This window comes from Crocodylus siamensis, chromosome 2 (genome assembly GCF_052110815.1).
Source record: "Crocodylus siamensis isolate JL-2025a chromosome 2, ASM5211081v1, whole genome shotgun sequence".
Classification (NCBI taxonomy): Eukaryota; Metazoa; Chordata; order Crocodylia; family Crocodylidae; genus Crocodylus; species Crocodylus siamensis.
This window is the reverse complement of record NC_143396.1, coordinates 78,954,381-79,074,776: the sequence shown is the minus strand read 5'-3', so window position 1 is coordinate 79,074,776 and position 120,396 is coordinate 78,954,381. Positions and strand designations below refer to the sequence as shown.

General features: G+C 42.5%; 3 protein-coding genes and 1 long non-coding RNA gene across 10 annotated transcripts; 1 reads left to right on the top strand and 3 right to left on the bottom strand.

Annotated features, from left to right (window-relative positions):
* Nucleotides 1-11,788: 11,788 nt before the first annotated feature.
* On the bottom strand, nucleotides 11,789-44,782 carry LOC149870428 (kynurenine/alpha-aminoadipate aminotransferase, mitochondrial-like). Of its 2 annotated transcripts, XM_090036198.1 has the most exons (14): nucleotides 44,611-44,782; nucleotides 42,833-42,932; nucleotides 40,865-41,030; nucleotides 37,806-37,938; nucleotides 36,233-36,307; nucleotides 33,321-33,515; nucleotides 32,908-32,973; nucleotides 30,862-30,944; nucleotides 27,316-27,412; nucleotides 26,812-26,873; nucleotides 25,751-25,815; nucleotides 23,080-23,186; nucleotides 19,643-19,744; nucleotides 11,789-16,069 (listed from the first exon to the last, which is right to left on the bottom strand). In XM_090036198.1, the coding sequence occupies exons 2-14, from the start codon at nucleotides 42,897-42,899 to the stop codon at nucleotides 16,022-16,024; spliced, it is 1,266 nt and encodes a 421-aa protein (XP_089892324.1). In that variant the 5' UTR covers nucleotides 42,900-42,932; nucleotides 44,611-44,782; the 3' UTR covers nucleotides 11,789-16,021. The 2 variants fall into 2 exon arrangements, with proteins under 2 accessions (XP_089892324.1, XP_089892325.1); XM_090036199.1 differs by lacking the exon at nucleotides 36,233-36,307.
* On the top strand, nucleotides 44,546-108,674 carry LOC149870426 (uncharacterized). The gene is made up of 3 exons (XR_016440748.1): nucleotides 44,546-44,680; nucleotides 62,388-62,469; nucleotides 108,389-108,674. It is a non-coding gene; the product is annotated as an uncharacterized LOC149870426 (long non-coding RNA).
* LOC149870427 (kynurenine/alpha-aminoadipate aminotransferase, mitochondrial-like) lies at nucleotides 49,122-75,957 on the bottom strand. Of its 4 annotated transcripts, none has more exons than XM_090036195.1 (15): nucleotides 75,589-75,957; nucleotides 73,507-73,584; nucleotides 71,697-71,813; nucleotides 68,597-68,765; nucleotides 67,491-67,623; nucleotides 66,596-66,670; nucleotides 64,159-64,368; nucleotides 62,168-62,233; nucleotides 60,256-60,338; nucleotides 59,371-59,467; nucleotides 58,674-58,735; nucleotides 57,193-57,257; nucleotides 56,558-56,664; nucleotides 54,794-54,895; nucleotides 49,122-49,396 (listed from the first exon to the last, which is right to left on the bottom strand). In XM_090036195.1, exons 4-15 carry the CDS (start codon nucleotides 68,755-68,757, stop codon nucleotides 49,355-49,357), a joined length of 1,203 nt encoding a protein of 400 aa, XP_089892321.1. In that variant the 5' UTR covers nucleotides 68,758-68,765; nucleotides 71,697-71,813; nucleotides 73,507-73,584; nucleotides 75,589-75,957; the 3' UTR covers nucleotides 49,122-49,354. The 4 variants fall into 4 exon arrangements, with proteins under 4 accessions (XP_089892321.1, XP_089892319.1, XP_089892323.1 ...); XM_090036193.1 differs by having other exon boundaries at nucleotides 71,701-71,813; XM_090036197.1 differs by lacking the exon at nucleotides 64,159-64,368 and having other exon boundaries at nucleotides 71,701-71,813.
* Nucleotides 85,077-110,368, bottom strand: LOC149870425 (kynurenine/alpha-aminoadipate aminotransferase, mitochondrial-like). 3 transcript variants are annotated; one of them, XM_090036190.1, is made up of 15 exons: nucleotides 110,236-110,368; nucleotides 108,060-108,124; nucleotides 105,525-105,593; nucleotides 102,258-102,426; nucleotides 101,314-101,446; nucleotides 100,529-100,603; nucleotides 98,857-99,066; nucleotides 97,706-97,771; nucleotides 96,377-96,459; nucleotides 95,093-95,189; nucleotides 94,028-94,089; nucleotides 91,668-91,732; nucleotides 88,156-88,262; nucleotides 87,463-87,564; nucleotides 85,077-85,335 (listed from the first exon to the last, which is right to left on the bottom strand). In XM_090036190.1, the coding sequence occupies exons 3-15, from the start codon at nucleotides 105,589-105,591 to the stop codon at nucleotides 85,294-85,296; spliced, it is 1,278 nt and encodes a 425-aa protein (XP_089892316.1). In that variant the 5' UTR covers nucleotides 105,592-105,593; nucleotides 108,060-108,124; nucleotides 110,236-110,368; the 3' UTR covers nucleotides 85,077-85,293. The 3 variants fall into 3 exon arrangements, with proteins under 3 accessions (XP_089892316.1, XP_089892318.1, XP_089892317.1); XM_090036192.1 differs by having other exon boundaries at nucleotides 102,258-102,338; XM_090036191.1 differs by lacking the exon at nucleotides 110,236-110,368 and adding an exon at nucleotides 108,359-108,399.
* Nucleotides 110,369-120,396: the final 10,028 nt, after the last annotated feature.

Sequence of the window (120,396 nt, the reverse complement as noted above, 5' to 3'; positions counted from 1 at the left end):
AGTAGATTCACTGACAGGTTGTTATAGAAAAAGATATGAAATCCTTTGCTTACACATACCCTATATATTTTGTTCCTTTGGGGCTATGTAGACAGGGAACATTTTCCACTGCTTCAAAGGAGAGAATTTCTGAGAGAATTGGCTGAAGACAAATATTTCTGTGTGTGATGCATCAACAGGATTCTGGCAGGTGCCCTTGGAAAATATAGAGCACGGGTTTTTGTACATTCATTATGCTCTTCGGGAGATACTGCTTTCCTATTTGTACCTCAGGCGATTGACAAGAAAATATAACAATTTTTGACGGGATTCAGATTTACATAGATGATGTTTTGACTTGAGAAAACCAACAGAAGAGCTTGAGCAGAGGCTCTGAGATAGATCCAGAACTGCTGAGCTAAAGTCAAATGAGCAAAAATGCAAACTGTGTGTAAAGGATTTAGTATACCTGGGAGAAAGTTTAGTATGGTAAGGTAAGTAGGAAGAGCAGAGTAAATCTGAGATCATCAGCAACAGACCACTAAGGGAGCACAAAGAATTCTTGGTATGGTGCACCATGTACAGAAGTGTATTCCTAATCTAGCCACATGAAAGCCCTACAGAGAAAAGCTTAATAAAGAGTCTGAGCAACTTAAGGAATTAATGAAAGAGGTCCTAGTTCTGAGCTATTGTGACAACAGGTATAAAGTTAAGTTGCCCATTGATAAGGCTAGTGTTGGCACAGTCAAAATTACTGGATTTATCTGACATCAGTGGTACTGAAGTATCTTGGAGGCTCACAGATTAACTGAACATTCTTTACGACAATTTGGTTACAAGTGTTTGATGTTTTGTATTAGGTTAACTTTTTTTTTTTTTACTATTTGACTGAGAAAGGAAGGTGTCGAGAACCATCATTAAGGAATTTTGGAATGAGTCATGTAAAGCTAGTTGTGTTATGTGCAAGCTCATGGTACTGAAGATTGATCACTTAGACCTCAGACAAATAGGCTAAGTGCAGATTTTCAAAAGGCCTGAGGTGGAAGTGCTTTAAGTACAGTGCTTTACTCAAAGCGCTCTAGATTAGGTCAGGATCAAACAGAACACATGTTCGGTTGGAGGGGAGAGGAAGGGGCTCAGAGCCTGCAAGTAGTAGATGAGGTCAGCAGACTGGGGGTGCTCCTGCATGCCTCCTAGGAGGCTGTGGGAGAATGTCAAGCCCCGCCAAGCAGGTGGCCACCTGTGATTGGCTCTCTTCCCCACCCCCCTGCCAGCTGGCTGCTGTCAGTGCAAGTGGCTGGGGGGCGAGGGAAGGAAATGGACCTTCCCCCAGCTTGTGAGCTTGGGTCTTGGTAGGGGCCGAGCTAGGTCTACATGGCAGGGAACTTCATTTCCACCCTGTTCCCCAGCAACCCGTTCCTGGTGCACAGAAAAGCAGCGCAGTCCTGAGCTGCAGCTGGGAAAATGGAACCTCTCTGCCTTACAGATCCCCTTCCTGAGCGTGTGGGTGCAGGTCTTGGTAGGGGAGGGTCCTGGTAAGCAATTTTGCTTTCAAAATTATATTTGAATTATTTGTATGGCACCCTATGCACCTCACCTTTATATATTATATAAATATAAATATATTTATAATCTATTTATCAACCTATTTTAAAGGACTGACAGAATGGTTGTGGTTTAATCATAATAAAATGGTCTTCCTTTTGGTAAGGGCGTGGTTCCCCCTTTAAGGTTAGGTACAGACATTACACTTTTATTGGTATAGATGGTCAGGAAAGGTACAGACAGAAGAGCAGCTCTTTGTTATAACTCATGGCACTTCACAGGAAGTGCCATGAGTTATAATAATCCCCCAGACATTTGCTGTTGGGCCTGAGGTGTTGGAACATCAAGCTGCTGTTTAGAGTGTCTGAGAGCCTGCAGCTGCTCTTCCCTAGTAATGCCTGGTCCCCCTCCAAGCCCTGGTGCTCTTTTCAGAATGGGGGGGGGAAGGGAGCAGAGGGAGCTCATTCTGGGGGCTGCCCAGCTGGTGCTGGAGGGTGGGGTAGGTGGATTGGAGCCCCTCCCCTCTGCTTGGCTGCACCCAGACCAAACTCCCTCCACTCGCTTCCTCCTCTCCTATTCTGAAGACAGGACCAGAAGTAGACTGAACCTTGATCCTGGTTTGTGCAGACACAAGTTACTGAAGGTGCTCTGTTTTGGAGTGTCTTAATCTGAACCCTCTTGCAATGCAGGTTTAGACTGTTGCAGGATCAGGCCCTTTTAAAGTGTTTTGCAGCTTGCAAGTGTGTTAGGTCATGGTTGTAAAGTGCTTTCAGGGGCCAGATCAGGCAAAAATGGTCACTTCTGTCTGCACCTAAACTGATATATAACCATAACAGAACAGAAGTTTGGCACACATAATTGGTTTAGAAATGGTGGAACTTAAGTTAGGATTTGCCTTTCTCACTGAAGGGCTAATGCGTGTTCTGTTCTCTACCTATCTAAACTATGTAGCTTACAGAAAACCATGTAACTTAGATCGATTCTGCCTCAGGCTTTTTGAATGTCTTTACCTAGCCTAAGAGTCTGGAGGCTTGCGGCTAGCCAGCCCTGCCCAATTATTTATCACAGCTGGGAAGCAATCAGTCATTCTTAAAAGGCTGAGGGAGGCTATAGAGGTGGTGTAGTAGTGAGGTAGTTTGTGTAGGGACTGAAGCAGGCTGGGTTGTAAAGAAAGGATTTTGGGGAGTAGTAAGCCATGGTGGATAGAGAAATTGTTTTGTTTGTATTTTGTCTAAGTTTTGATGGAAAATCCAACCCTGTCTTGGAGGGGATTGTGTGTTTCAGTGAGCCCTTCCTGGAAAGAAACAGACTTGTCATTTTACCTGCAAGCACACAGCTCATTAGGCTTAAGCAAGGAACTTCACTGGTCAACTGAGATGCAAAACTGAAAAATGTTTCCTGATGAGTTCAGGAAGCACCTAGATTAGTCTGTTTCTGAAAGGGAGGGTGAAGCTTATGGGATGATGTTAGACATTATTTCTGTCATCAGCCCTTAAAAATATTTGGTAAACAAGCAAGGTAAAGTGTAGCATTCCCTTCTGCAAGGTATGGGGTACATCCTGCACAATTCTCAGCATGTGGTGAGCATATGGCTTTTAGCATGAATAAGACTAGCTTTATGCCAAAAAACTCTACTTCCACTTGTCATCTTTTTGGGGGAAAATCCTGCAGTCCTGTGCTCTTAATGCACTGCACAGCTAAAAAAACCTATGATCCCCTTGGCAGCTCTTACTCAAGTTCAGCTCTTTCAAAGGAGATGGCTGGGTTATTCAATCACCAGTCAGCTCTGACAAAGCAGATACTGTTTTGTGGCCTTGCACCTTTGGTGCCTGTCACTTTAAGGGCTGGAGCAGGCAGCCAGCAGGTGCTTGATGAAGGTGGCCATTTGCAGCCAAGGGAGTAACGTCCCCCAGCTGAGCTTCTGTTTGCAACATTTTGGAGGTAAAGGCAGGCACTATGGGGATGGCAGGAGGCTACTGGTCCTGGGCATGACCTGAAACTGCACCCTGCTAGGGTAGGGAGGCTTGGAGAGACTGCCTGTGGTGGGGCAGTATCATTCAAATGCCAGGACCACTAACCTCCCCAGTGAAAGGCAGATAGGGTGCCCTAATATCCCCAGCCCCCACAACACTGTGGATAAGAGGGCCAGGCACGTCTCTGGACACCTGAGCCCTAGGGGGTACAAGACTTGAGGAGACCCAGTAGTAGATAGTGAGGCTAGGCAAAGTTAATCCAATGCCTGGTGAATTGGCTGGTCACTACCCAAATGAGGGCCACAGGAGAGGCCCAAAAGGCTGTATGTTGGCCAGTCAAGGAGCAGAGCTGATAAGCCTGATGGCCTGCTGGAGCCATCAGGCTCAGAGTGAAGGAGGCCCAGTACAGAGCAGCGTGAGAGAGGGCAGAGTGCAGGAGGCCCCAGTGAGAGGGGGGCGGTATGAATGAGACTCAGAACAGAGCAGCCTGGGAGAGGTCTGACAGAGGACTAAGTTGTGTCTGGCTTTATGCAGGGAGAGTAATAATATTCTGGAGGCCATCTGCGAGGCGTGGGCCATGGTATAGGGTTGGTATGGAGCTGTGGATAGCGCCCCCTGGCATCAGGGTATTATAATGCCTCCATCCAGATGGTGGTCAAGCCTCCATCCAGCCCACCTGGGAAATGCTAAATGAATTACTAGGTGTCCCACATAAACAACACCGCCCTGGCCACAAGCAGTATAAACACAAAAGATTTATTTACAGAAAACATAGAAAAACACCAAATGCAATTTAAAACACTACTAACTACAAGATATAATCTATAGGTTATGCTGCCCCAGGGGAAGCTGCTAGAGAGCGTGGGTCCTTCTGCTGTGCAAGGGGCCCCTCGTTGCTCTTGGAGGAATGGTAGCATGCCAATCTTTGCTCCCAGGGGGAGGCTATATGTGGGAAGTGACTGGCTCCAGACAGCATGTATGCACCCCAGAACTTCTGGGCTGAATTACATGGCCTGCTAAAATGAAAGTGCAGGAAAAACTCCAAAAGGAGCTAGATTGATTTAGTGGCTACAGCAGGCCTAACCCCACAGTTCTACAGGAGCAAAGGTCCATCAAAAGAAACAAGGGGAAAGACCAGGGATCACAGCTCCACCGGGAGCAGTAAGTGCAAACCTCAACCCTGACCCAAAAATGGCAGGATTAGAAACTCCCAGGTTTCTACTCCGTTTAAGCTGCCAGGCCTAAATCCTGGCCAGGAAACCCCAAAAAACAATACTCTTTAACCAAGTATTAATTCCTTTAAACCTCAAAGAACAAAGAGGAAGAAAAGGAAGAGAGAGGATTTCCCAGACATTGGGACAATTCTCCCTTTCTCCCCTCTACCTGAGCTTTGTTTTTTGCTATCTGCAAACTCCTTCTCCCTTGGAGGAGACGTCTCTCTTCAGCAGCCCCTGGCAGCTTTTCTTCTCCCAAACCAGCTTAGCTCAACTTATATCGCTTTGCATGACATTACCCTGGCCTTGTCCAGTTCCTCTCCCAATCAACTGGCCTGAAGAATCCTCTGCTTCCCCTGGCCAAAGAGGCCAGAGGGGTTCACATATTTTTCCCAGGTACAGGCCCCAGCTTGCCATGTTCTAAGCAGGTGCCCAAAACACAGGGGCCATCTTGCCCACATAAAAGCATACACAATCCCCCTCCCCCCCAATATACAACCCAGGTGTGTGTTACATATATCTTAACAACACTAGGCAACACACACATTGCCTTTGCAGGTGGTCACCCATCCCCAGAACGCTTGGTAGTTACAGTCCAATATCTATTTTTGGATCAAGAACATTTTCTTGGTCCCTAGGTCAGGGCTCTCCTTATATAAAGTCTGTTTCAGCCTTTTGAACCAGGTCAAACTGGTCTATACTTCCTCCCCAGGCAAGGGAGAGCCCAGAGAAGCTTCAGAAGGCTTGCTTCTTGCATTGTTACGGTGAGTACGATTTGTCTTAATTACTCTTCCCAGTGTCTACAGAACCTGAAGGAAATAAATATTCTTCCTCTTTTCCAGTAAGCCAGAAATGCACTCACTCACCTAAGAATTGAGTAATACAAGCCCATGATGACACATGTAACGTTAATATGAATGTTTCATAATTTCATGGTTATCTGTCAGCACTTCGTGAAGAGTTTATCTGTCAAATCATTTTGGTGATGGATTGTAGCACAGTTCTTAATCTAAGAGACATCTTGTTTAAAGAACTAGCCTGAACAAACCTGCCTAAATTATGTTTATGTAGTTTCTTACTACTTGGTTCCCAGAATCCTTTATATTCTAATTCTTGCCAATGGCTTGTTTTTGCAATGTGTTTGGATGTGTTTGTGTGTGGGTGTCCATGTATCAGAGTTCTGCAGGATCACTGATGATCTGACGCAACCAGATTAGCTAAGGATTATTTTCTAGCCAAGCCAGGTCTGCGTGCCAGATCTGGCATGAAGCCAAGTGGAGGCAGCGCAGGGCTCTGGATCCCAATCCATGTATGTGGGACTGCGTGGAGGTGGCGTGGGGCCCTGGGGTCCCAGTTCTTGTGGGCGGAGTGAGGGGAGGCAATGGGGCCAGGCAGAGGTAGCACGGGGCCCTGGAGCCTGATCCCTGTATGAGTGACCTGCATGGAGTCCAGGGCAGCACGGGGCCCTGGAGCCTGATCCCTGTATGAGTGACCTGCATGGAGTCCAGGGCCTGATCCTGGTGTGCAGAGCCTGGCAGAAGCAGCATGGGGTCCAGGGTCCCAAATGTGGTGCAAACCCTGATGGATGGTGGCACGGGGCCTGGAGCCCCAGTCCTGGCATGCAGGGATAGACAGGGGCAGCGCAGTCTGCATATAGGTGTGCAGGTCTGATCCTGGGGCATGGAACCAGTTTGGCCCATGGACCATTCCTGTGCTATTTATTTGCTCTGCTAGTTTAGCTGATAGTTATGCCCATATCTGCAAAGTTGCCTTGTGCATGGCATAACCGGACAGGAGACACTGCGTCTCTACCTTACCTGGTGTGGAACTTCTCAGATACATGACTTCCCAGTTGGACTGTGCATCTCAGCCATAGCGTAGACCTTGAACTGGGAAACTATTAGGGATACCATGTAGAGGCTTCCATGGGATTTTTTCGGTCAACAGAATTAAAGAATGCCTTTAACTTGATGCTACCAAAGGTAAGTTGATTTTGGTGCGAATCTCGGAGGAGAATCAGAGAGCAAGTAGTGTCCATTGTAGATCCCCAAAGAGGGAAGCCTGATTGCTCATGGCAATGCGGTTTTGTTAGGACTTGTTGATAGGATATGCAAGAAGACTTTTTCCAGCGTGGAAAAAAGTTATTGGTGTATATTTGCTACATGCAGCGTGAGCCCTTTCCCTTTGTGGAGTGAGGAAATGATCCTCGTTCCACTCTTCTTGCACCTTGAACTTTCCCCATATTCTATGTGAACAAAGAATTCTGTGTAATGCTGTATTTGTGGGCTTGACAATATGCAGGAGAGCAATTATAGGATCAGCTTCAGCAGTACCGCCATTTCATAACAGTTTCTTCTGGGTTAAACTAATCTCCCCTAATGTAGGCATTGCCAAATAGGTTTCAGGATCAGGTATTGCATCTGTTCCTAGTGTATTTCATATAGTGTCACTTCTGCTGAGTGCTTTCTTATAATGCTCCTTTCATTCTTACAGGATGTCTTCTGCAGTTGAACAGATGGTGCCATGAGCCTTAATTTTTACCCTGGATGCTGTGCATCCTTTGCAGTTGGACAGCTTTGCATGCAACTTACACGTTGTTCGTTCACAGTCTTTCTGTCTCATTGCTTTTGAAATAGACTTTCTAATCTTCCTGTTTTGGTAGAGGGATGCCTTGTACCCATTTGCATTCAGAATCATCAAGGCATGAAGGGCATTCATATACATATTTTTTTCCTGCAATGCTGGAGTCTGCATACGTGCTGAGGCGAACTGCGCTGTGCCACATGCAGTTATGTAAGTGGCAAAAAGCCACATCAGCTTGCAGAAAATGGTGGCGGTGTGCTTTTGAAAGCACCTCTGAGGTGTTTTAGTTGAAAAGTGCACCGCTGCCATTTTCTCAACTCTGATGCACATTTTGCCACCTAAGTGCTGGGCACTTAACCTCCTGGCACTCCCAGGATGATTTATGACTTACCTGGGAGAGCTCTTTGTACATCAAACTTATTCTGCACTGTAAAGGAGTATTGACTCACAAGTCCTAAATTCTCAAGGAACAGTCTTGCTTTGTATCTTCTATCAGGCATATTCCTATGTTGAAACTGAGGGGTAATAGCTTGCAAGTTATACAAGCATGAGTGCAAAGGTGTGAGCTGCTGGCGAGAGAGGGAGGGAGGGAGAGAGAGAGTTTGATCTTAAATCTCTGCATGTACACTTGGATTGCTTTTAAAAAAAAAAATTTTATTTTTTTTAAGGAAATGGTTATTTTACCGAACAGTCACATTTTAATGGTGTTCTGTGTTTTGGGGGGCTTTGTCTATGCTGCAGCAGCAGTATATCCTGCTGCTGCAGGGCTTGAGAATTCCCTGCCCTGCTTTTCCTTATTAAGTCTGCTCTAGAGCTAGAAGCTTGAGGGCTATCGGTGTTGGTAGATGGGATGTGGTCTGTCCCCTACCCACCTGGACTCAGACATAATGCCATGTGCTATAGACAAGATTAAGGTGCTCTAGAAGGTAATTTTGTTAATGGAGGCAAACGTTTGGCTGCAGGTGCCATTTAATATTTAGTTTGGCTTCTTTTGAAACTTGATATCAAATAAACTTTCCACCCAACAAAAGTATCAAGGAGAACTTGTAGTCCAATAGATTTTGATTATTTTATAGCAGCCTGATAACTCCAAAGGAATTCTCTATTTCAATATGATACTTTCCATCTAGTTAGTCTTCTAATAGAAATTGTTATCTAAATTAATCTTTTGGTATAATCTTCTTTTGCCTGTTTAAAAAATGTCCTTCAATTCTATTTTATAGAGTAATTTAATCTGGCAGCAATCCGAAGCTCATTTTTATGTCCTGTGTTACAGCTCAGCATTTTAGAAACGGAGATTACAATGGAGGGATAGCTACTTTTTATTTTTTCCCCTCTTACGTTAGTTCAGCTAAACAAGAGTGTATTGCATCCCTCTTTTAATAACAATTAAACAGCACAGAATTTGGTCCTACAGACCTTGGAACTAAAGACCTATTTTTATTATGAAGTAAGCCTGCCATCTGCTGGACATGCTTCAGAAACGATTTTATTTTCCTATTTGTAAACACAAGGGAAGAATTGTCCCCACAGATCCACTCCGATTTCTTCCTTTTTCATGCGGCTTATGCGTGTTCTGGCCTGCATTGGGAATCTGCATTTAGAAAGTGGATGGTGGCAGGCTGCAAAAGGTTCAAGAGTAGCACTGATGGGGTGCGTGCATTCTTCTTTCTCCTGGCCCAGCAGAGATAAGTTACAGCACCCTTTGGTAGCTGATGGCTTGTTCTGGCAGTTGAAAATAAATGTTTTGGTAGAAGGGCTAGACTGTGCCCACTTTTTCCTGATTGTAGCCTCAATTTTTGTTGTAGCTGGGGTTGGGCAAAGGGCTGCCAGCATAACGGAATGAGGTACGTGCTACTATGTCTATGTCACTGGGAGCGTTTTGGACTGAAGACATGAGACAACAGCTTTATTGCCCATATCTGCATTGCAGCTGTACATCAGGTGCAACTTCTAAAGTCCAGTCTCAAAATACAGCGAGCTCAGTGCAAAGCCTAAGGCAGATTCTTTGGACTCTTACAGACATTTCACAGTGCTGATCCTCTTCTCTGGACAGGGCACATTTAATTCAGTGTCTAAAGAAAATCATTTTTAAAGCCATATGGAGAGTCCACAGTGTTCTTTTCTATGAAATAAAATGTAAGAAATTGGTAAGCAGTGTGAACATTTACTGGCAAGAACTGGAAAAAGCCTGTGTTCATTTAATGTAGTTTGACCTCCTGCCAAGACAGTCCTTTTGGATTACTGTATTTTAGCATTCATGTCAGTATACTCTTTTTAGCATCCCAATAGGATATAGGAACTTGTTAAAAAATATTTTTTTTAAGACACATGGCTTTATATGTGAAACAAATCAGGTGTCTGCCTCAGTTTCATGTTAAAGTCCGTATTGAAAAATCAACTGCATTAGATACCAGGGATGGGTACATAAAGGTCAGTCTGTAATAATAAGGGTACGTTATATCATGCTTCATTAGTTTTCTCCTTATTCCCAATAGGCTTTTTTTCCCCAAGAAAAAAGATTATGCTCTTTGGAGGAAAGACCATCCTACATAGTGGTAGTTAAGGTAACACTTCTATTTGGTGACACAAAGGGCTTATACCATTCATCACAGCTGTATTTTGCAGCTAACTTCCTTATAGAAAGATGTTGAATGGGACTTGTATTATTTCTGGAAATGTTAAAAGAAGTACAGTAAATGGAGTGTCAGCATGTTGCCCAGATATTTGTGACTTGTATTGGAAAAACTAGTCATTTCACACCAGTGATGAAAAGGAAAATAGCACATTCGTAATGTCACAGAAATTAGAGATGGAAACACTTATTAGGTCATTTAGTCCATTCTGGTTCTGCAGGGTTGTTGCCTACTGTGTAATAGATTGCCACCTTACTGCATAAGGCAGTAAGTAATCTGTTAACTGTAAAGGCCACAGGCTCAGGTTGGGATGCGGTAGGGTGACTTGTGCTCTGTAGAAGAGCCCCTTCATTAGTCACACAAGGGCTGACATGGACAACAGTGATATAGGTGAGCTAAACTGACTTATGGCATCAACATTTTGGTGAATCTTATAGTCCTATCATGTAAAATGTTAAGTAGTACAAGGAGCAGAAGTATGGACTTCTAATGAATTTAATCTCCATAAAGTATATTATTTCAGTCTTTGGAGAAAAAATATATTTCAAATATTCATGTTTGTTTGCCTGTCTTTTCTAACTCTACCATTTTTTTAGCCTCACTAGCTGCTGCTTGTTTCCTACATTCCCATTTCAGAGGAATAGCAGTTTGTTGTGCCTTAATAATGAAGGGCTTTTAAGATTCCCCGACTTCCTACTATGCTGGTGGATCTTAGTGCTTATTCTCATGGGCTCCAATCCAACAGGGCACTTTGTAGAAGTAAAGGGGTCCATGCTAGCAGGTCCTAGCACTGGATCCCAGTGGCAGAAAGTGGTAGTATCCATTAGGAAAAGGAAGTATCCAAGTAATACTTTGAATTCTTGACTGCCAAAACATTGCATTATTAAAGAGTTAAGCAACAGCCGCCTGAAGTTGCCTTTGTGCTCTTTCAGAATGTTAAAGGTTGCTAAACGTATCCCTTTGCAAGCCATGAAAAATACACACCAGTCCCGTCCCACAACCTCACCTCTGTCCCCGGAAGCTGGAGTATAAACTCCCAACTGTGGTTTAGCAATGGCTGGCACATAATAAAAGATAGGACACATGAGTAGCCAGTTGTGCCATTTTTTTTGTGTTGCTATGTTTTGTTGGATTGTGGTTTGTCATTAATCTGCATACACTCTAAGTGCCTTTCACTATGTTAGGTGAAGCTGTGTCAAATGGTGGTTTGATTAGCTGCAGCAGCTTGTGAGTTGATGCTGCCATACGCAGTGAGATGTACCTGCACTTTGAGGGATCAGTTCTTCATTTCAGCTCTGTTGTTCAGAGGAGCGAGTCACAAGGGTCTGAATGTGTAGTAGCATAAGCACATTTGTGACAGTGCATGCTTGGGGCTTACTCAGGGCTAAGTGATAGCAAGGTCTGTGGGGGCTGTAGAACACAGATGAAGGGGTAATAACAGCTGGCACATCTGGGATAGTTTGTAGGTAAGTGCCTGAGTGTAGGTCAAACAGCTAGGAGTAAATGGTTTGTGTATGCTAATATGTTTCTACAGTTTTCACTGTCCCCAGTGCACTTGGTGTTTTCACTGGTTGCTATAGTGTTTACCTGGGGTTGCTCAAGTGTTTAGATTGTAGGGATGATTTTTTTTTAAAACATAATCCCATCCCCTTTACATGATTCTTTCCCCTGAAATAATGTTGTATTCCCATACTGAAAAGTAAGTTTGTGTCTATTATTTTAGTAACTTAGAAAGCAAGTAATTTATGGTTTTGTATTTCAAGCAGACCAGTAGAGGGAGACTGTGCAAAGGTTATAAATATTTTACAAAGATGCTCGATTTGGTGCAACTGTTTAGCTCATAGTGAAAAAAGTGGTTTTATTTTTAGACTTCAGAGAAGCAGAAATATAAGTGAAGGGCTGGCAATCAGGAACTCAGACTCTTATACAAATAGCTTGCACTCTGATCATGAATAAATCAGATCACCTCTTACCTCAGTTTTCCCATATGTAAAAGGACAATTTAGGTATTTCACAGGAGTGTATGGAAAATTAATTAGTGGATATTTTGACAGTTATTTGAGAAGAGTACAGATCAAATGCTTAGCATTATTGTTAGATGCAAATACATTCTTTTGCCAAAGGAGTTTATTTCTAATGTTCAGAGGATATTTTCATCATTGCTTTAGTAGGCTGATTTAGTAACATCTGGGGCTGGTGGAATACACAACAGCTCACAGTGTGTCCCCTGGTCACTATATATGCTTAACAGAAGTTTTATTAAGCACAAAAGAGTTTAAAGATAAATAAGAAATATATTAAGACTTTCTGTTACCATGTACAAAGTTTTAATAAATTAATTCAAAATAGGAAATCAAGATATATTAGAACAAACAACAGCAAATTAGGTATATAATGAACCACTTCACTTCTCAGATGTTGTTAGATATTATTGGCAACCTTGGCGCCGATATGGTTATTTTAATGTGGTTCCTTATTAAATTTCAGTTAAAGTTAATAACAACTAGGAATACAGTTAGAATTGTCCTACAATAAAAAAAAGAATTTAAAGTATTACTTAAGTGTAAATTCATTCTCACAAATATGAGTTAATTTCTCATCCTTATATATTTATGAGATACATACTCTCTTGCTTGGTCTGCCCAACTCGCACCCTTCCCCCCTCCAAAAAAACCCAAGCACTCTAAAAACAAAACCCTGTAAATTAAAAGAACATTACTAGATTTGCAAAGCTAAGTACTCAAAACTAGGCTGCCTGGGCAGACACCTAGCATCAAAAATTTCTGCTCTAGTATTTATTTGAGCTCAAAAATTACAACCAACTCAGAATAGTATCTAGTAATAGGAAATGTCAGGTCACTTTAATAAAAAATGGTGCTACCAGTACTTTCTATAATAAAGAGAGGCTATTTGATCACGATGGGGAGAATTAAGTATGTCATAGATGGTCTGGCCAGTGGAAGATAGCCACAGTGCACTTAATAATTCTACACTTCCAGTTTACGCTCAGGTAAGGAAGGCCAAAATTAGGATGTATGCGGGCCATCACAGTAACAGCATATAAACCCAGGGGCTTTATATTTATTTATATTGTCTGCTTTGGAAATGGTTGATAGTGCTCTGGGAGTTAAACGGTTTGCTCTGATTAAATTTCTATTACGTATTATAATTTTAAGTGGTCATGTTGGAACAAGATGATGGATTTCATTTGTTTTACATTTTTACAAAGTAGACTTTAATTACATAAGTTCCTTAACTTCATTTTCAGTTAAAGATGCAATACTGGCGTGAGTTGCTTCTTGACTCTAAGTCTTCTAAAATCTTTTTTCCAAGACTGACTCCAGTCCATTTAGCAATGTGAAAAGCTAGCATGAGTCAATTTGGCCCTGTTTAGCTGGAGTACTGCGTCCAATTCTGGGCTCCCCAATTTAAAAAGGATGTGGAGAAACTTGAGAGTGTCCAGAGAAGAACCACGAGCATAATCAGAGGGCAGGAAAACAGAACTTATGACAAGAGGCTGAGAGCCATAGGACTCTTCAGCCTGGAGAAGCGCAGGCTCAGGGAGGACCTGGTAGCTGCCTATGAATATGTAAGGGGTGTACAGGATTTAGGGGAACGCCTGTTCACCCCAAGGGCTGACAAGGTCATATGATCACAAACTCCTCCAAGACCATTTCAGGCTGGACATAAGGAAGAACTTTACTGTCCGAGCCCCCAAGGACTGGAACAGACTACTACCAGAAATGGTGCAAGCACCTATTCTGGACTCCTTTAAGAGACATTTGGACGTTTATCTTGCTGGGATCCTTTGACCCCAGCTGACTTCCTCCCCCTGGGGCAGGGGACTGGACTCAGTGATCTTCCAAGGTCCCTTCCAGGCCTAATGTCTATGAAATCTACGAAAAGGCATCATTATTCTTGTTGTCAGATTCCGGGGGTAGTTTCATAGTTGGTAGGGTTGGGAAGGACCTGAGCAGATCATCAAGTCCGACCCCCTGCCATGGGCAGGAAAGAGTGCTGGGGTCAAACGACCTTGGCTAAGTGCTTATCTGGGCTCCTTTTGAAGACCCCCAGGGTAGAACATCAAGAACTTGTAAATTCTAACTCTCACCCTTACTTGATATACCTCCTTAAACAACTCATTTTCATGCCTGAATTGAAGTCCACTCGTGTTTCATAGATTCCCTTCTGAGGGTCAGAGGGTTTGACTGAGGATCTTGTCTCGAGTTGTTGCAATAAATCAATCTTGAAACATTGATAATGAATCCACAGCCCTATTGGGCTGGCTATATTGTTCATAAGGATATAGCTAAGCACATGCTGTATGGAGAAATGAAATACAATCTGTGAAAGTGTGGCCAGACACAAAAGCACAAATGAAGTTCCACATTGTTCAAAGCAGGACAGTAACAGACTAATGGGAATTTCTGGCTGCAGGTAGACAGCAATGATGCATGAGGATCAAAGAGGCTATTGAACTATTTGAGCAGCGAAGCAGTGCTAGAAAGATATGCTAGGCCTAACACATTTAAGAAGCAGAAGTCCCAAGAGCTTGGGTAGCATTGCTGGGAATGTGATGAAAGCCTTTTGTCACAAATTGGTGAGTCATGCATACGCATCACACAAGTGGCCATTCTCTGATGATATCCCCACAGGCTGAAGTTAGACTGGTCTTACAGTGGTTTTACAGTGGTCTTACTGTTAGACTGGTCTTACAGTAGACAGGGCTGGGCTCAGCACTCAGCTGGCGTGGCCCAGGCAGTGCTGCTTGCAGAATAAGGGGCTGCACCAGTGGAGTGCCAAGGCCAGCCCCGTCCCCATCCCTGTGAGTGGTGTTTGGCTTGGCACTTGGCTGGTGTGCTCCCATCCCCTGCGAGTGGCGCTGCCTGGGCTGCGCCAGCTGAGTGCTGCGCTGGCCCTGTCTGCTGCAAGCAGCACTGCTGAACATTGAGCCCGGCTGTGCCAGCTGAGTGCTGAGCCTGGCTCCGCTTGCAGAGGATGGGGTTGGGGGTCAGTGCTTGGCAGCACCATTTGCAGCAGACAGGGCCAGGCTTTGTGCTTGGCTGGCACGGCCCCATCTCCTGCAAGTGGTGTTGCTTGGGCTGCGCCAGCCAAGTGCCGAGCCCAGGGCCACTCGCAGGGGACAGCGTATAAGTTGAGGTGTATATGTTATAAGTCAAGGTTGAACTTTTAAGAGTTAAAAGTTGGGCATCAAAACTTGACTTACACACCATGAAATACAGTAGGGTACATTAGTGTATTGAACTTCTGTCCTAGATCCCCTACAGATTCAAGTGAACTCAGTCTCTCAGCATCCCAGGATGCTTTGGACTTCCTCTGCAAAGCTCCACTCACCTGCACAGGGTGGGCAGGCTAGCCTGGGCCCGAGGGGATGAGCAAGGGGGCATGCTCTAGCACTCCCAGCTTCTGGCCCACTGCAGGCATAGGACTGCATTTCCAGAATCAAAAGTGAATGACTGGTCACTTACTTATCTGTTAATCTACTCATCTTAGACTAACCTGTAAATACTGAATTGATTCAGCCTTGGGCTTTTTGATGGTCTGTACTCACCATCAGGTCTTGAGCAAGATAAAACTGCAGAGAATAAAATGGGTAGGGCATATAGTGAGGACCAGTTAGGGAAGGCAGGTTTTGGAAGCTTAGATGGAGGGTATCAGACCTCAAGGTATACCTAGCCAATGGTGGGAGATAATATAAAAACTGATCTGGAAGGGACAGGCAAAGATGCAAACAAGTGGAAGGTGGCTAAAATGGTTATAGGCCTCAGAGGCCTGCAAGACCAGAGAGAGAGACCGTATAAAGGAACTATAGGTTACATAGTGTTCTGAGAACTCAATCTGTTGTATAGAAACCTGATAAGTATTCTTCTTATTATTAGGAATTTATTGTTGAATATCATGACAGCTAATGGGAAATATCACAATTTGAACAGCAAGACTAATATTTGTGCCATTACTGATTTAAGGGAAACATTTCTTTTTATGCTGGCCGGGGAAATTAGATACACCCTTTCTAAATGTCAATAAATGCAAGTTTCTAACAATCATTTTTTTTCCAGAGGCCTTTGTTCTAGCATTTCATGTTTTCTCTTATAAGCTCAGCCAGCTTCTGGAAAGCCTACAATGAAAAAAAAGAAAGAAATGGATAAAACAGTTGTCAAAAGAAGGCATTACAGTTGTCAACAGCAGCTACTTGCACGCTGACTGTTAATATTAAACTGTCAATTATAACCTTTGTCTATAGCTTTTCTGTGTTTATTTTGCTCCTAACTCTATGGGCTATAGCTAGCTACTGAATTCAGTGGGAACTGAAATCAGGCCCTATGTCTGCAGAAACTTTAATTTAGTTTCAGTGTATTAAAACCCCAAAGAGTTTTCCAACCCTGCCTTCTCTACTACAGTACATGCTATTTCGTGGTCTTTCAAAGCAATGGATTTGACTAGCTTGTGAGGGCTTTCTGAGCAGATACTTTTGCTTCATGCTGCTTGTTTGCAGTTTAGAAAATGTAACATGTTTGCCAAGATCTGAAAATATCTTTACTAGTGTCAGGTACAGTGTTATTTCAGTGCTAATGTGATGACAATATTCTGCAGAGAACAGAGAGCAACAAGTGAAGGAAAAACTACGCAACTGACCCAGCATGCTGGAATAATCTCCTTCTGTTGGTGTCAACAAGGGAAGTGTGATCATGTTTTTCATACTTATTTCTTGAGGAAGCATAATAATTTTTTGAGACATCCTGGAAATACTGAATTATATCAAGAACTTAATGAATTTTCCACTTGGCCTTTATTTTTCACTCCCCATAACTGTATTAACATATACTGTACTACTCTTCTAAAACATGGCACTTGATGTTGTGAAAACATGGTGCTTGTTCTCTCTCTGCTACTTTCTTTATTAGGTATGCATTGGGGGTGGTGCTCTAATTACCCACATTGCATAAACAATTTGCTGAACTCAGAGCCACTAGGTACCAGTGATAATGAACTTAACCTGATTTTAAAAAAGAGAGAGTTAGATATGTGTATGGATAACAAGAACAACCACTGTTAAGTTAGGTATGAAAAGAAAAAGGAAAACTAATGTTTCAGAGTCTAACCCAGCCTCTAGGTGATAATCAGCTTCTGCCATGGGCTGGTTATTCCACAGTTTTCCACTTTAGTAGCTATTGCCATCTTTCTTAGTGTCCCTCTCTATGTGTAGGTAAAGGTGGGATGAGATCTAATGCATGATCAAAACAATTGTGCTTCCTGCCGTACCACACATTCATGGCAGGAGGTGTGATTGTGGTGGGATCACACATTAGACCCAATAGTGCCTTATTGCTGGTGCAGGGGAAGCCTAATCCTAGGCTCCCCCTGCACCAGCAAGAAGTATTCTCCCAAGTTTGGAAGCCCCCTAAGTTGAGCCATAGGCATACTCCATACACCTCTGTGGCTGGGAGACCTAGCTGCTGTGCTTTCTCAGCCCCAGGGGCTTCACACAGCTGGGTCCTGGCACTGGGAGATGCACTACCAGGACTCAGCATCAGCAGTTGCAGGACTCTGGGTTCCAGCAGCTGTGGGGCGCTATTGGGACCCAGAGCGAGCAGCTGCTGGGACTGAGAATCTCCACCATTGTGGGACTCCCAGTCCTGGCTCGGCCTGGGAGCCTGGTCAGGCACAGGTAGACCCTGCTACATGTGCAAATTAAAGTTGGATAACAACCAGCTGTAAACTTAGTACACATTTTCGAGGTCTAACTTTATAGTTAGCTGGGGCTTTTTATTGTGTGATAGCTACTTTGCACATGCAGTTGGTTTCAGTTAATTGTGCAGTTAACCAGGTAATTGTGTAATACCTGTAAGTGTAGAGAGGGCCTTAGAATCAGAGAAAATAGGGCTGGAAGGGACTTTGAGAGAATATCATGTTAAACTCTCTGATCAAGCATGACTATCTTTGTGTAAACTGCCCCAGCCAGAGATTCAAGAACCCCATTCATTACTTAACCACTCTTACAGTTAAACATAGTGGGGACTTTTACATGTGCTCCGGGGCTGCGGGGACAGTGCTTTAATTAGAGTGGCTCCAAGAGCTGCTCTAATTAAAGCGCTGCATTATCTTGTGTATCAGTGTCCCTGCACTTCAAAATGGCAGTGGGAGCATTTGAACTAAAGCTTGTTTGATGAGCTTTAGTTCATGTGGCCCTGCTGCTGTTTTGAAGCACAGAGATGCTGATGCATGAGATATGGGAGGCTGCTGGAGCACAATAATTGCCACACTCCAGCAGTGACATGCTGTAATCACAGTATGTCGAAGCAGCCTCCATGCTTGTGTACAGGCACACAATATCCCTAATACCTAACTTAAATCTCCGTTCTTGCAATTTAAACCCATTACTATAGTGATTCTCAACCAGAGTACCACAGCAACCTGGGGTGCCACCAGACTCTTCTGAAGGGTGCTAGGAGGTGTGAGAAGATAAGCAGATAATTGCAGCCTCAGGCTTGTCCATGCCTGTCAGATCTCTCAAACCCATGGCATGGTTTCTCTATGAGGAGGTGAGTGTGCTAATATACAAATTTGTTTTTCAAATTGGGTGCCACACAACTCACAAAAGTTATGGGGGGGGGGATTTGAATTAATTGAGGAGTGCTTCAGGATCAAAAATGTTGAGACCAACTGCACTACTTCTTGTCCTATCACCAGTGGACAAAAAGAATAATTAAATACCATCCTCTTTATAATGATCCTTTTTTTTGTATGTGAAGACTGATATGAAATTTCTGCTCATTGTGTGTGACTGGTAATGGCTAGAAAGTTAAGTTATATTTTAGGCACTATGATGGGATTTGTGAGGCCTGTGTTTATTTCGATGGCCTATGGAAAAAAACACTTTGCGAACTTGGAAGACACAACTAGAGCATATCTATACAGTACACACCTTCTTACTTCTGCACAGCTTCTAACTGTGCCACTGCTGGTACTGCACAGTAGCAATGAGCTAGTGTGCAGAGTCAGAAATGGCCCATGTGCCACTGGGACTGTGCAGTACCAGTGGGTACAGCAATCATTTAGTACTTGCTACATGCACTGTGCAGTAGCTAGTTGCTGCTGTGCGGTAGCAGAGGCATCACAGTTAGTGCTTGCCAACACTATGTTACTGTAGTGTCTCATGTAGATCCTCCCAGTTTGTGTTAAAGTAAGTACTAAACAACTGCACAGTACCCACCAATGGTGGTGGCATCATGGTTAGTGCCCACCAATGCTCTGTTGCTGTAGCTCATAGGTACGGCAATGTAGCATCTCATATAGATGTGCCAAGTTTGTGCTAAAGCAAGTGCTAAATGACTGTGCAGTCCCAGTGGCTCACAGGTTGTTTCCAACCCTACCGCACAGTACCAATGAGCTACTGTGTAGTAGTGGTAGCGTCATGGTTAATACCCACCATTGCTACGTTATGGTGATGTAGTGTCTTGTGTAGATGCGCCCAGTTTGCACTTCAGTTGTAATCCTGATTCCAAAGGGGACTGATAAATAGTCAGCTTTCAAAATTGGCATTTGGGTGATCATTTTCCATTAAAAAATTAGCAGAAATATAAGAAAGGTCAGTAAGTCCCATGTTAATCTAAATGCAAATGTCAAATTCACATGAAAACAGAAGTAGTAAAATGTCTCAAAGGTGGAGTAGAGGGCAGTTTGCTCTCACCTGGTCAATTTGGATTGGAGAAGCAAAGGAGAAGGAAGCTCTGACATAAGGACTAGGCTCTGAACTGTCCCTGTGGAATCCTCTTCCAGGAACCAGACATATCTAAGAGAGAGATCACCTACTTTAGTATGTCAAATGCATTGACATTTTTAGAATGTAAATGTGATCATTTCAGTATTCCATTTCAGATGCAGTTGATGCTCAAATTATATTTTCCCGTTTTGGGATATAGTTGATTAAAGGCTGGAGGCTGCAAGTGAGAGAAGAATGGTAGAAAAAACCCTGGGCATATCCAGTTCACTCTCCCTTTCAGCACCCGCTCTCTGCCACTGTGAGACACAGGCTAGTAGGAAAGATGGATCCAGCGAATGATAATTCCTATGTTCTTATGAGTTGACTCATACTAACTGCAGAACTGTTTCACTTTGCCACTTTGTTGAGTAAAATCAAGGCAAAGGTCATTCTGCAGTCAACAAGAGCAATTTTTGTGGATATTTTTGAGCCAAATCCAGTGGGGACACAAAACAGTGGTGGCACGTCATGTGGCATTTGATTGGAAAATGGCTGAAATTGGTTAATGGCATCTTCTGCTTAACTCCTGTTTGTACTAATTTGGAATTCAGTTTAAATAGGTTGTATGTCAGGGAGGAAGGAGGTGGGCATAATGCTCAGAACAAATTTAGTTAGTTCTAAGATAAAGCAACTCAGATCTGTACTTTCACTTATGTGTACAACATTTGTGTAATCAAATTTAACTCAGATTCAGTACAGAGGTACCCAAAAGCTTTGTCCCTCCCAACTATACAGTTGGTCCAATAAAATAAATCGCTCACAAAAATATTTGTCTTTCATTTTTCATGGACCATAATGGCTACAAAATTACAACATTACCTATAATTTCTTTTGACTTCCATGAAGGCAGTACCCATTTGTTCTGGGAGCTGAATTTGACCCCTGCAGAATTTTGCATAAATAATTCCACCCATTTTACCAGCTTCTTAAATGTAACTTACGTTGCTACTTACAGCCCTGTTCAATTTGACTTGTATTTGGTGAAAGTTAAAGTCTTGCTGTTTAAGGACTATCTGAATTAACATGCAAATTATCTATGATAATACAATACTGGAGTATGCTGGGCAATAGCTTATGTTGGGTCTATATTGGGTCAAAGACTGAGCTTGGGGAAGCTGGGTATGAGTACCATGCACATGCCCCATCTACCCAAGTCTGCTGATCTTCTTCAGAGCCAGAAGTTTATATGTGAAGCTACTCCAGACTCACCCCTAGTGCCTTCTCTCAAGAAAATGAGGGCTTGAGAGCAGACATGGGGGATAAATTTGAAACAGACTCATTAGCCAACTTCTGGCTTTGGAGCATGTCAGTTTACTTGAGTGGGTGGGGTGTGCTCAGGCCTGCCCTTTCTGCTAGTTGTTTCATCTTTGTGATTATAAGGTGATCCTTATTGATTGTGACAAGGATTGTATGTGGCTTAGCCCTGGACAAAAATTAAAACAGCAGCTAGGATGATGGATTTCAGTACTAAGCCCCACTCTAGATAGTTGAGGCTTATTACAGCAAAGCAGGGTAATTGGCTATTCACTTCTTGGATTTCAGGACACTTAACATTTTACATCATTTTGCTGGTTTCCTCTCTTTGCATAATCTCTTTGCCCTAGATCAAGTAGTCAAATATTTATTAAGAAAAAGGCATTTATTAAACATCCTGTATTTTTTTTACTAATTATCAACAGACTAATTTGGTCACTGCCTGGCAGGGCACAGGTTGTGCCTGCCACTTTAAGGGTTTGAGCAGGATGCAGAACAGCTTGCAGGTGGGAGCAGACCCAATTAGACAGTCACATGGTGGTCAGGAGGCTGCTTGATTGGTGGAGATGCTGGGGAGCCTAGATATAAGACCAGGCCCTGAAAGGAGACCTGGTAGCTGCTAGAGGGATGCCACTGGAGTGACATTGCCTGGCCAGAGGAGTCCGCTCCTAGAATATTTGGAGGCCAAGGGTAGGAACTGTGGGGATGAAGGAGGTTCCTGGTACTGGGGCATAACTGGAAACTACACCCTGCTGGGGTTGGATGGTGTGGTGGGACAGTCTCCAGGAAATGCCACACTTTTGTTCCTCCCTAGTGAAAGGCAAGTATGAGATGCTGGAAAGCCTTCTCCTCCACTGCCATGTGGGTGGCCCCTTGGAGGGCAAAGGCTGGGGGAGCGCACCCTGACAGAAAAGCACAAGGCCCAGGCCCACCGAGTGGGGCCTCAGGCAGGGTCCAGGCTGATAGAAGGGGACTGAGACAGGGGCCAAGGCTTACAGTGAGGCCTGAGGCCCAAGGGGTGTAAGGTCCAGCAGCCCAGTGATGGGGCAGGGTAGAGGCCCAGTGATGAGGCATGTGGCCAAGGTAGGTCTGAAGATGCCTGATGTCAAGTTTGGGCCAGAGGCTGAGTGCAGCCCAGTAATGGGGCTGTGGAGTAGTAGTGGATTTGGATGCCTTCTATGAGGCATGGGACATGGTATAAGGGAAGGTTCGGAGCTGTGTATTTCACCCTTGGCATTAGGGCAGTTACATGGGCAGCCTCCTGGATTTTTCCATCTACTTTGATACATCAAGGTGTGGCAGACAAAGCAGGGCAGACCGCCCTAGACAGGTGGGGCAGGCTGATGTAGTGTCTGGACCTGAGCTGACCCCCTGTTACACACTCTTCCCTATGAAATTTAGCATTTATGCTCTACACACACACATTTCTACTGGAAGTCTGGCTTCACTGATGTCAAATAGGAAAATTGCCATGGACTTTAATGAGGACAGGAACTCTTCTCTGATGTACCAATTGCTATGAAAACTGCACAGAGTACATGAGCTCCAAAGGCTTCCACTAAATGCTTCCAAAGGCTGCCTCTTATCCTTGTGCTATGTCTAACTGCCTATACTGTCTTGCTATTGAAATATTTTAGTGTCCTATCCTAAGAACCAGATGGCAGACACTAGCACGTATACTATTTGCTATCCCCTGTGAAGATATTGTGGAATAGTGTCACCCAGATTTACCCATGCCAACATTGCCATAGGACTGGGGCCTAGGACATTATCTATTTGAAGTGTGATTCTTTTTCATGACCAGTTTCTCTATGTTGTCTAGTGCTATGTGCAGTTAAAATTATTAAGTTTATTACAATGATTAGGTTATATTAAAAATGTGCATAGGAAATAAAACGTTAAGCATTTGCATAATGGGTAAAATCCAACTGATATTATTAATGTGATGTCACCACCCTAGTTATTGAATTTATTCCTTAATGACCCAGGAAGAAAACCTAATATGAGTCACAACTGATTTAATAAGAAACAAGCAGAATGGTATACATGGTTCTATTCCAAATCAAACCTTAAACTGTATTAGTGTTTCTCAGTAGTATAATTTTCCCTACCCCTTTCTCTAAGGCTTTTTCCATGACCAACTGGTGTGTATCAGAAATGCCCTTAATTTTAATCCATAGAAACATTCCAGCTGTAGGGACATACCAATCTGCCAAATCTAGAGAAAAAAAAAAACAGATTTTGAATTAAAGCATATTTTGCATTTATAATGAAAACACTGAAATGGAAATTGATTTCACTGGGGTCAGGATTTCACCGGTAGTATTGTCTGTGTCATCCCTTTTATGGCACTGATTTACAATGAAAAGCTCAGCTTTCAAGCAATTACTGTTCCGTGCCTTTTGTTGGGATCAGACTGTGCGCAGCTCAAATGGGACTGGATTTTGCATAGATCTAAGTTCTTGATAGTACCAGAAAGATGAGACTTTTCTTGAAAGGAAAAGAAAACACTGAATACATTAATGAAAAAGAATTCAGATACAAGTTAATGGGAGTGGTTAGCTTTGGTGGTAAGAGTTTAGATTCAGCTGGTCCCTGAAGGTGATGATGGATTCACCAATGACTAGTTCAGTTATAACAGCACAGCGATTGGTTAACTTAATTTTGCTACTTACGATGAAAGTGAAACTGAAGCTGTTAATTCTGGTGCACAGAACCATCAGTAGCCTGAAAGTGAAACCAACTGGTCCCTAGTGACATTAGGCTTCAGATGTACTTGTTCACACGTGCTAAATATCAAATAAGCAGCATATACCAAAATAACTAATAAGATGAAGAAACCTCTCTTGTCCTATGCATGTGAATAGTTACTACAGGAGACTGAGGTATTGTGAGCTTCTAGCTGTTAGTAATCTGATGACATTCATTTGTCTCATTCTGACTGGATCAAATGGACTGGTGGCCATGCTCATCACGTGTATGTCACAGATGGGAATTTGGATAAAAAAAAGCTATGCAGTTTATGTGGTATGTTCTGTCCACAAAAGATGGCTTTGTTGGAAAGGAAGACATATCTGAGAATTTGCCAATATACAGTCATCAACTGACTTCCAGGGTCATTCACAGTCTTAGGGTCCTATTAGACTGTTCCCTGTTCTTGGATTGCCAGAAGCAGTGCTTAAAGTATTTGCCCAACTCATCATCAGAAACAAACTTCCCACTGTTCAACAGACATCAAAAGGGACACAACCTTGCCTTAACGATAGATGATTAACCTGTTGACACATCTCCACTGCTACTGCAAGAAATCCATCAGGCTCCATAAATCCTATAATACCTTTCTCAAAATGTGAAATATTCAATGCACCAAATACCCTTATGGTAACTGCGTGAGTGAAACTCAACACAACCTACACTCCAGAATGGACTCTCACAAAAAATAACATAAAGGACAAAAACACACATACACTAGTAGGAGCACATCTTTTCACAGAGCCACAACTCCCTTTCTTACCTTGCTGTTCTCATGCCCAAGGCAACAAACACCTTTAAAAGGTGAGTTTGGGGACAAAAATTCCTAAGCTGTTTGGACACTAGGATCAGTGTTGATTTTATGACACACCATAATCTAGCTGATTCCTGAAATTCTTCGTAGTGACGATGTGTAGGTGGTGCACATGCACCCCCTGAGAGCACTAGTGCACCCCCTGTCAGCCAGCTTTCCTGGGTGGCAGGGAAGGTGAGAGCGCTGGTGCCCCCCTGAGAGCACTGGCTGGGAAGTGCACCAGGAGAGGTGTTCACCCTGTGGCTGATCCCATTGACCCGGAATTGTTAGCGGCACACCTGCAAGTGCCAGTGGTCCGTTGCTGCCAGTTGTGGGTCGGCAGGATTGGTCACCGCAGGGGGACTCCTTTCCTCCCTCAGTTGGCAGGATTGGCCGTGAGGGACTGCCCCCAGTTGCTGACTGTCCAGTCGGGGGGAGGCAAGTGCACCAGTCGCCCATGCTTTCTACACACTACAAGTTATAATTACCTTCCTCCCTTTTGATAGGTCTTAATTTACCAGTTATCAAGCTTTCTTTTCTTTTGCTATCCCTGGGAATTTGATACAGTCCTCTATACCTCATTGTATTGCCTGGTGTGTGCAGCATAACTATGCCTGATGTTCATCTTAGAAAAAGGCACTTTGCACATATGCAAAAGATAATCTTTACAGTCATATTGCTTATTGCTGCATGCAAATGTGGGCATGTCTCTGGAGGGGAACCTCCCCTTAATTTGGAGGCTTTGGCACACTCTTTTTTTGTTCACCTGTCAAACTCCTTCCTCAACTTGGCATCTGTCAGAAAGAGGGTACCTCTTTAAGTAGCACAAGCTGAAACCAGGAGTATGACTAGTTATGAAAGGTGAGTGAATGGCTAAAAAAGCAGGCCAAATCATACAAGTTATCATGCATATATCACACTTTTGTTCCGGAAGAATTTTCTTATAAACAGTTTCCTCCTCATCCTTGTTATCTATTTGGGATGAGCTAATCTGATGCAAGACAAATTAAACCGGTTCAGAGCACACAAAAAAGTTTCTTGAGATTAACCTTATCCATGCAGCTTTTCACGTATAAAGTGATTCAGCTTCCACATGCAGAGAGGCTTTTTGAGGGGAAAAAAACCTCTCTGAAACCATAATAATATTTAGTCCCTTAATCTGTACTGTCCTTTGGCTATCTGCATATCTAGGAGCACCATTTAAGTAGAGGCTTATGGGTGCATATTGATTCACTGACCTTTTAACCATTTGTCTGCTGCAGCAAGCATTGTATTTCGCTGGGCCCTGTAGAATTCCACCACTCTGGAAGCAAAAAATCAATGCAAGTAATTTTAAAGACCAGTGGGGTATGAGTCAGTCGCACAGTTATCATTAAATACTATTCTATACGTCATGCCCTGTCACTGTTTCATTGGAAATCAATGTTAAGTGCTACTCTTGATAAGTCAACTTAGCAGTGTCATTTTTCCTTTTCAATTTTTAATGTAGGTTTTTTGGGAAAAAATACAAATAAACTAACCAAAATGGGATGGAGAACTTGTAATGCCTACCTCTGCAGCCTCTCAGTCATTTGGTTTGAAACTTTGACTTGGGCATTATTTATTACCCATTGTATGTAGGGCAGAGACTGATATTAGAGAGAGAAACAGCTCAGTGGAAAAATAGGGTGAGAAATGGAATGGCATAAAGGTAATATGAAAACCATAGAGAGAGAGATGTTTTAAAAAATGGATTTTCTACAGTGAAAAAATAACTATGGCAGATATATTTACAGTAAACAGAGCACCAGCCTGTAGTAATATAGCTTTGGTATAAGAGAACAGCTTTCTGTTACAGGAGCACATCCCAGATGCATTGAAACCAGTGTAATTCTTTCCTTCAGCTGGAATTAGAGCAGACCCAAAAGAGCACAGTATTGTCTTCTGCTAGCAACATTTTTTTGCTTAAAAAGTGACTCTTGGAAAGAAAGGTGCAATGTATCAGGAAAAGGTATTAAGGGTTAGTCAGATAAAATTCTGAATTTCCTTCCTTTTGCGGATCGGTCTCAGTCATTCACTGAGATATAATATAGTTTGGGGAAGTAAATACAGAATTTATTAACTTCAAACCTTGTCTCTTAAAGAGCATTTTCCCCATGGACTTCAAAAGTATAGTGACCAATAGTATCCCTTTTTATGTATCAGGTAACTGCTACATAGGTGGTCAAGTGACTTGTTTGAGGTGCGTGGTAACATAGGAAAGCTTGTGGACAGTTCAGGTTCAAAATGAAAAGAAACAAAGTCTACAGTAAAGTATTACCTGTCTGTATGCTCCAGCAAGCCCTTTTGCCCCCATTTGTGAAGAAGTGCCAATCCTAGGATCTGAGAGATGGAAGTTAATACCATAGCCTGAATCACAGAGTCATAGAAAATTAGGGTTGGAAGGGAGCTCAGGAGGTCATTTAGTCCAACGCCCTGCTAGGATCATTCCCAACTAGATCATCCCAGCTAAAGCTTTGTCTAGTCAGGTTTTGAAAATGTCCAAGGATGCAGAGCTCAGTCTTGAAAACCTTCAGACTTCTCTGAGAGTTCTTGCAGTGATTCTATACAATCCTGTGCCTCGTGTTTACCTACTCTATGTTCAAAACTGTCTACATAATGCCCAATATACTAAACAGAGCATGATACCCAGATTGTAAATGTGCAGGTTCTAGAAAAGCATACTGAGCAGGCTTATTTGCATGTTTCTGGACAGTATTGGGCTACCCAGCTGTTTCCAAGGCAGGATCAAACCGTTAGTTTGTAAAAGGTCCAAATCACTTGCCTGTGTGAAAGTGCTGGTGTGTATTGTTGAAACTTGCATATGTAGAACAATTCTGTCAATAAGAGGCTTGGGGCCCGTCAAAAAGCCTAATCTTAACCTAGATGAAAAGAAAAAGCATTAATTCAAATATTTATAAACCACCAATGTTTGTCATAGGGTTTCTTCATTATTGTTTTCTTTGATTAGTATTTTTCACTGTGAAATCTGATGGCTCAGTAATTCTGGGATACATTGCTTTTGCATGAATCAAATTGTGCCTTTTGCTCCATATGTATTGTGGAAAGCAGCTCTGCCTTGGTTTCATATACTCATGAAATGCACATGGTTAAATTTAATACAAAAGACACTGTGTCACATGACTGCAACTAGAATAGAATAATACAAATTAATGGATTAGGATGAGGTCTACTTGAAATATGCATAGATTAATTGATAAGAAAACCCCCTTCTGTTCTGTGGGAGATTCCAATGGAATCTCTGAGCAGTGGATTTTTGTGGCATTTAATCAGTAATGGGATGCTCACTGCAAACCATTTGCAGCTGATAAAAGAAGGAAAAAGTGCTTTACTATTACAAAACATTCCCCAGAGACGAGCCTATGAACTCCACTTCAACAACCTCCTGGATACTAAAAATCATGGACTAAATATAGAGATTGGATTTATGACACATTATAGCCTGCCTGACATCTGACTCCCCAGCTACCTCTCCACTATTCATCCCCCTTCTCTCCCCTCCCCCTTCCCCCGCAACCCAGCCTGTCTCTCACCCATTGACTCCTCAATCTACATTTTCACTGACTGCCTGTCTTGCATGCATACTAGCCCAGCCTCTGGCTTCTTTACTTTTTATTCCATCCAGGAAGAGCACATACCTACTGCAGAAACTTCCTTAGCCTGACGAAGGGTTTTTGAACCCAAAAGCTTGCTTAAAAATTGTTTTCCAACTGTTTAAGTTGGTCTAATAAAAGATATCAGATTCACCCAAAGAATCGTCTTACTGTCACAAGGAATTTGAATAGAAAAAGAAGGGTAAAAGTAGCACTAAAGGAAAACTTCTGAAATCACTTTCAAAGCTGCTCCACAGGCTTTTGCATTGCCACTGCAAAGCTAGGTACAAACTTTTAGGGAGGTTAAATTATGTTAAAAATGGCCACCCAATCTAATTTAGGGTGCAGACAGAAGTGACAATTTTGCCCCATCTGGCCCCAGAAAACAATCTATAGCCATGACCAGTGAACTTCTGTTTGGTCAGAGGTAACGTTGTAATTCAGAAGGCTTTGCAAAAATCGTTCTGAGTTACAGTTGGAATCTGCACTTCTGTCTACACCCCTAATTTGCCCAGGTGTGGGCATTACACTTAGATTGACCTAACTAGGGATCTAAATGTGAACTGTACATAAGTTCAGAAAGTTTAGATCGGTCTAAAAATGGCCGATCAAACTGTAGTTAGAAGTTAACTCAAAGTTAACTGTACCTCCAAGGGAGTCTAACTTAGTTCAGGCCTGGCAAGACTTATCTAATTGAACTTCTGTGCTGCTCAGAGTGCAGCTCTGGGGCTGGGAAAGCCTAGCTGGTGGCCACAGCACAAGGCTGCACTTTTCCTACCTGCCCCACTGACATCGGGCTATTTTTAGCCCCTCAGCCCCTTGCCCCACCCCAGAGAGACAGCACCTCTCATGGACCAGCCAGCCCCTCCATCCTGTAAGCTGCTTCTGGTGCTGGGAGCCAATCAAAGTAAGTCAGGGTGGTGGTGGGGCAGACAGGATGGGGTGGTAAGCTTGCTGGAAGGGGTGGTGTTCATCAGGGGTTGGGGGAGTCAGGGGGCTAAAAGTAGCCTCTGGTCCCAGGGAGAGAGCCCTCTGATTCCCTCAAGGTCCCCCTCCCATTGATCTGCTAGCAACCCTGATCCCACCAAACCCTCCCAGACCCCACCAGCCTCCCCTGTGGACCTTGCTAGCCTACCCCAAGTCTTCTAAGCCCCCTGTGAACCCCACTTGCCTCCCTGATTCCTCCAAACCCTCCCAGTCCCCATCAACCCTCCCCTGCAGACCCCTCTTGCCCCTAATCACTCCCTGTGGACCCCACTTGCCCCCCCATCTTCCCCATTTCCCCCATAGATCTTGTTTTCCCTCCTAGATTGTGAATGACCCTGGCAGTCAGTTGATGGTATCACACTGCTTGAATGATTACCTCTACTACCTTCCCCATCCCAATTTACCTTGGATTGGGTGGCCATTTTTAACTTCCCCTAACTTCCCTGAATGTTTGTACATACCCCCCAAGAAAAAAGTTCCCTTATAGGTGTTCTTAGTAAACAAAATCTAAATAATAGTGTGCTAGGCAGGTACATTGTAGTGCAGTGGTTCCCAACCTTTTTTTTACTGTGGACCGGCAGCAGAGCCAGGTGGGAGTGAGGGCCCATAGGGCCAGGCAGGGATGAGTGGGGAATGTGGTGGGGGCCAGCACGCACTTGACAAGCGCGTCTGAGGAGCCAGTGAGCGAGGGCTGAGCCGCTACCACCAGGAGCTGGTTACAGCTTGTGTGCGACCCAGCAGCCAACCCTTTGCGGCCTGATGGTTGCGAACCTCAGCTTTAGTGTACTTTTGTTCTGTACCTGAACTTTGGGTATGAAAAGAAGTACAATTATGCTGCTGTAAATGGGAGAGAGGGGACTTAAGTCTTAAGAGTAGACATCAGCTGAATCCAGTTTAACTGTTTTGTCTCCTAACCTTCTGTAAGTGAAGCTAAAATGTAATATTATAACCTTGTAGAAATCTGGGGAAATAACTTCACTTGCTGTTAGTTTGGAGCAGACAGAGGAAACAGTTACATTGGTTTCAGAAATACCATGGTAAGTCTCTTCGCTCTTCTTACAATGTGTGCTTCTGTTCATACCCTTTGTGACAGAACCAAAAGTATGTTTTACAGAGTGCAATATTTTAGTGTCAGCAATAAATGTAAAAGGGCCTGTTTTTAACCAGGGCATTATGAATCTCTAGAAAATATTTTAGACTTTAGTAATAATAGTGGGTGTATCTCCACATGAAATTAATGTAGCTGAATAAACTTTGGCACAATTTATGCTGGAGTTTATTGCTCCCAGTCACTATGTTTTCATGTGCCTTTGGGACCACAGCATGTTGAGCCAGAGTGGAGCAGCCCCTACTGGCAGGGGGTCCTAGGGGTTAGGCTGCGAGTCCATGGCCACTCTGACCCGGCTCAATGTACTGCGAGGGACTGGCTGGGGCATGAGGGTGCTCTAGTGTGGGGCTAGTTGGCAGGCAGTCCCTAGGCTGAAACATTTGGATGCCTCAGCCAACCCCATCAGCATCTAAATGTGCATTGCAACAGAGTAAATCATTTTGCCGTAGGGTAGTGATTGTGTCTAGCAGTACTATTCTCAGCAGAGTTAATTAGTTTACTCCATTCTAATAGCACCATGCATGTAGACAGTAACGTTTTACTGCAGAGCTAATTAGTCAACTCCGCAGTAAATGTCTCATGTAGATGCAACCAAAATGGATTATTTTGAATCCAGACTTACCCGGCAGAAATAATTTTCGAAAAAGAGTCGGACCTGATCACTCGGCCATCAACATCCATTGAGAGAAATGTTGGTGCCTTAGTCTGCACATGTAAAATATAGCTTATTATGGCACTAAGAAAACAGAACATCACTCATTCACTTCTGTCAACAAGACAAGTTGCTATGCAGTGGGTTATGGTTGGCTTTGTGGGACTGAGTACTTTTTTCCCTTTGGTTTCTGACAGATGTGTAAGTACAGGCATGTTGGGATCTAATGCCTGATCCCCAAAATCATGCTGACTGACATGCCACACGTACATGACAGGAGATGTGGTTGTAGGATCAAGCATCATATTTTATCATGCCATATTGCCAGTACAGGGGGAGCCTGGGTTCACCAACCCAGGCTCTCCCTACGCAGGTAAACAGCAAGTTCTTGTGGCTGGGATCCCCAGCAGCTGATTCAGGCTCCCAGACTCTGGGGTGTGACATGTGCCCCTGAAGCTGAGAGCCATCAGCTGATCCAGGCTCCTAGCTTCAAGGGTGCACCCTGCAGCTAGGAGTCCCAGCCGGGACGTACATTCAATTACTGGTATGATAGGAGCCAGCCACACAATTGTTACAAATTTTTAGTGTAATAATTATATAGCTTTTTCCTTGTTTTATCATGCCATTAATTGCATTGATATGTGGCCAGGTAACAACTCAAGAAGTGATTAACTGGTAATCATGACATAAGTTCAGTGTATGCCAGGGTCTCACTCTTCTGGGATGGGTTTAATGTGATTTAGAAAGAGTAGGCAGTGTACCAAGCTAGTGTCTGCAGTGGCATAGGTTCTCCACAAGGTGGCAGGACATGAGCATAAATAAATATATGTTAGCCATTCTTCTCAACACTGGGTACATTTACACGAGACACTACAGTGCAGTAGCAATGTGCAGTAGCTCACTGCTACTGTACCGTAGAGTCTAAACATAACTGTGTGGTGTCGGGACTGTGCAGTAATGCTTGTTACTGTGCAGTCATTTAGTGCAGCATTTACATGTGCACCTAGGAATGCAACATATTGAGCTTGGCTAGCATAACCCTGGCTCGCAAGGGGCCCAGGGAGTGAGCTGCTAGCTCAGAGGTGCTTCTCCCTGGCTCAACTTGCTGCAGAGGGGCCGGCTGGGGCATGGGGGTGCTCCAGGATAGGGCTGGCTGGCAGGCAGCCCCGCACTGTAGCACTTTCATGTCCCAGCCAGCCCTGGTCAGCACCTACATGTGCATTGTAGTGGAGTAAATAACTGCCATAGGATAGTACTTGCGTTGGGCAGTACTAACTTACAGCTGAGTTAATTAGTTTACTCTGGCCAAATAGCTCTGCATGTGAAGACAGAAATTGTTTACTGTGGAGCTAATTGGGCAACTCCACAGTAAGTGTCTCATGTAGATGCACCCCCTCTAGAGACACAAGACAAATCAGACTAAATATTTGTTAACCATGGGAACTGCTATGGCATTGTGAGGTGAATCAGCATCCATTTGTATACACACACATATCTGCTACATATTTACTTTACAAATAAAAATTTGGATGTACACACTTAAGCAGTTCTAATAACCAGATGTATGCCAGGGTTTTTTACATTTGTGTTGCAACTGCATTCCTATATATTCTAACATGATATAGAATACAAGTATTAGAATTTTTTATATGTCCATGTAGGCATCTGCCCACATTTTATGCCATGCTAATGAAAGATTAAGGTGTGTGTGTCATCTGGGGCCTTCATCCCTTGACAGGACATGTTTCATTCATATCTGTATATACTTAATGGCTTTGATCATCTTTGATCTCTGTTTGAACTCTGAAGAGATAATATAATTGTACAGTCATGACAGCCTAGGAAGCTTTCTATCTGCCAAGATATATTTAAATGTAAGAATGTTCCAACATGCTCAACACTGGTTTCAGAAATAATCTAAATATTTTTGTTTAAATGAGGACAGATCCAAGTTTATTTCTGCCTGTTAAAGAGTATATGTAACACTGACACCAATAACCAGAAGTGAATATTTACCTTTACAAACTGAAGAAAATAATACGGATCATCTTCTATTATAAGGAAATCATACTCTCTTGCTAGCTAAAGAAAAATTGAAAAAGATCATTTCTCGAAAACTGGCAAGCAATTATTTTCAGTAATTATTTTAATGGTATTTTAGCACATGGGCTGAGAAGAAATAGTGCAACTGTAAGCAACAGAACAGGGTAAATACTGTAGCAGTCATTTTACATATTACACCTCTGGACTATAAAAAGAATCATATAAGAAGCCAGCAGTGACAAGAGACCCAATATAGGGGTGTTTTTGTTTTTTTTTCTAACAGAATCAACATTTTATCTTCAGAAAACATTATTATTCACTATACTTAAATATTATTTTATATTTTCTAAATTATTTCTGATAAAGTATTCTGTGCTGCTAAATACCTGGTATATCTCTTTTTTGCGATCAGTGCTCAGTGAGATTCCAGCAGGATTGCTGCCATTTGGAATAATGTAAAGGAACTTGGGTTTTTTTCCATTTTCTGGTCTCCACTTGAAAAGAATGTCTTTCAAGGCTTTTGGAATAATACCATATTTATCACTGGGTACCCTGACAATATTGGCGCCCAATGCTTTCAGCTGTTGATAAAAAGGAGACAGATCTGTCATAAAGTCTGCTCAGACAATCAGCAATTCAGAAATAACACAGAAGTTCAACACTTATTTAAGCAAAGTAGTTAAAACTTGTTTCCCTATATATTCAGTCTGAAACAGACAATAGGGGAACTGGAATGATTTTAAACAATATTAAAAGTAAATTTAAAAAACAAACAAACAGTAAAATATTTAGGTTTAGAACATAACTGCAGAGAACCCTGAAAATTTCATGCATCTCAATTGAGAATTGACATAATCCCTGTCAGAATTTATCTTGAGCGAGTTATGCAAACCCCACCTGCTGCTCTGCATCTGGGCCTGTGCCCCCTCTCTCTTGCTCCACATCCAGCCCCGTGCCCAGAGGTGGATTAATGCGTACTGGGGCCCTGGGCAAACACAAAATTGGAGACAACGGGGGGTGGGTTGTGGGTGGGGGGGAGGTAGGGCCCCTTCCCCTCCTGGTGCTGGAGGGGGAGGCTGGGAGGACCATGCCAGGTTGGGGGTGGGGGACACATGCCTGCCTTTTGTCCCTGCTCCCTGCCCCCCGCATCTCGCTATGGTCAAACATATACACACAGGTGCATACACACAAGCGTGCACTCAGATGGGCACACACTACTCTCACTCTGTACACATGGACACACAGATGCAAACATACTCTCCCTGCCAGGAACACAGGCACATGCACACACACTCACGCATGCACATGCACTGACACATGCATGCATACAGACAGACACACACACACACACACGCACATGCGGTGATGGGCGTGCAGTCTACTCACTCTCTGCACATGGAGACAGACACAACCACATTCTCCCTCCTGCCATGAACAGACACATGCATGTGCACAAGTGCATGCACATGCACTGACACATGCACACACACAGACACGCACGTGCACACGCAGACAGGCGCGCACTCTACTCACTCGCTCTACACATGGATACAGACACAAACGCCCTCTCCCTGCCATGAACACAGACACATGCACACACGCCCACATGCACTAACACATGCATGTATACACACAGATAGAAGTACACTCTATTCACTCCTTCTCTGCACATGGACACACAGAGACAAACACACTCTCCTTCTGCCATGAACACAGACAACACATGTACGCACACAGTGGCAATGTATAGGGGGAACACCCCTTGTCTGGCTGCACTTGCCACTTAGGCAACGGGCAGGGGGGCAGGCAGGAGTGCTGATGCCCCCTTACAAGTACCGGCCAATCACTGCAGCTGTTTCCAGAAGTGGCCTCAGCCACTCCCAGAAACAGCTGCAGTGATCAGTTGCAGGGGGAACCTGTTCCCTGGTCAGCAGGTTTGGTCGTAGGGGGGGCATGTGCCCCCCCGACTAAGGCAGCACTAGTCACCCATGCACGCACACATAGACACGCACATACGCAGACGGGTGCATACTCACGCTGCACATGAACACATTCCCTCCTGCTGTGAACACAGACACACGCACACACAGACATGCATGCAGACACACAAATGGGCACACACTCTACTCACTCACTCTGCACATGAACACACAAACACAAACGTACTCTCCTTGCCATGAACAGAGATGGACGCATGCACACACACACACACACACACACACACACACACACACACACAGACATGCACACACAGAAGCAGATGCATACAGATGCCCTGACGTACACACAGATGCAGATGCACACACAGAGGCACACAAGAGCACACATGCACCCACACGCAGGGACAGACATGTGCATGTGCAAGCGTACACACACACACACACACCAGCCATATCCCTTCTCCTCCCAGGACTTCCCCCTCCCCCCACTCTCCATCACACTGTGGCATCTTCCCCCCCGTTGCCATGCCTGAGTGGGAGCTGCTGCCCAGCTGTGTCCCTGCGGCCATGCACGTGCCTGGGCTGGGCCAGCTCAGGCCAGGAGCCCCGTGCCCCCTCTCGTGGGGGTGGCAGCAGTGGGAGGGGTGCTCTATGGGGATCAGGTGAATGTTGGGTGCTGTGCCCTCCCCCAGAGCTGCTGCACAGCACAGCTCCTGGCCCACCTCCGGTCCTCTGTAGAAGGCACCTGGTTCTAACTCTCACAGCAGTTCTTTTGTAGTAGCATCTCAGCACATCTGATTGTCACACTCCAATTATTTGGGGTATTATTCTGTCTCAGCTTTGCTGAGGTCGTTGTTAAGTTTTCAAAAAAGGTGAAAAAAATGTGCAACAGATAAGTGCTACCTCTGCCTGAATTTGGAATAGCTGGTAGAGGAGGAGCAATGAAAGTCAAGGTATCGAATACTGCTGGCTCTTACTCAAGTGCCCCGCATTTCCGCTGGCTCCCAGGAACTGGGGGGAGGGAGGCTTGCACCTGGCAGCCGTCAACACCCAGTGCCCTGTGTTGCCTGCTTTGCCTCCAGCCCCACGCTACATCTCCCCTCCCCCTTTCCTCTCTCACTCCCCGTCGCCTCCCCTTCTCCCTTTCTGCTGGCTGTTGTGCTGGTGCTGGGTGGTGGTGGCAGTGGGGGAGGAGTTGGCATGGCCGCAGTGGCTGGGGAGGGGCCCTGCCACTGGAAAACCACCCTTTCCTATCCTTTTCCCCTTCCTGCCCTCTTCCCTGCTGTCTCCCCCTCCCTGCTGGGTATTTTTGGGGCAGGGGGAATGTGCCTTGCTTTTCATACATAAACCATTCTCACAGCTGCCAGAGTCCCAGTGTAATTGGGGTCATCTAAAAGGACGTTATCTCCTGGGTTGACGAGCATATCGAACACCTGCAAACCAGAATGCTTTCTTTCACACACTAACTTCCTCTCTGTTACATTCTATGCACTGCTACACAATCTGACCGGACTATTTATATGGATTACAGTTCAGTGTTTTCCGTAATGCTTATCATGGAGAATAACCTCAGAATAAAAACTAGCCAAACAACAGAAACCCTGTCTTGTCTGTCTTGCTTGTCTTACTCATCTTACTCCAGCAAATAGTCCTCACTGGGTGCATCTACATGTGTGCTTTAATGCATAGTAGCCTATTCTACTGCACATTAAAGCAGCATGTAAAAAAAATGCTAATATGCTAATGTTTAGTAGAATAGGCTACTGCGCCTTAAGCATCACCTAAAACGTATGCACTTGATTTCCTACACATTAGAGCAGCCTAATGTGCGTTACTTTAGCACCTCATATTGGAGGTAGTAAATTTAATGTGCATTAGGAAAAGCACATTAATACATATATAGACACACCCACTGATGACTTGTGCAGAAAATGTATTATTTTAATCCGGCTAGTAATATGACGAAATAAAATTTCATTCTTGTGCTAGTAGGAGTTTTGTATTTGAATTAAGTAGGGTGAAGATTTCATCCTGAATGTACAACTCTTCATTCTATAAAAGATACGCGTGTATCTGTTTTTCAAATGGAATTTACCATTATGGCCTCTAAACTGAAACCTTAAAGTGTTTATAGCATTAAAAACAGATGTAACAGATTGAACACCCTTTCTATTTAATCTACTACAAGTAGTAGGTAGATAGATCTGTATTCATTAGCGTTTCTGGATTAGAGAAAAATCACATTACTTGCAAGGCACGTCTACACGTGATGCTACATCATTGTAGCAATGCGCTACAGTGACAGTGTTGGCGGGCAAAAACCATAATGCCACAGCTACATTGCTGTAGTGATGTGCTCCCTCAGCACATCACGTCACTATGCTGAAATAGCAGTTAAAAATAACTATGAGCTGTGTGGACAGTTTGGGGTGTTACTGTGCCAAAAGGAAGTACTAAATGATGGCGCAGTAACAATGGCACCATAGGGGCACGTATAGATGTGGCCACAGTGGAGTAAATAGAATTATAACAAAACTAAACCTTGTAGCCATAAAATGAAAACACTCTAGCTGTAATAATACCATAATATAATAACTGCGTATAATAATATAATAACAGGTATAATACAATCTATGCAGTGTTCATATGCAATATACTATATATCATATATTAGTATGTATGATACATTATATACTATACTATACTTATACTATACTACTATATATTATATACTATAATATGTCACATGCACTAAAATAATTATATATTATAGTATATACTATAGCATATAATGTATTATATATAGCATAATGCAAAATAATATTATACATAATACTATAATATAATGTAGTACTAAATGTTGTAGCTATAATATCTGTGTGGTTTCTGTAGCATGGCTGTGGCATTGCTTGATTTTGCTTTTAGTCTCACTTTACACAAGCCTTCCTGGCTGCCAGTGGTGACACATATCTCCATCTGTCCCTGATCTGGACTGTAGTTGGCTGTGGGAGGATTATGAAGACTCTTCTGTAAATCCTTTAGCCAGGACAACAGCTCGGGAATTCTGAAATACAAATGTCATTCTTTTATTTTCCATTTGTGTCCTTAGCACTTCATAAATGACTGAGTTGATTACACTGTAGTATTTTCAGGCAGTTCCAACATAGAAGACCTTGTTTGTGATTGTTGTTTATATTACAAAGGACTGTAGCCCAAGTCCTAACATCACTGGATAAAGATTGGTGCTGAAAACTATTACTGAAGTGATTAGTTCTAGTTTATATAAATAGCCCCAGCATTGGCCTAAATGTGACTGCATGCAGAAGTTAGGGTTTGCCTCATATTTAACTCGGGTAAGTTGTTGATGTCAAGCACTGGTAAACTATCTGGAATATCACAGATGTATGTCTGGAGGCAGAAACTGAAGCAGATCAGTCATAAGGCCAATAGAAGCATTTTGTCAATTCAGAATTGGCAGAAAAGGATCTTGGAGTCATCACTGATGCCAAGATGAATATGGGCAGGCAGTGTGGGGATGCAGTCAGGAAGGCCAACTGTACCTTGTCATGCATCCCCAGATGCATCTCAAGCAGGTCCAAGGAGGTGATCCTCCCCCTCTATGTGGCACTGGTCAGGCCACAGCTGGAGTACTGCATCCAGTTCTGGGCATCGCACTTCAAGAGGGATGTGGACAGCATGGAGAGGGTCCAGAGGAGGGCCACTCACATGATCAGGGGGCAGCAGGGCAGGCCCTATGAGGAGAGTCTCAGGGACCTGAACCTGTTCAGCCCCCACAAGAGAAGGCTGAGGGGGGATCTAGTGGCCTGTTACAGACTAGTCAGAGGGGACCAGCAGGCACTGGGGGGAGTCCCTGTTCCCTTGAGCACTACCAGGAGTGACTAGAAATAATGGTCACAAGCTGGCAGAGGGTAAATTCAGATTAGACATCAGGAGGCGCTACTTCACGGTCAGGGCGGCTAGGATCTGGAACCAACTTCCAAGGGAAGTGGTGCTGGCTCCTACCCTGGGGGTCTTTAAGACAAGGCTTGACAATCACCTTGCTGGGGTCATTTGACCCCAGTACTCTTTCCTGCCATGGCAGGTGTTCGGACTTGATGATACCTTCAAGTCAGCCGGCCCTGACAATCTGCACCCCAGGGTACTCAAGGAGCTGGCAAGAGTCATAGCCCAGCCCCTGGCATGGGTCTTTGAAAACTCCTGGCGCTCTGGTGTAGTGCCCGAAGACTGGAAGAAGGCCAATGTGGTGCCGATCTTCAAGAAAGGGAGGAGAGTGGATCCGGCTAACTACAGGCCCATTAGCCTGACTTCTATCTTGGGGAAGATCTTAGAAAAGTTTATTAAGGGGCCATCCTTGAGGGACTGGCTCAGGCTAACATCCTAAGGAATAGCCAGCACGGGTTTGTTGCGGGTAGGTCTTGTTTGACCAATCTCATTTCCTTCTATGACCAGGTGACCTATCACCTGGACGAGGGAGAAGAGACTGATGTCATATATCTTGACTTCAAAAAAGCTTTTGATCTGGTATCCCATGATCACCTCTTGGCCAAACTGGCCAGTTGTGGCCTTGGCTCCACCACGATCCACTGGCTGGGAAATTGGCTCCGTGATCGGACCCAGAGGGTTGTAATTGATGGCAGTCACTCATCGTGGTGCCCTGTGACCAGTGGGGTCCCTCAAGGCTCTGTCCTTGGACCCATCCTGTTCAACATCTTCATTAATGATGTGGACATTGAAGTCAGGAGTGGACTGGCCAAGTTCGCCGATGACACCAAACTTTGGGGCAAAGCATCCATGCCAGAAGATAGGCGGGTGATCCAGGCTGACCTGGACAAGCTCAGCAAATGGGCGGACGAGAACCTGATGGTGTTTAACACCAAAAAATGCAAGGTTCTCCACCTTGGGAGGAAAAACCTGCAGCATCCTTATAGGCTCGGCAGTGCTATGTTGGATAGCACTACAGAAGAATTGACCACAAGATGAACATGAGCCTGCAATGCAATGCTGCGGCTAATAAAGTGACCAAAATGCTGGCTTGCATCCATAGATGCGTCTCGAACAAATCCCGGGACGTCATTCTCCCCTTGTACTCGGCCTTGGTGAGGCCGCAGCTGGAGTACTGCATCCAGTTTTGGGCTCCACAATTCAAAAAGGATGTGGAGAGGCTTGAGAGAGTCCAGAGGAGAGCCACGCGCATGATCAGAGGTCAGGAAAACAGATCTTATGATGATAGGCTGAGAGACATGGGACTCTTTAGCCTGGAAAAGCGTAGGCTCAGGGGTGATCTGATGGCCACCTATAAGTTTATTGGGTGACCACCAGGATCTGGGGGAACGTTTGTTCACCAGAGCACCCCAAGGGATGACTAGGTCGAACGGTCACAAACTCCTGCAAGACCGTTTCAGGCTGGACATAAGGAAGAATTTCTTTACTGTCCAAGCCCCCAAGGTCTGGAACAGTCTGCCAGTGGAGGTGGTTCAAGCACCTACATTGAACACCTTCAAGAGTAAATTGGATGCTTATCTTGCTGGGATCCTGTGACCCCAGCTGACTTCCTGCCCTTTGGGCAGGGGGCTGGACTCGATGATCTCCTGAGGTCCCTTCCAGCCCTAATGTCTATGAAATCTATGAAATCTGCTCAGGTCCCTTCTGACCCTATGAAGTATGAAACTATGAAACGTTGAAATATAAGACAGAAATTTAGCTTTAGTCAATCAGTTACATTAAATAAATAAGCTTCGATAGTTTCCATACAGCTGGCTTCCATATAGTTCTGTTTTACTTGTTGAGTAATGAATATTTGAGCAAAAAACTAGTTTATTTTATGTTTTACACAACTAAAATATAAGCACTCAAGCTTCTGAAAGTAAAGAATTATTAAAACAATTGGCTTATTTTCATCCATCTTGGACCTTGATGTTAAATTAATTTAGAAAGAACAGAAAAAGTGTCATATGGCTTCTGATAATTACCCTGATGTCTCTGAGTACTGCAGGGCTCTCTTCATTAAGTCCTCCCCAATTTCAATAGTGGTTCCATCATCAATTGTAAAACTTGCTGTTTTAAATGGGAAAGAGTTGGGATTTGGCATGTCCCCTGACAGCATGATTGCTGAAGGAATTTTCTTTGCCACATCATCTATAGTGAGTATAAGGAAGAAATCAGCAGGCTTTTCCACATGAAATAAAATAAACACTGTATTTTTTTTGCCACAGTTATCAGGAACACACTAATAGAAGCAAATATGAAAATAAATCCTGGATCCACATGCTTTGTTTTAGTGTTGTTCTTTTTTGCCTGATAACTCAGTATTTGTCCTTTAAAGAGAGTTTGCCAGTTTTTGAGAATGGGGTGCTTTTGTGAGCAGTTGTAAAAATGCTAATACAATAGTTTTGGTAAACTGTCAACCGTGACTTGAATGTACACAAAACATTAGCTATAAATCACTAAAGATAAGCGAGGCCTTAAGCGCAGACAGAAGTTCAGCTCCCGGGTCTGAGTTAGACTAATTCTCCCAACCCAACAAATATTACCTGTTGGATCAGGAGGTTTGGGGATCGAGTTCCTACTTAGAGCCAATCTAGGGAGAGAGGCTGTGTTTCTGTAGCCTCTTCCCCTAGCTCCACACCCCCTCTTTCCTTGTCTGTCCCAGAATGGGAGAGGTAGAAGGCAAGGGAGAGAGGTCCGTTTTAGCGTTTTCCCAGCCATGCAGGAATTGGTGAAGGTAGATTGGAGCCCCCCACATTGGGGGGGAGGAGGAGGGAGACTCCAATCCACCTGCCTCACCCTCCAGCTCTGACTGGGCATTGGGCAACCCCCAGAATGAACTCCCTCTGCTCCCCACCCCCACTCTGAAAACAGCTGAGATTGTGCTGGGCTACATCAGCTGAGCCCTGCTCCTGGCATGCATAGACACAAGTTAATGACGGCTCCACTTTCAAGCACCTTCATCTGAACCCTCAGGTAATGAGGGTTCAGATTGTTGTCGGATAGGGCCCTTTTAAGGTACTCTGCAGTTGTGTACTTGTCTTTGGTCTTGGCTGTAGAGCACTTCCAGGGGCCAGATCACGCAGAAATTGTCATTGCTGTCTGCATCTCTTGACATTTGGAACTGGATTTAAAGTTCTCCATATCTGGAAGTGGCTTTGTTGTTTAGACTCTGCTTCTGTTCCTTTCTTAGAAAGACAACCATTACTTTTTTAAGGTTATAGAGGACAATTCTGTGTAATGGTTAACTTGACAAATGAGAAGTTTTGGGTTTATTGCTGTCCCAAGTAACATGGTGTGGCCTAGTTAAATGGCAGTGGTGGTTGGCAAGTCAATAATTAAAGGTATTCTCTGTTCAGAATAATAAATCACAAACTTCTTAAACTGAGCTGCAGGCACCTCTTTGGACTTGCATGCTCTTTAACTTCCTTGGCTCTCAACATACCCCAACAATTTGTTAAACAAGTGTTAATTTATTAATTAATAATTCTTATTTGTATGGCATAAAAATACTTTCCCCCCGTTCTTATTACTTATCTGTACTCAACATGTAACAATGCAATAGCTTCCAATTATTTGTTTATCTGGTGTTTAACAATCAGCCACGTTTTGGAAATTTAAAGACATTACCCACAAAACACCTTATATCAGGCAGCTGCAGATGACTCTTACGATGGATAGAAAGTCGCAAAATAATGAGTTTTCATTTCTTGTCATGAACTTAATTGGCTGGAATGTGAACTTATACAACATTTGAGAAGAAAATGTTACTTATTAGATAACTGCATCATATCAAAACCATAAAAGTGTCCCAAATGATACCCTAACACTAATACCCTCAAAACTTTTAAATATTACTTCCAGCATTTGAGTGGGTCTTGCTGACAATGGAAAGGAAGTCAATGGCATATGAATTACATCTGTTAGGAAGCAGGGATATATGTTGTACTCACGTGTAAGTCTTTCTGGATTTCCTTGTCTTGAGGCACTTACTACAGAAAGAAATCGGGAGTAGTCCATGTGATGAGAGAAGCAGCAACCTTGTTCTCTATTCTGTAATTAGTGTAGTAAAGGAAATGGAAGGGAAACATTCACTCTTCGCTAAGAATCTGATGTATTTTCTAAGTACACTCAACTTTTGCATTTTGGTTGTTTGATAGCAGATGCAAATTTAAAGAAGAAAAAAGCCTGTTACTGAATACCTTAGCTATAAGTGTCCTGTATGCAGGAGAGAACCAGTTTTCCAAATACCTGTTATTTTAACTGTTAATATAGGACGGGCCTGTATAATTTGTAGGACAAGTGAGAGCAATAGCAACTTAACATAGGTGTTTTATTGATCGAGAAAAAGAGTGAAATAAAATTTAAAATAATGTATATATTATATATACAATTGCTTGTTTAGAGCAGGTCATCAAAAACAATTCAATTTTATAAACTGTTTTTCCCATTAGTTTGGGTAATTGACTCTCTACTGTAATAAATGTTAATAATGTAATGACTAGCTTCTTTAAACTATTTCTACTCTGTTGGTATAGGTGTTGTGTTTCTCTGACAGGTTTATTACTTTGTGAAGAGGTTTGGAAAAAAATTTTCTTAGCTGGATCTTGTCTCAAGTTAAGTTTCTTCTAAACGGGGATTTTGTCCTGCATCCTTGGAGAACAGAATGCTTGGAGACTGATTGCCACCTCTTCTATAGGATGCAAATGCACCTAGACCTCCTGATCTAGTGCAGCTTGTATAAGTGGTATAAAGGAACCTTTAGTTTGCTTTCATTGGTAAAGTGAAAAGGTACTTTTATTAATGCAAATTTGCATGAGTTGCCTCACAAACAGCTGAGCGTAGGAGCCCTTTGGCGATTGCTGCCCAGTGCACATCTTTTACTGACTTAGTCTAGATCCTGCTAGACTGTGAGAGTTTCTGCAGGGGATGACATAGAATCTGCTGTGGAGGCAACTCTGTAAAAGAAAGCCCCAAACCCCTTAATGCCAACTTAGCTAATGTAGAAGAACAACAGTGCAGATGTGAATTTATATGGACTTGTTCCTGAAGACCCATATACGTAAGCCCTGAGGCATTTTCTCATAATACTTCTTTGGAAAGGAAGAAAACCGTTAAAGAACTGCTCAGAAAAAAAGAAATTCAAAGTGACTGAGACAGGAAGATGTGCAAAAGGTAGTGAAAGGAAATAGGAACTTACTGTAGTTGAAAAATGGACAGTCTGATGCAACTAATAGGGAAGAGGCTGGAGAAAGCAAAGTTAATTTGGGCAAAAAGGTAGGAATAAGGAAAAAGGCTTCACTACAGGCCCTCAGGTGAAAATCTGAGTAAGCAAGCAGCAACTACCGCAAACAATGTTAATAATGGAGATTTTCAACAATGGGTCAGCTTTATAAGTGGGCCACTTTTGGATTTGCTGTGCATCCTGTTGAATAAAGATTAATTTATAAAGGAAACTGCAATAAAACACAATTTAAAAACAACGACAAAGTGAAGTACTTTTTTTAACACATTACATAGTTATCTTGTGGGATCTGTTACTACAGGAAATTGTAGAAGCAGGTTCAAAAAGGGATTAGGCAAAATCATGGAAGACAGGTCCATTGTGAGCTATTAAATAGAGCAGTCATGGGTGTATCCTCTGACAGCCCTAGACCAATGATGATGCCAAGGAGGGTATGTCAGGATTTGGATCACTCTAGACTTTGTTGCATTTAATGATAAAACTTACCAACAGGAACGTGGCAGAGGAAAAGATGAGAGCAGCTGCCGGGTCTTCAGTAGAAACTCTACTTCAGCAGGTAGACACCAAGAACTAATAATCTGTTATTATACTAGTGACTTTTACATTTTTTCCCAGGTTTGGTCATGTGTAAATGTACAGTGATTATAGTTTTTCTCACACGGACTCTCTTCCAAATCATTGCTATACTGCAGACTTTACCCAAATACATCTTAGAATTGTAAATTATTAATCAGGTAATGCTTTCAGAATACAAGGTCTTCTCAGACAAAATTAGACCTGCTTTTGAAACTTATATTATGAAGAAGTTTTAAAAACATAGGTTTATCCTCAAATGAGCAAGCAAATGAAATGTAACAAGATGAGGATATTGTTTCTATATTAATAATATATTTTCTGTAGGATATTTGTACAGGTATAATTTTAAAATATATAAGTGTACCTGTAAAATCAATAAAATGCAGCTTTTTTCTTCAGCTTATCCAGTACCAAACTCTACATTCACATATGATGTTTTCAGTGATGAAGCAAAATGATTCTAGCAAGGTGAGCCTTTTGTTAGAGAGAGAATTTTTTTGTGTGAATGAGACTCCAGTGTTAGAGTATGTTTGAATAGTCAGGACTCAACCCTACAAAAGATAGTCACCCTCACTGTTGGCATCATTTCAAAAGCAATTAAAGAGTATAGATTAAGGTCACATTTTTAATAGTTGGTAACCTAAAATTAGACTGTGAAGTCAATGTTAAGCAGGTTGATATTTTTCTGAAGTTGGGAGTATACAGAAGTTAACACTGACATTTGTTTAAGTGCAGAGTTAAATGAAAAGAGATATAGGTAAGGTATTTTCAGGGATGGTTGTTGATATTGGTACATAGTCCAAGGCCCATTGTGATTGTCTGGATGTTTTATTTTATTGTTTTCACTTCCAGTCTTGCCTTTCAGTTTTCCTTACCTTTTCCTAGTGGACTGGGCCTAATGGAATATATGCAGTAAGTGTGAATGGGGAGATATTTTTTTTGAACATTCAGTTGTTTGGTGTTTTGTAGAATTGCACAGGCACTCAGAGGTCTGAATTGGTGCTTTTAATTAACCCTAGAAAATACATAAATGCAGCCCCCTCTGGCCCCCACTTAATGCTTGTCCTTATTTATTGTCACACCACAGCAGAAAAATACAAGGGATCCTCCATTCCTTCAAAAACCCATGAAGAAACTGTCGTTTTTTTGCAAATACTGAAACCTGGTAGCAAAGGGGACATCTTTACATGTGCTCTGCAGTGGGAGGGGGAGGCGCTTTAATTAAAAGGGAGGCTGCTGGAGCATGTTAATTAGCACATTCCAGCAGACTCAATTAATCAATTAAATGAGTCTTCTCTGATCCATTCTAATTAGCATGTGTAGGAGCAGATGTCTGGCATGTATATAGGTGCCCAAAGTTTCTTGACCTGCATTGAGCAGTCAACACGTGTGAGAAAGGGCCAGGACAGGTTGTGGTAATGAAGTTGATCCAGCATTGCAGAGGTACCTATTGTATTGAGCCAAATCCACTTGTCTTAACACTGTTCATTTTCCTTATGGGTTTTTATAAATAGCCCAGTTAAACCAGGCTGCTGATCTCACCAGATCTTATAGACCAGAGTTAAGCCATGTTTAGTAGCAGACATAGGAAAAGCTTCCAATAGAAATCCAGGAAAATGTGATTTGTGCTTTAATAGGTGGCCAGGCTTACTTTGATTTTAAATGGAACTGATTATCAATCATGTGCAGTATTCACAAACCACTGGTTATGTAGTAACCACTGGTGCTACAATGATTTGCTACAATGTATGCTGTGAGATGACTCATATATTCGTCTCAGAAATTGCTGCATTTCAGAGACAGGGGAAACAAGTTCTTGAAAACTGTCTAAATTGAGAATTTGCATTCTTAGTCTTGAGATGGATGTTTGAAGGCAATGTGTACACAAGTTAAGCTAGTACATTTTTTTTCAATGTATTTATGAAAAGGCTCTGAAAAAGCAGGAAGTTTTGAAGAGTGCACTACCTAGTTTTAAAGAACTCATGCTTTCAGGCTTTTCCATGTAAAGCTCATTTTTATAAAGTTATTATAGGCAACCCCTGCTTAATGCTGTTTCACTTAGCGCTATTTTGCTATAACACTCATTTAAGATTGGTACCTGATTTCATTTAGCGCTCAGCAAGTTTTGCTATAGTGCTCACAGTTGCCATCTTGGGTAATTAAAAACACTTGCGGTCACCATCTTGGGTCGTCAAATACTTTCAGTTTTGCTTAATGCTCGGTTTTCCAGGAACCAATTAAGAGTGCTAAGCAGGGGTTGCCTGTACACAAAATACCACTTTTTAAAAAGGAAAATTATCATGAGCAGAGGAACTTTGTTATTTGACTGTGTATAGTCACTTAATATGGAAAGGAAATCTTTAGCAAGATAGCACCATATTTAAGAAAATGTGTAGATGATATTTGAAATGCTCTGCTCTATTCTTTTAAACAATAAGAATATTATAAATTGAGAGGAAGTAACAGGGAAGACAACCTAGTTATTCTGATTGTAGCAGTCTGGGTTATACTAGGTTGTAGTTATGCTAAGTTATAGTTAAGCTGGGGCACTGCAAAGAATCTTGGGAGTAGCAGGCTTCACAGATCACTGAATGATCTGATAATTAAAAGAAGCAGTTAGCAAAAAATGCTGATTCAAGGAGAACAGAACTAAAGAGTAGCTGAGCAACTTGAGAAGTAAGAAGTAGGAGCTTTCTAGTCAGGCAGAGGTAATAAGAGAGCCATGCTCAGTAAGGGGTAAGCTTGGAGATACACAAATTCAGTAGGGAGTGAGCTAGAGAGGCCTGGACTCAGCAAGGAATGAGCTGGAGATACTCAGAGTTGGCAGGGGGGTGAGCTACAGGTATCCTAAGTTGACAAGTTAGAGGGACATCTCAACAAATAGAAATAAGAATTGGCACAGGGATGGGGTGTGGTGGGGGGTGCATATGTGCTATAAATATGGGGGTTGTGAGACTTGCCCTCTCATAGTTACTTAGGGGAGCATAGACTGCCCATACCAGGTCACTTACTATTGTTTCTAGGCAGTTTTGCTGAGTTGGGGGGATTGCTATGCAGACCTACTAGTGTTTTGTCTTCAGAGACAATAAATGACTCTGAACTTTTGCCACCAAACACAAATTCAGGTTATTCTTTCTGCATTGTGCCTGAGCTCCAGGAGGCTGGCTATAGGCAATGGACTTTTAGAACATGAAGACTGAAGGAGTGCCAAGTAGAGTGACAGTATCATTGATATGCAGTCCAAAACCATGTTCACTTTTTTTACAATTACATTGTGTTGCTGATTCATTGTTGATTCTGTGATCCATTAAACCTGTTAGATCCTTCTCAGCAATGCTGCCACCCAGCCAGTTATCTCCTATTCTTTATTTGTGCTTTTGATTATTCTTCTCTAGGTGTAGTACCTAGTATTTGTCTGCATTGAGGTTCATTCTGTTGCCTGTAAGCTAGGTTTCCAATCTATCTAGATCCGTCTAAATTCTACTACTGTTCTTCCCAGATAGAGGAACCTTCTGGATATTAAGATGTGAGTGATTCAAAATACAAATTAAACGTTTGCTTTTTTTTTAGGGCACCTTTTTCAGACCACATATGTAATGGATGTGTATGTGTTATTTATAGAGGCCTGGTTAGGAGCTGGCTTGGTATATTTGTAGCTGGATAGCCTACAACTGCATTCAATAAAAGATGTGAAGGCTAAGATAGTAGAAAAGACAGAATTATGAAAAATGTAAATCTATAATTCCTTATGGACTGGAAAAACACTAAAACAGAAGAGACTGAAAATACATTCTGAAATGACAAGCCCGTAACATGCTGGAATTTAGGAATTTAAGTTAGTGTCCTTAACATTTTGGTAGAATTATGCCATAGTTAGATTGTTGCCTACTCGACACTATGAAAAGCAATATAGAAAATGTGTATGCTAGCAACACTGTTTTATAATTTTTTATTCCAGGAAATAAAATCACAAGAGAGATCCTCTAGAGATGCTGTTCATTAATCAATTAGTAAATTTGCTCTCAGATAACTTAGGTAATTAATCCTGGAATGTGATGAGAGACGCCTGCAAGATGGTGAGTGCTTTCCATTCCCAATTCTATGGGAGTTGAAGGCATTTATTACCTTGCAAGGTCAGACTCTACATTAATTCTCTCCTTAGCTCTGCAGTAATTTCAGATTTCCATCTGAAAATATAAGATCTATTTCTTAGTGATCACCTTTGAAATTAATTTTAATATTGATCTTTTGTCATCTTTTTTGAATTCTCATTAATACCAGGAATAATGATTTAGTACAAAATGCATTAGCTTAGGGTAATGAACTCCAGGTATGGGTGCCAAAAAGTTACTTACTTGCTGAAAAATAGAACCTTTAAAAAAGGCAACATTAATAAAAAGAAAAACATTTGCAGTCAAACAACAATTTAAATCGTTTGTGTTTTATTAGGAATATAATTTAGGACTGAATTTAGAATTACAACACAGTTACATTCTGTTGCTGTAATTACAGTATGAGAGAAGTTCTCAAAAGAGTTGTGAGCTCTGGGGAACAAGAGGTCTGCAGTAATTTTTAATGAATACATCATTACGAACAATGTAAAAATGTTGACTGTTGCCTGAAAAGTTCACCAAAGGCTCTTCTCTTGATCTCTTCAAGCAGCTTCTTTTATAAGTATAGCCAGCCTTTGAAAAGACTAGAACAGAAAGGGAAACACTCTTTATAAGAAATGAACAGTATTTGTTAACTCTTAGGCCTACATGTTGCACCTATTATGCAATTACCAGGTTAATGGTGCAATTTAGGCTTACTACATGTGCAGATTAACTGTGGAGCCTTAAAGTTACAATTGGCTAGAAAGTTATTGCTGGAAAATGTGTAAGAACATTATAGCTGGTTTCTATCTAGCTTTAATTTGCATATTTAGCCTGTGCCCCCATGGCAGGGTGCCTACAGCTGCTGCAATCTCCCAACTATGGGGCACACCATGCGCCCCATGACTGGGAGATCTGCAGTTGGGAGATGCAGCTGCTGTGGCTGTGCCAGGAGACTGGGAAATTGCAGCAGCTTCAGTCTACCAGCTGTGAGCATGAGCAGGGTGCCCCCACAGCCTCATAGTTGGCCCTGGGGGCTCTCAACCATAGGAACTTGCTTCTTGCTGGTCCCTGCCATTCACAATCCCACAATCCTGTCTCCTGCCATGCATGTCTGGCCTGGCAGGAGGCATGATTGTGTGGCTTGCACATTAAATCCTATTGTGCCTTTACCTGCATGTGTAGAGGGACCCTTGCAGACCCCGGTCTGAAAGGTGTTTAAATAACTCAGCACTAGTTTTTGGGTCCGCTGGGTGCATCTACACATGCACTTTACTGAAGAGTTGACTGATTAGCTCCACAGTAAAACATAGTCTACACATGTGCTGATATTAGGGGAGAGTAAATTAATTAACTGTGCCATAAGATAGTATTGTCCGGGGCAGTACTATCCTATGGTGGAGTACTTAACTGTGATGAAATGCAAGTGTAGATGGTGACAGGCATGTGGGTGCTAAAGTGCTAGGGCTGCATGCCACCTAGCCCCACACTTTAGCACCCTCATGCCCCAGTCAGCCCCTCTGCCACCACCCAGCACCTGGGGCTGAGCCCTGCAGCCCCCTGCCACAGATCAAAATGCTGTGGTCGCAGGTGCATGTGTAGATGCTGCAACTGGGAGCAGCTGATTTTGGTGCAAACTGTCTTGGGGTTTTTTTCATTGCCTTAATAGCACATGTAGATATACCCACTGTTAACTAGAAGTATAAGTTCTGATTACTCAGCCTCATGTGGGCATAGTAATTCCTCTTCTCAAGAACTAAAACCTGTCCATCACATGGATTTAAATATTGATATTTAATTTTCAATTTTATCCCATGAACAAAAGCAATTTAAATTTAAATTGCTTTTAAGTCTCAACTCAGCAGAAAATTTAAGCACATGTTTAACTTTAAGGTTATTCTTATGTACATTTCCAATCAACAAACACTTAAGTATATATTGAATAGAGATGGAACTGAATTGCATGCTTACATTATTAGCTAAATTAGAAGCTTTTGGTCTGGGTCTTTGTAATGCATTATGGATGTGAATAAACTGAGAAGTATATCAGTCAGTAGGAATTACTCAGACCTAAATGAAGTAAATTAATTTCGTTGAAAATAGTTTAGTTGACTTGGTACTTGAAACAAGTTAACTAAACTAAAACCATTTTGACTCGTTACCTGAAAATATATTTGGGAACAAGAACTTGAAAGTATGCTTAAAAACATCTAGACACAGATCGCATAGTGTAAGCAGTGCCCATCTCTATGCCTGAAAGAAATCAAATGAAAGAGTGCAATGCTACATATGTTGATAGTTCAGCATACTATACTGTCTATTCCTTTGCTGTTTAGGAAAGGAAAAAGAAAACAAAAGGAAATGTGCAGAACCCTGTGTGTGGAATAGCCAGAGGGAACCAAATAGTCTGAAACTGATTCCATTTTAAATTGTGGTGATGTGTAGCTGATGGTACTTATGTGGCTGGTGCCTGCTTGCTGGATTTAACTATTTTTAGTAAGTGATTTTCTGTCTTATGCAGCAGCACGATTAGGGACAGGTGACCAAGCTACCAGCCCCATTGAGGGGGCAGAGGAATGGCAGCCCCTGCTGCGTAGGGTATAGAAACTGCTTGTTATACCTCTGCTAATATGATTGTATCTTTTTCTTCAATAAACCTAATACAATGTCCTGGTAATGTACAATGAAATTCCTTTCTTCTTGGCATTTAAAGCCATTGTGGAATATTTTCCATGGAAAATTTAACAGAATTTTCTTTTGCTTGCTTATCTTCACTCCTCTGCCACCCAGATTTTTTGCTGTTTTATCCTTATGTGCAAACTAGATAACTGCATAACGCTTGGATTGGCTGTGCCTGCCTGGCTTCAAACAGTCGCGCACAGCCTTAGTTCGGATGGCTGGCAGCCGACATCCTGCTGTCTCCTGTAAGCCTGGTGGTAGCTGTTTATCACCCGGGTGGCCTCCCACAGACTCTTCTGCCAAAACTTTGAATGTTATTCCAGTGGGGGGGCAAATCACCCAGGGCTCCTGCAGGGAGTCCATGGGACTCCACCTCCCCTACACCCCAACCTCACGCCAACCTTTCAGCAGGTCCCTAGATCTTCTCAGCCCTACCCCCGATGATGTTGTGTTTCTTGAGCTCGACGATCTCTGTAGCCCTATTACGCCCTCCACACTTCCTCCTGGGATAACTCAATCACTTAGTTGTTTGGTTTCAGAAGGGCCTCTGCCTGCCCTAAAGCAGTCTTGGACCTGGGACTCTAAATTTAACCAACAATCAAACAAAAAAGGAAAAGAAAGATGGTGCAGAGCTGTCTTGCCTGCATCATCTCGCCCTACCTCTCAACCCCTCCAAAAGTGGGAAAACAAAAGGAACCAAAACAAACTATAAGTTGGGAAGGTCCGGTTCAGTTTCCTCCCCAGCCCTACTGTTAGGATAACAGGGCATCATTTCACCCCTAGGATCCCACTGGGGGCTGACCCATCGTCTGGCCAGGGTTGACCGCAGCCCCTTGTCCTGGGTCTTTCTCCCCTCACCCTGCCAAGTGCGGTATGCAGTGCTGCTCTCCTCAGATGTTGTTGGAAGCGTTCCACACTGTTGGAAGGTCCTGCGGTACCTTCTCAAGTGGCTGGCCGCCTTCTATAGAATCACTGAATCAATGAGTTGGAAGGGACCTAGACAGATCATCTAATCTGACCCCCTGCCATGGGCAGGAAGGAGCACTGGGGGTGGGAGGGGTCATAAGACCCCAGCCAAGTGCCTATCCAGTCTCCTCTTGAAGATTTCCAGGGAAGGTGAGAGCACCACCTCTCTAGGAAGCCTATTTCAGGCTCTGGCCACCCTTACAGTGAAGTAATTCTTCCTAATATTCAACCTAAACCTATCCTCCCTCAGCTTGTGGCCATTGTTCCTGGTGACCCCAAGGGGGGCCCTGGTGAACAGACTTTCCCCGAGTCCCTGCTGCTGGCCCCTGATAAGGTTGTAGGCAGCCACAAGATCCCCCCTCAGTCTCCGCTTGTGGAGACTGAAGAGATTCAGATCCCTCAGCTTCTTCTCATAGGGCTGGCCACGGAGGCCCTCAACCATATGAGTGGCCCTCCTCTGGACCCTCTCCAGGTTCTCCACATCCTTCTTGAAGTGTGGCGCCCAGAACTGGACACAGTACTCCAGCTGCAGCCTGACCAGCACCACATAGAGGGGGAGCAAGACCTCTCTGGACCTGTTAGTGATGCCCCTGTTGATGCATGACAGGGTGCGGCTGGCTCTGCCTATTGCTTCCTCTCATTGACGACTCATATTCATCCTGGAGTCAATCCTGACTTCAAGATCTCTCTCTGCCTCTGTGCTGTTGAGAGGGTCAACCCCTAACCTATAACCATAATGGTGGTTCGCTTTCCCCAGGTGCAGCACTCTGCACTTGTCCTTGTTGAACCGCATTCTGTTCAGATCCACCTACTTCTCTAACCTGTCCAGGTCTGCCTGGATGCAGTCCCTGCCTGCTGGTGTATTCACTTTACCCCACAGCTTGGTGTCATCAGCGAACTTTAACAGGGTGCTCTCCACACCCTTGTCCAGGTCGCTAATGAAGATGTTGAACAGCACCGGCCCAAGGACCGAGGCCTGGGGGACTCCGCTGCCCACACCCTCCCAGGTCGACATCGACCCGTCCACCACCACCCTCTGGCTGTGCCCCTGGAGCCAGTTTGCCACCCATGTGACTCTGCATTCGTCAGTGCCGCAGTCCCTCAGCTTGCCCACCAGAATTGGGTGGGACACTGTGTTGAAGGCCTTCTGGAAGTCCAAGATGACATTGACTTCCTCCTTCACATCTAAGCTCTTTGTCACCTGGTCACAGAAAGAGACCTGGTTGGTCAGGCAGGATCGGCCTGGCACTGTGTGCCAGTGCCCAGCCTCCTGCCGTCCTGCTCCGCAGCCTCTTTTGCTGCTCACAGCCGTTCCTGCCAGGAGGGAGAGCCTCCTGTGGCTCTCTTGTCCTCCTGACATTCCACCTCGTCTGGCTCTCCCATTCCTCCGATTCTCCTGCCTTTGCCAGTGCAGAGAGCCTCCTCTGGCTCCTCTGCCTCCTTGCCACGCTGATCTCCGCTGGCATAGAGAGCCCCTGACGGCTCTCTCTCCCCTGGAGTATCCCTCATGGCGACTGGCTTGAAAGTCTTCTCTGACTCTCCTCCTGCCCTCTTCCCTGGTGATCCTTTTTTTCTCCACCCGCCGGTGATTGCGGATGATGTCACTGGCCGGTTTCAGCTGGATAAAGGTGCAGCTTACGACCCGCATGGATTTCCTCCCTCGCTCCAGCTGTGCCACAGACCCTGCAGCAGGTAAGTGTTTCTCTTGGGTTATTCTTGTTTTTTCTTCTCCTATATATGATCCCCACCCTAGAGGATCCCCATTTGCCATTTGGGGCTCTTTCAGCTGATCTCCCCCGTGACATTGGCCATGACGCATGCATAGTTCAGAGAGTACTTCTTTTGTAAATAATGAACCTGAACCTAAAGGCATTATAACTGAAAGCTGGGCAGTTAGATATTGCCTTGGTGTGCATGCCAGTGCGTGGGGGACTGAAAAGACTGAAATACAAATGCTAATGTTAATACCAATGTTACTACTGGTTTATAGGTTCAGTAGACAAGTACTGTGATTTTAAATTACCCATGAAATAGCTGGACGCTGCACCAGGAAGAGGGTGGTAGCTTCAATCAGGTGTGTATATGACTTCAACCAAATCCCAGGGAGAATTGAATACGTACCAACCAGTTGTTCTAACATTCCCATTTTAAACATAAATTCACTTAGCATACAGCTGTCCTAAAGGTACCTATCAATTTTACTTTGGTAGAAAAGCATGAGAGGAAAAAAAATAGGGATCCAAGCCTCAGTGCTATCTGAATATAAACACCCCTAAATATAATCATATACACATACAAAACAAAATTAGATAGTGCCTTCATCTTATGACTGTTAAGCAGTGTCCTGCACTCACCTGATCCATCTGGTCTTGAGAAGGTGAAGAGAAAGAAGCTCTTATGTAGAAGCTAGGATTTGAGTCATCACTGTTAAAAGCTTGATTGGAGAACAGCAGCATCTAAGAAATATGATTTTAACCAGTTAGTTTTCTGAGACTTATATGAGATTTGAAGTGAGGGAATGAGTACTTCTAAAAAGTGACTGGGTAAAAATATAATGTCCAATTCTACTTTAAGTTGGTTCAGAGTATAAGTAAGTACTTGGACTAGATGTTGGACCCTTGGTTTTGAGATTTGACTTCAGAGATTTTCTTTAGCTGCCATCTCTGCAAACAGAACTTGTAGCCTGAAAATTAGGTGATGTTCATTTTATGCACTATTAATAGGAACATGAGTCACCCGTGTAGCTCACTAGCTTTGATAGGACTGGACTGGTTGAAGCAAAGGGAGATCCCACCCATGCCCTCTGTGAGAAAAAGTCTTGGCAAAAATAAATTTTTAATAAAATGAATTAGTTCACAATCTGTTAATAAGGAAGTGCCATATTGGCAATACATTTTTAAAATAAACTTCATTAAAATGATTTTTCTAGGTGATTTTTTTTTAAGTCAGAGGTGGTGGAGGAGGAAAGAACTAGGGGAAAAATGGAAAAAATGGAGTGGCTTAAAAATCCAAATAATTGTTGTGCCAATTATTCCATTTTAATAGTTTAAATTTTTATTGTTAAAGGTTGAAAAATGAAATGGTTTCCTAGGGAAACCCTTCAAACGAACTCAGGACATGATTTTCATTCTCTATTTCATTCCTTAAAGTCTACAGTATTTAACTGTGTTGTATGCTGCTTTCTTAAGTTATTGTTATCATAGCAGTTGCTCTTGCAGAATAATGGAAGTGAATAAAAAGGTCTGGGTATGTAAAAGCACTAATCCCTTGTTGATAATTCTTACATATGAGGTGCTTTCAGCTTTTTAGTCACCCAATAAATTTAATTTCAAAGTACTTCTTACATTCTTTGCACATTAATAAATATTAACACTGCTGTATTACATGTGGATACTGGGTTTTGTTTGGTTATCCTACACAAGAAAGTGTTGATACATTTCTCTTCCTATCTTTTCACAGTCATTGAAAACTGTTACCTATCTGTTTTGATTTGTAGTCTGTATTTTTATAGAAATGTCATAATGCAAGTATAAGGCACACAGAGCCAGGGGCCTGTGGGTGAAGAAGGCTGGCATAAGTAAAGCCTTGTTTAAAACCTAGTGAGAAAAAACAGGTGGTCAATATTTAACTTATGGTAAAAAGATTACTTGTAAGTAGAAAGTAGTAAGCAGGTATTAGTGCTAATCAATAGCTGGTATTAAGAGCAATGATTGATCATATCTCATATGTGCACTCTGAACACATGTGGGGTAAGAACCTCTTAAAATGGGCATAGTTCATGCATATGTACAGTTTTGTGATGTATAGGATGCATATTGCCAGGTCAGGAAGCCTGGAATGGCCTCTATGCACTGTCACCAGTTCCAGGAGTTTCCCAGGATTTGTTAGAAAAGAATGGAACAAGCCTCACTCACTGGATCTTATTTTCCTTTTGCTTTCCTTTTGATGTTATTTCACACACCTCTGGGTTTCAAATAAACTCTGATGCACATCATCCAAGTTACTTGTCTTTGCTGGCTGTGCTCTGGGTACCTCTGCAGTGTAACAGGTCTGTAGAGCTGACCTTAGCAAACCAGCACAATCTTGAGTGTGATCAATTCATGGGTACAGGTACTTACCTCATTCTGGAAAGCCTGGTTTATAGCCAGCCACTGTTCACAGGAAATTCCCTTGATTTTAATCCATAGAAACATTCCAGCTTCAGGGATGTGCCAGTTTGCAAGACCTAGAAATAAAACACAAAGCAGTTTTTTCAATGTTAACAGATACATCTTGTAGTTTTCAAGGACAAATGCTCCATACTTTAGCTCTAAAATACACTTGTGCACAAGATACTGGTTGTGAGAAGCATGTAAATTCCTGTGCTGGTGAACATTCACCCCATTTGAAAAGGTAAATGGTGGTTTCAGGCATGCAAGTCTAGTTTGTATGCTCATATGCTTTTTTTGAGGCAGCTTTTTAAAAACGTGGCCCTAGAAAATTATAGGCTGTCAGTTATCTAACACAGAGTTAGTCTGTATTACAGATGAATGTGATTTTATAGAGCCCTTCAGTATACCCATTTGCAACCATCTTTTAAAAATTCTCTTAACTGTAGAAACACATATTGAATGCAGTTAAGCTAAGAGGAGAAATTTGAAATTTTGAAAGTGTTTATGCAAGGATCTCTTGTTACCATCCTAGATTTGTCAATACATGCTGTTCAGAGTTTCCATCGTCAGCAATTTTTACTCCATCTGTTGGGCTCACTGACCTTTTAACCACTTGTTTGCTGCAGCATGCATTGCATCCCGCTGGGTCCTGTAGAGTTCTATTACCCTGGAAAGATGACTCTGTTACAAACTCCCTCCACAAACTTAATGACAACAGAAATATATCCCCCCACAAGTTTAATAAATACCAGTAATAAAGGTCCTTTATAACTGCATTTGGCATAGTGAACACATTAGCCAAAGTTCCAAGAAGCCTCACACACAACTAGACTGCAGTTTATTATTAACTATATACAAATCTTTCCCCCTTACTGGTCTTTTAAGCATTTCAATGCTATCCATCTCCCAAGGGCCAGATCTCTGTGTGTGTTAAAGTAGTACTACATGCATCTTTTTAGCCCCTCTGATTCAGGCCCAATTTAGCCTTCTACGCAACTTAGAGCATCCTCAGGACTTCTCTGTGTCAATGAAGATTAGCTCACAAGGAGTCAGCTAAGATCCTGGCTCCTTCCCTGCTCTCTTTCATTCCTGAAACACCACCTCCCTGTTCTCAGCCCTACACCAGATTCACATTCCCATAGCTTTAAAAGGAACTAGAAGTAGGGACAAGATCAGGGACTAGATCCGCATTCCCATTAAGATGGCATTAAAATGGACTAGAAGTAGGTCATCAAAACACAAAGCATATTTTTACTTATATGTGGTAACTAGTGCACAGTACTCAGAAAATAAAAGGGGAAGGAAACCCTTTTTAAATGATTCTGCACTATAGGAAGCAAAACTAAAACTACTAGGGAGCACCATTCAAGAACAAAGCTAAAATTAAATTGACAAATAATCTTCTTTAAAAACCCCTTCCCTTCAAGTTATAGAAACAGAGTTTATAGTAAAAGATGCCTTTATCAGCATTTTCTATCTTTTAACTTAAAACAGTAAAGATTTTTCAAACCTCTGATTCAACACTGGTTTGGTTTCAGTCATCTTTTGTTAATAGTGGATTTTGCCACCCACAGGATAAATGCAACAACTGGGTAATATGGATGGGTAACAGGCAGCTTTTGTGGGTTTAAAACAAATTTTTAACACTAAATTTACCATCAGATTCTGCCATAGAGCAAAATGGCAGTCAATTTAAAGGTTTTGTGGTTGTCCACAACAGCAAACAATGATTTGTGGTTGCCAGGGTAGATGTGGAAAAGGGCCTAGGAAAATGACTACAGCACCTAATGTTCTAGCAGTTGCATCAATACATTACCCTTCTTGGTCCTTAGTATCTTTTTTGAGGGGTTGTTACTGAGGCTTCAGGGAGATTGCTCAGTTTAGTAGTAACTAGTACAATAACTACAAACTCATCGGCTATTTAGTTATTTCTTCTCCCCACCTCTTATTACACAGAATTGATGCTCCAAATATTTGATGTTCAGAAAGCATCTCTCTTGTAGGCTTGAAACCAGAATCAGTTTTTTGCTTTTGTTATTAAATACATTTTAGCAATAGTAATAACAACATATTAGCACTTTACTTGTCTACATGGTTCAGGAAACCTTCTTCCTCCCACATGTGAAGCAGCTGTGATATTAGTACCTGAGAAAAAGAACATCAGCTATTTCAGTCTAGTAACTTTGAGTACCACCTTGTCAGTTCATAATCTCTTCCATATTATTCAGGGCAGGATGCCACTTCTGTCAATTATGGAGCTTCCTGAATATTAACAATTCCCCTGTTATGAGACCTTTTATGTACAAGATGAGATTACCTGAAATGAACCAGACAAAATTTCTCTTCCTGTTCCCTCATCTGTACAACAAAGAATCCTGTTGTTTCAGACCTGTCACTGCTTTCCCAGTTTGCTGTCACTCCAAGTCTGGTCTCTAAACCAATTCATCTTCAGGATCTCAGATTTATCTAATCTGATCCACATGGGCCATTCAACCAGCCCTTCCAGGTCTTTTAGGCTCCTTTAAGGAACACTTTTTTCCCATGCAGCATTATTTCCTGGTCTTTGTAAGGGTGGGAGGAACCTCAAGAAATCATATAATTCAACCCCCTGCTTATGGCAGAACCAGGTTCCCAAAATGAGAATCATCCGTCTCGTCCACAGTTCTATTCTCACTAAGTGAATGGGGATGGTGTGACTAAAAGTTACAGTACCTGATCACAGAAGAAGCTTTTTAGCTTCCAAGAGCAATATACATTTCTGATGATGAAGTGGCACTTACTTGTATGAGAGTACTGGTGTGCATTGTTGAGACCTGAATATGCAGAATTACTCTGTCAATAAGAGGTTTGGGGCCAGTTAAAAAACCTATTCTCAACCTAAGGGAAAAGAAAAAGCATTAGTCTCAGTAATACTCTACTGGTTTAAGATGAAGTTAATAGAAGTGCAGTGATTCATATCAGTAAAATATTTGATCCACTAACTTATTTAAATAGGTTCAGCACTAAAACCTTATTAGGATCCATTTAGCATGTATATGACTCTGCTGAAACTGGAGACTTCATAGGCCCTAATGCTACAATGAGCCCTGTGTGGGACCCTAGCCAAGTCTATGGTGTTCCATGTGTGGTTTGAAAAAGCAGATACTATGTCTACACATGAATATTAATACGACACAATAAACTCTGGTGAAGTTTGAACTCAAGTTCATTGCTCCCAGGCACAGCATTTACACTTAGAGAAGTTTTAAAAGACACTCCTTCAAAATGTAAGAACAAACAAAATGAAAAGACTGCCATATTTTAAGGGTGATGCAGGGAAAACAGCAGGTGAGAATGCTTCCTCCCTCAAGAATCCAACATGTTTTCTGTTTATTTTTCCACAGATGAGACCAATGCCTTCTAATTTCAATCATCGCTTAACCCTAGAAATGAGCCAGTTTTCAGGTGATATCCAACTGCTAGCTTCTAAGGAGTTGTATCACCACAATAGGAACTCTTCATTGTAAGGATTTCTGTTTGTGTTTGTTCACCTGTATGTGTATGGACCTAACAGTGTTAATGAGATCAATTTGTATCAATGAACAAGAGAATATGTAGTATCCAATAGCAGGTAGAGCTTCATCTCCTACACTTATTCTCAGACAGTATTCTGAAGCAGATCTTACCCAGGAGAGATAATATTAGACAGGGTGTCAGTCCTGATAACTCGACCATCAACATCCAGTGAGAGAAATGTTGGTGTCCAAGGCTTGAAAGGGAAGAAGTAAATTATTAGCTAGGTTTATTAGCAACAAAGCATCCCTGCTTGACTTTTGCCACAAACCTGTCGCTGAAATGGAAGATCAAATATAACATGAATCAATGAGAAGCCAATACACTAAAAAGGGTCAGATAGGGCCACATTAGAACTACATCTGCTAAGTCAGCTTTGAAAGCTTGTAGATCTTTAGCTAAAGGATACTACCAAATACTTGATCTTGAACAGAGTTATTGTAAATTTGACATAATTTATTTCAGATAAAACAGAAACTATTATACCAGTGAGCTGGATCCTGGAGCAACTGAAAGATGGGAGGGGAGGGTGCATGCTTAGTTCGTAGATGATTCATGGGCAACCCTACCATTTAAAAGGTGCCTTGCTAGCTGCATTAGGTATGTCTCTTCAGTTGCTTCTGCAAAATCAGGAAGGATAACTATTATTACCACAAATGGATGATGTGTACCAGAGTTAAGATAAGTTAAGAAGGCTTGCTTACAGGTATATCACCAGCTTTCTTCCAGTTGTCCCCACTGATTATCAAGGTTCAATGCTAGGACATTAAGTGCTGTAATCAGGGAAATCTCCCTCCTCCTCAATACCCTTTCTTAAATATCCATTTAAGCATAAACCCTGGTACCCTCAACAAAATTGAAGATACTGTACTTATTTTTTTTTTCAAAGAGAGGTAGTCATGTAATGTTCATTAACTCAATATTTAATATTAAGTAGTAACTCAATGTTTAATTATTTTAGTTAGAGTGGGATACTTAATAGTTTCATAGTTTCTAGGGTCAGAAGGGACCTGAGTAGATCATCTAGTCCGACCCCCTGCCATGGCAGGAAAGAGAATTGGGGTCAAATGACCCCAGCAAGGTGTACATCTAGCATCCTCTTAAAGACTCCCAGGGTAGGAGCCAGCACCACTTCTCTTGGAAGTTGGTTCCAGATCCTAGCTGCCCTGACCGTGAAGTAGTGCTGATATCTAGCCTAAATCTACCCTCTGCCAGCTTGTGACCATTATTCCTGGTCACTCCTGGCGGTGCTTGGGGCAACAGGGACTTCCCCAGTGCCTGCTGATCCCCCCTGACTAGTTTGTAACAGGCCACTAGATCCCCCCTCAGCCTTCTCTTGTGGAGGCTGAACAGGTTCAGGTCCCTGAGGCTCTCCTCATAGGGCCTGCCCTGCTGCCCCCGATCATGTGAGTGGCCCTCCTCTGGACCCTCTCCATGTTGTCCACATCCCTCTTGAAGTGCGGCGCCCAGAACTGGACGCAATACTCCGGCTGCGGCCCGACCAGTGCCGCATAGAGGGGGAGGATCACCTCCTTGGATCTGCTTGAGATGCATCTGGGGATGCATGACAAGGTACGGTTGGCCTTCCTGACTGCATCCCCACACTGCTGGCCCATGTTCGTCTTGGAGTCAGTGATGACTCCAAGATCCTTTTCCACTTCTTTACTGACAAGAAGGGAGTTCCCCAACCTGTAGGTATGGTGCCGGTTGTCCTTCCCCAGGTGCATCGCTTTGCACTTGTCCGTGTTGAATCCCATCCTATTCTCATCCGCCCACCCTTGTAACCTGTCTAGGTCCGATTGCAGCATATTCCTCCTTTCTAGCGTGCCCACATCCGCCCACATCTTAGTGTCATCAGCAAATTTGAACAGAGTGCTTTTTACCCCTTCGTCCAAGTCACTGATAAAGATGTTGAACAGTGTGGGCCCGAGGACTGAGCCCTGCGGAACCCTTTAAAGTTCACCTCTCCCTCTTCAGTCCAAAAATATACACTGTAGATACCAATGAACATAAACAAGTCTTTACCTTCTCAAACTGCAGAAAGTAATATGGATCATCTTCTATTATAAGGAAATCATAATCTCTTGCAAGCTACAAAAGCACAAAACCAAGATCAATCAACATTCTTTGAAAGTTTTTGATTAAGTATTTGGAAAATATGTAATGTTATTACACCTGATTCTAAGATGTAATGTTTCACCAGAAGCTCTCAAAGCTTTCCTCAAACATAATCTCTTTTTTACAGATTGAGAAACTGAGGCATAGAGAAATGAAGTGACACACCAAAGGTCACCCAGCAGGGCAATGGCAGAGATGGAAAATAAAACGTAAGTCACCTGAGTACTGAGCCACTACACCACACTGACACACTAAAGTAGGATTATTTTTCAATTTTTTTGGTGTGATAGAAGATATAGCACTGATGTAAACAGTGATTTCCAGGTAAAGGTGTAGCCTCCTACATAGTGGATATACCATGGGTAAAATAATAGTTTGGGCATATATGGTAGAAGGCATAGTCACTGGATCTCACAGATGACTGAATACAAGTTGAAAGACAAGTCTAAGGCTAAACCAAGATTTAAAATCATCCCCATATTTTTAATCATAAGAACCTAAAGTTAGATTCCTAAATCTGTATTTTGCAACATAAAGTGGTATAATGTTTTTTTAAGGCACACAAGGTTCTTTGGGTGAATCTGATATCTTTTATTAGACCATCTTAAATAGTTGGAAACATTTTTCTTAGCAAGCTTTTGGGTTTAAAATGGTTTTTGTTCAGGTTTATTAAGTTGGTCTAATAAAAGATATCAGATTCACCAAAAGAACTTTATCTGCCTATGTCCTTAGACCAACACGGCTATAAACTACACCCCTATGATTTTTCTAAAGCACTGAATTCCCCACAGCTTCCTTTTAGTGGTCACTTATTTAGATGGCTAATAATGAATATAGCCACCTAACTTTTTATGATGAAACTTGTTTCTGGTTTTGAATCCTATCTGCCACTATCTTTCTTTGTACTGCACTATAAGTCACAAGTCCTGTCTTTGCCACAGTTACCTTGGAGGTAATAACGAGTATCTACTTTCTTGTAATTAAAAAAGGAAGTGTTTCTTAAGTGAAATCTGCTACAAAATTGTGAACTAGTAGTATTTGTTACAGGATACAGTGGTTTAAAGAGGCAAAATGTTTGTGTAACTCATAGGCAAGTGCATGTTTAGATCATCCTCTGCCTGCTTAATACTTTGACCTGTAGAGGTTTGAGCTTTATTTCCTAGTACGTGGTGGCCATGATATTGCCTTTTATTTGATTTTATTTTTTTAATAGGACTTTCCTTTATGTTAGTAACAGCTTCTATCATAAGAGCATAAGAGGAGAACTGGAGCAACATTGGCTTCAGTAAGAGATCTGTCTGGAGTTTCAGCACTTAAGCAGCCAAATGCCATAGTGTTGTTTTATTTTTCATGCAGTGTTTATTAATGCAGTGTTTATTCATCCTTAACATATAAATCCTTATAAAAACCTATAGAATTTTTTATGGCTCTCTGAAAAAGAACCTATTTTCAGATTCTGCTTATTATAGAGCTTTTAAAGCTACAAAAAATACAAATGTCTTCATGGGAGCTGAGACTATGTAGATCATTTTGTGTGTATGTCAGGGTAAATGGATGTTTTCTCTCTTTACATAGGTTTGCTGGGCATATTGTCTGTGTTGAGCTTTTCTTTAATTTCTATCTACTCCCTTACTCCCCTAACTTACTTTTAGAGAGCAACACAGTGAGACAAGGATCATTGTAAAACTCTTTTCTAATGTTCTTCCATTGTCATAAGACTTCAGATGTAACATAGGATCACCATTTGTGTGTGTTCATGAAGGTATGAGCATGCTCATGGAGGAGTATACCACCAGAGAGGCTTTTCTTACACCTTGAAATGTTACATTTTACATCGTTTTTCATTTGTTATTTTTAATGTAGAATATATGGACATAGTGTAAGATACCCCTGACTACCTGATATACTTGTTGTTTACGGTGAGTGCTCAGTGAGGTTCCAGCAGGATTGCTACCATTTGGCATGATGTAGAGGAACTTGGGGGCCTTGCTCTTGCCTGTTTTTGCATCTTCCGATTTCCACCTGGACAGAATTGCTTTCAGGGCCTCTGGAATAATGCCCCCTTCATTACTGGGGATGCTGACTAAGTTGCACCCCAGTGGTCTTAGCTGTTTGTAAGAGAAGACATACAAGACACAAAATCAGACCTTGTGAATGAATCCATCTATCTAAGGCCCTGATCATGCTACAGACCTGTACTGTTTCTTCCTCTGTGTGTCAGCTGAGCTAGCAAACTATAAAACTGGAATGATTCTAAAGTTTGGCTGAGGTTCAGATAGTCCTACTTCCTACTCTGCAAATAATTCCATTAATTTTAGTGGTACCATAATATTTGGAAAAAGTATTATCCAGTGTGGTCAGGTGCATCTGAATATGCTTTATTCTCTGGCAAGTCTTAGTAAGTTAATTAACAGAACTGTCCTGGCAATATGAGATCCAAATAGGTAAAAATAATATGGTGACCCTATTTCTTGATCTCAAAATGAAACACTTTTCTCCTCCTGCTCCACTGCTCCTGCCACTCTCTGTTACACACAGCTATCTCTGACCTCTAGTTTCAGCTAAGAGTGCCACAGAAGGAACAAGGTTGGGGAGTGGGGAGTGTGAGCATGGAACAATAGGACTGACCCATGCATCCTGCTAAAAATGTTCATTTGCCCAGGTGTACTCTGCCCAGGTGTATTCACAGGGTGTGCCCTGTTACTTGCTGCAGCAAGGCGGCCTGCAGCAGGCTGCGATCCCAATTAGTCACAACTGCCCAGCTGTGCCCTAAAAGAACAGGGGCTCTGAACTGCAAAGCCAGCAGCAGTCAGCTGCCAGCAGCCAGAGAGACACTACTGGCTGAGCTGCTGCTCAGAACACCTTGTAGGTAAGGGAGGAACTATGGGAATGGCAGGAGGTTCCTTGTCCTGGGTACGACAGAAAACTGCACCCTGCTGGGAAAGGGTGGCCTAGTGGGGCTACCTGTGGCAGGGTAGTCCCTGCAAATGCCAGGCCAGTCACCTCCTCAGTGAAAGGTGAGTATGGGGCACCTTCAAACCCCAGCCCCGCTTCCTTGGTGGGTAGTATGGCCGAACAGGGGGAGCCCAGACTTACTGTGAGTGCTGAGGTGGGGCCCAGGTCAGGTGGAGGGACCTGAGACAGTGCCCAGACTCACAGATGAGTTTTATGACTGCACATAGGAGCCAGGAGAGGCTCCAGGGGGATGGGGCCCTAAGCCTTGGGGACCTATTAGTGAAGCTCCCAGGCAAAGGGATAAGGAATTATAGCCGGGGGGGGGGGCAAGGGGATGGGACCTCAAGCTCTGATCCTGGTAGTATGTGCCTGGGGCCCAGAAGGGGACTTGGAGACCTGAGTTGCAGAGGAGTTAGAGCCCTGTGATCGGATGGGGCTTGGAGCCCTGAATTGAGAGGGGCTGGGAGCCTGAGTGATAGGGCAGATAAGTAGGCTGGGTGTCAGGCCATGGAACATCTGAAAGCCACTAGGACTATGAGCTCCAGAGTGGAGTGAGAGTCCCGTGTGAGACTCTGGAGCTTGGGTCCCAGTATGAAGCACTGGAGAAACATCTGGAAGGCATGGGACACAGTCTGGGAGGGTGTGGGGTGGCGGAGCTGTGTACATAGGGCAAGCAAATGAGCAGCCTCCTGCCTTGTTAACATCAATCTATTGTATCATCTAAGGCATGGCAGGTGAAGTAGGTGGGCAGTTAGCCCAGAAACAAGTGGGCAGGTCAATGACTGACTGGCCCCAGGAAGCCCACTTGTTATACCAGGACAGAAGTTTAAAGCAGGACTGTCCTTGTGAAAAAGGAATGTATGGTAACGGAGAAACAACTCTGTAGTTGACTCATGTGAGTTACCCTGTCACAGTTACAGGGCTAGATGTATTTCTGACTCCTCCTCTGCTATCTCTGACCACAACCCCATAGGAACAAGGCCATGTTGATTTTTTTTTCGTGTTGAGGTAGAACAATATTTGTCCCATTCTTGAAGCAGATATGGGATTACAGTATCCCTTGAATCAACCATGCTTACCCTCACTGGTCTTACAAGGTTTTAAGTACTTTTAGGAGCTGTGACATACACCTTGCTAGACAGCTTTCCTGAATCAAAGTACTAGTTAGCCTTAACGAGTGGATAAAAACATAATTTGATATGAAAGATTTTAAAAACAAGATAACATCTGTATGCATGTCTATTTTACCTAAGCCTTCCAAACAGGTACTTAGCTCCTGGACAGAGTGCATTTTGAAACTGGTAATAATACCTGATTGGTTGGATCTTGTTTCTTTGCAAAAGGAACATGGACATGTTTGGGGGTCCAGACTATACTCACTGCTGCCACTGTCCCAGGATAGGTGAATCCATCTAAAAGGACAGTATCTCCAGGGTTAATGAGCATATCAAATACCTGAAAAAGAAGAATATTCTTTATTTTTACAACCAGAGTTTGGCCTTGTACAGTCTCAGTAATTGCTCATGATCTAATTGGAAGTTAAATCTAATTCATAGACTCATAGATTTTAAGGTTGGAAGGGACCTCGGAAGATCATCGGGTCCAGCCAATTGAAAAAGATGCTAAAAGTAAAATTTCAGTTAGATAAGAAAACAAAATATTTCATGCATTCTGCCTAGCCTCTTTAATTTCCTGACTAGGGGGAATTTTTTCCACAAAAAATATACTTAAGTGCTATAAACTCGATCTAGGGTAAAATTCTGACCTAGCTGTCTAGAACAGTGGTCTCCAAAGTGGGATGCACGCACCCCAGGGGGGTGCGCAAGACAATCCATTGGGGTGTGGGAAGAAAATACTAGAACTTGTATTTCTATTTCTATAAATATACATATATTGGGGGTGCGCGCTCAAACATTTTTTACTGATAGGGGTGCACGATCAAAAAAGTTTGGAGACCACTGGTCTAGAAGCCTAAGTCTTGTTGGAAATCAGTGGGGCATACAATCCTAAGTGACTAAATCACTTTGGAAAGGGGCATTGAAGCTACCAAGACAGTGGGGTGCATTTCAAAATACAGTTCAATTTTTGTTGAGCAAACACATTTATTAAAATAATAACCAAAAGACTGAATTCCTAGTATGGAACTGCCCTGAGTTCATTAAAGAACTTAAAAGAGCTTGTAGTTTGTATAGCAGGGTTACTTTCTGACACTGGCTAGCAAGGCTGTTTTTCACATACAGACACTATCCACATAGGTATGTTTTTTCATTCTTACTTTGTGAAGTCCTTCCTGGCTGCCATTGGTGACACACAGCTCCATCTGTCCCTGTTCAGGGCTGTAGTTGGCTGTGGGAGGACTGTGAAGACTCTTCTGTAAATCCTTTAGCCAGGACAACAGTTCTGCAATTCTGCAACACAAGTTTCATCCTTTTATCCCTAATCATTAGCTGATCAAAATCAAGGAATGCTTTCATTAGTTTGTAAATTCAATCAGAAACAGAAAATATAAGGTACCAGAGGGCTCTTTAATCTAGTGGATTCATTTGATGGATTTTCCTATCACCTGACATGCTCAAATCAAGACTGGATGAGTATCTGGAAGACATGCTTTAGCTGTAATTATGTGAATTGGTCTGTGTTATACAGGAGTTCAGACTAGATGATATAATAAGCCTTTCTGGCTTGAAAAAATCTGTGAATTATTACAAAATTTTAATACCTTGTTCACAGCAAATACATTTGCTTTAGAATACTTCACAATATCCTTAGAGTTAATTTCTTGAGTCATCAGTGTATTCTGACTTCTTAAAAACCTCTGTGGGTACTACATATTATGCTAGCACTAGTTTAAATTATAGGTAATATCCCAAGAATCATTAGAGAGGGAATAAAGACTGTCCATAAAACATGAAAAGTGTAATAAACAGGCCTTTTACATATACTGTTTTTAAAAACTCTATGATGAATTAAGTTAATCAGCAGAATAATAGAAAAATACTTCCCAGTGGCACACAATGGAAAAAATTAAACTAAAGCAAAATTTAACTCATTAGCATTATAATAAATATATTTGCTAAATAAATAACAATAAACAAGACACAAATAAACCTGCAGCAATTTACTATGTGTCCCAAAAAATAGGGATAAATGGTATTTTGAGTGTTTTGGACTTTGCTGTTGTTGTTAGAAAATATGATCACTATTCTATTTTCGGTTATGTCGGTGACTGCAGAATAGTATAGCAAGGATCTAAAGATGCTGTATGACAAAACATACAATGGACCATTATATGAAAACGGAATACAACATATAACTGGTATCTACAGTCTTGATTACAGGGCAGTGGAAGGGGAGGGAGGATTATGTTTTTCTGCTAGTTACCCTGTGGAGGCTGAATACTGGAGAGCTTTCTTCATCAAATTCTCTTCAAGTTCAATGTTGGTGTCATCTTTTGTTGTGAACTTGGCTGCCTTAAATGGAAAAGTATTGGGATTTGGATTGCCTCCAGCCAAGGAAATAAATGATAGCGGGGAATTATGCATCAGTTGATCTACAGTAAATGTTGAGGAGGAACAGTTTGAAGAAGAGATTAGCATTCTTGAGCATAAAGTGAACACCAAGTAACAGCAAATAACAGCAAGAAATATTATTCTAATGATAAATTCAAATACAAGAAAAGAAACAGTCTGCACTTATGGGTCTCGGTTTTTTTGAAAACCTGTCTCCAATTTTGCATCATACTTAAAATATAAGTACAGTTCATGGCATTTAGAAACCTAATTGCTTGATCTGTAGGTGTACAGAATTATAACTGTTTATTTGTGATATTGTGTGTTAGCTGCTCTATAAACATAACTGTCAGTGGTCGACAAGTTTGTCTATCTAGGCAGCATGCTAGATTTGCCCACATTGATGACAAAGTCAATGTGAGATCAGCAAAAGCTAGTGTGGCCTTCAGCAGACTCCATAAGTCAATCTGGACTGTAGAGGCATCAGAATGTCAACAAAACTGGAGGTTTATAAAGCCACCATCCTCTTGACCCCCCTTTATGCCTGCGAAACCTGGACTATTTACCAGCATCATGCCAAGAAACTATGGGGCCCTGCAGCCACCAGATCAACTTCCACTGGTGCTGCCTGCAAAAGATACTAAAGATCAAGTGACAGGACAAAATTCCAGACAGCAAGGTGCTCGGAAGATCAAATCTCTCCAGTATTCACACCCTGCTGAAACTGGCACAGCTAAGATGGGCTGGCCATCTTTCAAGAATGCCTGACACTTGCCTACCAAAGAAAGCCTTCTACGGTGAACTGTCAAATGAAGTACACTTTTGCGGTGCACCAAAGAAGTGGTACAGGGACATGCTAAAGGTGTCCCTAAAGAATTTCGGCATTGACCCAGAGTCGTGGGAGCAAATCACTTGCGACCGTCCATCCTGGAGGTCCCAAATACAGAATGGGGCATTGGCCTTTGAATAGCAATGCACGACAGAAGCAATGAACAAACGTGCGGCCAGGAAAACAAAAAGCTCCCATATCCAGTCCTCATCGCTCTCCTGCCCCTGCTGCAGCAGATTGTTCAAAGCAAAGACTGGACTTTTATAAGTCACCTACATACTCATGTGACCTAGTCTCCAGCTCCCTTCATTCTCTTGCCTTTCCCTCTTTTCTCCTTTTCCTTCTTTCTCCTTTTCTCTTTTCTCCTTCCTTTTTTTCTTTCCCATTTCTTTTCTCTCCTCTTCCCTCCTCTTCCCCTGCTGGATGCAGTTGTCTTTGCCCACGAAGGACGAAAGTACAAGTACAGTATAAAAACAAGACAAAGACAGTCCTGCTTCAAAGAACTGTATAAGCAAGGACAAGGAAGCACCAAGAAACTGCCTCACCCCAAAGACATTACATTTGCCTTGAGATAAATGTGTTAACAGTGTGCTAAATTGTAACATACTACATGTTCTCCCAATTTATTTTGCCATAAAATGGCAAATCAGCTGCAAAGATACTCCACATTAAATGTGGAACATCTTTGTGGCTGTTTTGTGTGAAACTTTAATTGGAATGTGTGGCATATGAAACCTTGCTGTTCAGCCCTGCATGCGGATTTCCAAAGTGGAGCTTTTAAAAGTGCCTGGGGCATGGGGAACCAATGGGCTGCCCATGTGCCAGCACATTTCCAGTGTTGCCATGAGCTAGCAATGGGACTGCACAATAAGGCTAGAAAAATGCTGGCATGGGAGATGGGTCACTGACTTCTCCCACCTGACACCTGTAAACTCACGCAATGTGACCCAGTGCCAGGCTGCACTGTGGTGCTTTAAATATATTTATACATATGGGGACCTGGATCCAGAACCCAGGCTCTTTGGGTGACAAGCTGAAAAGCCATATTGGGAAGAACAGTATCAGGGACTGATCCCCAATGTTGGACTCCCTGTGTGCTTGTACACTTGGCAGCTGATGAATTTTATCCTGGATCCTAGAAATTGCATGTGCTACCATGCACATCTGATATGGCAAGACACCTAATTTTTGGGATCTGGGATAAAATTAATCAGATCCCAATCATGCCACTAACTTATTATATGCTAGGGGTCAATGAGACAATATTGATACATGACAGGCCGTGATCTCAGAACAGTGGATACTGAATCATTATTGAGTTCTCTGTAGACTTTGTGACACTAGGGGATTTTGAAGAAAGATCCTGAAGCAGCTGGGTAGATGTTGAGGAGTTCTTCCCAAGTATGAGGGGTGGCATGGTGGAAAGCAGAATGGTTTGTTTGAAAATCTAAGAAACAGGTGGTGGAGCCTGGCATTCTGGGCTCGCTGGAAGTGGGAGTTGACACTGAATGAATGTTAGACATCACCTGTGAAAGTAGTGGTGGATTAAGATTTACTGAGGCCTTGGGCAAACAGAAAATTGAAGGCCCGCCACACCCTGTTATAAACATGACACATTCATGAATGTATCATGCCGCTCTTCCCCCATAGCCCAGCCCCAGGTCCCGGGCACTGGACTCCAGCAGGAGGAGGGGCCCCTTCCCTCCTGGTGCTGCTGTTGCCAAGGGCAAGCCAGACCTCCATGCCCCACAGGAAAGGCTGAATGGAGCCAGCTAGGCTGGGGGTGGGGGGGCACATGGCCACATCTTCTCCCCACTTCCCACCACCCCCACCATGACTGGAGCTGAGCTGAGCAGGGCAAGGGCAGATGCAGGCTCACTGATGTAGGCTTGGGGCTCTTAGCCCTGCTGCCTTTGCCCTGGGGGCCCTGCACCCCCTGCCCACCAGGCACCGGGAGGCACAACTCGCTGCCCTCACTGCTGTTGGGTGGGCAGGGGGTGCATGACCAATGTGTGGCTACCAAGGGAGAGGCAGCAAAGCAGAGAGCCCCGAGCCCACAGCAGGCAGCCCACATCCACCCCCCACACAAATATGTGGGGCGGGTGTGGGCTAATTCAGAGATATAAGGGAGAAAACTACATACTCACTCAGAAGCCTGATTGGACAAGATTTTCTTGATGCACTTTTGGTAGAGAGAAATCGGTGGTAATTCATGTTGATGACTCAAATCGGTAATCAGTTTCTTTGGCTAACTTTATGACTGAAGAAAGAACAAAACATACTTTACCTTCCTGCAACAGTTTACCATTTTTTCCTAAATATACTGGTTCTTTGGAGCTTATATTTACTAGGGACACGATTTTCAAAAGCTCAGATCTCATTGTCTTAAGCATGTAGGAACAGATCCAATGAAGGACTTGGCTCCTAGAAGGGTCTGTACTGTCTAATTTCTAGTTGCTGGTCCCCAGAGAGCAATCCCAAGAGTTAGACACCAAGTCTCCTTACACAATACACTGGAAAGATTAGGTACCTCAGAAGGCAATTCAAAATCCCAGCTGCAAGGAGCCACCAATAGGAAGTGATCTGAACTACACAGATATTTCTGAACACCCTCTCTTGAATGTAGGCAACCTTAATTGTGACTGCATGAAGGCAGCTCTATCTATTTGGAGTTCAGAAGGTATCTCAAAGAACTAAGGGTTATTCCTTTTAACCAGTTCTTGCACAGATTTTATGATTAGAGCACTTGTATGGGAAACAGGAGACATGAGTTCAATGTCCTTCTGAGCTTAAGGGATTCAAACCCACTTTCCCCACCTCCCACAACAGTAGCCAAGCCAAGAAGCTATTGACTGAGTTGGCTGGGGCCCACTCTACTCTTCCTGTTGAATCAGTACCACTGTGCAAAAGATTCAAGGGGTCAGGAGAGAGGACAAGACTACAGAGTAAAGCTCACTGTAGTGCTTAGGGCATCCTGAAGGAAGTCGGGGAGAGTCATGACTTCTGGTTCCCAATCCCAGGATAATTTCTGTTGTTTATATAATGGCTGTTTAATATACAAATGTATAAACAACCCTTTTGAAAACTGAGGCACCTACATGCATCTTAAAGTGCCTAAATATTTTTGAGAACCTGGTGCTGAATGTCTACAGTCATGCCAATACTACGAGTTTCCCATGTCTTCTGACTCATGACCTGCAACACTATCCTCATTTCAGTAATATTATGTATGCTACAGCCTGGATACCTGCCTCTACTCTATCTGTCCCAGTACACTTCTATGGTGTTAGGATTTATGAGACTGTACCCAAAGTTTCCTAGTGACACAGAAACGTGTCATTTTAGATATTAGCCTGAACTGTATTTTGGGACAACATGTCCTTCCTTGGTTGCCCCAAAGGCAGAAGTGACAGTAACCTGCCATTGCATGTGGATGTTTTGGTTCTTCACCTTCCAAAGTTAACGTGTATCTGCTGGTGGCCCAAACCATGGATCCATTAGAAAAGCCTCTTCTGACTGCAAATTGGCTGTTTATGCAGTATGTGTGTGCAACTATCACAACACCCACTCACCATTAAAGAAGAGCATCCCATTTAGCAATACAACTCCAAGTTAAATGGAGACCCTATGTACTCTTATCCTGGCCATACTTGGTGGTTTTAATGAATAACTGATTGAAAGCCATGTGCTGTTTTTTGGATTGCACATTATCATGGGACAAACTGTACTGATAAGTTAAAGATTTTTAAACCACCTGTTATACTGTTCTGTAAGTTTATGAAGTGAGGAGACTGTTAATTTTCTGGGGCGTACTGATTTTATGGATTCCATTAACTAAGGGCTGATTTCTTTGCTGAAACTAATAGTTTTGAATCATGAATTGGCATGATTAATTTATGCAGATTGCTTACTGATTTCGGATACTTCACTTAAACCCTTTGACAAAAACTTACAATGTGGAGAGGGATTTTATTCAGAAGAGGGCCTCAGTTACCAGCTTTGGTTCCACAATCTTTTTCAGACTTGGTAGCCTGCCAAAGACACAATTTTATTTGAAGGTTTCTGAATGGCAAAGTAAGGTGGCATTCCAGGGTTCTAGCAGTCTGATTTGTTGACTAGTATAACTGGCTGGATAGAATTCCTGCTGCAGGACAAATTTACAGACATCACCTCCCAGGACTGAAGAAAAATCCAGAAAAAAAAAGAATAATCCAATGAGATAAGAGATGAGTAATTGATATATGTAGGCCTGATATATGTTGGTATGTGTGGCCCCTCACCCAAATCAGTCTTCCAGGGATTGGATAGACAAAGGACAAAACCAAAATGCCTTGGAACTCTAAATGGCAAGGAGACAGTAAAAGGACCTTTGCCAAAAAAACTGCTACCCATTTGGGACACCTTCTATGGAAAGGAACCAGCAAGGAATAAAGAATTAGTGGCAACTTCAACACCAAGAACTATGGGTCATTAAAGGGATACAGTGGACATGTCTACACATGCATTTGATCTGGGATCACTACTCACAAGTAAACACTCCTGGACAGGCTACACATGAAGTGGGAGCAAATTTGCTGCTAATGGCAGCAAACTGCTTCTGCTTCCAGGGGCCCTGCTATGGGGCCCTGTCACCATCAGGGGTAGTTCTAGGCTCCCACTGGGTAATACCCTAGGGGCTGGCAGGGAGCACTGAGCTGGGAGAAAGCTGTCTCCTGGCTTGGGCTGGGGCCTTACACCCTGCCCCTGGAAGCTGCCTACTGTTGGGGTGGGGATGATGTTCCCCTGTCCCAGCAGCAGAGAGATCCTGGCCCTGGCTCTGATCAGGGGCAGGGGACTTGGAAAGAGCTACAAGGGAGGGGCGGGTCCCAGACCCCTGCACCAATCTACCAGTGGGGCAGCTACCAGCAGATTGGGGCAGGGAGCTGGGACCTCCCCCACCCCTGCAGCTCTTTCCAAGCCCCATGTCTTGATCACCTGAACAGGGCATGGGGCTGGGACCTGCCCCTGACAGGGACAGTTCCCAGTCCCTGCTCTATGATTGCGTGGAGGTGGGTTGAGAGCCTGTTCCCTGCTCAGCTCCATGAGCATGTACCTGGGTGGGGAGGACCTCCCAGCACCAGTCCCATGACCATGGAGCTGGTGCTGGGAGATAAGGATTTCCCAGTGCTGGCCCCACTGTCACAGGGCTGGCACTGGGAGATAAGAGTCTCCCAGTCCAATCCCCACAATGCAGAGCTGATGCTGGGAGATAAGGGTCTCCTTGCTCCCCCCACCCTGATTGTGATGGTGAAGCAGAGGCTGAGATAAGGATATCCTGGTTCCCTCTCCCCAGCTGCGATCTTGGAAAGTGGGGCTTGGAGCTCCCTGCTGCAGCAGCCCGGGAGCAGGTTTGCTTCTGCACAAGTGCTACTGCGCCATTACTAATTAGAGTAAATTTGCTACTTGCATTTTCAGGTAGCAAATTTACTCACAATTAGTGAGGTTTACTGCATAGTAAGCATGTGTACATGTAAATGCACATACTTACTGCTCAGTAAACTATGCTACTATACAGTAAAGAGTCTCATGTAGATGCAGCCAGCATGTGTGTACAAACTGGGCAATGTTAAAACTCATAAACCTGTAATAAACAAACTGCGTTTTTCAACAAAGATGTAAATAATAAGCACTGCATAACTGTAATACAATTATCAAAATATTGATATTCTGTAGCAATATCTGGAAGGCGTGTGACCTTAGAATTGCTAGGGTAATGTGATTAAAAACTTGAGTCTGACTCATGTGCTTAGTAACCCCCTTCCCCCCATCCACACGCACACATTTAGCCACCATCTTGGAATGCATTTTTGTAGATGGTGATAGATAGGGAAGAAGGAAAGCAAGATACTGTGTAAATCTTTTACATGGCTACACCACTCCATCGAATATAAAATTCTTCTTAATGCTGACTGTGTTGGGCATCAACAATGAAATACCTCCCTCTTTACACCTAAACTCCCCTTAAAACAGTAAGAAGCATGTCAGAAAGCACTTACGGGGCTGCAACTCCAGTTTCTCTGTATCCCAATCTGACGGGATGTCCAATGCTGAGTAGGTCCTCTGAGATGACTAAGAATATTTGGTAGAACAGCTTGCTCCAGCTACTCCAGGTTAAATATAAGGGGCATATCAACTGGTCTGTTCCTGGGAATCCTTATTGAAAGTCCTGTCCTTGTGCATAAATCAGATTCTTCTGTAGAAGAATGGGATTGTGGAAGTGGCAGGTTTGGTGTTCAGAACCTTGACAAACACCTCAGTGAGCTTTCTGTAGCATAGGCATGAAACAAGTGGCTTAGATTAGTACCATCAACCTTGTGATATTGCAGCTTGAGGTGCTTGATTTGCTTCCAGCCTTGCATCCTACTCCTTTTGATGCCTGACTGAGCAAGCTGGCTTGAGATAGTGTTATACTCATCACTGTTTCTGCTTCTGCAGCTGAAATAGAGATTCCTGGAATTCTTCTTCCAGACACTCACTTAAATTCTTGTGTGTTGCTCTGGCTGTTAAGACTATGTTGGGGACACGTTTGACTTCACAGTGTGGAGCTACTAAGAGCTTGGGCTGGCAGCTTGGAGTCATCTGTGGGCAAAAGAAGGGGTTAACACTGAATTAGGTGGTCTTAGCTGCCATCCAGCTTTTTAGGAATAGAGATGTGAGGAGGGAGTGTACAGAAGGGTCAAAAGATACAGGAAATGTTGCAATTACTCTGCTACTTGTGGTTCAGTATAACCCAGAGATACTCACCAAGGGTCCCACAAGATCCTTTCAGAGGTGATGTGATGTTTCATGCAATGTTAGCACTGTTAGGTATGCAAACATGAGTCCCAAGATAAACCCAGAGATTTCAGATAGGAATCCGCAGTGTTAAAAACATTTTGACCTGTTGTGGTCTTTCTGAGTGTATTTTTATTTTTATTTTTTGCAACAGAAGAACTGCTGTATTGCTTTTTCTGTAGTCAAACACTGAATGAAAATGAAGAGCTGATATTTCCAAGGGGTGCTGATATTTCCAAGGGGTGCCTTGAGTCTAAAAAGATTTAGAGCCACTGGTATAACCACACAGTATCTATCATTGTTACTGTGCTGTTGATGGTGCAGTAACAGCCCATACTGCGCAGCCTGTATGGCGCATGGTTATTTTTAGATGCATCGCCATAGCAATGCACTGTACTGAGGGAGTTTGTTGCTACAGCGGTGTAGCTGCGGCATCACAGTTTTTGCCCTTTGACGCTATGTCACTGTAGTGCGTTGCTATCATGAGTGTCTTGTGTAGATGTGCCCACTGTCACATGTATTAAGGCCCTGTGGATTTAAAAATGGCTGTGGGGTGCTTTATCTAGACCTCATTCAATGAGTTTTAGATAAAGCGCGCCAGTGGCCGTTTTAAAACCCACAGAGTCTTATACAAGTGATGATGAGGCCACGCTGGAGTGTTTTAATTAGATGCATTGCAATTAGTATGCAAACCAGCATGAATACAGGCAGCCACAGATGCTAGATGCCCTGTCAGTTCAGATGCAGTTATGAAATACCCAAGTATACAAAGGAACTGCAGATCAGATGAGCGAGCCATCTGCCTATCAGCATCCAGTACCAGAAATTTTCAAGGAAAGAGCAAAAAACCCTTCTGTCAAACTTTGTTCTGCTCAAAGATCACGATATACCCAAATGTATAGTTCAAAGTTCTGTAAAAACTAAGGAACTAAAGTAATTTAGAGTTGAAATTTTCCAGATTGTAACACAGCCTGTTAACTTGTAATGTTAATCCAACCATGATTCAGTGCAAAGTCCACAGGACTGAAACTGAAAAAGAAAATATACTTTTGAAAATACCCACCAAACATTGCCCAATAAGCAGTGGATCACCAATCATGTCAGTGCTCTCCATGCATATTAGTTTACAATGAGCATCTCTAAGGCTTTCAGTCATCTCATCTAAGGTGGAGGAAATGTATGAACTTTGACCTAGCTGTTTCCTGAACTATCAGCTTTCCTAGTAGCAATTTTAGAACAGTAATGGAAGAGAAATATCAGCTAGCACAGGACAAGCTAAATGACAGTGCCTTCAGCAGAAACTTCCTCAGTGCCAGTATGAGGAGCAATTATAATAATTCAGAACTATTTCACCCCCTCCACCTACTTCACTGTTTAAAAGATGAGCTATATTTAAGCAGAGAGTAGTTAACTGTGTTAATCTGAAATCAGGTAGTAGGTAGGGTAGATAGAGAGGCACTTGATAGACACTCTGTTTTAGTTAGTCTATAACAGGGGTGGACAATTATTTTGGCCTGAGGGCCGCTTAACAAGTTTTGGTGAGCTGTCAAGGGCACCAAGGGTGTATGTGGGTGTGTATGGGAGCCCCCAGATGACCCCTCCTGAGCTGGTCAGCACCTTCTCCGCCCAGAGCCCGTGTGCCCTGCAGCACCTTCCTCGACACCACTAAGTGTGGCCTGCACCCGCTTTGCACCACCCAGCTGCAGTGCAGCCTGGTGCCCCTGGGCATGCAGCAGCGCTGAGGTGGCTCCTTCTGGCTGCCACCCCTGCTGCCTCCAGCCCTGCGGTAGTGGCAGGGACCAGCGCAAGCATCCTTGACCATGCATGTCCCATGCCAGCTCTGGGCTTTTCTATCTGGGCTGAGCAGCAGCAGCCACAGCTGGGCAGAAAGTGTTGTTCGGTGCAGAGTAAATCGGACCCTTCCCCTTACCACCGCCGGACAGTTTTTGGTGCAGCTGGCCAGAGCCTGCGGTGCCCCGGGCTGCCAGGCAGCTCCATCACCGCTGCCTCTGGGCTACCCTGTGGCTGCTCTGCACTGTCACCACTGCTGCGCAGAGCAGCCCAAAGGCAGGGAGCTGCAGGGGACCCGGTGTGGCACAGGCTCTGGGTGGTTGCACCAAAAACTGCCTGGTGGTGGCGAGAGGGAGGGACCGCTTTGCCCTGTGCTGAGCAACACTTTCTGCCTGGCTGCCACCGCTGCTGCTCAGCCCTGATGGGTGAATCCAGAGCAGGCACCGGGGCCCAGGCTCAGCAATGGCGGTGCAAGACAAAAATTGCTACTCAGCACAGGGTAAAAGGGCCCCTTCTTCTCCCACTGCCAGTACTTCCTGGTGCAGCTGCCCAGAGCCCACGCGGGGCTGCCTTGCGTCTGGTCTGCACTGCCACAGCTGCCCCATGGGGTGCCCCGGAAGCAGCAGTGATGCAGTGGAGACGCAGGGCAGCCCTGCACGGGCTCTGGGCGGCTGCACTAGAAGGGCCAGCAGCGGGAGGGGCAGGGGCTTTTACCCCACTTCGAGCAGCAGTGTCTGTTCTGCACTGCTGCTGCTCAGCCCAGATGGGCGAGCCTGGAGCCGGCGCAGCGTGCAAGGGGGCCAGGACTGCATGCGCTGGTCCCCACAGCTACCACGGGCCTGGGGGCTGCAGCGGCAGCAGCTGGAAGGAACTGCCACTGCCTAGGCTGCCAGCTGCCCCAGACTCGCTGCATGCCCACAGTAGCAGGACGCTCCAGAAGGCGCCTCAGCCAGGCTGGACCAAGAGATCGCTGTGGGCAGGACAAAGCCCCTCCATGGGCTGTATCTTGTCCACCCCTGGTCTACAAGGTGTATCTCTAACTTGCCTTCTGCCTGACAGTTATACTGTGAAATGCACGCTTACATAAACACTAACCTCCAGGCCACCACAAACTTCACCAGCCCAAACTTTTTCTGCAAGAAATGATTTACTCATTGCTGTTAACTGTATGCTGTAGGGTTCTGGATTAGAATTCAAGGAAGTAATATCCTACAGATGGGTGGAATGTTTTTCTAGTTGATGTTATAGAAATAAGGAAACTGAAAATATGCAACATCTCAAACGCTATATAGGCTTAATGTCTATGAATTAGGCTGTGTGAATATATTTGCTAAGCAAACTAGTTTCTTTGGCTGTTTGCAGAATATCCAAAGCAAATCAGCATGTCTTTAAAGGAATTTGTATTTCAGATTTACTTATTGAAAAAAAAACACTTGATTTTTAAAACCCCTGCAAGCAAGCTGACTGCACAGCTTGCTGTGAGAATCTGATATTCACTACTGATGGGTAGTTATGATTGATCATTGTTTCCAGAATTACTTAGTCAAGTGGAGTCATGTTTTGGAGTCTTTCAAGGAGGGTAGTAGCAAATTAGGAATATACATCAAATAAACAGGAAAGGAAGAATTCTGAGTCATTGGTCCCCTATCCAAAAAGTAGGCTTCTCTAAGATTTTTCACCTGGGAATTATGTTTAATTTTCTGTCTCACATTCAGGCAATGTTTGTAGATGGTCTCTGTCCCCCAAGAAAAGGGTATGGTCTGATCCTTGCCTAGTGTGTTAAATCATCTCTGTGATAGGGATTGGAAAGGGATATTATTATTACTATTTGTACAAGTATGTCTATTACTATTATTACAATTATTATTATTATTTGTCATAGTATTTTTCTATTACCACAGCATCCAGGAACCACAGTCATGGACCTGGGCTTTGTTCAATTATGACACTTTATAAATGCAAACAGTGAACAATTCCATATAAGATAGCACTAGTAGACTAAATTCTTGAGTATGTTAGTTTAAAATGACTATAAGAAGGTTAGGAGAAGGTTGTAAAGTATTTTTAAGGATCTTTACACATCAGAAACAATTGTAACTGTTTCTTCTGTAAGACTCCGGACAGCTAGAGAGCTAGTAACATAACGTTAGCACTGACATCATGAGAATGAAACGTGAGTAAATGGGAAGTTGCAGAGATGGATTTGGGTGTAAGTAATGGAAGCGTCTATGTAGCACCTCCAGTCCTGGAGTTATGCTCTGAGATCAGAACCTAAGCTGCCATTAAACCTAAGTTAACTTTGAAATTGTGACTACAGTGTGACTATAATTGAGTACAGAACTTGCTGCAAAACTTGTCCAGGAGTTTGAGTAAACAGTTAGGTAGCTAGCTCCTGCTGAGCTCCTTGTACCTGGAACTAGATGGCTACTGGTATCAACCTTCCCTTCTGCCCTTCCTTGTGCTACAAATTAGTAGTATGGAACGCCTGCATGTGCTATGTGCAGTGCTGCAGATGGGCTTGCAGCACCATATACCGCATGTTCCTGCTCATCTGGATGTATCCTCTAGGTTTAACTTGTGAATCATGTTTGCACACCTAACAGTAATAACACTGTATGACACCCTCTATCACCCCTGAAAGGATCTCAAGAAACCCTGGTTGAGAATCACTGACATAATGCTAGTCTGCAGACTTCCTTTAGCAGAGAAAGGAAACATTTTGCAGGGTTTTAGTGGGTTGTAAGCTAACATGTTCACATATAATCTGAACGCTTTTGCTCATTCACAAATCTTTGTGCTCTTCGGGATATTAATGCCAATTCAGTTGTCTTACCAGTCAGGGAAAAAACCTCCCATATTAGTTATTAAAGGAATCAAGTATGTAGAAAGTGGTACTATGGTTTGCTTGCATTCTGCAAAACAAAGAGATGTTTGAAGGTTAAATCAGTGTGTGTGTGTGTGTGTGTGTGTGTGTGCGTGTGTGCACACGTGTGTCCACACACACACACACACACACACATTCATGTGCAGCAAATTGCCAGTACAAAATTGGAACAACACCTGGCACTTGTGGTTTAATATGTTTATTCTAAATATGTTTAAAAAAGGAAGGTGGTATTCATGGGGGAAGAGGAGTCAATCTTAAATGTCATTAACATTCTTAACATTTATTTCTATTTTAAAATATATCAACTAATTTACTTTAAATTTACTAGACACATTACCTCATTCTCTTGTATAAAACATTTTCTAAAATTCATGAGACATTTGAGATTTCAAATATCTATCTTGTTGATTATAACAAGAATGTCATCTTAAAGTGCTGCAAAAATAGCCTTTTATTATTAATATATTTAGTTAAGGAGTACAAAAGGGATGTAAAAACTTGCTCCTTTATAATTGTTAAACATTACTCTAGTAACTATAGGGCACAACCAGGTTGCATACCACTATGTGTTAGAAACTGTAAAAAAAGATACTGAAGGACAGCCCCTTCTCCAGAGACTTTCAGAGATACAAACAGGTGGGCAAGTCATATGTGCAGGCCAGAGACAAGGGAAAGATGCAGCAAGAAATCTCCACAGTGCTTAAGTAGTTGGTACAAGTGGCCACAACTCCACCTCTCGTATCCTTCACGCAGTCACACTTCCCAGTATGCATTCCATCCAAGACAAGGTTTGAGGAGAAAGTGAGGATAATGCTGCTCTGATTACCCAATAAACCCCACCCGTCTCCTGCTCTGTACACACAAAATAGGGCAGTGAAGTCATCTTGAATGCATCCTGCTGCTGCTCTCAAGCATGCTAAGGACAGATCTTGAAAGCAATGGTAAAGAATTCCACAAGGTAGCTTCATAGTTCTTATCCAGTTTGACAGGTATGGAGCAGGTGGTTAGGCTGTGCTTGAAAGGCGTGTCTCTGAAAGCACTAGGAAAACAGTGAACATACATTGTTGGAGGACATAGAATCATAGAATAATAGAAGCAAGGTCGGAAGGGACCTTGTAGATTTTCAAGTCCGACCCCCTGCCAGGGCAGGAGAAAAAAGACTGGGCTCAAATGATCCCAGCCAGGTAGGCATCAAGCCTCCTCTTAAAGACCCCCAGGGTAGGAGCCAGCACCACTTCCCTTGGAAGTTGGTTCCAGCTCCTAGCCGCCCTGTGAAGTAGTTCTTATGGATGTCTAATCTAAACCTACTCTCCAACAACTTGTGGCCATTATTCCTTGTTATGCCAGGGAGCGCTAGGGGGAACAAGGTCTCTCCCAAATCCTTCTGGTTGCCCCTAGTGAGTTTATAGACGGTCACCAGGTCCCCCCTCAGCCTTCTCTTGTGAAGGCTGAACAGGTTCAGGTCGCGCAGTCTCTCATTGTAGGGTCTGCCCTGTAGTCCCCGGATCATTCGGGTGGCCCTCCTCTGGACCCTCTCAATGTTGTCCACATCCCTCCTGAAGTGGGGCGCACAGAACTGGACGCAGTACTCCAGCTGTGGCCTGACCAGTGTTGCATAGAGGGGGAGGATCACCTCCTTGGCCCTGCTAGAGATGCACCTGTGGATGCACGACAAGGTCCAGTTAGCCCTGCCAACCGTGACCTCACATTGTTGGCCCATGTTCATCTTGGAGTCAATGACTCCAAGATCCCTTTCTGCCTCCGTGCTCTCAAGAAGGGAGGGGAGGAGTCTCTCAAGAAGGGACATGGAGTGGTACTACTGTGACAGAATTTTTCCCATTATGAAGGGTGGGAGAATCAGCAAGAGTGCTGCTAGAGAGAGAGAAGAATCAGGTAGATTAGGCTAGAATCACTGATAGAGCAAAGGTAAGAGTTCCTGGGATAAGAAGGTGGAATAGAGAGGTGGAGTGGAAATACATTTTGAAAGTTTTGAAAATAAAAATCAGGAAGTTTGTCTGATGCACTGAAAGGTAGGGAACTAACAGAGAACTAGCAGAGGGAGTAAACAGCATAACAGTGTGATGATACCTGTGGCAGTATTTTGGATTAACCTGAGATCATGAGGTTCAAGCAAATGATTCCAGAGAGGAGGAAACTGCAATATTAAAACTTCTACATGATCCTGCAAAATGATCAGGACTTGCATAATATCCTGAGCAAGGACAAAAGGTTGGGTCTTAGACATGCTTTGCAGGAAATTGCAAAATTTAGGGATGCCCCAGATTGTCAAACCAGACAGCTGAGACAAATAAGGCCAAGGTAACAGGCACAAAACATGTGGGACAACTTGATCATGTTGTCCAGCATAACAAGCTAGAAAAGGAAAAATAGAAGTATGAGTGTTTTATAATCTTTCCTATTGTAACTGTTAATAGTGTTGGTGGTTGACTGACAGTAAAAAGGCTTTCATGCCAAATTATGAATCACTGACTTTTATATGAAATGCTAAATATCTGCTGGCCACATAAATTAGCCAGCCACATAAATTAATTGCATCAAATTAGTGGCTGGCTACATAAATTATCCAGAAAAAAGAACACAGATTACACAGCTAAGCATACCGCCACATTTGAGTATTTGCACAAACAACTCAAATCATATTTCTTTCTATATATTTTATAGCCACTATATTGCCCCTTAGATAATGATGATAACCATAGACTAGAGAACAAAAAGCTTTGTTAACTTTCCATTTGCTTGTTTTGCATACTTGATGAAATTTTGTACATTATCATTTCTCCTCTTCAGGTGTTTAGTTTTTGGTCCTGCTAAAATGCATACACTTAGCATTATGAAATGTGAGTGGTCCTATTAACTGCATAAAGACAAGTATATGCATATAGCTCTTTAAGAAACAGAGAATTAATTTATCCTGCTATGGGATGGTTGCTAGCACCTCTAAAGAGTAGCATTTTAGGCCCCCTCTAAACATGCAGGTAAAGCCATGATTGGATCTAATGGGTGATCCACACAATTGTGCCTCCTGCCCTGCTACATGTCCACAGCAGGAGGTGCGATTGTGGAATTGCACATTAAGTTCAAATTGGAATATATTGCCAGTGCAGGGGGAGCCTGATCCTATCTCTGGGCTCTCTCTGACTGGCAAGAAGCAAGCTCCCATGGCTGGGAATCCCCTCTGAGGAGGGTGCTCCCGGCCATGTGCAGCCGAAGTCAAGAGACTCCCACAACTGATGGCGCTCCTGTTCCCAGCTGAGCCCCACTGTTAGACGTGACCGAGAGCCATGTAACTGATGGAGCTCCCAGTCCTGGCTGCACCTCTTCTGGTCCTGGCTGTGTCAGTTGTGGGGCTGCTGGTATCAGTTACATGTGAGGTGCAGCCAGGATTGGGAGTCCTGTCACTTGCAGGGTCTCTCAGTCCATCCTGCAGGTGACGAGTCGGACTGAGACCGCCGTGTGGATCCCTAGCCTTTATACCCTACCCCGAGCCTTGAGGATCACAGCAGCTGCAATCCCCAGGGCTCAGGTTTTTCATGCTGGACAAGGTATACTCCTGCAGCTGGGCGCTCTTGTCAGTTCATGGGGCTTCCAGTCACAGGAGAGACCCTGCTACATGTGCAAATTAAAGCTCAGTAGCAACCAGCTATAAAGTTAGTACATAGAATCATATGATCATATGATTCCACGTGCTTTATAGCTAGTACATAGAATGTTTTTTAAGTTTAATACATGTTTTTAAAGTTTAATTTTATAGCTGGGTGGAGCTTTGTAGTTGTAGCTACTTTGCACATGTAGTTGGCCTTAAGGTAACAGTACAATTAACCAGATACTTGTGCAATACCTGTCACTTGTAGGGGGGTCTTAAAGACTTCGGCGACATAGTGTCACTTGTAGACACACCCAGTGTTAACCAATTTTGCTATAGCATAATCACATATAGCACGTATCGTATAATCACAGCTGCACTGGAATTTGGGATAGAGTCTTTCTCAGTCATGAAAAGGAATCAGTGCATTAAGATTCATTATATTTTAATTTCTTCTTAAAATATAACTGTACTTCCAACTGAAAGGTCTTCTGGTGATTCTTTGTCCATGTTTAAAATGCCAGCCATGGCTAACAGCTAGGGCAATGGATTTTTCTGTAACTTGCAGGATGAAATTCTAATTTTCATAATGGTGCAAATTTTCTGAATACATTTGAGTTAGCTACAGCTTTTCATTTCTTCTCTTCACACAGCTTCTTTTATAAGCTCAGCCAACCTCTGAAATGCCTACAATAAAATAAAGATGGACAGCATTCAAATTCCAGCACTGGTTAAACAGACAATATGCTAAAACTATGGAACTACTAAAGCTGTTTTAATAGGTGAACAGTATAAAAACAGAAAATACTAAGCAGGAATGTGTTTGAAGGTGCATGTCTCTCTACAGCCTACATACCTGAGACTCAGGGCTCCAGGAACATGCTGCTGTATATTCAGGATTTATAGCAGGGAATCGAACCCTGTACCGACATCTAATCTTTTCTAGACCCTGATTCTGTAGACTATGGGTTACAGCACTAAACTATAAGGTGACAGAATCAGGCACTGGCTCTTCTTCCTAGGACTGTTTTATACTCCAAAGATTCTAATGACAAACACACTCAATCCTGGAAAGCAGGGACTCCCCCACTGAAAGCCCTCACATTAGACCACAGGGTCAGACTCCTTCTTGCTTATCATCCTCCTCTGGAAGATTAGTTCTTGAATCATCAAGTACAGCGTATGTGCATGAACTGTAGGAAAGATCTACATCTGACTGATCAAGGGAACAGAATATGAAAAGAGTAGCATGTTTAATAACGGTCACGTTGAGCTTCTTTAATGTACAAAGAAAACTGAGTAAAAGGAGTTAGATCTGAAAAAGGCAGATCCTGAGAGATAATAATTGGCATTCTTATATTAAAGCAACTAGCAAAACTTGATTTGACTTAAACCAGATCAGGCCTCCTGGGAGTAAAGTCTGATAAAACAGAAGTAATAAAATCCAGGCAGGTGAATTTGAGACACAATGGGCGCATCTACACGAGATGCTTTACTGTGCAATAGAGCAAATTACTGTTTGCAAATTAAGCATCAGGACCTACATGTGCAGACCCTTACTGTGCAGTAATCTGCTCTATTTGGCAGTTAATATGCTACCTGTAATCTGCTCTATTTGGCAGTTAATATGCTACCTGCAAATGTAAGTAGCAAATTAACTGCCAAGCCACAGTAAGGCATGTGTAGACGGATGACTGGGAGCAAGTTTGATCCCAGGCAGCAGACTGCTTCCTGCCTGCAGCAGCTGCCTGCTGTCAGAGTGGGCTCTACCACTGGAGCTTGGGCGGGGACAACATCTCCCCTGCCCTGGAAACAAGGAGCTCCCAATGTATGGAGCAGGGATAGGGAGATTGTTCCCTGCACCAGGAGAGTTCCTTACCCAGCCTGGAGCTGGCTGGGACCTGCCCCAGACCAGGACAGTTCCTGGCCAGCCCCACACTGCATAGGGAAATCTGCACATGCAGCCTGGAGCTGGCTGGGGACTGTCCTGTTTTGGGCAGCTGTTTCTCAGTCCCCCGCCCTCATTGAGCAATCAAGGCATGGGGCTTAGAAAAAGCTACAGGGGTGGGGCAGGTCCCAGCCCCAATCCATGGGTGGGGCAACTAGCAGCAAGCCCCTGGCTTGGCAGGGAATCCCCACCCAGCCAGGGGTTCACTGCTAGCTTCCCCACCAGCAGATCAGTGCTGGGACCTGCCTCTCCCTTGCAGCTCTTTCCAAGCCCCCTGCCCCTGATCAGGGAGCTGGGGCCAGGAGCTCCCTGCTGACGGAGCAGGGGAACATTGTCCCCACCTGGGCTCTGCCACTGGAGCCAGCCCTGGCAGCAGGCAGCTCCCTGGGGCAGGGAGGAATCTCCTGCCGCATGGTCCCTGCCAGTCCCTAGGCTAGCACCCAGGGGGAGCCTAGAGCTCCACCAGGCTGGTGCACGACAGAGGGGGCAAAAGCAGACTGCTGCCAGGAGCAGCAAATCTGTTCCCAAATCCATGCACATGTAGATACCTGCTCAGGGTGGGTTTACTCCAGAGTAAATTACTTTAGAGTAAACCCATTCAGCAACATTTGCATACGTTAATGCGACCACTAAAGATTCAGTGCTTTACAATTCATCTAGATAAGAACATCTTGCAAAAGAAACAGCTGATATAGTTTTAGGAATATTTCTCAAGACTCTGATATTGATAAACCAAGCAAACAATAAAGAAGCTTGATGGGAAAACATGGTGACAACTATACAGTTCAAGTAAGTGAGCAAAACAGCAACTATTATGTCAAGCCCTTTTATTCTTCGGTATACACAGCAAATCAAAACGCACTCACCTGATCCATCTGAGCTGGAGAAGACAGAGAGAAAGAAGCTCTAACATGAGAACTAGGATGTGAACTATCAATGTTAAATGCTCCCCCAGGAACCAGCAGTACCTATAAATAATTGATAGGACATTGGGTTACTGTATGTTCTTAGATTTAAATTATTAGAAAAGGTTAAAATGCATATTTGTTGAAAGCCCAGGATAGGCCAATGTTAAAAAACAAACTCACAATGAGTCTTAACTCATTCCCTTCTTTCAAAATGGGATGGCAGAATATAAAAACTTGGCATAAGACATAGTACTTAGTTGTTTTTAAAATTTATAGGCAGGTTCTTTCGTATCATCCCAGTGTTTAGATAAGTATCAGAGTTTTTTAATATTTTATGCTGGCTCATAATATTTGTTGAAATGAAACCATACTTGGAAGTTAAGGATAGTTTGGTGAAGTCTGCATCTGTGTCTGGGATACATGTAAGCAAATGAATGGCTGGTAGGACCTAGCTTTATTAGAATATAGTTAGGAAAGTGTTTCATTAGTAAGAATGGTCACTAGTCTCCAAGACTATATGTCTGTTCATAACTTGCCAGGTTAATGAATACATGGCCATAGTTTTTCTCCATATGCATATGCCTATATATTAAATAATACTTGACTTAATCCTTGCCAGTTCATTTGAATTTCAGTAAATGTTAATCATACTTCTTTCTGCAAAGCTCTTTCCATGATCAACTGTTGGGTGTCAGAAACTCCCTTAATTTTAATCCATAGAAACATTCCAGCAGCAGGGGAGTACCAGTCTGCCAAACCTGGAGAGATTAAAAGAAAAAAACCCAGAAAATCAAACAAAAATACACCTATCCTGTCTGTAATGGACATTAGGGTGAAATCCTAGGTTCAGATGAAATCAGTAGGAGTTTTGCTACTGACCTCCAATGGAACCAGGTTGTCACAGACACAATTTCAAGTGCCTCTGATAAAATTAGTCAGTAATATAACTTATATCAGTATAGAAAAAAACCTGTTGTTTTTGGTATTTTAGAAAATGAACACTCTCATCCTTTTATTCTCACTTGGTTACAGAATGCTCAACAAGTAGCAAACTGAAATTGAATGGCAGACTGATTTCTGAAACTGCAAGTAACATCTTCTAAAGATCCAAGAGCATTTTTTTCTAATGCCAACTCCTTTGGTATCATCATTACCTTAAGCACAACTGCAAAATTATAGATGGTATAAATATGTAAGAAAGTTAATTGTTTCTTTTCTTTTATTCACATTTTTCCTCATAAGACTAAGCAGATTAGAGAAGGGCATAGGTGAAGACCCTTACTGCTGTTTCTGGCAGTTCAGCAAGCCAAATACTCTTGTGGGTACTAACTCCAGCTTTCTTCTGTGCATTAGATGAATAGAGTATGTAATTTATTGTATTTGCCATCTGCCCCAACTTCTTAGGTACATTAGATCATTACCTACAGTATACTAATGACAAACTACTCATTTGTCATTGTGTACTACCTTTGTTACTATTATATTGCTATTACCATATTGTCTGAAGATCTTACTATATCTTTCATGCATATATTTATCTTCATTTCCCCTGTGAGGTCTCACAGCACTATCTCCTTTTTAACGCATAAGGAACTGAGGTGTAGGGAACCTAAATGAGCGGCTTCAAGACACACAAGGCAATCTGTATAAGGGGAATAATAGCACTTCCCTACTGCGTAACTGGGAGTGGGGAGAAGAAGTTGCAGTAAACACATTAAAGATTATGTAGTGTTCTGGTACTATTGTAATGGTACTACATATGATGCACCCAGGAGTCCCTGGTGGTCAAGAGTCATGGTTGTGGCTATGTATGGAGAGATGAGTTCTAAGGTAACTATGGTCAGTCCCATGTTGGTGTCTGAACTGATCCCAACTGTACAGCATATAAAATGAATAAAATAATGTTACTCCTCTGTTATGAGCCCTTTAAGATCACAAATGCCTGTCATGGCCTTGGCAGAAATCACTATAGCACAAGCAAATTGTTAATGTTTAGGAAAAAGCTTGTTGCTTTGGGAATAAAAAATGTTACACTGCTTTATAGTTTTTGTATGTGTGCCTGCCACAATAGTATGACAATGCCTTTCCTTATACCCTGCCCTTTTCAAATAGTTAGAAAAACTGGAATGTCGAAAAATCTGATAATATTCTGAGTTTAAACAAATGGGAAAACTGACAAAAACTCTTGATTTACTCATAACCTCTGTTCATCACTTCACTCTGTAGAGATGCTTTAATAGTGACTTTCTTGAAAACAGAACTGAAGTGGGAAGAAATTTTTGCCGATGACAAAGTTGGGAAACATTTGCGAGTTCAGAGCAGGATTGGAATACCAGTGAAAGAACTGGATGATCTTAAGAACTGTACTAATAAAACTTTGATGTAATGCAATAGCAGAAAATGCAAGATCAGTTAGGTGTAATGGACTGGGGGACAAAAAAAAAAGTTCTGCAATAAGCCTGGACTCATCAGTTAGAAAAAACTAAGGAGGTGAAGGACTTGGGTGTACTTGTTCATGGGATGGCTGAGCCACCAATGTAAAGCACTGTAAAAAAGGCAAATGTAATCCAAGGGTATGTCAGGAGAGGCATTTCCAGTAGAGACAGGAAAGTATTAATGTTGTTGTATAAGGCACAGCTGAAACGTCAATTGGAGCACTGTACACCATTCACTGAAACTTGAATAGATGCAAAGGTTTTCATAGTTGTTAGGGTCAGAAGGGACCAAAGCAGATCATCTAGTCCGACCCTCTGTCATGGGCAGGAAAGGATGCTGGGGTCAAACAACCCCGGCAGTATCTATCTAGCCTCCTTTTGAAGACCCCCAGGGTAAGAGCGAGCACCACTTCCCTTGGAAGCTGGTTCCAGCTCCTAGCTGCCCTGACTGTGAAATAGTGCCTCCTGATATCTAGCCTGAATCTACTCTCAGTCAACTTATGGCTGTTGTTCCTTGTTACCCCCAGTAGTGCTCAGGGGAATAGGGACTCTCCCATTACCTGCTGGTCTCCCTTGGCAAGTTTATAGGTAGCCACCAGATCCCCTCTGAGCCTTTTGTGGAGGCTGAACAGGTTCAGGTCCTTGTAGGGCCTGCCCTGCTGCCCCCTGATCATACGAGTGGCCCTCCTCTGGACCCTTTTGATGCTGGCCACATCCCTCCTGAAGTGCGGTGCCCAGAACTGGACACAGTACTCCAACTATGGCCTGACCAGTGTCGTATACATCACCTTCTTGGACCTGCTCATGATGCATCTATGGATGCATGATAAAGTGTGGTTAGCCTTCCTGACCACATCCCCACACTGGCGGCCCATGTTCATCTTGGAATCAACAGTGATTCCAAGATTCTTCTTTGCCTCCATCCTGATGAGAAGGGAGTTCCCTAGCCTGTAGGTATGCTGCTGGTTCTTCCTCCCCAGGTGCAGCACCTTGCACTTGTCTGTATTGAAACCCATCCTGTTCTTATCTGCCCATCTCTGTAACCTGTCGATATCTAGTTGTAGCCTGTCTCTCTCTTCTAGCATGCTCACTTCTCCCCACATCTTGGTGTAATCTGCAAAACTAAACAAGGTGCTTTTCACCCCCTCATCCAAGTTGCTGATGAAGATATTGAACAGTGTGGGCCCAAGGACCAAGCCCTGGGGAACCCCACTGCCTGCATCTCTCCAGGCTGAAAATGACCCGTCCACCACCACTCTCTGGGTGCGGCCCTCCAGCCAATTTGTGACCCATCTGACTGTGAAGGCGTCGACAGTTAATATGAGTAATTCGTCAGTTACTGGTCGGTTAATACGAGTTGGTCGTTGGTTAATATGAGTATTGTCCATAATATATATGGGAAGCAAACCCCAGGGACACAGAAGAGCTATTTAAGCTAAAGGACAATTTGGCACAAGAATAAATGGTTATAAACTGATCATGGATAAATTACGAAGTTTCCAACCAGTACAGTCCTGAGAGTCTGGATTAACCATTCAATCAAAGTATAAGGGGGGGAAATCCCAATTATTTTTAAGGTGGAACTTAATAAATTTAAGAAGGGGATTATATGACCTGGTGCCTGTGATACCAGGGGACTGGACTTAGTGACTTAGGTTTATAGGATGGAATACTCTAAGTTAGAAAAAAAACCCTTTGTATGCATGTAGCTTTGTTGCATTCACTGACCTTTTAACCACTTGTCTGCTGCAACAAGCATTGCATCCCGCTGGCTCTTGTAGAATTCCACTACTCTAAAGAAAAACAATTAATTCAAAGACAAAATTCAAACATAAATTTCAACGATGGCAGAAACAAAAATGTAATTTTTTTTTAACATAAACAGAAAACAACTCTGAACTATGGACACCCCTATACATCAGAAGACTCATATGTCCCGTATGAACATGCAATGAGTAAAACATGGTCTTATTCTATGTATATTATGAATTTGTATAATACATTTGTAGAATGTGTTTCATTGTCTTCATAGCAAAAGATATTTAAGGAACAGGAAAACGTCTGAACAGGGTTATTTCATACCTTTTTGTCTGTCAATAGACAGCACAGCCCCAAAATCTGAGGCTTTATTGTTATTTTGGTTTGGCCATCATATCAGTGGATGTCACTATAAGGACTAATATCAGTATCTAAGATAGAAAATAGTGGTAAATGAGTCAAGTTATTTTCTTCAGTACATTTACAGGCCTTGGCTGTGTGTATTGGTGTAGTAGATATCAGGTGATAGGATATCCATCTGCAAAAATGTGACGAGCATATTTCTGATGAAACCTTGACAGCTTCACCTGTCATTTACCTGCTAATCTGTCTCCTCTAGGACATTCCAAACCATTCAGCAGTTTAAACAGCTGTTCTTGGTTTAAAAATATTTTTTTTCTACCTGTGGAATTCCTCTGAAGCAGAGACCCTAGCCAAGGCCAGCATGGGTAAGATTCAGTCCTATACCAATGACAACTTTCCTGGATAAAAATCTAACAACACGTAGCAGTCCTGGGAAACTAGGCATAATTTAAGTATCCAAGGTAATGGCTTTAAGTAAGATGCAGAAAAGTATATTTGGCAACTTGGGAGATTTAATGTTTTTCATTCTCTCCAAGCCTGCGCTTTATGTATTTTCACATAAAAACACATACAATCACAGTAAGTGCTAAATTTGCGGGCATCTGTCATGATAATTTGGGAAATCTGTCTATACAACTATGAATTCTGTATAAATTTAATGCTGTGTGGGTGCATACATCTACATGTACGGTTTACTGTGGAGCTGACTAATTAGCTCCACAGTAAAGTGTCACGGTCTATGCATGCACCCATATTAGGACATAGTAAATTAATTCTGCTATAGGATGGTATCATCTAGCACAAGCATTATTCTATAGCGGAGTAGTTATGTGTACTGAAACGCACATGTAGACAACTGGGGCTGATCAAGGCACAAGGGTGCTACAGTGAGGGGGCTGTCTCCTGGCTAGCCCTGCACCGTAGCACCCTCATGCCCAACCAGCCCGCTCACAGCACGTTGAGCTGAGGTGGAGCAGCCCTGGGCTGGCAGACTTGACTCTCCCATATCCCCCCATCAGCCTGGGATTATGCCACCCTGGTGCAATGTGCTGTGGTATAAATGCTGCACCCAGGAGCAATAAACTCCAGCACAAACTGTGCCAGAGTTTACTGCTATGTGCTAACTGCATGTGTAGATGCACCCTGTTTGTATCTTTATCAAGCCTCGAATTCTACTTAGAACAAGTGGCCCTTCTCTGTTGTTCTTTTATCTTCATGTTAAACTAAAATTTTAAGTGGTAACAATATGGCTCTAAGAATAGCTGTTCAAGCTCTATCACCAAAATGTAATTAATTTAAGCAACAGGTTAGCTCCTGCTTGAAACAGTTGTTTTATTAGATAGGAGATTCAGATTACACAGTATTCAAGTATCCTCGTAGAAGGTTTTGGTCACTTGTAGAGGCTAATCAAGAAGTCACCTGACACAAGAGGAAGGCAGGTTATAAAAGGCACAGATTGTCTACTCCAGGGACCATTTGCATCAGCTCTAGGGGAAGATACTACTTTTGGAGTCTGAAAACACAAGGCGGATGGCCCTCTCTGTATGAACTCAGATGCATTACAGAGAAGGGAAAGCTGGAGCAAGGGACATGGAATTCAGGTGTGTGTTGCTTTCTAAATGACCTGTATTTTTCAGAGTATATTTTTAAGTAGTCAGAACTGGGTGCTGGGGATGTGGGAACTGGAGTGGACACCCTCTGACATCAATCTGCAAAATGTCCACAAGGGGGAGCTTAGTCCCACTTATCACTGCAGTTCAAATTTCTTTTGTATTCATTCTAGATGCCTGTTTCTGAATGATGTAGCATATGCTGCACTAGCCAGCAATGTGATGGGCTCTGGTAGAAAATTACAAAGTTATCTGAGAGTATTTGAAAGAAGATTGAACAGAATAGCATAGATAGTAATTACAACAACATTCTACCAGTTAATTACAGAAAATAGAAGTACATATCGGAGCCTGTACCTGCCTACATGCTCCAGAAAACCTTTTTCTCCCCACTGCTGAAGAAGCTGTGTTATCATAAGCTAAAGAAATAAAACATACAGTTTTATTTTAGGACAGCTATTCAATCACCACGCAAAAGCTTTTAATGATAAAAATATTGTTTCATTTTATTCAATACCATGCAAGAGTAGAAATCATATAGAACTCCTGGAGCCATTTACTCCTTTATCTTCAAACCCTATGGGAAGCAGCATCCATCAAAAATAATACGGGCTGGGTAAGGGCCAGGGTAGCAGCCCTACTGGGAGATGGAAATATTAAAGAGCCAGAAAGAAAAAATGTATGGCTGGGACACAAATATGAGGAATGGTGCAGGGGAAGGGGATTAACATTTGAAGCTAATGTATTTTTATTTCCTTTATTATAGGTTTTCCCATGTTATCTGTGCCCACAGTAAAACTGGGGAAATGATATGATGACTGGGGGCAGAGCATCCCGCTGAAGCTCTGGGGAATGTATTGGAACTGACTCTGGAGCAAGAGATGGCAGTGGTTAGGAAGACAAGAATGTCTGGGAAAATTATGGCCAAATTGGAGGGGCAGTTCTGATCCCCTTTTGACGACTAGCTGAAAGATACTGGAAAAGGTTAGCAGACTGCTTATGTCACACCAGCATGGGTTGCCAGTTAGCCATGCTGCATAAAACCAAAACCCAAATCATCTCAATATACTGAGCAGTTGGGATTTTTCAAAGGAACTCATGAGCATTTGGCACAATAACTCAGAGCCCCTTAGACTCCTTTGAAAACTGCAGTCTTAACAACTTATTAAATTAAGTTAAAGGAAACCCTGTAAATGAAAGAGTATTGATTTACATCTGCTACAACACCCTACAGATAAACCTTGGATATTATCTTTTTATTGTTCTTCCCTCACCCCCCACGGAAACACCTGAAATACACATCTCTTTAAAGATCATGTTGAAAATAGTGAGGAATTATAGAAAGCATTCATTCCTCTATCCAGTTGCTAAATTAAAGAAATAGTCACTTACAAAAAGAGGAAACACCTTTCTAATCATTACCTGCGTGAAAGTGCTGGTGTGCATTGTTGAAACCTGTATATGTAGAATAACTCTGTCGATAAGAGGTTTGGGACCAGTTAGAAAGCCAATTCTCAACCTATAAAAAAAAGAAAGAAGATATTACCACAGAATTAACAGAATTAACTGCTTCTTGGAATTACACCAGCAGAGAACTTGGTCTAAACTGTGACTCTGAACAATTGATGCTTTACAGACCTGCATGTATTCAGACACCTGCTAATTTGAGGGAACATATTAAGTTTCGGTCTAAGCATTCATAACTTGTATATTGGACCAAAAAGTCAGGAAACGTGTTTAAAATCATAGGGGTATTTCTTTTATGATTTCTGAACCTTTAGGAAATTTGGGTTGTGTTTATTCTTTGCAACCTTAACTGTTCAGGGTTTGTGAAAAGCAGCAAGTATCGTGAGGTTGGTAATATTTGGTCAATTCACCATTCCCTTTTAAGAACTGCCAAGTCAATACATGCAGGAGGAGAACTGATTTATTTTTATTCACATAGCAATAGAAACACTTTCAGCTGATTTAGATTTCACATAGAGGTTGAAATTTATTTTTCTTTGATGAAGCAAGGCCATATACAGACATTCAGTTTCTCTTCGGAGAGGTGCTACTCTCCCAGTAGAAATCATGAATCAACAGACATTCAAAATTTTTCTTGCAGAGCAAAAATGGCCACTTCAGGAGAAAAATAACCTGGGAATAACCAGTGTTAAATTACTCTCCTGGATAATCAAACTTCTGTGTACATACCTTCTGGGAGAAGCTACAGCAGTTCTCCAGCAAGCTTTGCTCCCAGCCCTGCAAGGGCACCCTCCCGCACACACACAGGTCTAGGGAGACAGTGTGTCACTCATGCTGGACTCTACTGCTCCAGCCAAACAGGGAGCCCTTTCACATTGTGCTGCGGAATCCAAAAGGAAAAGACTTCTAAGTGTGAAGAACCAGGGAAGAAGAATCATTCAGTGATTCATTCTGCTCCCCTGGGGAGAAATGAATGTAGGGTGCAAAGACTGATTGACATAATGGCTGTGGAGCCAATGTCAAAGGAAGCTGGATTTAAGTACCTTCCTGAATATGGAGCAATAGTGAACTAAGCATGTTGTAAGTACCTACATATGATGCAAAGTTGGAGAGAGATCATTAATCTGATATACGTAAATTAATGGAGAGGGGGTTGTGAGTTTCTTAAGGTCACAAAATGGAGATGGTTAAAGTCCCAAGAGCAAAAGAGCATTGTGCAAAGTCTGAAGCCGACCTTACCCAGATGAGAGAATTTTAGAAAAAGAGTCAGTCCTAATAACTCGACCATCAATATCCATGGAGAGAAAGGTTGGGGGCCAAGGCTGTAAAGAAAATAAAGGCAGTTTAAAGTTTAACTAACAGATATGGGTTACACTACAATTACTCTGTTGTTACTAACACAGACTTAAGTATTTCTTGAAGCCTAGGCAGTTATATATTGTATAAAAAAACTCTATTGGACATGCACAATTAAAGGGGCAGAGTCTAGTTACCAGCAAATGATTCTGTTTAGCATAGTGCCAACACTGCTGTGGTGACAGTGTCCCTCAAAGGCCAGCAGGGAATGAGTTGGAAATGCATTCACATCTAACGCCCAATACTGAGTGCACAAAACACTCAGTCCTAGAGTTTCTGCATGGTGCCACCACAGGATAGCTAAGAGCAAAATAATACACTCTCTGTTATGAGTGTGTCAGGGATAACAATTTGTCAGTCCTCTGACAGTCCTACAGTGACAGCTGTTTCACTTGCAGAGAAACTGGAGGACATTGCTCAGAATCTAGGATTTGTTAAAAGATCACTTCCTGAGCTCCAGATGGATTCTGATTCCCATGGACATTCTATTGCTAGATCCATAATTTCAACTCTCCCACTAACCCAGTTCTGCAGTCCAAGCAAGGCAGATGCTTTCTCAACTGCTTTTTGCTTCTATCTGTGGTGTTACTGCTTACAAGTGTTGATCTGATTTCTGAAATTAAACTTGCAGATCCACTCCCCCGCCCCAGCCCCGATCCATCTACAAGGAACCCTAGTTATGGTTCTTAAACATTTTCTCCACTGGTATTTAAGAGAGGACAATTCTTTTTCCCATGAGTTGTGGAAAGGTTTCCTATGGTTTGGACTCTAAAGAAAAGCAACAGGTAGTGACATCAAATAGTAGCCTGCCTTGGGTGAATGCTGATATTAGACAGAAAAGATGATACAGCTGTTATTCTCTCTCAATGCCTTGCAACCCACTTCCTCTACAGCAAAGAACCCCTTTCTGTGTGTTCCTGAGGCAGCCACAGTTATAAGTTCCTGTCAGTAGAGATCCAATGGAATAATGCATTTTTATCACTTAAGGATTGCAGAATTTGACCCATTATGACTGACAATGATGCAACATGATGGTTCAACAGGCATAGTAGTGCAAGAACATCAGGACGGAGCATGTACTAGCAATGCTTTAATTTAATTTGGCAGGCTACTAGGTAAGAATAGCACATGGTATAAGCCTCAAGTATCCTGCATTAATGCTCTCCTGACCCAGAAGAGATACTGCTCCAATAAGCACAGATGATAAATTACCTTATCAAACTGAAGAAAATAATATGGATCATCTTCTACTACAAGGAAATCATATCGTCTTGCAAGCTAAAAAGAAATAAACACAGTGTGAAGAATCACTGATATTAAATAAAAAGCAAAAGTTGTGATATCATTTCACTTTATAAACATCCATTATTCTGTATGTTTCCCAGAGCGTTTGAGCTTGCCAAAATAGTGTCAAGATTTGCTTCTAATTCACTAAAGAATGCTAATACCGGAAGTATACGAACTGGTAAAATGGCAGTTTTAATATGAAATAACCGTTTAGCAAAAACTTGAGTCCCAGGCTCCACACGTGACTACATTTGTGGACCTAATCTGCATACTGAAATAAAGGTATATTTTTCAAATATACCTATTTGAATGGGAAATATAGGGACACTTATATATATGGCCTTTACACCTATATTTACAGACCTCATGCTTTCAAAACATTTGCCATCACAAATGTTTTCTTTGGCCACATAGTTATTAAAACTTAATGTACCAAAAGTTATGTAAGAGATTTTTATGTAAGTTTTTGTTTCTTTAAATGTACTGAATAAAAGGGTTATGGAATACATTAATACAAACAATTATTAAAAAAAGATATGAAGGGTATGAGAAATATGTATGTGGATAGGAAGCTGCCTTGATCATGTCCTCAGTATTTTCAATGAGCATTTCACAGCCTACAGTGGAGTTAGAAATTTTAAGTAATTGTTCCAACTTGTGCTTCATTAGGTAGAGCTTTTCATTCTTGTCAGTACCTCCTTCAGTTTATAGGTCCAGTGATAAATACAACAGACAGCCCCTAAACTACTAGCAGTGGGCACATCTACATGAGACGTTGACTGCGCAATAGCCTGATACTACTGCACAGTAGCACTGCATGGAAAAAACCATGATGTGACACAACCATGATGCTTATACAAGTACTAAATAAATGTGCAGTAACCACTACACAGTAATGTCTTGTGTAGACGTGGCCAGAATGTACTAAGCCACAAGAGGTTGAAATGTTATTTTTAAAGAGATTTTATAGCAGCAGTACATGCTGAGATGGTAAACGTTTTTTATTTGTTTATAAGATACGTTGCTTTTGCAATGGAGTTTGAAATTTGACATGACAGTTAGGATTTTTTTAATACCTGGTATATTTTCTTTTTGCGGTCAGTGGTCAGTGAGGTTCCAGTGGGATTGCCACCATTTGGAATGGTGTATAAAAATTTTGGGACATTGTTGCAGTGGTTTTTTACATCTTCTGGGCTCCACCTGGAAAGAATCTCTTTCAGGGCTTCTGGAATAATACCATGTTGGTCACTGGGGACATTTATTATATTACAGCCCAGGGGTCTCAGCTGTTCACAAAAGGAGAAAAAAAAATTGATGAGAGACATATTTCAGTCAAGAATCTTAATGTTGAGATTTTGATTCTGTCATAAGTGCTGCAGAATCTCAGCCAACATAGCCTTTCTGCAAATCTAAGTGATTATAAAAATCAATTGTATTGGTTTCAACTCACTTTGCTCACAATTCAAGGGATAGTTTGGGCATGCTATAAAGCACTGAGATCACTGCAATTCCATTTCAGATTCAGTGGCACTCCTAGTACTATGAACCACTGTCCCTGAACAAAGGAAAGACTATAACTACTTTGTATAGCTAATGGGACAGGCAATTACAAAATATTAATGAAGTAACATGAGTTGATACCAATCTATAAAGTTACAGACACATTAAAAATGCCTGTGGTTTATTTCTGTGGGATTTCTTTTTCTGTAGTTCTTGACTTTGCATTTCCTGGTGCAAAATGAACAGCTTCTGGAGCCACAACCCCCCAGTACTCTAAAGAATAAAGCATATCAAACAATAATAACAAGACACCAATAGTAAAGAGATAATTTTTGGAATCAAAGAAAGTGAAGCAAAGCTGTTAAGTGAAATTTGTAAGATAATATCTATTCCTGCACATCTCCTGATCTGTTAGGCATTTGAGGAATGTGTTTAATTATGCAAGGTATATATTATTCCAGAAAAATTAATGGTATTTAAGAACTGACCTTTCATCATGTTTTAGGCTTATTCCCACTTTCACTTATTATGTGCACGGAATACCAAATTAATATTCTCTACCAAGAATACTTAAGTGGGGCGCACCCAGATCTCAAAATATATATTGACCCATATACTTGAATGGAGACTGCCTTTTGCTGATAGGTGTATTCATGTTTCTCATATGATTCCTTGTAAAAATATCAGTCTAGGATGAATCATGACATGAAGCAAAATATGTATGTTTTGAAAAATATTACAAGGAATAGAACAGTGACCCTCAAACCTTTTTAAACTCAAAGCACCCCTCACTAGACACAAGGTATCCTCTGGAAATGCTAGCTCTTGGTTTTCATTCATTTTTGACTACAGAAAAAATAATAGAAACATTATTTTGTTGCAAAGAACTGAAAAAGACTACATAGGTAAGAATATTTCTGACATTATGGATTCCTACTTGAAATGTCTGGGTTTACCTTGTAAATTAGGAGTAGATGTTTTACAGCTAACAGTGATCATACTGAGTGGTGCTGCACACCACCCTTACAATGATCTCATGGCGCCCTAGGTTGCTGCAGTACCCTGGCTGAGAAACATGGCAACAGTCATTCATTACTTAACCAATAACACTTAAATCAGTACAGAATCAAAAAATGGTAAGTCTAGAGAAAATCTTAGACACACTTCGCAGTAGTTAAATCTAAGACATGCACACCAAAGTGCTATAACTATGATATTCACAGATTTCCATACCTAAACATTACTCACAGCTGCTAGTGTTCCAGGATATGTGGGTGCATCCAGGAGGATGTTGTCCCCAGGGTTAATAAGCATCTCAAACACCTACAAATCAAAACAATTTATTTTTACAGGACTCAGGTTTTGGTTTACTTCCTTCATATTGCTGCTTACTCAAATAGAATTATAAATTCTGATGATTAGTGTTTCCCTTAATACTTATCTAAATGTATTCTGAGAAGAAAACAGAAACTGGATTAAACCTTCAATTTTGAAGCATCAGAGACATAGGTATAGCAAAGAGAAATCATATTAATATTTAACACAATCTATTATAATACAAAAGAAAGCATGTGCGCCAGGGAGTGGATCAATTACCTACCAGTATATGCACCAACCTGTTTGGAAAATGTATTCGGAAAAGTGAAAGCAAGTCAGAGGGAACCAGTATAGTAAGCAATCCCTTAATCTTACCAATACTCTCCATTACTGGACTTTTAAAAATCATTTGGTAGAGACCTACAAAAACAAATAGAATCCAATATCTTTATGATATTCTCTTTGATGAATACCTTCACTTCACCTATACAATTACGTAGCCATAGAAGATAATTATACTATTAGGAAGTTTTGTTCCAATTTCTATTGACTTAAATGTTTTGATGTTGTAACTTAAATTCATAAGTTACCCTCCACTGAGAACCATTATTATAGTAATTGTGCCTATGCTATTCAGGACAACCTCTATTAAAAATTCTGTTTAAAGCAAATAGCTGTATAATAGAAGCCGTGATATATTTAGCTTTCAGTCTTACTTTACATAGGCCTTCCTGGCTGCCTGTGGTGACACATATCTCCATTTGTCCCTGATCAGGACTGTAGTTGACTGTGGGGGGACTGTGGAGACTCTTCTGTAAATCCTTTAGCCAGGACAACAGCTCGGGAATTCTGCAACCCAGAATGTGTCTTAATTTATCATTATAATCTGTAAGACCCTATACACACTTATTCTCTACAGCAGTTTTAAATTCTTGTTAAATCTAGGGGTGGTAGGTCAGTCTTTCATGTGCTAGTTCAACAAGACAGACATATTTAGTCTCTAGTTTGAAATATTCTCATTTCAACTAATGGAATGAGTGAGGTAAACAAATATAGCATATGCTCATTTTATATAAGATTAAAAGAGACTAGCATGTACAACAGAAAACCAAACCATCACAGTTAAATTTTCCGGATTGGTAACAACCAAAGGTATGAAGGCTGAAATACCAATAGTACCCTTTCTGTCCTTGGCTGACTATATATCTGCAGAGTCTCACTGAGTTCTTGCCAATAAGCATGCCCAAAATGGAGATTAAGAGCAGACTGGGGTATGTACATATTGCCACTGAAGTAGTTACTGTGACTATGCCTTGTTTTTGAAAGTTGGTTCATACAGAGGGGTAAGACGTGCCTTAAGGGAGTCAGCATCCTGAAGCAGCTAGTATTTACTACATGACAACCCTTAATTACATTATGGTATCTGCAGTAGTATAGGCACTTGGGACTCTCTAATATTGGTAAACTGAAATTACCTAATTTTAATTAATTAATGAATGTATATAATTGTCAATTCACTCCATTCACTTTAAAACCCCCAGTATATATGGATTAAACAGCTAAACAAAAACGCTGTAAAGATCAATATTAACATATATTAAAAAGAAATTGTTTCTTGGACTTTAAAAGAAAATTGACTGTATGATATCTTGGTCAGTACCCGGCTGAGGCAGAGTACTGGAGGGCTCTCTTCATCAAATCCTCCCCCATCTCAACAGCAGTTCCATCTGCAATGGTGATCCTGGCAGTTTTAAATGGGAAAGTGTTAGGGTTTGGTGCCCCGCCAGCCAGAGAGATTAGTGATGGTGGGGACCTCTGCATTAGTTCAGCTGTGGAAAAAAGGAATAAGGCATCTGTTACACAGTAGTGGACACAAGACGTAATTCTTACAATTTTCCTGTTCCTTTACTCCCTTTAAAGGGATTAAAACAAAAGTTGATTGGGATTTATGTAATTTTTTGCTGCTGCTGGTTGTGCAATGGGGACTTCAGAGGCCATGTTCTTTCCAAGTTTAGATCTTCTTAAGCAGCGGGATGCCAATATTTGTTGTTTTTGGCTGGATCAGAAACCCATTATAAACCTTCTGAGTTGTTAATTAAAAGGGCATCAGTGCTATATCTCTAACAGACTTTTCCAAATGAATAAAAATCACTTCTCCTTTTGATTAATTAGGTTTTGGTTTGATATCTGTAGTAACATAATCTTACTCATTCTCCAGTTGTCCGTAGAGATTTCCAATTTAACAGAAAATGCAAGATCAGATTTCTAAAATGTAGGAACTAGAAAAATATTCAATTTTTTTCCTAGTTTCAATCCTCCCCACGCTCCAGTACAGGCTGGACCTAGAATGGACCTCCCTCTCCCATCCTGGGACAGCATGGGGTTGCGGGGGCGGGAAAGGCGGGGCAGGGCTAGGGAAAGAGACTGCAGAGATGCAGCCTCTCTCCCATATCAGCTCCAAATTAGAGCCTGATTCCCCCACCCTCCCAACCTAACAGCTAACATCTATTGGGTCAGGAGAATTAGTCTAATTCATGGTGCTTTCTGTGAAGCACTATGACAGAAAGCACCATGAGTTAGACGGGGAAGCTGTACTTCTGCCTGCACCTTTCCTGTACTTGATAGTACACAAGGGAATCATGTGGCTATTATCACATCTGGCCATCTTTGATACCTCAGCTTGAATTATTAGGTTGGACATGTATAGTTAGATATAATGCTGGTGGTCTTTGATTCATCTGAAGCAAGGCTCAAACTTTCACCTCTAAAACTGTAATGAGTCATTTTAAGCACTGTGTAACACGGAGACAGTGCTCCCATTACTTTAAGGGAGAAGCAGCAGCAGGGAGGTCCCCAGATGTGGGGAAACACTACCCATTATGGGCTGGCTGCTGAGGAGGAGGCAGCCAGAGACTCATATCTTACAATTGCCTATTGCTAGGCCTGGGCAGCTGGTGCACTGCTAAGGCAGCAAGAATAGCAGCACAGGCTGTCCTGGAGGCTAGCTGTCAGGTTCCAAGAGAAAACCCCTGTGGGTGGCTAGGGAGCCATCTGACCGGAAGGGGCACATAAGCCTCCTGAGTGGGAGCAGGAAGTCTGGCTCTGCAGGCAGTAGACCCAGTTGCTCCTGAGCAGGATGGCTACAAGAGAGGGAGTGCTTGGCACTTATGCTGTCCTGGTGACTACAAGTAAGAGGCTTGCATGGGGTAGTGGTGGCATTTTACTTATAGCCAGTGGGCTTATGTTTTTGTTTAAGTTTTACATTGGTGGGTTGGATATGATTACAAGGGGTGATGAGGGCACACTGAGGTTTAAGCTACAATGGGGTGCCTATGGCTGTAGGAGCAGAAAGAGGCCACAAATCACTCTTAGGGCAACAGGTACCCTGGGGCATGGATTGCCAGGAGGGTCCACTTTACGCTTGAGGGGCAGGGCAGGACTGGACCCAGTGGAGTCTGGGAGGACCTGCTGGCTGGAGGATGGATAAGGGCTTGCTCTGAAACCTTAGGGCAGCTTCCCTTTTACAAATCCATGAAGTACATCAAAGCAGGAGAGATAAGAGGGAGGGTGCCCAGGGAGCCCGAGTGGGGCAGGCACTTGTGGGTGTTCACAGCTGCTTGTGGTGGGCTCAAACCTGCTACACACTTTCTCTAGAAAAAGGCAGTTTAGGGTCAGACTGTCAGTCATTTTTGCCTACCATATGGAAGAACTGAATTGTCATTAAAAAAGTGCATCCTAGGAAAGCAGCCTATGCCAGCAGCACTAAATGGGGTAAAAGTAAATTGAAGTAACAAGCCTGGAATGAAAGAGCTGAGAGTTGATGAAGTGCAAAAAGCCACAGGCATATCAGTATGCATGGTAAAGCAGCAAAAAGTGTGAGGAAAATAGAGATTGAGTTCCAAACTGACTCTCTCTTTAATTAAGTCATTAGCAGTCAACTGAGCCCGAACATCTAATGAAAATTCAGTAACAGACATCGCAGTGACAGCCCCAACTGCAGAACCAGAGGCAATAGCAGAAATGTTTTTTGGTACAAATTGAAAAGAATTAAATAGTGTAACTATTTCTTCATTCTGAATGCCCTGATTTTTCAAAGGGTGCAATGCATACTCATTTCAGGGATGTAAAGGCAAGATCTTTCAGCTACTTCTGCCTGACAACTTTAGCCTACAGACAGCAAAGATGAGTTAGCCTTTCATACTGGTTAGAGCAGGGATTGTCAGCTGAGGGTACGCGTATCCTGGGGTCTTTGAGAAGGCCCTAGGGGTTACATACAGGTAGGCAGGGACGGAGCTTCACCGCGCACCATCCTGTGCTATCGCACAGACACTGCCTGCCTGACTGGATGTGCGGGAAGCTTGCACGTGGTGGCTGCCACCCCTCCGCATTCGGCCATGTGCTGCCACCCCTCCGCATCCAGCTGGCAGGGGTACACTGATCCCAAAATGTTGAAAACCCCTGAGTTAGAGTGACCATATGTCCCAGACTGGCCAGTGCGGTCCTGGATTTCTGAGGCTGGACCTGGCCATTCAGTGCAAATGAGTGTCTCGGGTGTGGGGCAGGGAATAGGAAGCCCTAGCAGGTAGCAATACTGCCAGGTAAATTAGCTTGATTAGTGGAAGGACCATTAAAAAGGGGATTGTCAACAGCTGTGAAGAAAAAAATGGGTTGCTAATGGGCCATTGACTCATTAGCTGCTTGAATAATAATACCAGTGGTGTCCCACCCTGCTTTTGCCTGCAACAGCAAAGGGCTGGGTAGAGGCAGCATCCCATATTTCACACTGTCCCATATGGTCACCCTAATATTAGTTAGCTTGCAAATTTCCAGTGTGTTCTTGCAAGACTTCTCTAATATTCATATACGTTTCAGGCCAGGGCAATACCGTTTAAGGGTTGCTGGGTTAGAAATGGAAAAGTTTACTCACTCAGAACTCTTATTGGAGATGCCTTTCTTGCTGCGCTTACAGCAGTGATGAATCGAGAGTAATTCATGTCTATGGGGCAAAGAGCAATTAATTTTAATTAAATTTAATTAACTGGCTAAAGAAGTGAAATAACATGAAACATCACTTTTTCAATCTGGCTAGGACACTGTATTGTGAACATGAAAAACACCTACCAGTGAGTAACTAATCTAAAATGCAATCTGTTTCTCCAGGCCAGTTAGTTGGATAAAACATGGTATCAATTATAGTCAAATTTAACACAAACAAACTGAATGTTTTCCAAAATATTTCCAAACAGCTTCCTCCCGCCCTTTTTCTTTAAAAGTTTAGATGAGTTTTTAGATGATTCTTATTTGGTGAAACCTTTTACAAAACAAAGTGGAGTGGTTGGGGCTATTTTGCAAGGACTCCAAAGCATGCTTTGGTTTGTTGTGGTAGTTAATCAGCATAAAGAGATGCATAGTTTCATAGTTTGTAGGGTCGGAAGGGACCTGAGCAGATCATTAAGTCCGCCCCCTGCCTTGGCAGGAAAAATACTGGGGTCAAATGACCTCAGCAAGGTGTTCATCTAGCCTCCTCTTAAACACCCCCAGGGTAGGAGCCAGCACCACTTCTCTTGGAAGCTGGTTCCAAATCCTCACAGTGAAGTAGCACCTCCTGATGTCTAGTCTGAATCTACCCTCTGCCAGCTTGTGACAGTTATTCCTGGCCACTCCTGGCAGTGCTCGGTGGAACAGGGACTTCCCCAGTGCCTGCTGGTCCCCTCTGACTAGTTTGTAAATGTCCACTAGATCCCACCTCAGCCTTCTCTTGTGGAGGCTGAACAGGTTCAGGTCCCTTAACCTCTCCTTGTAGGGCCTGCCCTGCTGTCCCGATCATGTGAGTGGCCCTCCTCTGGACCCTCTCCGTGTTGTCCACATCCCTCTTGAAGTACTCCAGCTGCGGCCTGACCAGTGTCACATAGAGGGGGGAGGATCACCTCCTTGGACCTACTTGAGATGCATCTGTGGATGCAAGACACGGTACGGTTGACCTTCCTGACTGCATCACCACACAGCCGGCCCGTGTTCATCCTGGCATCAATGATGACTCCAAGATCCTTTTCTACCTCTGCACTGATGAGAAGGGAGTTCCCCAGCCTGTAGGTATGCTGCTGGTTCTTCCTCCCTGGTGCATCACCTTCCACTTGTCAGTGTTGAAACCCATCCTGTTCTCATCCATCCACTCCTGTAACCTGTCTAGGTCTGATTGCAGCCTATTTCTCCCATCTAGTGTGCCCACATCTCCCCACATCTTAGTGTTGTCAGCAAATTTGAACAGGGTGCTTTTTACCTCCTCATCCAAGTCACTGATGAAGATGTTGAACAATGCGAGCCCGAGGACCGAGCAGTGCAGAACCCCACTGCCCACATCCCTCCAGGTCAAAAATGACCCGTCCAACCACCACTGTCTGGGTGCGGCCCTCCAGACAGTTAGTGACCCATTTGGCTGTGTAGGTGTTGACACCACAGTTTCCTATTTATTTTTTAATAAGAATGGGGTGAGAGATGGTGTCGAAGGCCTTCCAAAAGTCCAGAAAGACTGTCCACTGCTACCCCTGCATTTAAGGATTTTGTCACCTGGTCATAGGTTGGTTTGACAGGACCTGCCTCTAATAAACCCATGTTGGTTGCCCCTAAGCATAACCTCCCCCGCTGGCCCCCTTACCCAGGATCGAGATAAGACTAACTAGCCTATAGTTTCCTGGGTCCTCCTTCCTCTCTACATAAATGATCCATGTTCTTGGGGAACAATGACCATATTGACATAAAAAAGGCAACTGCAGAGTAGATCCCTCTTGGATTTTGTGGCGTTTGCAATACAGGGAGGGAGGGAAAAAATAAAACAGTCAAGTGAAAACAGACAAAATGCAAATTGCAATACAGAAAGAAATGTTTATATTTCTAAGAACCCTGGACTAAAAGGAGGCCTCCTGGACTACCGGATTCAGTCCCTCATACTTGTAGGCAACTACTTGCTTGATGAGTCTTTAACAGGAGTGTCAAACATAACAGCAGCTGTATAAGCCAATTTAGCAGGCCAGGGAATTTGGGAATATGGCTCTCAGTGGGTGTAGCCTGCATAGAATCTTGGCCCCTCATAGACTTGGCCATCAGCCCTTGGTAGCCCTAATTGTAATTCAGAGAACTTCCATCAGGCTACCATACACCAAGACTGTCGTAGGGAAAGAATTATATCTTATGCTGCAGAGAAAGGCACAAGACCCCATGGTCTTTGTCCACCTGAACTAGCATTCTTCACAACAGGGGAGAGGAAGCAAGAATAGAATACACTATTCCTCTCTTGGCGATATATTTTTTTGGGATCAAATCTGGCACACACTCATGTAATCAGACTCCCACTGACTTCAGTGAGATCTGAATCAAGTCCTTGAACTTTTTAGATTTATGTAAAACTCTCCTAGCTTTTTATATTAATAATCTGGAGGTGTATGGAAGCACAAAGTATACTTACTGCTCCACTTAGATCACTTTCTCAACATATTCCAAACAGCAAGAGTAATGCTTATTTCTTCAATTCTAGAAGGGAAAGTTTTAAAGATAGATTACGAGTTTAGAGGTGTGACAGATCTGAAACATTCATCAGTTCCTTTTAATGAGAATCCAGCTTTATTTCTTTAGCTGTATTAAGCATACTATTTAAAGTGCTTTAACTAATGCAAATCGTCACGATGTGTCACAACACTTGTCAGACTACAAGACAGATGTGGCTTCTAGAAACTGTGATTTAGAATGTCTTTCAAAATATCTCACCCTGATTTTTCCTTCTGTCTTTTTCCTTAGTTCCACAATGACCCAGCTACTATTTTTTTTTTAAAGCTTCACTGGATGTCCTTACATTTGCTTGGTGAGGAAAGATGTGCCTGGCTTTAAAGAATAAAAGGAACTGAAGGTCATTTATTATGTTACAGCAATGAAAACACTCATCTACTGGGCAACTAAACTGGAAAGAAACATCTTGAAGTCTGGCTACTTTTATAGAATTCACAGAAAATAATTTTCTACCAACTACACTTATATTATTGTGCTCATATTTTATAAATTGCTAATGAATGTGTAGCAAGTGGTATATCTTTAGCAAATGTCTTTCTTTTGTAATGTTGTTTATATTAATTGAAAAAAAACAATTAAAAATATACTCTTTCATCTTTCTACTGCAGGGATTCTCCTGCAGTAGAAAAACCCTCACCAGATACCCTTTGTGCTTCTACAAAGCTAAGTTTTCCCTGTAGCAACAGACACAGTTTTTTGTTATCTTCATCGGAATGAATTGAGTCTGGTGCTGCAGGGGATATATTGCCTAGTATGTACCAGTCCAGCCTTGCAGCTTGCTGTGCTCCAATCTGCCAGAAAGCGGAAGAGAGTGGGTGTTCTGCTTTCTTTCCTCTTTCTGTCCCAGTTAGAGAGAGTTATTTGCTGGCCTTCTTTTAGAACATCTTTTGCATTTATAGCTGAAGGCAAGGTAATGCACCTTTATAGACTATCTTTCAAAAACCTGTGCTCATTGTTTATGTACTTTGATTAGTCTGCAAGGTGCATATTTACCCTGCCCTTCCACTCAACTTCAGACTAACACAGCTAACTGCACCTCTCCGCATTTATAGCTGACAGTGAAGAAATAAAGGAAGAGAAACAGGGAGAAAACATCAAAGCCAGAGCCTGCAGCAGCTGCCATGCATTTTGAGAGAGCTCTGACTACTTTCATTGCCAGCTTTACCATCAACACCCCTTTACCCCCCAGCTCCCTGCCACCCACCCCAAACCCCTCCTGTAAAATACTGTTTAGATGTTGGATGCTAAACCTGTTGGCAATTCAGAGATAAACATCTACCTGCACGTTTGGTATCAAAAGCCTTATGGCACTTTAACTCTATTAGTCTGAAGTCAAGGGCAAGGCAGCATAGATCTGCACCTCTGGTTCATCCTAACAGAGCTATCAACCTGACCCTGCAGGGCCCTGCTACACGTTCAGATTATAGCAGGTTTCTATTCAGCTTCAGAGTTGTGACATATTCAAGTGCTAACTTCACAGCTACTTGCTCTTTTTATAGCTGGACCTTCATTTTTCTGGTGTGATCATTACATTGCACATGTGGGTAGTCTAAATTTGCTGTGCAATTCACCAACTAGCTGCATAATATACCCAATGCCTAGCAGGGGCTGGCTGGGCCAGCCTGTAGGCACGGGTGGACTAGCTCTGTGAAGCGTGCCAGGTGCGGGGCCTAGCCTGCGCCCCGCACGAAGAGGCACATGCCAGCACTGCTCCACAGCAAGCCCCTGCCAGACCGGCTCCCTTAGGTGCTAGCTCGGGGGCAGACCCAGCTCTGGTCACCACATGCGTGTGCAGACGGAGCCCCAGGGCTCCCAGGCTGCGCGCCCAACAACCCGGGCGTGCGAGGTGCAGCCCCCACCCCCCGGTGGCAACGCGGCGGCCACAGGGAGGGGCGGGGGCTGCGTTTACGTCATAGCGCCCCCACCAGGCACCTGCCGCCCGGACCCCAACGCGGCCCCCCGCGCGGTGCCACGGGCGTGTGCGCATGCGCCTATGCACAAAGGCTCGGCTGCCTCCTCCCCCGGCATTAACCCTTTCCGTCCCGCAGGCACGGGTCCGCGGCCAGGCGCGCACTGACCTGCGGAGCCGCCAGGCCCCGTGCACCGCCCTGATCCGAGCGCTGGCAGGGCCCCGGGGAGTTGCCCCCTGCTGCGCCCAGTGCGGCCCAATCACAGCGCCCCACTCGCCCCGCCCCGCCCCGCCCCGGCCCGGCCCCTGCTAGGGGCGGGGCGGCGCGGCGCGGGAGGAGGGCGGTTGGTGACGGCGCCGTAGGTTGCGTGAGCGCACTACACACCCGCTGCTTCGTGAAAGCTAGGTCACGGAGCGGGCCGCTCTGGCGACGTCATCAGCGCCCAGTGTTAAGGGGCAAAGTCTTCCTTTGAAAAGGCGCCTGCCCCGGCATCCCCGAGCTGCCAGACCCGGCCAGGGCCAGGCTGGTGTTTTGACAGCCCTTGGACTGAGAGCGCGTGGGCACTCACAGGATGGTGTTAGACTGTGGGGACCGTGCAGGAGCACACACACACACACTGGGGATGGTGTTACACACAAACACACAAGGGGGATGGTGTTACACACAGAGGATGGTTTTTGGCACGAACAGTGCAGATGGCGTTACCATTGACTTCTATGGGGCCAGTATTTCACATTTCGTATTTGAGGGACTAATGACTCATAAAGATGGTGGAGCCTAACATTGAAAATGAATCTGGAGATTTATAGGCTATTTAGAACTACAAAAGACACCCCCTGCCAAGCCATTTTTTTTCTAACGCTGTCCAAACGGTGTGTGTGGGTCAAAAATCTCATTGCTATTGCCATGGGAGCTGGTGTGTCCTGATTTAATCTAGAGGTCATTTTCTCCCCCTCACAAAAATGAAGGCTTTCAGGAACCTGATAGAATTGTTTCCTTGGTTTAATTTTAGTCCCTCCTTTCCCAAGGGGGGGTGGCTGGAGGAGCAGGGCAGGGAGTGGCAGCAGTGCCACCCGGAGAGGGGAGCCCCTTGGTGGGCAGGTGGATGTGAGGCGCTGCTTGAAGGAGGTCACTCAGGCTCAGTGCTGTGGAGGCAGGGTCGGCAGTTCTCCAGCTCTAGGCCTGGTTCTGCTCTCGCAGACTAATTTTGGTTCCCTCTGATTCACCCAACGTTCAGCTCTGAGGCAATAAAAGCAGTCACATTCTCAGCACTTCCTTGCACATTCATTCCTACACGACACGCTAAGCAGCCGAGTTCCCCAGTTCATGTCTTGCAGCGCCAGGGAAGAGGAGGTCCTCAAGCAGATACCACAATCCAATGTGTCAGCTCATTTTGCCTGGGAGGGTATAGGGAGGGAAAGGAAAACTGGAAGAGGTTAGAGCTTTTTTTTGAGTATCTTTTCATTTTTCACAGACTGAGGGCAGACTGAGGGTAAAACTATTTCAGCTGCCCCTTATACTAAATACTATGGGTATTTTTAATTAGTTCTTAGCGTGCATGTGCCAGTGCAAGACAAGAGCGGGGAAGTTTGGAGGGTGGACATAGTGAAGGGAAATGAGGATGTTTACTTGCTGAATCAAGGCAAAAGGATCCAGGAAAGGACTGAGCTGCCTAAAACTTAGGTGCCTTTGGAGTTATGTGGTTATCTAAACAGTGTGTTGTTGGATTTGAGCATAGGCTCAATTTGACCTAAGTGTGTATGGGAGCTGCAGCAGTGGGTGGTATGAAAGAGTGTGGAATATGCAAGACAGGATGTATGGAACATGGGCAGTTGGGCATAGAGGATATTATTCACCATGTTGATAGTAGAAAAGAAGGGATAGCAGGGTGGGAAATCCCCAGGCCTCCCTCAGCTTTACCAGTTTACAATGTATTAAAAACACAATGCCTTCTTTACTCAATACTTTTAAAGCTTGCTCACTAACCCCTTCCAAATCCTGGCCTACATAGGATCTGGAGGCAAGTTTGAATGCATCAGGGAGACAGAGACAGTAGAATTGGGGTGGTAGGGAGGAAGGGAAGGGGCTATAAGGAGGATGTCTTTCTGATGACCTCTTAGGAACAAAAATAAATGTAGTTTGACAGTGTGTCGCATCTGCCACATCTGTCTCTATGCAGAACTGAAAAGGCCTTTTCTCTGATATCTTTTATAATGTAAGTGTTAAAATGCAATTTGTTTGAATGGAGCATTAGCAATGTAATGAATGTGAGGTTTCACTATTGACTTCTATGGGGCCAGAATTTCGCATTTCATATTTGGGGGAAAAATGGCTAAGAGTTATAAAGGTGGTAGAGCCTAAAATTAAAATGAATCTTGAGATTTATAGGATGTTTAGAACTGCAAAATTCATGAGTACATGCTTCTTTACCTCCTTGCACTCTGGAAATGTTAGCCAGATGTCAAAGCAGTGATTTGAATCAAAGCCATTCTTTGTTCTTTGTCTATTTCCAGCTCTTTTGTGTTGTGCCCAAGCCCCATGAAGTCAGTGGAAAGGCTCCCATTGCTATCTGTAGGACTTAGTAAATTTTGGTGCTGTGTTATTGAAACAAAATAAATTGTAAGTTCCAAGCTAAGTTCCAAAGTCATACATTAAACCCTTCTGCAGTTTATTCATTATCATGTACATACCTGAGAGACCTATCTACATGAATGCTGTTCTCATACTACATAAGCAGATTCACATCCCAGTTATTTTGGTGGGCTGCATAACCATTTAGTGTGTATGCTATTTTATTAAAGTCTTACATATTTCATGGAGCAATCTGCTTTGTATATATCATAAGAACACAGTTTTAAGGGACAAAGTCTTCCTTGAAAAATATGTCCTACCCTTAAATCCCAAAGAAGTTAGACAATGTTATAGGTCCGATCTCATTGCTTTCTTTTTTTTAAAGAAAAAAATATTGATTTAGTGGGGTGAGGATAATATAAAGCAGTGCTTTCTGTATTTATTTTTATAGTGGTAGGATTTAAAACTATGAAACCGATTTTCCTTCTAACAGTCAAAAATAAAATCGCCATTGCCATGGGATATAATCTAGAGGTCTTCTTTCTTCTTTTTTTTTTTTAACAAAAATACAGGCTTTTTGATAAATGCTGGAACAAACTTACAGCATTGTAATAGCATTGTTACCTCTATCAGCGTTGCCTGCATGCTTTAGGAGACACTGGTCCTAAGAGTTGTCAGATCAGGCTAACAGGGTCCAGTGAACGTTTTCTCAAGTAAAACAGAAAATAGAAGACAGTAGGCCAGCATTGAAGGACTATGTCTGAGTATGTAGTCTAATGTGCTATAGGAAAGGATACTATTCATCAAAAATGCATGTATGTTGGCTAAGCAATAAGGATGTTGCTTATGAAAAGCAGTGAGGTTAAGTAAAAATCTGTGTACTCTATTAATGTTAGCCCTTGTTAACCACTAGATGGTGCATGCACACTTCATTTTGAGAGAGTATTGAACTAAAAAAATCCTGACAAAAGCATGTCCATTTATTCCATTTGACTATAATTGCTTCACCACTGGCAGTTTATGAAACTGGAACTTTGCGATTCCATCTGGTGTCATTCCTGACCTATGTTTTTCTGTCTGTATTTCATTTTAACAGTTAATTCCAGGCACTATTTTGCTGAAATTGTTGGAGCCATTGGAATCTGAAAGCAATGTTGCCGAAGCATTGTTGCGTATGAGAGTGGACAGTTTTGAACAGATGCTAATAAGAAAAGGATATAAATGTAGAAATGGGTAGGAATAAAATCCTGCAATTTAGTTGTCATGCACAGATAGTTGTTACTAAGGACTTTGATTCCATAGGGCAAAATGCTGACCTCGCCCAATCATTCGTCTATCTTTATGGAAGGCCCTAAATTTAGCAGGCTGTCAGAGATGTGCAGCAGCATGAAATAGTTTCATACAGACTTTAAAAAGGGGGTAAGTTTTATTCAGACATGTTGAATAATGTTTGGGTCCGTGATAGGTGCGGAGATAAATCCAGTAGGCCTCTTACAACCTCTCCCATTCCTTGTCAAGATACTAGTGGTGCTAAGAAAATGCTTCCACTGTTCATAGTTAATTCATAGGTCAGGAATGGCACCTGAAATCACCGTATGGTTATTTCTACTTGCAGATTATGTTCTTTTTTCCTCTTTTTGCCTTTCAGGGAAGGAACTGTCTCTTAGTCTTTTTATACTCCCCATATAGTGCAGCCCATACAATGATGTTAGTGAGGTGAGGTTTTTTGTGTTATCTTTTATTGGATCAATTGTACAGTTGGGAGAGAAGATAGACAGCTTTCGGGCTTCCTTAGCTCTCCTCAGAAAGGAGGTCTCAGAAGACTGAGGTAGGGAAGTTTGTGCCTGAAAGTTTGTCTAATCTGTCTTCCAACTATATAGTTTGTCCAGAAAAAGATATCACAAAAACCCTTGCCTCAGGCATTTGCTGGATCATCACAACTACAGCAACACTCCAACTCCACTACTATGATTTTGATTGCAGCCAAAAGTTGCTACTGCAGTGCTAATATTATTTCATGAACAATTAATAATGAAATATTTCATCCATCCATCCCATTAGGTAACTCTCTGTGCAAACCATTTTTATGAAATCTTTACATAGGTGTCAACAATTTAGTTTATAGGGTGAATAAGGTAGAAAACCATCTAAGGAACAATTCTCAAATAAAAGCAGCATTTTTGGCACTGGGGAAAGGTGTCGGGGAAGGTATCAGAGCTTGGTCTAGCCTCTCCAAGTGCCAGCCTGGTATTGCAGTACCTCCCAGCTCAGTGCTTGTCCTGGGGAAGCAACTCCCCATGTTTGTAATGGCCACAGAGAAAAAACAAAGGTTTGCATCAGTATGTTTGCTCAATATTGGGCTATCTGTTTTATAGTTGAGCTCAGTGTTGGCTACATTTAACCAACTTTATAGCTAGTTTCCATTACTGAACACGTGTTGCTTTTGACAGCAGTTTAATGCCAGACAATGTATTTAATGAGGTTTCCTTTTATGTGAGTGTAAGACAAGGAGCTTTTTACCCATACTGATTGGAGGAAAAAACCCTTGTCTTATATTTGAGTAAACATGGCAGTGACAGTAATAGGGGGTGAATGGGAAGGTGTAGCAGTGGGTAAGGTATCCATCTGACCCCCACCATATCTATTTTCCCTGCCATAGCAGTAGAAGGGGGAAAATTCAAGGCAAACTTCCAATAATTAGATTCTCTACCTGGAAAGTTATAATACATTTATATTTTTTCCATATATAGAATCTAATTATTGGGGTGTTATCTTATATTTGAGCAAATATGGTATATCATTTAGTATTGCTGTCTACCAAAACTATATACTTTTATATAAATTTTGCTAAACTCTGTTTATCAGCAGTACAACTGTGATAAGAATAAACCAGAACAGACATTTTTCAGATCATTTTGTCTATGCTGTTGAAGCCAAAATTTGATGGAACAGGGATCAATAATGTATCCAGTTAATACACTAAAATATATATGAAATGAATCATAAGAAATGAAATGACTTCTCCTGACAATTTTGATAAATGCTGTTCCATAAAGCCTCAGCCCTGTCAATTTGGATTTATAGAGTAGAACAGGTGATACCATGTTAACTCCAATGTGTAAATCTTCCCAGATGTAGGTACTCACTAATTTGATTTCAGCAGGTGCCACTCTCAGGGCTTAACCCTTGCAAAGCTCATTTTGAGACAGGATGGAAAAATATCTTTTTCTCCCCACTTCACTGGCTTTTACTTGTTCCTACTTTTAGAGGGCACATATGGATGATATGTTAAGGTTTGAACCAAGGAAGCTCTAGGAGAAGCTGCAAATCCCAGTACAACTAAGGTCACTGAAAAGTGAGCACACTGTTTTCTGTTGTCTTTACTCTGAAAAGGGCATTTCTAGGAATGAGAGTCTCAGGCACCAGAGAAATGTTATATTGCTTTAACAGATGTGGATAAATAATATTGTGTTCTTTGAATTTGGCTTCATTTTTCTTTTTTTTTTGGTGGTAGATAATTTTCATCAAAAGTGAGGAGAAACTACTTGAAAGTAGGTAGTGTTGGGAATAACATGTAGTGTCCATTTTCAGAAGTACTAGAGAGCTTGTCTAAATCCAAGTAAGTTGTCCTTCATCTTCCCCCTGAACCATCTCTTCCTCCTCTTCTTTTCTCTGTTGCACTTGAGAACATCAGCTTTTTCTCAGTCCTTCATGCTCACAATCCTGGTATTCTCCTCTACTTTAAGGCAATCTGTATTGCTGCAGCTTTCTCTACAGCCTTTCTAGTGTTCATTCCTTCTTGTCAGTTGCCGTTGTTAACATTATAGTTTGTGCTGTGGTTATGCTTTTCTTAGTTACAGTAATCTGCACTCTAGCCTCCTGGTGATGAATAACTGCTGCTGAAGTTTTGGATATGAAAGATTGTCATCAGCTAGCTAGTAGATTCAGCCATTCCTTTCCTGAAGTCCATCCAAAACAGATGCCAAGACTATCCTTTGCCTAACTGTGATCTAAGATCAGTACAACCTACTTAGATTGTACTGACTTCCTTCCTTCATGATTATTCCTCCCCCACCTCCATTTCTCTGTCCCTTCCTATACCTCTACTCTGATCTTCTCCTATGTTCTTTCCCATGTTGATACTTATTACCCACTTATCTCTCCCATCCATTCCTTTGTTCACTATACCTTCTGACTTTTTCGTATCAGCCTATATGCTTGGAATGGCTTTCTGAATAAAGTACAGTAAGCTCCTACTTTCTTTTCTTTCACAAAACTCCCAAAACAAACTGTTTTTGGCTATAGCCATCATGGGATTTTTCTTGCTATTATGCAGCATGTTGTATTGTACCAAATTTGATTTTTATACTGCAGACTTCATGAGTCAATGGCTTTCTCTCTGGTTTTACCTACTTCATCTGCTGGTACCTATAATACAGCTGCTGCTGCTGCTGCTGCTGCGTATGTGCATCTTTTATACAACTACCATAGTTGGCATAGTATCTACTAAAATCTCCAGTCTGTTGCAAAAAAATAATGAATTTTATAGGTCTGGAATAGTTCAGAAAGACACAGAAATGGAATGCTACAACATCCATTATCATTTGGACCATATTTATTAATCATTAGACTATAGAGAGAAACTTCGTGTAAGTGTGGGTTCATCATTTCTTTATATTGCCTTGGAAACTCTCCTTTTCCAAGGTCTGATTGCTTTTTTTTGTTTTGTTTTGGAGAACTTTAACTCCATGTCAGGTAAGTTTCAGTTTCATTGTCATTGCATGCTGTATTTTGGATTTCAGCACTAGAATTCCTCATCTTTTTTTTCTGATTTATCTGGGACATGATTCAAAATCCTCAGTCAAAGACACTGCTTCAGCCAAGTTCATTTTTATGATCTTGTTTTGTAAAACACAGTGGATTCTATATTTTTCCCATCCATCTCTAAATTTAAAACATGATAAACAGTTCTGTGAGCATAACAGTCTATGGACTTGCATCACCCTGTCAACATATTTAGAGGAAGCAATTGCATCCACAAAAAATGATGAAATTGACTGTATCATACAGACTATGAACAGCATTTTAATGGCATTTTAGCATTCATCAGCTGCTCTAGCTCTGTGGTTGCTTTTTGTTTCATTCTGTGTTCACTCATATTCTGGCAATAAATTTAAAATGAATAAAAAAGGATGTTTTAAATCTACTGGTGGTTAACTTGTGGAGCTTATTTCTTTAGGATACTATTGGTGAATTTAAATTGGCAAGATTAAAAAGGCTAGATGTTGATACCAATCAGGGCACATCTTTATAGAATAAGAGTATTTTTAGGTCAGGATGATACAATCTAGGAGGGTGAAACAATCTACTTTTTTTGCATAGTTTGGTGTGGCGTTTTTCACTTCTTCTACTTTTGAAGCCAGAGTACCGGGACAGATGGGCCATTGGTCTGTTATGGCATGGCAGTTTGTGTGTTCCTGAAAGAATAGACAACTCATACAAATGAATTTATGTAAGCACTGTGCATATATTCATACAAGAGGATGGGAGAAGAGAAAGACAAGTGCTCCAAAGAAGACCCTGAAAGAACCAGTTACTTTTTCAACACTTTTAACTGTCCTTTAGCCAAAATGAATCACAAAACAGACATTTTCCAAGTTAATAAAACTTGTTATAAGAATATTTCCATTTCGTTGGCATTTATAAAAATCACAAGTAGTAATGATGTGCATAAATATGACCACATTCTCAATGATTTATTTAAAATTATTCCTAACTGATTGTAGTGGCATAAGGTAGTACTTGATGTGACTATGATCCTATGTTTTTGTGTGTGACTATTTTCAGATATTTGTAAAGGTTTCTTTGCTGCTGCTTAGGTTTTCTTAAGCCAGTTAAACAGCACAGTGTTCAAAAGCGGCTAGACCAAGAAAAATCCTTTCTAAAGGCCAGACTGTGAACTCCTTGCACTAGAGGGCTGTTATTCATAGTTACAATCTAAGCACAGCAGAGATTTTGGAACAGTCCTTTAGTTGAAGTTTCTCATCTGCTAGTATAGGGAACTGGAACACTTTCCACTGAGTTCTGCTCCACTCCATTGAATGAATATGATTAAGTGTTCTAATTTCTCTTATCCTAGGGAAATTAGGGCTAAATCGATGGGATTGTTATAAACGTGTTACCTTTTAACTTCTATGTTTGGCTGTATGTATGCATGTATTTCAATTTCTCTCCCCCACAAAACTCTTCGAAGATTCTACACTTTTTAATGATAGAAATTGTACCCTATATTTGAACGAACAGGGGACTTGTTAGAGATCTGTAGGTTCATATAAGAATTCATATTTGGATTTTAATGGAACAGAAAATTACTTATCTAGTAACGAGAAAAAAGCCTCATGCTTCGTTAGACTGAGAAATACTTTTTACAGTAAACATTTAATTGAGTCCAGCTGTGCCACAAATTTGTCTGTTTGTGATCATGGGGTCCTCCTGCACTGGCAAGTAGCAAGCTCCCATGGCTGGGAACACTGTCAGCTGATGAGGTTCCTGGCTACAGGATTGTAGCTTGTGCCCCCCAATGGCTGGGATCCCCAGCCTGGGCCCATGTTCAATTAATGGCATGATAGGAACCAGGCCCAAAGTTATTCTGTTTTTTTGTGGCTTATTCCTTGTTTTGTGATGGAATTAATTGCATTAACATGTGGCCAGGTAACAACTTAAGATGTGATTAACTGGTTAATCATGTCTTAAGTATAATGCGTGCCGGGGGCTCAACACATATATTAGTCACTTTAGAAAATGGGACTAAGTTATTCTGCACATTTTACCTTTAGCTCTCTGAATCTCATATATGCTTTTGTAAAATAAATATAATTATCTCTACTGTCAGGTAACTTGGATGCCACAAAATTTTGAAGAAAGGCCTAAACTCTTTTTTTAAGGAAACCAGCAGTGCACAATCTGAGCAGCTTGATGGATGTAGAGACTAGTGTAAAATTGTGTTTTAGAGTTAGTGTATATAGTGTAATATTGGACCTAAAATATATATATTCTGGATATAAGCATATATTTTCTGTGGATTGAAAAAGATATCAAAGCTAAGTGTAAAAATCTTTCCTGATATTAGAAGTGGAAACTCTATCCATTAGATTTATTTGAAAATCAAGATTAATACTTATGTTTAAAGAGCTGCATTACAGAGATATCTATTGTTTTTCCCCCTTGGATTTAAGATGAAGTAAAATTAAATTTTGGTGATATTTTATATAGTCCTTTCTAAGATATCATGTGTGAGGGAAAATACAAAACCTCTTTCTAATAATATTACTTAATTTTCAGGCTGAAATGAGGTACTGGGTTGTAAATACATTAACATTGCAAATAAGGCATTGAGCAAACTGCTAGCTGATCTGCTTATCTTGAAATTCCCTTTTGCCACACACAGTTTAAATTTTTAATTTATTTCATAGGTGTAATTTGCCCATCTCAAGTTTTCCATTAGCTGCTTCACTTATGCAGTGAAACTTAATAGTCCACTTTTTAGTATTGTCCAAAATAAAAGCACTTTGACAGCAGTACAAAATCAGCCAGAAATACTAACCTGCGCCTGTGGTTGAGTATCTTTAGCTTAAAGCTTACACCTATTAGACTTAAACCAAAACAGTTTTGTGAAAATTGGTTCCTTCCTTGATAGTTGAGAGAAGAATGGTATCATTAGGTACTGAAGGATACAATAATCTTTCTGGCCTCAGCACA

Bases quoted from the DNA above. Each gene is read 5' to 3' on its own strand.
- LOC149870428 (XM_090036198.1), bottom strand. From the start codon at position 42,899: ATGGACTACTCCCGATTTCTTTCTGTAGTAAGTGCCTCAAGACAAGGA. The intron at 41,031-42,832 runs GTGAGTACAACA...TACTCACTATAG, and splicing joins AAATCCAGAAAGACTTACAC to ATGATGTGGCAAAGAAAATT. The intron at 33,516-36,232 runs GTGAGAATGGTT...TTTTATCAACAG, and splicing joins ACACTGGGACTCTGGCAGCT to CTGAAAGCATTGGGCGCCAA.
- LOC149870427 (XM_090036193.1), bottom strand. From the start codon at position 71,767: ATGAATTACCACCGATTTCTCTCTACCAAAAGTGCATCAAGAAAATCT. The intron at 68,766-71,700 runs GTGAGTATGTAG...CATTTACTGTAG, and splicing joins TTGTCCAATCAGGCTTCTGA to ATCAACTGATGCATAATTCC. The intron at 56,665-57,192 runs GTCAGTGAGCCC...TTTTATTTCTAG, and splicing joins AGCAAACAAGTGGTTAAAAG to GTCTTGCAAACTGGCACATC.
- LOC149870425 (XM_090036190.1), bottom strand. From the start codon at position 105,591: ATGAATTACTCTCGATTCATCACTGCTGTAAGCGCAGCAAGAAAGGCA. The intron at 100,604-101,313 runs GTAAGACTGAAA...TTTGATTTGTAG, and splicing joins GCCAGGAAGGCCTATGTAAA to GTGTTTGAGATGCTTATTAA. The intron at 88,263-91,667 runs GTCAGTGAATGC...TAATCTCTCCAG, and splicing joins AGCAGACAAGTGGTTAAAAG to GTTTGGCAGACTGGTACTCC.